Here is a 121,896-nt window from a genome sequence, read left to right on the forward strand (position 1 = left end):
TTATATTGCTAAGTGAGACAATTATTAAGTGAATTTGCCTGATTTCGTGACCTTCCTTGCTATAGTTGTTAAGTGAATCACTGCAGTTGTTAAATTATTAACACGGTGGTTAATAAGTGAATCTGGCTTCTCCATTGACTTTGCTTGTCAGAAGGTTGCAAAAGGGGATCACATGACCCCAGGACACTGCAACCGTCATAAATGTGGGTTAGTTGCCAAGTGTCTGTATTTTGATCACATGGCCCCAGGCATGCTGCCATGGTTTATAAGTGTGAAAGAAATGGTCGTAAGTCACTTTTCTCAGGGCCGTTACAACTTCAGACAGTCACTAAATGAACGGTCTTAAGTTGAGGACTACCTGTATGTTTATGCATGTGGTGTTTTAATTTTCCCACAAATAAAATGTCTTTCTTAAAAATCAAAGAAGAAATAAACGTCAGACATTAAAGAAATAATTATTCTGCCCCCAGTTAGCTATTTTCAAAGCTGAAATCCTAAAGTGGACTCCCACTGAGCACAGCAAGACAAGATTCTGTATTCACATGTTCAGCATTGAGTCAATTATTCTGTTTTAACTGCTGAAACCTTTTGATGTGAGAGTTTTTGTTGTTGTTGTTAAAAGATACGTTAAATGTCAGCGATGAACAGGTTGACAAGACTCGACATTTTTAAACACTATTTACACACAGTCACCTTAAATCAGCAACACCGAAGGGAAAGTTACCTAATTTGGGGTAATGAATGGATAGAAGAGTAACACATTTGCCAGCCTGTTCAAGAGATATGTCCATACTGTATGGTTAGTTATAATCTGTCACTGACTCACCTCTCACACACTTAATTCTAGGAATAAGTAGTTTCTTCGCATTATAAAAATGTATGTTTGTAAGCATCATCACATGGCAGATAATATCAGAAACAACAACTTGTGTCCTACTAGGAATGCCGAGCTATGTTCGTTTTTATTTTTTCTCACAACAAAATCCTGATTCTTTTATGACAGAAAATTTGTATATTTTATGGCACAGCATGCAAAACAGGTGAACGTTCATGTTGTGTCCTCAGCTGAAAGTGTTAATCCAATTCTCAACAGGGGAATTGCCAAGGAGTTACTGGCAGTTACTTACTTTAGGTTCAAGTAAACACTGTTCTGTTCCAGATTAAGATTTTGGAAACTGCCTCATTGGTAAAAACTCAGCAAAAGCAATTTTGCATTGCCATACACCACTGGCAAAATCTGTGAAAGCCAGTAGATGAGTCAATTTCATTTTTATTTGTTGTTTAAAACAGAGCTCTGGCCAGGATTGAGTTTTGCTGAGGGATTTCCTATTGCCTTTGTTAGATAAATTAAATGCTTTTCTTCTTGAGACTGGAAACACGTTGTGACTTCCAGGGAACAAATGAGAAACTGAAGATAAATCTGCTAAACATATAGCTGAGACCATGGCAGAATGAGGCGTCAGTGAGTGAATTGGCTCTTCAAGGCTCCTCGCCTGAGAAGGAGAGGACTTGAGATCACTCATTAGCTACAGTAGCTACAGATAGTTGCTTCTTGTGAAAAGATGGCAAGCCAATGGTCTCCATTGAGTTTAAAGCTCTGGGATATAAGGGAGCGCCATTTTGTGTTCAAACCACAGTGGGTGTCTTTCCAAAGGGCACTGGGTTTACATACTTTTTTCTAATCACTTTCTGAATTTACTTGTTAATAGCTTTTTAGCTATTAGGAACCTTCGGAATGACAAGTCTTTATAGAACTGGACAAGTCTTTACTCCTTAAAGAAAATTCTTTAAAATACAGGTTTAAAAACTTAAAAGACATCTTTTGTTTTTGGAATAAACAGCGAAAGGCTGATTACAAGGTTGATTTTGAAAAGTTGCAAACAGACTAAAGGTCCAGATCAATTTGAAATAAAAATTTGAAATTAATTATAAGAATCCTTCCCACAAGAAAATGCTGTTGTTTTGAATTCTAAAAAAAACATATTAGGATTGGGACTAGGTTGGACACTAGAGGGAACTAGAAGAGACTAAAGATTAAAAGTAAAGACAAAGAAGACTTACATTTGACTTACAAGTAGTCGACAACTTAACAATCACAACTGACCCCAAAATTTATGTTGCTAAGTGAAATGTTTGTTAAGTTTGCTTTGCCCCATTTTATGACTTTTCTTGCCACTGTTGTTAAGTGAATCATTGCATTTGTTAGTAACACAGTTGTTAAGTGAATCCGGTTTTCCAATTGACTTTGCTTGTCAAAAGGTTGCAAAAACTAAATATGAATTAGTTGTCAGGTGTCTGAATTTTGATCATGTGACCACGGGGATGCTGCAACGGTCATAAGTGTGAAAAATGGTCATAAATCACTTTTTCAGTGATGTAACTTTGAAAGGTCACTGAATGAACTGTTGTAAGTCGAGGACTACCTGTACTAACACATGGAAGCAAAATACTTTTAACATAGGACATACTGAAGGATAGTTATCAACCATGGACCCAGAAGTTAATTTTAAGAGTATCTGCCATTAAAGATAAACTGCGTCAAAAGATATTATGGAAGAGGAATAGGTTTTACCAGACAAGACTAGGAGTGATCTGCAAATGGATTTTAAAATGACAGGCTACAAGAAAGAAAAAGATTTTATACTGAATATATATATTAATCCAGTTGATGTCTCTGTAAAAAAAACAAAAACCAATGAGTAATTTGGATAATTTTCTTATATTGGATTTACAAAAGAGATTTAATAAAGCTTTGAACAGGTTTGTGAGAAAGTCAAAGAAAAAACAAAAAGAAAAGATCTAAGACATTAACTGACGGGACTAAAGATCAAAACTTTTACTTTTAACAAAGCAAGGAATATAAAGTTGGTTTATTTGATCAAAGTTAAAATAGATATCTTGCTATTTCTGTAACCTTTAATAGACTTTTGCTGGTAGGGCTGAATGATGAGATTTTAGAGATTCGTTTATAGATAAGAGATGAAATATGCGTAGAAGAGATCAGTATTTTAGGAGAAGGTGGTATTGTAAGTTACTTTATGTATACTTGTTCTGATGAAGGGAAAATCATATTTTTATATATTTTCTTTTTCTTTACTATATTTTTATTTTCTATATTTCTATTTTCTATTTTTTTCTCTTCTGCACTTTCTATTTTGCTTTTTATTCATTCCTTTTTTAGTTTTTATCTTTTTAATTCTAATGTTTAATTCATTCATTGGCATCCTTCAGTCTCGAGAGACTATGGTATCGTGCTCTGGAAAGGGGTCCGAAAGCAGCATCTGGTGTGGCTAAAAAGGCCAATTCGAGAGTGGCGGTCCCTTCCGCACTGAGGGCAGTTACAATCTGTCCCCTGTCCAGCCCCCAGATTTCGCTGGTTCCGGGACTGCCTCTTTGCCTCAGCCTGCCGCACAAGTGTCTCTTCGAATTGGAGAAGGCCATGCTGCGTCTTTAGCCTCCAAGCTGATTGATTAAATTAGAATTTAATTATAAATTATAATAATTTAATAAAATTATTATAAAAAGAGAGAGAGACTGGAACACATTCTGTTCATTCTGTTACCGTGAAAAGCACATGTATTAGGATAGTGCAGGGGTCAGCAACCTGAAACAATGAGAGAGCCACTCAGAACCGGTTCCCTCACAAAAGGAAAAACTGGGAGCCGCAAAAAATGTGTGCGCATGCGCGTACATGTGCGCATGCGCAGAACAGGGTTTAGCTGAAGAGTGGAGTCAAAGCGAGATATGCACCTACCCTGCATATTTGAATTGATTGGTTGAATTGGTTCATTCTTATTAATAAAAACAAACCTAAAATCTAGAATTATAGAGCCCCAGACAAATCTGAGGAAAGTACAGTACAGTACCTAACATAAAAAAATTTACCAGTGTCTAGTGCTGAGGCAAAACCACTCCCTACTCAAACAAGTTTAATTGCTTTTAATTATTCTTTTTCTAAAGAGGTGTGATGGCTCAGTGGCTTTAAAGACACTCCAGAAGGTCTGTGCTCCAGCAGATTGAGTCCTAGCACCGTGAGACAGGCTGAACTCCTGTCACTTCGGCTTCTGCCAACCTAGCAATTCAGAAGCATGCTATATGCAAATGGATAAATAAGTGCCACTTGGGTGGGAAAAATAACAGTGCTTTGTAAGGAAGTATGAACCCAATGGGGGCCTGACACCCAAATGCAAGGCAACATTAGTGGAGGGAAAAAGTCCCGGATAACACTGAAAAATGCTACTAGCCATTCTGATGCGGAGCTAGTTCTCCCTCTGTGATGCATTTCTGCCTAGGGAGCGAGTGTAAACCGAATGGACTATCAGTCAGGCAACCAAACAACTACTCTGTATTAACACTGTAGTCTCCTGGCTAATGCACCATCGCCATATGCTACGCAAATAAATAATTCTTTTTCTTATTTTATATGCCACCACACAGAACTTGGCAATCTTATGTGTTATTGCAGGGTTAATAAAAGAAAGTAAGAATTGTTTATCCTGTTGGGTCATTATATCCTGTTTTACTAGTCAGGAGTGGGGCAATTAGGGCATTTTGGGATGCTCTAAAACAGTAGAAAAGAATATGTTCCTTCTCTGGGGATATTAAGATCTGTGAGATATTTGGCTGGCCCCACGATGCATCTCTGATTGTCCATCATGGGAAGCTGAGTCATATTTCCTGCATCCATTTGACAGCCTATGTCATATAAATACTGCTTGAGTGTAGTTCTTGCCTGCTCATAGACCAGAGATAATAGATAAGCAGGAGAGAGTCCCCTGGGGGGGGGCTTGTTATAAACTGCTTGGTCCCACCCATTTTGAAACTTATCTTCTGCCCTGTAAACCGCCCTGAGTCCTTCGGGAAAAGGGCGGTATATAAATCAAAATAAATAAATAAATAAATAAATAAATAAATAAATAAATAAATAAATAAATAAATAAATAAATAATACCGTAAGGAGAAATATCAACTTCACCCAGCAGAATAGCATAGCTTGCCTAATTCTGATCTACACTCTGACCATTCTAGCTTCCATGCATAGTGAAGCATTAGAGATGCAGTGTGGATATTGAAAAATTGCCTTTAAAATTTAGACTGGACAAGTTCTAATGGTTTAATTATAACAACAAAAGAGTCAGCACTTACCAAATTAATCTTTATTTCCATATTACAACTGCTCAAAATGAAAATGTAAAAGTAATAGAACATTGGCATTTGAAACATTTGCAGAAGTATTATATCTATGTAATTTGTATAGCATCCTTCTTTCATCATTATTGCCTAGATTAATTGTGAAACCTCCCTATTTAATATCTGACTGTACACTGCAAGTAGCTCTCAAGAAGAGCCTTTTTTGGTAAGGTCAGAGTCTTCATTTGTGGTTGGAATAATAAAAGCAAAACTACTTCAGAAATTAAGTGTGTTACAGGTGGTACAGCCTTGCAAATCAGAGAAGATAACACAGTCCTAGGTATGTTTTTAGAAGAATGAAATTGAAACGGAAATTTTTGCCAGAAGCTTATTACAGAATGCATATTCATTTGGATTTGCATCAGCAGTTGATTACCTTTAATTTAAAGAACAAAGACTCATGGTAGGAAAGAAAACGAAAACATTATAATTAATATTTGTATGAGGCAAAAATAAGTAAGAATGGGAAACACGATGATCTGAATTGTTTGGATATAGATCACTGAGGGTCAAATTCTATATCTGCTGTATGAGGGGACAGATTACTATCATAACACTAAAATGCAATACACACACACATACAGTATATAATTACAAAGTCATATAATAACAAGACAAATACAAAAGGTTATAAACAAGCCTTCTTTCTCAGGAAAAATCATCTTAGGCATGTCCAGATCTCAAATCATGTTAAGGCTTTAAAGATGATAGCCATTGTCTTGAATTACACCTGAAAGCTAACTGGTAGCCAATGAAGTTTCCACAGTAATATTTACATGAATTAATATGGGCCCCTGTAACTTCCTTGGCCACCTCATGCTGAACCAGCAGACACTTCCAAATGGTCTTCAAGAGTAGCCCCCAGATAGGCTGAATTGCAGTATTCAAACATAAAGTGATTTCTGCAGTTTCCCATTTTAGAAATAGCTTTAACTAACATACAAAATTTTCTAGCATTTTTCCCACAAGTGCAGGGTCCACTGAGCGTTCATCCATTTGGTTGCAACAGGAATTGACCAACCAACTTGTCACCAAAGTTGACGTCATAGCCTGAGACAAAGTGACTAGCCCAAAGTCACCCAGCCAGCTTTCATGTCTAAAGGAGAAATAGAATTTGCAGTCTTCTGGTTTCTAGCATGGTGCCTTAACCACTAGACCAGACTGGCTCTCAATTCATATACCAAACGTAGTTGTGCAACTGCATTTTTGGCCACAGCCTTTATCTGCTGTTCTAGAAGGAACCTTAAGTTCAAAAGAACTGGATTGTAAACTAGTTTCATCCAAGCTATCACAGAGGGATGACGCTTTGACTGCCTATTCTGCCTGACCTGAGGCTGCAGATATATAACTGGGTATCATCCATATATTCATGATACTGTTTCCACTAGCTTCATGTGGATGTTAAGCAGCAGGGTTGGGGGGGGGTAAGGGCAGTGATGTGAGCATAACACAACAGAATGCTTGTGGTTCGACTTCACCACCAACTGGAATCATCTAGACATTCCAGACACAACTTGCACAACTAGCCCTGAAGAATATCACAATTGATGAAATTGGCAGACAGCAGGACCAGGAGAATCACCGTGTCCTTATCCTGATCCCATCAAAGGCCATCTGCAAAAGCAATCAATCTTCATATAAATCATAAAACTATTCCAGCAAAAAAAAGTCTTGTTTCAGCTGCTTTTCTATACATGATCAGGGAGGGTACCATTCAGATCTCTCAGGGTAGGAAATGACGAAAATCTTCGTGGAGAGAAGGCTGCAACAGACTTTCAACCCAAGACACTTTCATTGTACTTATAGTCTATACACCTTGTACGTAAGCTCACTCTGCATCATCTTGCTAGTCTTTGTCAACACTTTTCTTATGAGTCAGCAAGGAATTGAAAGTCAGTTTTAAAAAAGAGGATATGTTTTTTTATTATTTTAACCACACAAAAGATAGACACTAAGGTTATTTTCTCCAGCCCTGCAAATCTCCAATCAAACCTGATCCCAGCTTCAGTGATCTTTCCAGGGATCTCGTCATTGGCAGTGACAAGGAGTAGATTTGGGTAAGTGAACCCTTAATGTCAACTGCATTATAACATCGTTTGAAGGTTTTTCAGAAGCTACTAAAACACAGCTTACAGATATCTAAGTAGTAAAATCATATTTGCTACAAGAACATAAAGCCGTTAAACCCCACCCCCCCACCCCTTTCCAAAAGTTCCAGTCTAACTTCAGAATCATTTGAATCATGGTTACCAAAGAAGGAGTTAAGAATGGGAAGGTTGAAATCATCATTGACTAGCTTGGAAGAAAAGACTCCTGGGGGGGGGGGAATCCCAGTATATTTGGCCTTACACTTGGAAGTTTTTCTATGGCTGTAACCTAAGGAGCAGGATCTGGTGGCTACACTAGTTGAGCTACAGATCTCATTCTTCCTCTCTGTAAGGACCTCAATTACAGATGAGTTGAGTCATCAGCAAGAATAAGATGTTAGGTGTTTCCATTTTTAAAACAGCAGTACTCTGTTACAGGAAAGTATACCAGTAATAGCACTGTTGAACTTTTGCTTAAATGCGCAAAGACTTGGGGTCTAGGCTGAATACACCTGCAAGCCTTCCTTTGACAGTGTTCTGAGTTTAAAGGATTCTCTGCACATCCATCTGAATGTGCTTTGAAGCCTTTACACATTCAGAAGCCTTTTTGTCAGCCCTACAAAGTAGAGCAGATGAAAGAAGACAATGCCCTATTGGATTATGTTTATTGTACAGTAACATCCACAAATAGTCCTCAATTTAGGACCACAATAGGAATTGGAAAGATTATCATTAAGTGAGTCATCATATGACTGCACCCGATTTTACAACCAGTTTTGCCTAGGTTGTTAAACACATTATATGTTGTCATTAAGCAAAACATCACATGACCACAACTTGCGGCCTCCTGCCAACGTCTCCCTTGACTTTGCTCATCAGGAGCAACTGGGAAGGTACACAGGGTGATCGTATGACTGCAGGACACTCCAACTATTGCAAGTGCAAGCCAGTTGCCAATGCCATATTGGATTACAAGTAGTCTTCGACCTACGACCACAATAGGATTGTAAATTTTGTTATTAAGCTACACTTCCATTAGGTGGAGCATCATGTTGCCACACCCAATTTTACAACATTTTTGGCATGCTCATTAAGCAAATCACCTGGGGTCATTAAGTGAGCTGCAGAACGTTAACATTTGGAAAGCAGCAGGCCCAGATAACATCCCTGGACATCTCCTTAGGGAATGAGCAGATGAGCTGACTTGTGTTCTCACAGATATTTTCAATCTCTCATTGTAGCAGGCAGTGGTCCCATCGTGCTTTAAGACAGCCATCATCTTGCCAGTGCCAAAAAAGTCCATAATTACAGCCCTCAATGATTACCGTCCGGTTGCACTGACATCCCCCATTATGAAATGCTTTGAGAAGCTGATAAAAGGCATTATCGTATTCAGCCTCCCGCCAGCATTTGACCCCTTCAGTTTGTCTTCCGACCAAATCACTCTACAGAGGATGCTATTTCTTCCGTTCTCCATCTGCGCTTGAAGCACTTAGAGGAAAGAAATACGTGCGTTTGCTGTTTGTCGACTTCAGTTCAGCGTTTAACACAATCATTCCCCAGCATCTAGTAGACAAACTGGGCCTTCTAGGCTTAAACACTCCTTTGTGCAACTGGATTCTTGATTTTCTTACCAACAGGCCCCAATATATGCGAGTTGGAACAAATACCTCTAATACCATTTTCTTGAGCACAGGTTCTCCTCAGGGCTGCGTCCTAAGTCCGTTGTTGTTCACCCAGTTGACCCATGACTGTTGTGCTAGGTTTGCCACCAACCATATTGTGAAGTTCGCCAATGATACAACAGTAGTGAGCCTTATTCATGATGACAAGGTGGAAGCTTACCACAAGGAGGTTGAGGGGTTGGTAAACTGGTGTAAGGAAAACAGCCTAGTTTTAAATACCAGAAAAACCAAAGAGATCATTGTCGATTTCAGAAAAGGCAGGCACAGCCACACTTCACTGTGCATAAATGATTCACCTGTGGAGATGGTTACCAGCATCAAATTCCTGGGTGTGCAGCTAATGAGTAGGCTGGTTTGGTCGCTCAACAGTGAGAAGCTGATGAAGCAGGCACAGCAGCGCCTGCATTTTCTGTGTCGAATGAGAAAAGCACAGCTTCCTTCCCCTGTCCTGACCACTTTTTACAGGGGGATGATCGAGAGCATCCTGTCATACAGCATCACAGTCTGGTTTGGAAGAATCACTGCTTCAGACAGGAAGGCAATGCAGAGAGTGGTGAGGATGGCCTAAAAGATCATTGGCAGTTCCCTCCCCTCCATCCAGGACATAGCACAGAAGCGTTGCTTGAGCAGGGTCCGTAAGATTATCTGGGACACTACTCATCCTCTTCACAACCTCTTTTCCTTGTTACCTTCTGGGAGGAGGCTTCGTGGTATCTGCAGCAGAACATCCAGATTCAGCCATAATTTCATTCCATACAGCATTAACCTTGTGAACTCCCAAGCTTCCTCCTTCCATTATATATTTAAGATGGACAGTATTTAACATTTAATATTTACTTGTTTTATATATATATACTGTATATGTAGGGGTGTGGGTCTATACATATATGTGTATATAGTATGGTAAGGTGTGTGTCATGTATGTGTTCCACTTTGAGAGCGGGCAACTAAATTTCATTTTTGATGTGTGCCGTTGTGCCCACAGTAAAAAAATGACAATAAAGGTTATCTTATCTTATCATGTAACTGTAATTTGCATCCTCCTGCCAGCTTCTCCATTGATTTTCCTTGTCAGAAGCAGTGGGGGAGGGAGGGTCGCAAATGGCAATTGCATGACTTCAGGACACTCCCAACAATTGCCAGTGTGAGCCACTTGCCAAACTCCTGGATCACAATCAAGTGACTGTGGAAAACCTGCAAGGGTCGTTTAAGTGGAAGGACCAATTATAAGTCACTTTCTTCAGTGACATCAAACGGTAGCCAAACGAATGGTTGTTAAGCAAGAACTATCTGCATAATCGTAGAAATCTAAATGTGCTATCCCCTCTCTCACTTTATCTTTGCATGAACTGGAGGGAGAACTTTTGTGAGGCTTTTGGCCGAGGGTCAAGCCCCTCTTATCTGACCATTGTCTTGGTGATGGTTCTCTCCAGTGGCGTAGCGTGGGTTGTCAGCACCCGGGGCAAGGCAAGTAATTTGCGCCCCCTAACCGCACTGCACGCCTGGCACCCCCCCTCCACAGTGGGCGGCGACCCGGCGGCTCGGATCGGATTCGCACAGCCAGCACTGCAGTGAGAGAGAGTGAGTGAGCCAGGCAGGGGCAGAGAGCTGCGAGTGCAAGCACGCCCCCCCTAGATGTTGCGCCCGGTGCAGCCGGCCCCCCCTGCACCCCCCACGCTACGCCACTGCTTTCTCCTGTCCTTCAAGACCATTCCCTGTTCCCCCTACCACTTATTTATTAGGCTTTTGTATCAAGAGTAAGTTCTGAGTTCATTTACCCAAACCCACCTGGAACCTCTGGGCTAGGCTCATTGCACTACAGTCCACTTGCAAGGAGACAATGGGGGCTGTGCTTGCATGCCCACTCTTCCCTCCACCCACATTCTTGCCATATGTTTTCAAGTTCAAAACAGCTACTGCTTCTATGGTAGCTCTTGTTCTGTGTAGTATTAAAAAGCTAAACATTGAGAGCATTGTTTGTATTTCATTGCATGTGCTGTAGGCACTGCAACTTTTGGTCTTCAGGGATCCAGCACAGCTCTGGGTTTGGTGGCTTATGGAGTTTTTGCAAAGCCACAAAGCGTGTGTATATGAAAAGAGAGAGTATCTTAGGACAGCCGTTCCTTCCAAATGTGTTGGGATTGCAAATCCCAGATTTTCAAGTCAGTACCAAGTCTACAATCCATAACAACATAATCTGGTTTCCCAGTAAGGAAAACCTTTGGGAGTTGTCCATATGCTCAATGTTGGTCAAAGAAATTAGGCTATCCTAGGGGATAGTTGTTTAGTCTAATTCTAATATATATAAGTGCATCAGTCAATTGACAATTGTACTACATTTTGGAATCTCTAGGCATCTCTCTTTCATTCACTAACACAGAGGGTGGTCAGTATTGTTTTAGGTGAAGATCAACTAGTTCCTCTGTTCCAAAAGTTAAGAATAGAGTGTCTTATAAATTGTAGGAAATGCCTCTTGGAATTTAGCCAATATACGTTTTGATCCTCTCTTGATCTTTATTTTCACTAATCCTTTTCTTTTTGTGTTCTTTCCTTTTGTAGATCTGCCAGAATTCTGTCATTCATATTCCTCCCTCTTTGTCATGCTTTCTCCCTTCCCACCCCCAGATATTTTTTTGTTAAGTTTAATTACACATTTTACCCGCTTTGCTAAGTATAAATTAACTGCCCACAGTACAGTAAAAGAAAGGTAAGGTAAAATCTCTGAGTCAGGTTCATTTGCTGTTGATTTCATGGCCATGGCCATGTTGTTTTCATAGTAGCAGTATTGAACTGATATGTTTTGCCCTCTCCTGGCTTTTTTTTCCCCAATTGCCTAGTCTATAGACTTGGTGTTTCCTGGTTGTCTTCCATCCAGGTACTAACCAAGTCTTTCCTTGCTTACCTTTTTGACATTAGCTAAGGTTCACTAGAAATTGCCATCGAGTTTGGCCCAACAGACCAGAACATAGTATTAAGGCAGCATTGGTGGAGCAGTGGGCTAATGCCTCCTTAAGTAACACCAGCTGCCTGCAATTAGTGCAGGTTCGCATCCCACCAGGCTCAAGGTTGACTCAGCCTTCCATCCTTCCGAGGTAGGTAAAATGAGGACCCAGATTGTTGGGGGCAATAAGCTGACTTTGTAATAATGCCGCTTGGGGGGTGTGTGAAAGCCCTAATAAGCAGGCATATACATAGAATGAAGGCTACTGCTAAGCTTGTAAGCCGCCCTGAGTCTTCGGAGAAGGGCGGGATATAAATGGAATTAAAATAAATAAATAAATAAATAAAAATAATTCCATTCTCAGCAACGTATAGTGGACTCAGAAGTGGGGTATAACAACCTTCTTAACCTTTTTGATCTTTTGGTGGTTTTTAATATTCTTGACCATGGTATTCTTCTGGACCTGCTCAGAGGGTCGGGCTTAGGGTCTACAGTGTTGAGATGATTCCTTTCTTTCCTTCAATGGGGAAAGAAAGTTCTAGCCCTCAACCTCTGTTTTATGGGATGCCTCAGAGTTCTACACTCTCTCCACAACATCTAAATAAAGTCACTGGGTGAACTTGTTTGTCATCAGTATGTTGATAATAATCAGTTGTACATGTCTGCCCTGGGCCAAATAGATAGCACAGTGACGGTTCTGTTCCAGTATCTAGAGATTATGGAGACCTGGATGGGGAAGAACAGGTTTTAGCTCAATCCTAGCAAGACTAAATAGCTGTGAGATTTGGTCCTCTGAATCCAGAAACTAGACATTTATCACCATTATTCCTGAAGGGAGTGAACAAGTGAACTTCAATAATCTTCCTGGACTCACAGCTCTTCCTCAAGGAGTAGGTGGCAGTTGTACCTAAGAAGGATTTTGCACAATTTCATCTGGTGCACCAATTGTGTCCATTCCTGGATTGGGAAGCCCTGCTTGCAATCATCCATGTTTGTATTTCAGACATTTCAAAATTAAAGAAATGACTAGGTTTTATACCTGCAAAAAATGTAGATAACTATATTGCTTTGAGAGTAAAAATCTAAAGCACATTTATTAGCATCAATTAACATGATCATGAAAACAATCACAAGGGGGTTTTTCTGATTGGAAATGATCAACTAAGGATCAATCATGTGATCATAGGGAAATATCTCTGGAATCTATAGAAAGTGTTTATTTATACAAAAAACGAACCTAGAAATTAAATAATGAAATGAAAATATATAATGAAATGAAATGATAGACTTTTTTTAATCTCCCGGGTATTTTTGGAAAATTTATTTCATTATTTATTTGTTTGGAAGATTTATATAGTTGTGTAATTGTGACTACAGGCAATGTAAATAATAATAATAATAGACAATCCCAAAAGTTCTCGAGCACTACTTGAACATCACTGGCATTGACTCTTCATAAGTCAGTTACAAAAGGCAGCTGTACTTGGAACAACTTACATCCTACAACGATACACTTAACCCCATCACACAATGACATCTGCCTATCTCAGTTCCTTGGGAAGGACTCAGTAAGTGGATAAAAATTCCTTACTGGGAAACCAGATTATGTTGTTATGGATTGTAGACTTGGTACTGACTTGAAAATCTGGGATTTGCAATCCCAACACATTTGGAAGGAAAGGCTGTCCTAAGATACTCTCTCTTTTCATATACACACGCTTTGTGGCTTTGCAAAAACTCAGTAAGCCACCAAACCCAGAGCTGTGCTGGATCCCTGAAGACCAAAAGTTGCAGTGCCTACAGCACATGCAATGAAATACAAACATTCCAATTAGAATCATAATTATGTTTGCCTTATAGGAAATACTTTGCAAAGCTAATTGATCCAGTAGCTTCCTTGTTACAGCAACCTCTGGGCTGGGATGACAATTGAGAGCAAAACAAAGTATTTCAAGGAAAGATTTCATCAAAAGGTCTGGAGGCCAAACTCCTGATCTTTCAGAAAAGATAAAAACTAGCTTCTTCTAATCTTCTAATGTATTGACTTTCTGGTGAAACTAGTGGGAAAGGGAAACCAAAAAAGGAATAATCAATGGAGAAGACATAAAAGGGGGGAAAAAATCTCACCCTATTTTATTTTTGGCAAACTAAGCAGCTCTTTTGAAACGGGGGTCTTTCAGCCATGGATTCTCCATTACTTTTCCAATGGATTTTTATGCCAGCCATTACATGTTTAGAAGATTGCTAATATAGTTCCTGATGTTTTTAAATAAAAGGGCAAGTACCTGGAGTTAAATCAGAAACTCTTCATGAAGTGATGTATCTTCATATCTACAACTATTTGGGAATACCAACAAAGGTAAGGATTTGGATTTGGATTTCGCTCCATTACTAGTAATCTTTCCCTTCAGGGTCAGGATAGAAAGCTGATTTTAGGAAAGAAAACTTCAATTTTTTTTCTTAAAAAATCATTCTTTACAAGTGGATAAAAGAAACCCTGGACGGCATCCAAGCATCAATAAGATTATAATCAGCTAATTTGTTCAAAAGGAATTTGACAGTTTGAACAGTGAGCCTCCATTTCTCCCCTTCCGTCTTCCACTTTCTAGCCATTTATTTTGGCAAAATTAGACTGTTTCTCTCCCATAACAGCATAGCTTCTCTAGGTCTAGCAGTCTCGTACCTGCAACACCTTTGGGCAAAAAGACATGTATTCTCCTTTGTCAAGCAGTATCAGAAAAAAAGTATTATTGACTAGTTAAAATGAAAGATTTCCTAATGAGGCTATAATTGATAGTCACACATGATACCTGTAATTACATGAAATATTCTTTTGTTTTGCTTTGGGAAGAAAGAAAGAAAGCAAACCTTCAGGCTTTCAGGGTGTGTGTGTGTGTGTGTGTGAGGGAGAGAGAGTTCAAACACAAACTCTTGTACACTCAGTTATCCCTCCAGCTACAAATAAATTTTAGCATTCATCAAATCTCTTGCCTGTTGGGTTCACATACAATCACGACACACCTGCAGATTTCAGCAGCCCGTCCTGCTGGCTGGCTTCTTCTCCATCCCATCCCCTGAGTGATTCATGCCAAAACACATGTTGAACCATCAATACGGAGCTGGTTATAGCCTTTCAAGTGAATGCTTCAGAAAACATTGGGCTCCAGTAAAACCAGTCGCAATGTGATTGGTTGCATTTCAGTTTTCTAACCCCCTAGCAAGAAAGAAGAACTACAGGAAGTCCTTCAGTTACGACCGCAATTGAGCCCCAAATTTATGCTCCTAAGTGAAACGTTTGTTAAGTGAGTTTGCCGCATTTTACGACTTTTCTCGCCACACTTGTTAAGTGAATCATTGCATTGGTTAAGTTAGCAACACGGTTGTTAAGTGAATCTGGATTTCCCATTGACTTTGTTTTTCAGAAGGTCACAAAAGCTGATCCCAGGATACTGCAACCGTCATAAATATGAACCTGTTGCCAAGCATCTGAATTTTGATTATATGACCATAGCGATGCTGCAAAGGTCTTAAGTGTGAAAAACATTCATAAGTCACTTTTTTCTGTGCTCTTGTAACTTTGATCAGTCACTAAATGAATTGTTGTAAGTTGAGGATTACCTGTACATTCTTTCCATCCTGGTAGATCTGGCTTCCAAATGCAAAACAAATGGCAGATTTGGGACTTTCCTTCTCCTGATACTTTAGTTGGAAACTTTTGTTGTTGTTAGTTGCAAAGTCATGTCCGACCCATCGCGACCCCATGGACAACGTTCCTCCAGGCCTTCCTGTCCTCTACCATCTTCTGGAGTCCATTTAGGCTCATGCTTACTGCTTCAGTGACTCCATCCAGCCACCTCATTCTCTGTCGTCCCCTTCTTCTCTTGCCCTCAACCTTTCCCAGCATTAGGCTCTTCTCCAGTGAGTCCTTCCTTCTCATTAGGTGGCCAAAATATTTGAGTTTCAACTTCAGGATCTGGCCTTCTAAAGAGCAGTCAGGGTTGATCTCCTCTAGGACTGACCAGTTTGATCAACTTGCAGTCCAAGGGACTCACAGGAGTCTTCTCCAGCACCATAGTTCAAAGGCCTCAATTCTTTGGCACTCAGCCTTTCTTATGGTCCAGCTTTCACTGCCATACATTGCAACTGGGAAGACCATAGCCTTGACTATATGCACTTTTGTTAGCAGGGTGATGTCTCTGCTTTTTACTGTGCTGTAGATTTGCCATGGCTTTCCTCCCCAGGAGCAAGCGTCTTTTTAATTTCTTGGCTGCAGTCCCCATCTGCGGTGATCTTGGAGCCCAGGAAAATAAGATCTGTCACTACCTTCATTTCTTCCCCATCTGAAAACTTTTTTAAGGTTTCCCTTTTTTAAGATTGGGATGCAGTTTCTCCCTCGTGACTAGGATACAGTAATACTCCTACTTCTCTTTGTTGCTAACGGTATTATGCTAAATTGTTATCCAAACCAAGAATCATATGATATAAATTAGATCCTTATGGGCAGCAAGACTTATAGAGACACATTTGTAGTCATTTATACAAGGATTAACCCCCATATTTAGGGTTTAAAATGGTCCAAAGCAGAATAGGTTTTATTGCATTTAGCTCTTTTCAGGAAATCAATGTCAGAACAAATTTTATAATCTATGAATAGAAAGAACATTATGATAGTATGGTTTAATATATCATGCTGTTCTATCCTTTCCTTAATCATGTGTTATTGAGTAAGTCACAAGGGCTGGATTCAGACAACATGCTAAGCCGTACACTACTTTTTGCAATCATACTGGCTCTGTTTTGTACAAGACAAAAACTAAAAACAAATAAATTATATTATGGCTAAGTTCAGTATGATGGCCAGTATCATCTATCCCAGATGGGGTCAGGATAAATTTCAAATAAACTATAATGTAGAAATTTCATCGATTGGTGATCTAAAACTTTCTGTTCTTTAAGGTATTTTGAGCTATTAATCATGACCGTTCAGAGGGAATCCAGCTTTGTGTACCTTGTGGGGACCATTTGCTTCCTCAATTCTTTAAGCACTATGTTAAGCACCATTGATAAATACATAAAGATAAATCATACTCTGTCTGCATGTGGCAACTTTAGGAGATTGTATTGCCCTGCAACTGGATTTAATCCAGATTGTTACCTGGACTTCCCTATTGTTGTTGTTTTTATTTTTTTAGAGCAATTCTACATTCAAGGTCTACCAGATTAACTACCTTACAATCTGTTATATCAGCAGAACTTGAGACACATTGCCAATATAAGAAATATGTGGAAGAATCGTCTAGATACACCAGCATAACAACTAAGACAATGAAGTGTTGTGGGCAGCATGGAAAGGCTCAGGCTGTTTTAGTTCATGATTATGCTTCAACTCACTGAGCGCTTTTTTAACCAAGCCAAGAACCAGTCCAAGGATCTTTTTCACCCATTAACTTCCGTGGCATTTGAACTCCTCCATTGGCAGGCACTCATATGAGAAGTAAGTTTGGTCCTTAAGCACCATGGAAAGCTCCAAATGAGGAATTTGTTCACTTCCCAATTTCCACTCTTTCTTTTCCTAACTCTAGCACTCTGCTGGAGAATCAGAGAGAGAGAGAGAGAGAGAGAGAGAGAGAGAGAGAGAGAGAGAGAGAGAGAGATGATATAGATATAGATATGCATATATGTATATATATTTGTTTGCCGCTCATCTCACCATAAAAATATGGTTCTTTAAAGATCTAAACATGAGTGGTTTTCTTGTAATTACTTCCTGCTTTAATATGTGTGTCCTGATAAGCAGTGCAACCTGATAAGCCAAAGTCAGAGATTCCAAGGAGAGTTAGATCAGTCCAGGCCAATCTGGTTCAATCAAGCACTCAGGACCCAAAAGAAATACTAATATTTCTGAAGAACAGGCATAAAAAGTATTTTAAATGAAGACAAAAGATCAGGAATCCAAGTGATCTGTTGGAGCAAGGATCAGGAAAGCTGCAACAGATGTTGCTTCCAATTCTCATATGCCATGTCACATCTGTATTCCATATGTGCTTATTAAATAGCCACTTTGAACAAATTTCTGAGAAAACATTTACTTCCAAGGAACCCAGCTTACACTGTGCTCTCTGCAATGCTCCACTACTTAGCAGTAGTACTATTTCCATAGCTTTGGAGGTTCTAAGATATTTTGAGTCAGAATTCAAAGAGGTGATGGGGCCTTACAAGGCCCCTAATGTCATCCTTTGCTCTTTTAGGTGTAAACTTTTCACCTGTTCTATGATATTCTCATCAGACTTTCCTCTTCTTTCCCTGTGGAGTCACCCAGAAGGCCACAAAAGGGTATCTTATGTTTTCAACCAGTATGGTACAGTAAAAGATTCTTGATTCTTCAAGCAAACTAGATTCAAAAGAAAGTACTCTGGCAATGTTAGCCACATTTTCAAAATGATAGTACATTCCGTTATTTTAAATGATAAATAAGGTTTTCCTGTTAGTAAAGATTACTGTCTAGTATGGTATTGACTATAATGTTTGTTGGATTTCATCAGAGTTCTTCTCTTACATCAAATAATGTTCCCAAGTATGGCATTTGCACTATAGTTATTCTTTAAAATCCTGCGCGATGAGGTGAACTCCTGTTACTTGCTCCAGCTCCTGCCCACCTAGCAGTTTGAAAGCACGCAAATGTGAGTAGATTAATAGGTACCACTTCTGTGGGAAGGTAACAGCATTCCAGGCACCTTTGGCATATAGCCACGCTGGCCACATGACCATGGAAAATATCTTTGGACAGTGCTGTCTCCCTTAGCCAAGAAATAGAGAGGTGCACCATGTCATAGACTCAGACATGACTGAACAGGGAAACCATTGCCTTTACCTTTTTATTCTTAAAATAATTTACAATGGGTAAGAGGCTGGTGTCCTTTGCAGCAAAGTCCTATACAGGTCTATTCAAACATAAGTTCCAATGAGTTTTAATACTTTTTGATAAATGTTTATAGAAGTTCAGCTTTTTATCAGGAACTCTAATTTCACACCTCAGCTCACTTGTGGATTGCATTAGGTGGCTTTGTACATATCGTTACATAATTGCTATGCTGCATTGAAAAGAGTAACCATGTGTAGATCACGAGCTCTTGGAAGGAAGGTTAGAATAACAGTGTGATAAATAAACTTGTGAAAGCAACCCTGGATGTCAAGTCTTCTCAAACAAGAAGCATCATAGAGTTTACATCCCTTTGGGTGAAGGTGTCTTCTCCTCTCGTAGAGTGGAATATGGAATGTTCTATGAAAGAACCACGTGCAACAGCTCCTTGGACTATGCCAATATCAAGAGATTGCGTGGTATTGCTCTTACGCCCTTTTTACCAATAGATAAGGATTCATAGGCATTTGGCTTCAGGGATCATGCGTGCTCTATCAATGTATCCATTCCTAAAGGCAGCTTCATGCAATCCTTCCCAAATAAGAGTGAGTGAAGATATTGATGCATTGTTCTGTACCAGCCTGCTACCGGCCCTGCAGAAAAGGCAGGGACAACCCCTTTTACAAGAAGGCAAGAGGCTGGAATTAAGCCTGCCAAATTTATTGATACAAAAACAAACAAGACACGAACCAAGAAACAGGAGCTTTTCAAGTGGTTGCCTTCAGCAAACCAGCCCTCCCACGCATTCCCCTTTTAAACAGTTCAGGGCGTGGCTTCTCTCTGCCTCCTTCCGAGGTGCCCCATTGCCTTCCTCTGTTTACTCCTGATTGACTGCCTCCTGCGTTGGGCGTCCTTGAACAGGGCCAGCTGTGGGTCATCTTCATCCACGCTGTCAGGCTCACACAGCTGGGTCTGTGTCGTGACCAGGTGGGAGGGGCCTGGCTGAGGGCTCTCATCAGCAAGCTCTTCAACACCCCCCTCCTCCTCCTCTGAGTCGTCCGACCCAACTGCCGAACCCACAGGCTGACCCTGAATCACAACATGCATATTCTATAACTCTATCACTTTGCTTGCCGTGTAATCACAGACAGCATAAAACTTATGAGGAAAGAAAAGCACAGAACAAACCTGTTTGTAAAACTAACACAGAGACCATGACAGAAAGAACAGATATCACTGAAAATGTATTTTCATAGGTGCTTGGATAACATTGACTGATTGCAGTCCAAATATATGTCAGTAAAATTTATTGTGACTATAGTCTGAATAACACATAAAACGCAAGCTAATTAACTGCAGACTTTTCAGAAAACAGACATTTTTATGTAAACCCAAAGAGGAATGTTTCTGTTTTTGTAAACAACTTGTTACAAAACCGGCCAGGAGGTATTATAATGTTATAATAGTATCTGGTAAGGAATGGGAAGAAGGGCACATCGCTTAACTCTGAAATAGATAAATTAAATACAGGGTGGGTGGGTGGATAGACAGACAGACAGACAGACTGTTGTGATTCAGGGTCAGCCTGTGGGTTCGGCAGTTGGGTCGGAGGATTCAGAGGAGGAGGAGGGGGGTGTTGGAGAGGTTGCTGAGGGGGTTGAAGATCTTGCTGATGAGAGCCCTCAGCCAGGCCCCTCCCACCTGGTCACGACGGAGACCCAGCTGTGTGAGCCTGACAGCGTGGATGAAGATGACCCACAGCTGGCCCTGTTCAAGGACGCCCGACGCAGGAGGCAGTCAATCAGGAGTAAACAGAGGAAGGCAATGGGGCACCTCGGAAGGAGGCAGAGAGAAGCCACGCCCTGAACTGTTTAAAAGGGGAATGCGTGGGAGGGCTGGTTTGCTGAAGGCAACCATTTGAATAGCTCCTGTTTCATGGTTCGTGTCTTGTTTTGCTCTGTTTGCTTTTGTGTCCATAAATTTGGCAGGCTTAGTTCCAGCCTCTTGCCTTCTTGTTGTCCCTGCCTTATATGCAGGGCCGGTAGTAGGCTGGTACAGAACACAGACAGGGTTTTGTATGCCTTCTAGCCCAGTGCTTCCCATTTGAACAGATAGCATCTCTCCAATTCACTTAACATCTGGTCCACAGCTGGGATCTCTTGTAATGTGTCAGTTCCAGGGATTCAACCTAGGTCTAGGACTTCCTAATGAAAAATTATCACCACTGAATGATACGAATAGTGCTCAGATAAACATGAGTTCGTTCAAGTGTACTGAATTTTTTAACTAAAGCATATACTAGGCAACAGGAAACAAGAAGGCTTAAATATAGTTTATCTACAGTGGAATCCACTTGCAGAGATACAGTTTCAAAAGCTGTGGGAGTTGGTGAAAGGCAATGAGATTATGACACTTGTTCCATCAGAAGTAAGATGAAAAGCGAGAAAAGGAAAGTAACTTTTTCATGAAACAGCTATAAAGTTGTAGCTTGCAAACAAAAGAGGCACAATGTAATTAAAGCATTTTGAAGTCCCAGAAAGTGGCTCAACACAAAGTGTAGTTTGAAACTGTACTTTTTAATACAAGGCATGTTAATTAACTTTTAAAATACCAAACACCACTAGCGTAAAAATATATATGTATTATTTGGGCGACATTTTTAGAGCCCATTTGCTTGTACTGTGAAGTTTTTGATGCATCCCATGCCATCAAGTCAGTCTCTTATCTCATAAGATGAGGACAGATCCTGATTCAGATTCCAAAGCTTCAAAGTTTTCCATGGACTGGATGAATGTAATTATACCAAGAGAGAATTCAAAGAAACAATTGAATGATTAGGTGGACATATTGAGCCCAGAGAACCCCCCAAATAACTGGCCATAGAGCGGAAAACAAATGTGAAGCCAATCATATGAAAATAGGCTTTAGGCTACATGCAAATGCAAACATCTAGAAGTAAAGAACTGGGTTTAAAGATGAATATCAAGAAAAGTCAATCTGCTATGACTTGCCAATGTTTTTTAGCTAAGCTTACTTTAGCTACTGAGGAAAGTGCAGTGCTTGCTGTTTGAATATGTGAAGAAAAGGATTGTTTGTTAGGCATTTATTTGTTTCTTTATTAAATTTCTATGCTTACTGCTGGTTGAGGACCCAAGAGTTGTTCATCAATGTCCATGAAAAGTAGAAAATGATGGCACCACACCTTTGTCACCCGGGCCATCAGTCCAAGAATGTAGAAATGTAGAGATTGTAGAGTACTTAAAATTACTACTTAAAATTACTATTAAAAGATAGAAAAACCTAACATATCCATTTTTAAGTTTTCTAACAGCATATATCCTATGAGTGCAGTTTCATCTGGTGACATTAACAACATAGCATTTTATCTTCAGTCACCCTAAAAGGAAATCAACTGCCATGTGTTTCCTCAAAAGAAATGATAATGACTTGGTGAAAGACAAGGAAACAATGTATAGATAGATGGGAAAGGTCTAACAGATGAAAGATGACGTTCTTGGAGGATGAGGGTTTCAATCTGAACTTACTACTGAAAGTTTCAGAATTTGATCCATACAATCTGAATGTGGCTTTGCCAGCTAGAACAGCCTGAGGTAGAGTGCCTTCAGTGTACCAAAGAACAAAATCGTCCAAATATTCAAAGCAAACTGTGCCATGAATGGATTGTTTGAAAATTGAAAGGTAGAGGTTCAGAAAGATCACTCGGTAATATACAAGGCCTTGAAATCACTTGCACTTTGAGAACAAAAAAAAGGGGCTATCCTAGAGAAAACACGACAGACTCTGAATCACCTCAGGTTTACATTTTCATTAACATTAGCCAGACTACTGGATCTGCAACTCAAATCAGTTTGACTCAGTTAATATCGGGGTATTTTGTGGAATCAGATCACCTTAGAAGTCAATGAGCAAAATAATAGGCTTGTCTTCATAATTCCATGTTTTATTTGAAAGGTGAAAAGGGGGGTGATTTTTCCATCTCTGAGGCAAAGGAAGGAAAGCCAGATGTAAAAGGTAAATATTAGTCCTAAATTGGCATAGTATTTCCTTCCTGTTCCAAGATTTGCTTTAACTTTTTGGAACATTTTCATTTAAAAAAAAACCCACTCTCTTTTCTGGCATATGTGTGTGTGTGTATTTGTGTATGTGTGTGCGTCTGAAAGAATACTCACACTCATATGATGGCACAAAACTGTAATTTCCCACTAGTTCAGGTCCTAACATGATTGGACTATTTGGGTGTTTAGACAAACATTGAAAATTACTTCCATCACTTTCTGATTTTTTACCTCCTGGCTTCAGTCTTTGATTTATTGTCTACCTCTCAAATGTGACATTTTTGTGATATACTTTAATAGTTACCACACCCAAAACCCTTATATTATTATTATTGCAACAGGAGTTCCCTTCCCCTGCACACATTTTCACTCAGCAGCGTCCTTTTCAGAATGTAATAGATAAAAAACTGGAGCACAAAAGTTTTGTGAAGGGATCTTTTATATACATAAAGAACTTGAATCATAACTCCCCCCCCCAAAAAAAAAAATTAAGAAACTGGAGCATTTTCTTCCTTATGAAAGGCTACAGTATTTTGTTCAGGAAAAGAAAAGTAACTAAGGGGGGATATTAGAATGATTGTTAAGAACTGAGAAAGTAAATTCAAACACATGTACTAGATCCATATTTGATACAAATTGCCCGTGTCACATACTATGCAGGGCGTGTTTTAACCGTGATTTGTGAATACGATGCAATTGGATTCACGAATTTCCTAAGTACGTTACAGCTTAGTATGATGTGAGAATCCAATCAACTAAGGCGCAACAAAAGAGAAATACTTTTCAGTACAAGGCACACTTAATTTATGTAATTTATTGACATGCCAGCATGATGACTGGTGAGTAATACCTGTAAAAGAAGGTGGGCAGGTGGCTGAGAGGGATGAACAAAGAACCCCTGAGTGTCCCAAAGATGCTTTTCAAAAGGCAGAGTTCCATGTTAAGAATAGATACTCCCACAGGTCACCCCAGCATGAAGGTCATCCCAACTGCCTATCTCAAGGGTAGGCAACCTTGGCTCTTTTATGACTCGTGGACTTCAGCTCCCAGAATTCCTGAGCCAGCACAGCTGGCTCAGGAATTCTGGGAGCTGAAGTCCACGAGTCATAAAAGAGCCAAGGTTGCCTACCCCTGGCCTAGCTAATGCAAGAAAGGACCTGTATTAAGGGGCAGCAATATAGGAAAATCTTGAAGGCAGATAATCACTTTGGTGATGAAGAGAAAGCTATCATTTCATCTTGCATGGGAGAAGGAGTCTGTAAATCATTGTTGTATTTTTACCAAGAAACCACATGGATAGACAATAGGAAACTATTGACAATATAGTGCCAGAGGACAGGCCCCACAGATCAAATAGCACCTAATGAGCTAATGAGGAAGAACATTGTGAATGACTATCTTGAATATCTTCATTTGATGACGACTGAATATCATACAGGATTCAATTTCTACCTAATAGTACAGTTCAGTTAATTTATTTTATTTATTTATTTATTTTATTTTATTAAATTTATATACCGCCCTTTCCCGAAGGACTCAGGGCGGTTTACAGGGTGATTAAAAAAAAACCAAGATACAAAAGTTAAAAACAAATTTTAAAAAATTATATTTGTCCCTGCATAAATAAAACCCCAGTTAAAATAACATTAATCCTCAGCCTGGGCCAGAGAGCTCAAAGAGCCAGGTCTTCAGGTCCCGGCGGAATGAACGGAGGTCGGGGGCAGTCCTCAGGTCCACTGGCAGCTGGTTCCAAAGGGCAGGCGCCCCCACTGAGAAGGCCCTATCCCTGGGTGTCGTTCGCCGCCAATCTCTTACCGGCGGCACCCTGAGAAGACCCTCCCTGTGGGAGCGCACTGGACGAAGGGAAAAGTACACTTGACATAACCAAGTGTATACCGATCCCAGCAGGCCTTATTTAGTACCAAAGCATGTTTACCAAAATTTACTGCGCCTGGCCCTAACCTTCAGGAAAAGTAAGAGAATATTAAGAATTGTAGACTCCTTGGCACCTCATCTGGTTATAAGATGCTGAAAACAATTGTCAACACAGCCATATAGTGGTGTTCTCTTTCTAAGTTCTTTTAAACTTTAAAAACAAACAAACCCACTTTTAAGTAAACCACGGAGATGCAGACTGGGAATAGAATTCTGTTTGGTATATTTGCTTTCAGCTGAAAAGCAAGGTCTCTTCTGCAGCAGAGCCACAGAAACCTGTGGCATTTTGAAAGCTAATGCATAAAAGTTCATAGATCACAGTCCACTTGATTGCATAGGTTGCATGAAGTAGATTTTGATCTATATAAAAGTATCCTTTAATATGCTATTAAGTGTCAACAGAGCTCTTTGTTGCTGTTGTTTTTATGAAGATCAGCATTCACTAATAGTTGTCCCTTAAATAGTTGTCCCTTAAAATTTTATATTTGTGTGTGTGTTTCCTGAATTTCAAAAAGAATAAAAGATAAATTTATTTATTTATTTATTTATTTACATTTATATACCGCCCTATTCCCTGAGGACTCAGGGCGGTTTACAGGGAATTAAAAAATCCACCATACAAAAGTTAAAAAACCAAATTAAAAAATATTAAATTGACCCTGTATACTTAAAACCCCAGTTAAAAATTTCTCCTCAGCCTGGGCCTGAGAGCTCAAAGAGCCAGTTCTTCAGGCCCCGGCGGAATGATCGGAGGTCGGGGGCAGTCCTCAGCTCCACCGGCAGCTGGTTCCAGAGGGCAGGCGCTCCCACTGAGAAGGCCCTATCCCTGGGTGTCACCCGCCGGCAATCTCTCACCGGCGGCACCCTGAGCAGACCCTCCCTATGGGAGCGCACTGGGCGAAGAGCGTTTGATGCCGGCAGCAGGTGTTCCCTCAAATAGCCCGGACCCAGGCCATGTAGGGCTTTATAGGTAATAACCAGCACCTTGAATTTCACCCGGAGGGCAACCGGAAGCCAATGCAGCTCGCGGAGTAGAGGTGTTACATGGGAGTATCGGGAGACCCCCATTACAACTCGCGCGGCCGCATTCTGCACCAGTTGAAGCCTCCGAGTGGTCTTCAAGGGCAGCCCCATGTAGAGAGCGTTACAGTAGTCCAAACGGGAGGTAACAAGCGCATGAGTAACTGTGCGTAGGGCGTAGAGCTAGAAAAAAAAGAAAAATGGAAAATCAGGAAGAAAGCAAGATAAAAGTGCCAAAAGAAAAAAAAAGAAAAAGTAAAGAAAATAGAAAAAGAATGACTTCCAACTTCATTTGGTATATATTTAGTTTAATAATAATATTTCTATACAGCCCTTCTCCCGGAGGACTCAGGGCGGTGAACAGGGCAAGAATAAAAATACAGAATTAAAAAAAACACATTAAATTCTAACTCAAAGGTAAACAAAAGTGTATATTATTTCTATAATTCCATTAAACTCTAATTATCAAATCACCCAGAAAAGGAGGGTCCTATGTTTGATAGGAAACGACTCAAGCAAATTAATAAGGGGTGAACAGAAGAGATTCCCCCATCCCTGAAAACTGATTATTTTTGCTACGGGGATGAAAAACATGGGGCTGATTTTTACTCTGATCCAGCCAAAATATCATTTCAGCACCTCTTCCAAATCAAAATTTATCGGGAAATGGTTAGGTTTACTAAAGTGATCTTGACATGTATTGTATAAGAATTAGAATGAATAAAAAATCATTTGAATAAAAACAGAGAGCCAACTAATTTCGACCTTCATCTATCATAATGTGCAGACTGGAAGACTAATAGGTATTTTACTCCACTCTAGATATAGAGCTGGCACCTTCCTTAATCTATGCCCCAGACTAATTACCAGTAGTCCTCAATTTACAACAGTTCATTTTAGTGACTATTTGAAGTTACAACGGCATTGAAAAAGTGACTTATGACCGTTTTTCACACGACCGTTGCAGCATCCCCATGCTCACATGCTCCAGACGCTTGGCAACTGACTCATATTTGTGATAGTGTCCTGAGGTCAAGTGATCATCTTTTGTGAACTTTTGACAAGCAAACTCAATGGAGAAGCCAGGTTCACTTAACAACAATGTTATTAACAACTACAGCAATTCACTTAACAACTGTGGCAAGAAAGGTTGTAAAAAGGGGTGAAATTGACTTAATAACTGTCTTGCTTAGCAACATAAATTTTGGGCTCAATTGTGGTCATAGGTCGAGGACTATCTGTAGTTCATCTCATCTGTCATGCAATGCAGGAAGGTAGAGGGGAATCCGAGGTTTGCTATCCCCTGTTATAAATATAGAAAAAGAAATTCAGAGCAGAATTAAGCACCAGCTATTAATCTACAAATCTATGTGAAATTGTGGTCACAGAATTGTTCTTATTACCATCTCTTTTTTCTCAAATTTTAATAAAACTTTTAAAAGGTTTTATTGTAAGGGTGGATTATTAAACTCAAATAAAGCATTCCTCCACTGTGATCCATCACCTCCTTCCTTGCGTGGATTAAAGAGTGCCTTACAGGTTTTACTTTTTTCAGTATCAGAAGAATAAGATATCACTTTCTCCTGTTGATGCTCCTTGACATAGCTACTGTGTTGACTGTGTGATATTTAACAAAAATAACTTCTAACATTATGCAGCCACATACTAGCATGACATCTGTTGTTGAGAGAAGGTGTCGAAAAATGCACAATCAGTTCAAAAAGTTCCTTTCCTTTCTGTTGACAAAATAATGGCTTGGAATATTTTCTGATGGTCCATATTCTCTTACCCTGATCTTTGGAAAATGTATACATTACATTCCTGGTTCTGAAACTGGCAGAAATTCCAGTACCAATAGGAGTAAATATTCTAAATCATGAATGTACATGGAAAATACCATGTATTTTCGGAGTTTCGGAAATACGGAGTACCTTGGGGATCACCTGCTGCCGGCGTCAACTTCCCTCCGCCCTGTGCGTTCCCACAGAGAGGGCCTCCTCAGGGTGCCACCGGTCAGAGAATGTCGGCTGGTGGACCCCAGGGGGAGGTCCTTCTCTGTGGGCGCCCCGGCTTTATGGAATCAGTTGCCGGTCGAGCTCCGGATGGCACCTGACCTTCGCTCCTTCCGACGCGGTCTGAAGACCTACCTATTTGAGCAAGCCGGCCTGGCCTGATGGGGGATGTGCTGGGGTTTTTATTGGGGATTTTTAATATTATTCTACTGTTTTTAGCTCGGGCTCTTATTTAATTCTTTTTTTAATTTTTGTATTCTGTATTTTATATGTGCCCTGTTCACCACCCTGAGTCCTTCGGGAGAAGGGCGGTATACAAATATAATAAATGAAATGAAATGAAATGAAAATATAAATATGCCAATTTAAAGTTATCTTTCTTCAGTCAGTAGTTTATGGAAACATATTCCAAATAAAATTTATTTTTTAAAATGTTTAACCAAATAAGTGGATACATATTTCAAATAGAATAATCAGATTATTATTATTTTAGGTTATAATTTCTTTGAACATAGTCCTAATTTCTCATCATTATATTGCTTCAGCTCCTCCAAACTCTTTCTTCAATCTTTCAGAACTTTATTATACTAGAACGTATATCTTTTATTGGGAAGCATGAATAGACAATTAGTTCTTCAATACTCAGTGGCCTGGAAAGTACATTTTGAATTGCTGCCTTAGTTTTTAATATTTTCAGATACAGTTGGAAAAAAAATCTGTACCAAGAAGCCTTGGAGTTCTGTGCCAGAATGGAATACTAAATTGTTCAATAGTATAATTCAACATAAAACAATCTCTATGTTGCCAATGAAGCCTTATTTCCTAATAGGAGTTAGATAATACTATTTATATTCTTTTGGAGAAACATTATAGATTTAGATTACTCAAATGCCTTAGAATAACACAGAAGTCACCACTAATTATGGAGGTGGTAATAATCTTGGAAGAAATCCTTCTTCTCTTAATTTTTCTCCATCTTCTTCTCTCCCAAACAATGTTTTTCCACCAATTCTACATAGCATGCACTATTTCAGTTATCTGAACTCTTTAAATTTTGCTCAAGAAAGGAAAGATACATCTGTGAGTCAAGTTATATTCTTATGGGACAGTGTGAGCAACAGATCACCCCTCCAGATGTGACTGACTAAAACTATCTTCCCTCATCACTATTATGCTGAGTAAAATTAATGAGGATTTAACAACATCTTGAAAGATACTCATCAGAAACCTTGCCACAAATAAGATCTACTAATTTGATTATGTACTTCCAAACTTTGAGATATGTAAGAGTGCCCTAACCCCTGATACCTGATCATCATAAAAATGCTTAAATAGATTGGTGAGGTTTCCCAAAGTACCCAAACTTTTAAGAACTCATCAAAATTTGCTGTGGTCTGCACAGCCAAAAACCTTTCTACCTTCTACGTTTTCTTTTTTTTCCACAAAGAAAAAAATAGATGTCATTTTGGAATTCATACATTGTTATGGAAATAACAAGTTGCTATATAATCCTCCCCCAAAGTAAATTCAAGCAATGAATAGCCAACACTCCAGAAGATAAGCTTAAGATATAGAAGGATCTTGACAGACTTGAACATTGGGCGCTATCTAACAAAATGAAATTCAATGTGAAAAAAGTAAGGTTCTACATTTAGGCAAGAAAAACCAAATGCACAGGTACAGTATAGGGGGTACTTTGCTCAATAGTAGTACCTATGAGAGGGATCTTGGTGTCCTATTGGACAATCACTTAAAAATGACCCAGCAGTGTGCTGCAGCTACCAAAAAAGCCAACACAGTGCTAGGCTGCATTAACAGAGAATCAAGATCACGTGAAGCGTTAATACCACTTTATAATGCCTTGGTAAGGCCATACTTGGAATACTGCATCCAGTTTTGGTCATCACGATGTAAAAAAGATGTTGAGAGTCTAGAAACAGTATAGAGGAGAGCAACAAAGGTGATTAAACATCTTTATATTAAACATATAAAGAACGGTTGCTGGAATTGGGTGTGAAATGAAGAACTAGAAGGACATGATAGCAGTCTTCCAATATCTCAGGGGTTGCCACAAAGAAGAGAGAGTCAAGCTATTTTCCAAAGCACCTGAGGACAGGACAAGAAACAATGGATGAAAACTGGTCAAAGAGAAGAAGCAACCTAGAACTAAGGAGAAATTTCCTGACAGTTAGAACAATTAATCAGTGGAACAACCTGCCTCCAGAAGTTGTCAATGCTCCAACACTGGAAGTTTTTAAGAAGAGACTGGACAGCCATTTGTCTGAAATGGTACAGGGTTTCCTGCCTAAGCAGGGGGTTGGACTAAAAGACCTCCAAGGTCTTTTCCATCATCGTCATCGTCATCATCATCGTTGTTGTTGTTGTTGTTGTTTAATGTTGTGATTGTTGTCTACCAAATGCTTGGCCATATACTCTATTATATACCAAATAATGCAACAGCACTGTCTGGGATTGCGCCAGCCAGGAGACAACAGTTCTACTTATTAAGTTCATCAGCCAGGAAGAAAACTGAAGCTACACATTATAGTTTAATTGGAGCCAACTCTAGTTGAGGATCCTTTCTCCAAGCAAGGGGTTTTTTATGCTATTTTGATCATTATTTATATAGGATTGCTGCAGGAAGCTTTGAGGTTCCAAAGCAGGGGTAAAAAACAACGAAAGAAATTAATAGCACAGTATGGTAACCCACTGTTAGTTTCTTCCAAAAAGAAGAAAAAAATGAAAACATTTCATAATTCTCATTGCTGTCCAAGAATAGAATAGGATCACACAATCCTTTAAACACCAAAAGGAAATTGTAAACAAAGCATAAGATGGCCCTCAGGGTTCTAGGAACTATAGAGAAGATGGAAAAGCAGATGGCATGGAATAAAGACTCCTGAGAATCTAAAAGGCCTGCCAATACAGGGCGCCAAAAAGTGCGGGTGGGGTGGGATTAAAAAATTTCTTTTTAGTAGGAGCTGGAAGGCAGGTGTGCATGTGTAAATCTCAAGCAAACGGGAGATTGATGCTGAAAATAAAATAGCTGTTACTCTGACTTGTACTTGTCAATAATACATATGCCTAATGAATGAGTGGAGAAAGAAAGAAAAGGCTTTTAATGGGAAAATTCCAAAAGAATGGCAGCAAAAAATGGGCAGGCCTTTGTAGACTTGAATTTCCACGGCTGTATGGTAAGATACGATTTCCAATACTTGAGAAACCTTCTCTTTCCTCAAGCAATTTCAGCAACGTAAAGAGATGAACAGCCTCCTGAAAGCAACATGATGCCTACTTTAAAAGCGCCGAAATCTCATCTCAATTACATAACGTTGAGAAAGACGATAGTTACTGTTTGGATGGTTCTTCCATTCACCCAAGGAATGGTCATTCCTATCAAAGCACTTCCTTGAAATTCTCAGGGCTATTTCCAAGAATTAGCCAATCTTTGACTAGCTGCAGAGAAATTAAGAAGGAAGAAAAGTGGTTTTCAATACACATGGCCTTTGCTCCTACAGTCCTAAGAAAGAGGCAGTGGCAAACCACTGCTGAAAATCCCTGCCAAGAAAAACTACAGGCGCATGTACTGGCAGTCTCTGAGAACTGGGCATGATTGAACTGGCTAAATAGGAAATTTAGCAGGCTAAAATGTTGTTAAGGCCTGGAGCTAATTAAGGAGACCTGGAATTACTTCTCTTAATACATATTTATTCAATAGCATTCAATATTGTTGTATTTTACCGGTCCACTATAGACAGCGTCCTCTCGTATGGTATTGTGGTTTGGTATGCTGGTCTGACAGCCGCAGATAGGAAGGCATTACAGAGGGTGGTGAGCACAGCACAAGACATTGTGGGGTGTCCCCTGACACCACTGGATGACATCGCCAGGGCTCGCTGCCTTGGAAGAGTGAGGAAAATTCTCAGGGATGACTCAACCTGGACGGTATCTCTTTACTCTCCTACCATTAGGTAGGAGATATAGGAGTATAGCCAGCCACACCAACAGGCTGAAAAACAGCTTAATCGATGGGCTGTTAGGCTTTTGAACGGGAAAGAATTTTTATAAACTTCATGCATATTTGACTTGCGAGGCCGGTGTGTTGTGCAATTAGTTCACATGGTGTAATAAGATGGAGGGTTTGTGTCACTGTAAGCTGGGGGGTGGGGGCACAAAGGGAGGCTCAGCCAATCTCAATGTATACATGGTTGTACTTTGACAATAAAGGTTCATTCATTCATTCATTCATTTGGTGGGGGTGGGGGGGTTACTTCTCTTTCCTACCTTTTTACAAAAGCGTGCCCATTGTGTGCATCTATATTTATGACCTCAATATGAGTTTTTAATTTTCTTCCAGGGGCATTAGTGCTTCTGTTTCAATAATATGGAGAAAGGCTGACATTGCTGAAAGAGAGGCGGTAGGATCCTTTCTGCTGTAAATGTTCCTCTTTTCACCTCCTTTAGCTACCCAAGGATCTAGGAGCTATCACAGGCCTTGATGTCATTCCTGCTTTATGCCAGGTAGGTTTTCACACACACACACACACACACACACACAAACACACACACACAGAGAGAGAGAGAGAGAGAGAGAGAGATCTTCTAGATGCCAATATGGTGTTTCTTAAGTGCCTCTCTCTCATTGCAGGTAGTACACTGAAAGCATTTTTGAAAAATGAATAGTTCTGAGTAATGAAGTACTAAGGGCAAAACAAGTGTGGCAGTGGTGCAAGAATGAGTAATTAGGCATTAACATGAGACCTATGAAGCAGCAGTGAGAAAAGAGCTCATTTCCCTCTGCATCTGCAGAGAATCACCCAAGGGAACTCTCTTCACCTGTAAGGCAGATGGCCCTATCTGATCTCCATTATAAACATACGAGTAACATCAAACCTGGTATGAATGTTACTTTGAACAAAAACATAGAGGGTCCACCACACAGCCTAATAATATAGTCTGAGTTTGTTTTGTAGTTTGTTTCCTGAGAAAGTTGATCAGATTCTTAGATTTCAGGGCCACTCTTTGTATGTTATCTCCTTCCTGGACACTAAAACTCCAGTTTTGCCAATGTTCATTACAAACTGAGTCTTCTAAGGCCTTCAAAGAGATTGGTGATGTGGCCTTGTTTAAGAAAATCTTTCAACCTGGAACACTTTAACATTCCACATTAGGCTCTGTTGGTAAATAAGAAGGTAGTGCTTTTAATGAAACCACTGATAAGATCCTTTCCAGCAAATGCTACGATACAAATTTGGCATAGAAGCAAGTTTGATTGTCTGAATGGATGAGCTATGTTGGAAAAGACTTGGGAGAGCATTGCCTGCCCTGGCTTCTGGCTTCTGATCAGTGGTGGGATTCAAATATGTGAACAAATGGTTCTCTGTGTGGATGCCATTTACAGAAGTCTATTCTGGGCCTGGGCAACAAAAAAATAGCTACCGGTTCTGCTGAACTGGTGCAAACTAGCTGAATCCCACCACTGCTTCTGATACTGTTGACCACAGTAACCTGCAGAGAACTTTAAGGTTGAAGCTTTGTGATGGCTCTATGACTCTCCTTCCAGAAAAACCAAAGATAGCACTGTTAAGTATTTGGCTTAGTTTTCTAGGAATTGTACTGAGGAATCCTATAGGGTTGTGTCTTATCTGCCCTGTTACCTAATTAGGGCTAATAGATGGCAGAGTTTCACCCAAAGCTCTGCAACAGAACTTTCTTTAAAAATCCACAAACTTAGGAACAAGTAGCAATGACTCCAGGGAGACATGTCAAACTCGCGACGTCATGTGACGTCGCGCGACGTATCAGAGCTTTTCCCCCACTGCCGGCAATGGGGTGGGCGTGGTTTCCTCGTGATGCATCCGGCCCGTGGGTCAGCAGTTTAACACCCCTGCTCCAGGGCATGGCTTGGCTAAAGAAGTTACTTTTACTATAGATACTAAAAGATCTAACAATGAAGATAAACTACTAAAGAAGCAAGCAATTCACCTTCTTTTTTAAAATAGGCCCAGGATTTAAAACTTCACCTCATCCACTGATCCTTAGATAGTAATGGATTTCTCACCATTTGCTTTGTAACATGTGGAAGCCACTTGGTCTGTCAGGCCTTCAGCTGTTTCCTTCTAGCCTCACATCAGATACTGCAAAGATCTGCACAAACATTAGAGTACAGTACATATTTTAGTTGTCTTTATTTCTTTGCTGCTGTCCAAATTTTTGCAGCCCTGTTCTGATAATCCTAATTTAGTATCCATATGAAGCTTTTCAAAAGAGTCATTCAGAAATTTGGAGACAACTGTCATTTCTCTCAGCTTAACCCACCTCACTGTGCTGTTGTTGAAAGGGGAAAAAAGGAGAAGAGAGTATTAGGTACATTTGTCATCTTGAGTTATTTATAAAAATAATAAATACAGGATAAACATAAATAAACAAATAAGCTGTCATCAACATGCTAATTACACTCATTTTTGCCTTTCCTTTGAGCTCAGGGTTGAAATTCTGCAGGGCCTAAAAAGCTAGAAATGAATGCAAGCAAGTATAACTTTTCCTGATTCCAGAGACTGTTCTTTGGAATTGGGAATACACCTGTTATGTTGGCTGCCAAGGATCAGATTGCTTATATTTTGACAGCAAAATTGTGCTAGTTGGTGAACAAAATCTTGGTTCTCTGATATGGGATTGCGGGCAGGGAACAGCTCAGCAGTAAGATTAACTTGGAAATAGCTGGCAGACCTTGTGTGATGTGATAATGCTAAAAGAGATTTTTTTTAATACGTGTCTTTGTGTATAGTTGGCATGATTCCATATCCATTCTTATTCTAAAGAGATTTCAGTATGTAGCTTTGCATTTAAAAAGACATCAGTTCTGTTGAACAGTTGACAACAGCGAAACAATACACCATTCTCTTTAGTTTTTAAGATACAAAATGCAGTAATTATTCATTACTGAATAATGACACCAAAGTCAAATTTCTGTGAAACCATTTGAATAATTTCAAAGATGATTGATATTAATCTGAATTACAGCTTATAACTAGACACATTTTTCCTTGCAACATTATTTTATTTATTACTCTTCCTGGCTGCTTTCTTGTTGATTTGATCCTCACTGCCCCTTATAGCATTCATGAAGTGAACCTGAAACCTGCTATTCTACAACAGTACTATTAAATAGAACAGTACTAGTAAAAATTGGAAAAAGCAAGATCCAAGCCCCTAGTCCTCTTGAATTTGAATAATTCAAAGCAGAATGGTTATTACCCCAAGAGAAACAAATGTGCATGAAAGAGCCCCCAACCAAAATGTTGCATGTTCTTTTAGATACAGCAGTTTCTACTCTTGAAAATATGTGCTTTATTTTAAGTAGAACAGCAGTTTGTTTTTTTTCAGCAGCAGGAATTACAACTTACAACCATTCGTTTAGGGACTGTTTGAAGTTACAACAGCTTTGAATAAAGTGGCTTATGACCGTTTTTCACATTTATGACCTCTGCAGCATCCCCATAATCACACGATCAAATTTCAGCAGCTTGACAGCTGATTCATATTTATGACGGTTGCAGTTTCCCGGGGTCACGTGATCACCTTTTGCAACCTTCTGACAAGCAAGGTCAATGGGGAAGCCAGATTCACTATTAATTTAACAACTGCAGTGATTCACTTAACACCTGTGACAAGGAAGGTCACAAAATGGGGCAAAGCTCAGTTTACAACTGTCTCACTTAGTAACAGAAAATTTGAGCTCAACTGTTTATTTGCCCAGCCTGGGCAAATAAAATATCCAGATACATGTGTGATCCTCTTCCATATTATGGTGGTTTGGTTTGGCTTGGTTCTGTACTGTTCTGTTATTTTCTCTTCTGTTTTGTGGGTAGGAAGGAGCATGCTTTTAGATACAACCACCACCACCCAAATGTTATTTATTACTTCTTCATGTAGTCTTCAGTTAGAAGTGTTTTTGCTGAACCACTCAGATAACAAGAAATATATTCTGCAAATCTTTAATGAATAAATCAATGGTGGAGCAGTGGGCTAATGCCTCCTTAAGTAACACCAGCTGCCTGCAATTAGTGCAGGTTCGCGTCCCACCAGGCTCAAGGTTGACTCAGCCTTCCATCCTTCCGAGGTAGGTAAAATGAGGACCCAGATTGTTGGGGGCAATTAAGCTGACTTTGTAATAATGCCGCTTAGGGGGTGTGTGAAAGCCCTAATAAGCAGGTATATACATAGAATGAAGGCTACTGCTAAGTTTGTAAGCCGCCCTGAGTCTTCGGAGAAGGGCGGGATATAAATGGAATTAAAATAAATAAATAAATATTTCCTGAATTTAATATTTCTGAATATTTTTTCCTAGGTGATCTTTCAGGAGCTTGCCTTGAATTCAAAGCATAATTACCTACCTAAAGATATAAAACCCTAAAGCTTTCTATTTGCATTGCAGTGGAAAAATAGTGTACCGTGTACTATGAATTATTTTTATCACGATGAGCCTATCTAGCACTCAGAAGAAAGCTATGAAACTGTGGTACAGGAGTTAGAAAACCTCACTGGATTGATCTTGCTGGGATACTGTCAATAGATTAAGACTTCACGAGTCAGAACTGGTTGATTCATAACAGCTGAAGCAAGAAGGAGAATATTTGTCTTCTCATAACTGTTTTACACTAACATTACCAAGCCTGAATTTTTTTTTCTCAGCTCACTGTCCAGATATGACTCAGAAGAAGAGTAAGAATCAAAAATGCAAAATTCAAGTTCCATTAACTGTGACTTGTGCAGCCATTTTTTGTAAAGGACAGCATTTTGTTCATTTCTCGACATCATTTGGTGTGCAAGATGACCTTGTGGCCATTTTAGATCTGGAAGTGGGATTGATCAGATATCTGCAAGCAGAATTCATTTTAATTAAACTGTATCACATTTCAGAATAAAGTTACTCTCATCAAGAGTCTTGTTAGAAGCAGACTCATAAGAACACAGAGCACAAGTTTAGGATGACATTTAAGAAGATCTTAAAATTATTGCATTGTCCACAAGAGTGATTTTTATCCATTAGCTTGCATTACAATGCAAGTGGGAAGTTGCAAGACATTTTATGTGAAGGATTAATGGCCACAAGTGCGGCTCTTGGTCAAGTTACAGAAATTTCTACCATAGCTGAGGATTCTGATTCTTATTTAGAAAGATTTGAGATGCAAATCATATTTGTTTATGCATGTAATATAATAGCATCTCCCCAGTAGGCTGGATTGAGAGCATCACACACCACAGATATATCTACAGAGCCTCATTAACAGTAAAATAAAAAGTATTGCTATGGGGTACACATTTAAAGCACACTTGCCACTTTAAATTAGTGACTTGTCATATTGTGAGAGGCAGAGCCACATTATACAATGTCACACTTTCCAAGGGTACAATGTGTTTGTATGGTATTTCTTTCCTTGCTTTTTCAAAGACCAGGATGCCAAACCTTTATTCTGTGAGTATTACCAGTGTTAGAAGTGACAGTAGATGCATTAAATAAATACTTTGCTGAACACACAATTTCAAAGTATCTATAAGGCTTGTTATAAATGACCACATCAGATATGTGTGAGGCATCCACAGAATCTGTTTACTCTGATGAAACAAGTTTTGTGACATCACAACTCAACTTCACTCATTTCCTAAATTACGGCATATAAAAGGCTGGAGCTTGCAGCCTTGTGATGGGCAATGTTCCTTTAGTCATTCCACCCCCTTCCCCACTGCAGACATCTTTGACCATACATCAGCCTATTTTAAGGGAGAGGTTTATGGCATCATAAAAAAGCTCAAAGCTATATCCTGGCACCAAGATCTTTTTTTTTCTTTCTTTCTTTTTTTTTTTTTGTAAATCACATTTCTTGTTTTTACCTTCTCTTTAGAAAGAGAACTGGAATGAATGCGTCAAACATAGCAATTGAGCAGTTCTAACTCTAATTCTTCTAAAGAAGATTGGGGATTGCAATGTAAACTTTTGTCATCTGGAAACAGAACCAGTACCAGTACCAAATACACAGGATATTATTGCCCCAATGACTGGAGGCAAACCCAATAAAGGAAAAACTGATTTCTCATGTGCCATCAGCAGTTAGATTTGGTCTCTGTCTTAGAGCAGTACTTAAACACTCAACAAAAGCCTGTATCAGTATCAAAGACTTCCTTTGGGGATTTCAACACTCCTGCAGTTTTTTGACATACAAAACAATGGATCAAGTATTGCAAAGCTTAGGTTGTACAGTGTGCATCCTGGATAATACTTTAATCCCTGCTTGCTTTATGGATGAACATTTAGCACTACTAGATGTGATAACTGCTGTTCTAATTATCCAAGAGTTACTTTCTTCAGGAGGCAGTAGAGTACTTACTGCACAATATTGGCATGACCTCAATCTTACTGAAAATATGGCTGGTGCAGCACAGTTGTGAATACATTGTCACCTATTTATTTCAGACTTGTTAAATTACTATGGACAAATCTTGTCATCCTAGCCACATTTCTGTAACCACTATATGAGTTGTTGGCAGAAAACTCACCAATGGAAATGGAGAGCAAAATGTGAAAATGCTTTCCAGAGAGCAAATGACATGGCTTGCATATCATGATCTAAATAAACCGATTGAGGTCAGCATGCTATGTCTCAACAAATGATGCTGAAACCGTTATTTGACATTTCATGTTTGACAAAGAAGAGCATTCTATTGCTTTTGCATCAAGAACACTATATTCAATGCAATTATGCCCTGAAATTAAGAGGGATACTTGCCATCATTTCTGGAATAAAATATTCATGGTTGTCATCATCATCATCATCATCACCACTTTCTATTTGATTCATTTTACTCTTCTAAGCAACACCCAGAGTCACGTGAGATGGGGAGATATTTACTGTAAACTGTTTAAACAAATACATAAATATTTAAATATAAAGGGGATTATTTAAAAATAGTTATATGGAAGAACTACCTATTCATTGTAAAAATCGTTCATCTGCAACCACTCAGGTGACTGCAACATTTTGGCAACAGTATGGGATTATTTTTTCAGTGCTGGCCTAGCTATTTTATATTTGATCAAATGAGCAAACTTTTAATATAAATTTTCCATAGAGCAGAGCTGCATACTCTGAGGAACCTGGTGGCTATACCGCCAAAATTTCAACAAAAATTCTTAGATGAGCTTCCTGACGGACCACCAGCTATCAATAAAATGAAGACACAAGCCCCATCATTCCTTAGTGAGTCTGGGCTAAGTCAAGAATTTGTACATCAGTGTACTATTTGTTATTCAATATGCATCATTTCCTGCAGTGCCTCTTTACCCATTGGTTTGCATCAAAATTGGAAAGAATCCATATGGATTAGTCTGAAATAAGAAGACAAACCTTCTATGTTGTCAAAGATGGTTATTCCAAATGGGAGAGTTAATAGAAGTACTACCTACTATTAGTACCAGTGCAGTATTCATGCTGCTGCTTCTTGCTGAGAAATCCTTGTGTAGACCAACATGTGTAGACTATTTAGCCCTGCCCAAGTCACATTGCCCAGGGCACACCATGAAGAGGCTAGACTACATTGCACCCCTTAAGAAAAAACATGGATAAAATAAAAACCAGGAACAATCTATTCATATTAATATATACGATGACATATAAATAACACTGTAAATATGGACACTCAGCTTGCTGACTGCTGTTGCAAACTCATTTTAAAGTTCATACTTAAAACCAGCAGTAGATGGCCCACTATTCTCACAATGAAGATTATAGCGAAAACTATGTTAACACTTTAAGGAAAGGAAACATACGGTATACAAAGCTTTCATCAAACACAGATGTTGGCAGATACATGTTTTTGAAGACAAGTGAAAACATGATTAGAAAAAAACAACAGAGATAATTTCTTCCTGAAAGATATGTGTAATAAGTAGTCATAAACCATTAAGAGGGATACCAAAGCCCAAATAGTATAGAATATAACATCTCTACATAAATAAAGTAACAAGGGTGGGAACACAAAATTATTAACCTAGAAATATTTATTTGGCTGCGTGGATGGGAACTGTAGTCTAATATAGCTAGAGAATATTAGAGTGAAGAAGACTAATTTAACTTCCTTTTTAAAGTCTTTTTTTTCTCCCCCTTAACTCAAAATTCTTGGCTGTTTAAAAAAGGCTTTGGAAGATTCTTCAAAATAATAATGTTCTGGTAAAGCAGACAGTGATGGGTGTTAATATCTTTTGGCTCCCCTATAATACATTCAGCACAATAACCACTTAATTGCTTCATAAAGAAATGAACAGAAACAGTTGGTTACATAAATTATTTGATTATTTATTGAGATTTATTAGCCACTCAACTCCAGTAAGGTAGTGTACAAAACTGAAAAATCCATAAAAACAATGAACAAAATCCAAATGGGCAGCCAAGACTAAAACAATCTTATAAACAGCAAAAATCAAACAAAATGGGCCACATATATGCAGTACTATAATGCGTTGATATATCAACCCCAGGCTTCTGACCAAAGCCAGCTTTTAGGAGCTTACCGGAACCTAAGAGCAAGGATGTGATTTCAAAGAGGGATGACCACAACAGAGAAAGCACTAGATGACAACTTTTAATAGTTACCCTATTAGCGCGCCCCTCTGCCAGAATATATGGGTGTATAGAAGTGATTGGAGATAAGTGGTCCTTCAGATATCCAAGTCCTATGCCATATAGCAAAGGTCTCCAACCTTTTGGGCACCAGGGACCAGTTACGTGGAGAGAGATTTTTTCGCGGACCGGAGGGGGCGTGGTTTTGTGTGCTGCCTGCATCCCGCAAATGGGGCTTTGCTTGTTTGTACATCCTGATTGCTGGCATGCCGCGGCCTGGTACTGGTCCACAGACTGAGGGTTGGGGACCCCTGCCATACAGGGCTTCATAGATAATAACCAGCACCTTGAACTGCATTCAGAACATGACTGGCAATCAATGCAGCTCACACAGTAGTAATGGCATATAGGCATAACAAAAGGCACTACACCACTGCATTTTGAACCAGCTGTAGTTTCTGGGCAGACCTTAAAGGCAGCACCATGTGGGGCATGTATTATTACGATAATTCAATAGTGAAGTAACCAAGGCATGAATAACTGTTTGAAAGGCTTCCCAACCAACAACTGGTAGACAAGATGAACCTGTGCAAAGATCCTCCTGGCCACTACCCACTCTTTGAGCAATAGCTGCAAATCCAGAAGGACCCCTTCCAAGACCAACAATGTAACATCCTCAATCCCAGGAGGCCAAATAGCCACAGCCCTTCAGTCTTGTTAGTACTGAATTGAACTCTTTCCCAACCGAGATAGCTGTCAGACACTGGGTCAGTAACAAGGACAGCTTCACTTGTGTTACTCAGGCCTGAGGCACAGAGCTGGGTATCATCAGGATCCTGATGATACCAAACCCTGAACTGTAGGGTGACCTCTTCCAGTAGTTTCATGTAGATGTTGAACAGGAGATGAAAAAGCGTCAAGCCCTGAGAGGCCATGGACATGATCTCTCCCAGCCAACCCCATCAACACTGACTGGGAACAACTGCTAAAGAAGGATGTGAACCAGTAAGGCACAATGTCTCCCACTCCTAACCTCAGTAACCAGCCTAGAAGGATACTGTGGTGAAGAATATCAAAATCTACTGAGATCAAGAAGCAGTAGGATGGACATGTCACTATGGTGGAGATGGCTTGTTCGGCTAGCGTCCATGGAAGTTCTACCACCCTCTTTACCCATTAACAGGACAGTTACATTTAATACTGATGTGATGATAGAAAATGGAATATCTCAGCTGAAACTGAGTATCTCAGCTGGACTATACTAACTTCATTAAGATTTTTCTGGCCAAAATAAAATATCTGGAATTTTACTCTCACTAGGCCAAATTACACATGACTGATATTCCAAAAGAAACTAAGAAAGACTACCCAGTTTTCTGTAGGAAAACTCTAATATAGGAAATGTTTGCTTTTCTTGATGATTATCTGTTCAGTATTGAGAGGATTCTTCACATTACAGTTTCTGTTGTTCACACAGCTCAAGGGCATGTGGTATCCCGACGCCACAGGGACTAACAGCACCACGTCCCACTGATGTGAAGATTTGCATTTTTAGAATGATTCAAAAAGAGGGGTAGCTTACTAGGGCTTACTTGGCTATAGCTTAAATCTGACTAATACATTTTACTGCAGGCCCATTCAACTCCAATAATTAAAAGGGAAATTTAAAGATTTGATGTGTTTTCCCCAAATTATTTCAAGAAAGTTCAACATATTAAAATGTTCAGCACAACAAGAAACATCACTGGGCAGAAGGATTTGCCATATAATGGGACCAGATTACTAATACTACTAGACTTCCTTCACTTAGAGAAATTATAATTTTAATCAAATCTATGCAATTGGGAAAGGCCCCTGGACATGATGGTTTTCTAATGAATTACTACAAAAAAGGCACTGGATACATATCTCTTATTTAAGTGGAGATATATTGTATTTTCAAATAAATCCCTGTTGTTTAACTTTAATGAAACAAATACCTTAAGGCAAGGGTCCTTCTATGTATTCTAATTACATAACTTTACCTTGACTGGTGCTGATGTTATTTTTTAAACAGCTGTTCTGATCGGGAAATTACAACTTGGACATCTGTCTGTTGTGCATGTAGAACCAGCTGGATTTACATGAAGTTATCGACTTTATGATAATATCACATTTTACTCAGCATTCTTGCTCTAACAAAATAGATAAGATCCACAGCTATATTTTAGAAACTGAGAAAGCCTTTGGTGTGATCTATTGGACTTTTTTCAGACACTTTGCTTTAGAAATCCCTGCTTGTATGATTAGTATTTCTGAAAATACCAACGGAACTGTGGCATGGGAGAGCCATACAATTCTACTGCATGCAGTTACATGTGCATAGAATTGTATTTGTTTTGAAAATAAACCAAACATTTCTATTCTTATTCTCATTTCATTCCTGCAGTAGTTCTCAAACTGCAATGTTGCAACTTTCTAAAAAGAATAATAAAATTGACTGGTCCTCCCAACTTCAAATAGAAATAATAATTTGATCAGGGTGGGGCAAGCAGTAAATATGTTACTAACTTTTAATAACTTTAATGATTAAATTTATTTTGTGCATCAAAAGGATTCTCAAATGTTGAGGAATGCCCACTGTGACTATATAATGAGTATATACATTAGAGATTGTCCACTACAGTGTAGACATAAAGTATTTTAATAAACTTCATAATGAAATGGGAATATGATTCTTTTTGCATCTTTTAAATCAGTCTATACCTCAAGTAACTGAAGAAGCAAGAAATAATCAGCACCATGTTAACATGTATATTAGGCCAAAGGAAATTAACACGAAAAGTAAACATTTGAAAAATACTTTGGTCCATTGTTTAGTAAAATTTGCTTAATCCTCCAATTTGCAGAAAACTTTATTCACTTCATTTATATCATATTATTTTTCTATAAACAAGTAGCAGGATAAAAGTAAATAAGCAGATTGTATGCTTTGCCTGTATGTGCTTGACATGTAAAAGGAAGGTCAGAAATAGGTCATTAGTGAAAAGTAGCAAGAGAATCAAGTCTTCCATTAGGGATTCCCCTTCACTGTGACAGACACAAAGGTGGGTGGTGAATCTTAAAGAGTTACCAGAATATGGTGGGGAAATCACTTTCAAACTTCTCCCTGCAAATTGTCCTTTGCAAATCTAAAAGACAAATAACTCTCCATTTGCATGTTTGCATTAAGTGCATTACAAAATGTACAGTTGTACATTATGCGTTGATTGCTGCACTGAATCCAGGCTTTTTTTTAATTATTGTGAGTTTGTATTGTGGAGATACTATACTTGCTGTCTCTTCAAAGCACAGTTTGTCCCCAAGAAAAGGCACAGAAGCCGTTCTTCCAGCTAGCATGACTAGGAGCTATTGTAATTGCCATGTGGAATAAAGTGGCAATGGATCATTTTTCTTCCTCGTTTTATACTATTTTGTGACTTTTCAAAGTAACAGAACAATCTCACATGAGAGACAGGATGACTTTATTGACCAGGCAGGATGGGTGCACATGTTCCTCCTCCTCCTCCTCCTCCTCCTCCTCCTCCTCCTCCTCCTCCTCCTCCTCCTCCTCCTCCTCCTCCTCCTGACACCCTATTACAAGAACAAAATGAATCAGGTAAAATCAATGGTGCCTCTGACCCAAATTCAAAGCATTCCATTTCACATTTATTTCTAACAAGAATACTAGTGGCAATTCTTCCATTACCTTGGCATCTGCTGTACTTGATGGCCACATGCATGAACTATCCTGAGTTGACTTCCAGTGTTGTCTTCCAAAGCCCAACCCAGGTTTTGAGCAAGGCCCTTCATATCTTGTTGACTTTATATAATGTCAGGCATTCACAGATCTATGCACATGGCATTAAGTTGTAGGCTTTCCTGTTGTCAATCCAGGTTGTGCTCACACTGGTCTGTCTAAATCTTGAGTCTTGGGCAACTGCTTTATCTATGAAAACCTGATGTTTTGAGCTTCTGGTGTTGTTCCCAATGTCCTTCTGAGCTGTGTTCATGTACTGGGCCATATGATCCTGTAGTCTGGCAGCTAAGGTGCCTGATAGGACTTTCCATGTTGTGAGGAGACAGGTTATTGGTCAATAGTTGGACAGTGCTATTCCCTTGTGTGGAGGATCTTTCATGATCAGCAATGTCATTCCTTAAGTTAGCCAGACAAGGTGGAAGTCTGATACTAACAGCTGGTTCATCTGTGCTGCTTAGGCGTTCATGCACTGCTATTAGTTTTTTAGCTAGTAAGTGTGGGTCATGTATGAGCCAGATGCTGTCCAGCTCTTCATGTTCTTGACCCACTGTTGGATGTCTGCTATTGTGATGGTGACTGGTTCCTGTTTTGGGAAATCGCTGTGGTTTGCTCTCGAGTCCTGCAGCCACTTTTCACTGGTATCACGCGTCTTCTCTTTCTCCCATATGTTCTTCCAGTACTGCTCAGTTTCTGCTGGTGGTGCCTCTCCTGTTACTGTATTGTTGCATTGCAGTTGGGAGCACACCTTGGATGGCTCTTTGGAGAGCAGTAGTACTTAAATAGCATTTAAATTATAGATCACATATATATGATGTGAGGGTATGTCAATCAACAAACAAAAGAAATGTTAATCAACATAATGGTAAATACTGTCAATATAACTAGTTATTTTGCAAAGGTTTTGTGGCATGGCATCAAACATGAACTGGGTTACGTTGTTTAAATTACAACTTGTTTTCACCTAATTTTGTCTGATGGATTAACAGAACTAAAATCAACAGCAAAATTGATGGAACTATTCATGGTCCATTTGTTTTATAACCATGGACTGAATTTGATTTGTGAGATACATGAAAATGTCTTGCTTGAATTGCAACAGATTAACGTGATTTACCCCTAAGGTAATAAATTTATCAATGCTTTTTCTTGCTGCTTTAAGCTGTGTTATTATATTACTTTTATGAAGACAAATTTTTCCAAGCTAAAATCCATTAATAAAATAGCAATAATGTCAGACCTGCCCCAAAACAAACATTTAGGAAAGCAGACACCTGACTCCAATTGATTGAAGTGAAAAGAACTTTTACTAAAGATATTGGTTGCAGGAAGGTGAGGTGGAATCAGAAGTTCCCGCTTACTGATACAAAGAGCCAAACCCATCGTTCCCCATCCCTCCCCCCAATGTCTAGTCTGTTGCCACCCAATTCAGGATCACTGCGATGTTGTGAAAAACTGGGTTGTTTAGACTGCTAGAATTTCACACCCAAGGCAAGCAGCCTTGAAGATACCTGGTGTAACCAATACAAACAGCTCTGGTCTTCCTCACTTGTCAGCTCTCCTCCCCATTTTCCACCATTAGTTACACAGGTGTGGATTGCCCCAAATGCCTCTTCCCTTTTCCCTTTGATGGCAGGACGCCAGCAAGGCACCAGGCTGATGGAGATCCTGACATTGTATCCAATGGTGTGTGGAAAATTGAATTTTCCCATTTTGGTCATTGCAAAAAATGCATGCTGCATTGCATGCGACAGCTTTCCGCTTTATATTCCACTATGTTAAAGAGAACATAATTCTCATATTACTTTTATATTAACTTTTTAAGTGCATTACTCCTTCTTTCACTATTGCAGTCTTATATGTACTACTGCTCTATTAGTTAAAGAGTCATAACAGTTTATCACTATAATATTATATCACTGTAATAGGTGAATACACTTTTAAAATAAGCACAGCTGAACCATCACACATTTTTTTCAGCTGTACAGAATGATTGCATAGACTCATTTAAGCTAGTCATATTGCACTACTGTATCTACAGTGGTTGCATTCTTCTACATATCTGAAAGTATCTTCTCAGACCTTACAATAGCCATCTGAGGGTTAAAAGCAGAACCTGCATAATGTTGCACATAGACAGTTCATATTCTATGAACATGTGAACAATATAAAGGAATAGCATTTGTATTTCACTTGTCTGGCTTATACATGCCTATTATTAAGTGCATCTCTGCTTAGGGAATTCAGCTGAATGCCCAGATAGTATCCACAGAGAAAGAAATATTAACCCTAAGTGATATCTAAAGGTATAGTTATGGAGTTTGATCTCTGACCAATTGTTTACACTGTGATATATTATAAAATACATATTTTGGAGTAGATACCTAGGTAAAGAAAAGTTAATTGATTATACTACAAGGTATCTTGACATTTTCATTATGCTGTGTAAAGAAACACTGTTTTGGAATTGAAAGCATAGTTTTATATACGTCACAAAATGCTTCTTCTAAGCTGGGTCCTTCACCTGCTATTTCTCTAAGTATTTATGTTAACAATAATTTATCTTTTTGAAATTGCTGTCAGTAATAGGGATATCCAATCAACAGTCTTTAATTCTTAAATATGATTAATCAGTGAAGTACTGGAATTTGAGTGAATGTTAACAAATTGAAAAGATGACTGTTAACCAAGAGATAAAATCCTGTATCTTTTTTAATTTTGTTAAAGGTAAAGGTAAAGGTAAAGGTTCCCCTGCACATGTGTGCTAGTCGTTTCCGACTCTAGGGGCTGGTGCTCATCTCCGTTTCAAAGCCGAAGAGCCAGCGCTTGTCTGAGGACGTCTCCGTGGTCATGTGGCCGGCATGACTGGACGCCAAAGGCGCACGGAACGCTGTTACCTTCCCACCGGAGTGGTCCCTATTTTTCTACTTGCATTTTCACGTGCTTTCGAACTGCTGGGTTGGCAGAAGCTGGGACGAGTAACAGGCGCTCACTCTGTTACGCGGCACTCGGGATTCGACCTGCCAAACTGCCGACCTTCTGATCGACAAGCTCAGCGTCCTAACCCACTGAGCCACCGCGTCCCTTAATTTTGTTAGGCATGGCCAAATATGCAGCTTTTTGAATATGCTTATTCAAAGGCTACAAAACCTTTATTATTTATATTACCAGGTTATATTACTTATAAATTACATCTTATAATTAAAACATGAATACAGATTAAAGATATCCAGTAAAATATTCTACAGCATATTGTAAAAAATTGGATTTTAACACCATTAAACACTCTTCACATAATTCATTGATTAAAGTAGAAGAGTATAAATTCCACAGGGTTTGCGGAACTAGTGTGTTGTTTTTTTTGTTAAGTTATTGGATTTTGGGGCTTGATGTGGAGTCATACAACCTATAACCAGATTCACATGAAGATATTACACAATACAGTGGATTTATTTATTTTGCTTAATAGAAAGCCACTATGGTTTCTAAACTATACCTTATGATCAAATGTAGCAAATAAACTGCTGATATTGTTTTAATCGATATTGTTTATGACACACTCTTTTATTAAATATATGAAGGCGTTCATAACCTAATTAAAAGGTATAGAGAGGACAAAAACTAGTGAACCTGAAGAAAATTGTTTCTAAGCAGGTGAATGAAGAAAAATGATAGACCATGGGGGAAGCTACAATCAGTTTTCTACTTTTGTATTATTATTTTTTCCTGGGCTCCAAGATCACTGCAGACGGGGACTGCAGCCAAGAAATTAAAAGACGCTTGTTTCTGGGGAGGAAAGCCATGGCAAATCTAGACAGCACACTAAAAAGCAGAGACATCACACTGCCAACAAAAGTGCATATAGTCAAGGCTGTGGTCTTCTCAGTTGCAATGTATGGCAGTGAAAGTTGGACCATAAGAAAGGCTGAGTGCCAAAGAATTGAGGCCTTTGAACTATGGTGCTGGAGAAGACTCCTGCGAGTCACTTGGACTGCAAAGCGTTCAAACCGGTCAGTCCTAGATTGCTCTTTAGAAGGCCAGATCCTGAAGTTGAAACTCAAATACTTTGGCCACCTAACGAGAAGGAAGGACTCACTGGAGAAGGGCCTAATGCTGGGAAAGGTTGAGGGCAATAGAAGAAGGGGATGACAGAGAATGAGGTGGCTGGATGGAGTCACTGAAGCAGTAGGCGTGAGCTTAAATGGACTCCAGAAGATGGTAGAGGACAGGAAGGCCTGGAGGAACGTTGTCCATGGGGTCACGATGGATTGGACACGACTTCACAATTAACATTATTATTTTATTTTGATGTTTACCCTCATGTTCACAAACTGAACATCTTGTGGAGATTTCCAAAACACTGAAGAGAAATAATTGAAACAAAACCAGATGCCCTGGAAAGTGGCAATACACTGCAGGTATCCAGGCAGATACGAAGAAAAATTCCTAGCAATGATATCCTAGCAAATGAGACACACAGATGTACTATTTCTTCCCAAAACAACAGACAATCAGTAGAATTGTTATGGATGGCAATAGAATGGGAGGTTCACGTGAATATCTTACCGTCTCTGCAATCAGTATCTGACCACAGCACTGGCTACTGAAATTACACAAGGTAAACAGTTGCCCCATTTCCTTTTCTGTGATTAAACCTGTGGCTTCCAATCATCTTTTCTAATCATTGGATATTTAGAGTGAATTCCAAAGCTGAATGCAAAGAATATTTCATAATATCGTGACCACACTTGTTTTTGAGTTAATAGGCCAAGAATTGTAAGCATGGAATGTGCACTTGCATACAATTCTAAACCATGCATTAATAGGACACACAAGCCGCTACTGGAATTCACTTCCATGTACTGTACTGCATTGGGCTGTGAAGTTTTGTATAACAAATTCAAAATTTACAGGACTGAGCCTCACCGTCCAATGCTAAGCACACTAAATGGAAGTGAATTCCACTAAAACCTGTGTGTTCTAGCTACACTACATTCTACACCATTTCATTAAGATGAAACTCATGCAACTTGATTGTAATGCACTCTATAAATTGTATCACACCCCATATGCTTGGAGTTTGCTGCAAGTACATAATAGTACATGAACTACACACATGCTAGGAAGCTGAAAACCATGACTTCCCACACATGTACCCACAAGGGAAATCCTATGACTAGAACTGCTATACATGGCAAACTATATATAGATTATATATTATTGTTTCTTTAAAGAAATTCTGTAATTTATAAAGTTTCTTTCAAAGGAATTCTGTTTCTGACTACTATGCTTGTTAACCACATTTGGTAATTAGTATTTTAAATCAGAGCAGAGTTTGATTTCAGCTTCAGGTCAAGGAATTGTACATTATTCTTATTCCATTTATTTATTTATTTGTAGAGTCTTCTATGGTGCTCAGTATTTTTAAAACATTTTTCCATATGCTTGAATACATGCATTCCCTCATTTCTTATGAGGAATTGCTAACATGTAAGTCAGCTATACTGTATTTATGGATTTACTTGTTCATTCTGTGTAATTGCACTTAAGACCCCATATTCAGCCTTGATAGCATCATTTAACAAGCATTTTATATCCACTAATTTCATGAGAATCAGTCTTAAACACATAGGAAATGTCACTACTTCATAGGAGTACACACACATGCATTTAAACAAAAAAAGCCAAAAACGGTATAAATTTAATAAGTAGTTTTGAGATAGAAATTTAAATATTTGATGTATTTTAAAAGGTGATTCATTTCTATATTTTAAGATGTTTTTTGAGGCATTTTAAATATATCAGGTACTTTCTTACAATTACAGGAAAAGGTACAGAAATCACAAGTACAGAAAATAAGCATAAAAATCTAATAGAATTATTATACAAAATCAAACAAAATAGCCGTTTTTCTTTCTATCACTACAATCTTTTTTTAAGCTTTTAAAGTTCCCAAAGTCTTAAAAATCTAACAGGAACATTTTGTGGAGGGTCATATATGAATAAGATCATGCAAAAATTGAATTATCCAACTCTTATGTAGAATGAGGGCTCCTATACAGAAAGTGATATAAATACAAATATAAATCTTTGATTTATAACCATTCATTTAATGACCATTTGTAGTTACGATAGGACTGAAAAATTGGTCACATGGTCAAATTTGGATGCTTAGTAACTGGCATGTATTTATAACAGTTGCAGTGTCCCGGGGTCATGTGATCATCTTGCGCGAACTTCAGACGAGCAAAATCAATGGGGAAGCCAGATTCAGTTAACAACCATGTTACTAATTTAACAGCTGCAGTGATTCACTTAACAACTATCGTAAGATGGGACAAAACTCACTTAACAACTATCCTGCTTAACAATGGACATTTTGGACTCAATTGTGGTAGTAAACTGAGGATTACTGGTACAGATAAAACCCAGCACCACCTCTTGGCCTATAATTCTATGAATTCCACTGAATCTGGGGCTTAAATTGAAGTGAATATGCACTTTTACAAACAAACTACCAATTTTACAAATAAATACACAGAGAACATGTGCACAAGAATGTCATACTGCCTATACTATAGAGACATACATATAGCATCATGTAAGAAATTGCAATCCATACTGCAATTGTATAGGAATTTAAAAGAAGCTACAAAGTTGCATGAATTATGCAAGCAATCTGTGCACACAAGTATGAAAACCAATATTACAAAGACTTGAGCATATGACAAATACTGTATCCAGGCCTTTCACAAGCAGTTATTATGGTTATCTGCCCACCACTCTATATACATTTCTAATTATCTAACTGAAGTTATGAGTATCAATATGGAAATTACATCTCCACTTCACTAACACTGCATCTCACTTGTGAACTTCAAACGTCTTTGTAGATGTTACACAGTGGTAATGTTTTTTAAAACAATGAGCCCAGAGAAATAAAAATAAAAAGAGAACATCATTGTCCACATTAATTTCCCGTAGATTTCCTGAAACTTTTCTAGAAATTGAAACCTGGACTTTCTGATGACAAGATTTTTTTCAATGATTTTAATCAGGTACAATGTTTTGTTTCTTCCCCTAAGATTCCAATTTTTTTAAGACTTTAAATATTTTTTAGGATTGCCTCTCTTTTTTTGCTCCAGTTGCTTTGCATTACATGCAGTCTTTGGATAATATTTATCTTGCAGAGATAGGATAGGCCCAGCAAAACATACCTTGTATTACCCTCAAAATATGTTCTACTTTGTATGAGCAACTTCTTTGTAAAATCTCATTTTTAGAAATATGGTTTTAGAAATATGGTAACATGTTTCATAAGCAATGCTTGTAGAATATTTTGAGCTTTTGTGCTGTTGATATGGTAATTTCCAAGTTTCACTTGCTCATAAAATAACACTGTAAAGCTGGATGTTTGTTGCGGTGTCAGCAATACTGAGGTAGTCATAGTACCAGTATTCTGTGACTCACAACCACAGTTGGGACTGGAATTGTAGTCATAAGTTGTTGCAGTCATAAGTTGAGGCACCACATGAACAGACTCGATTTCACAACCATTCTTACAATGGACATATAGTGAGTCACTATGGTTGTTAAGCAAATCACATAGATGTTTCAAATGGGTGTTTTTTGCTGGACACTGCAATTGAAACCAGTTCTGTATGCCTGAAATACAATCATGTGACTATGGGGGGGGGGCAGTCGTAACTTCAAGGACAGGTCATAAGTTGCTTTTTTGAAGTCCATCATAACCTTGAACAATCATTAAAGCGGTTCTAAGAAGACTACCCTCAGTATACTGATGTCTTTTTTCAAATTTGAAGTAAAATAGTCTGTCTCAGTGTCTACATGATCTGATGTATGCTACCTAGATAGGTGAACTTCTACACATTCATGATGGGTTGGCATTCAACATCCAACTATTTGTTCCTTTCTGCATTTCCAAGATGCAGGGTTTTTTGTTGTTGTTGTTTTGTAAGGATTTATCCCCAGAGTAAACAGTTATTTTAGGAATTAAGAACTGTCCCCTTAAGGGATAGCCTCTTGGGTAATGTAGTTTTAAGTTACTTGGTCACATCTGTGTTTCGGATTAGCTACTGGGACTTCCGTTTGGATACTTGGGTGGGGGATTCCTGCCTACATGCAAACTGCAGGGCTTTAATGAATTCCAGCCAGCCATGGGAGCTTTTTGCTCCCTCAACATGAGAAATACCATCTCTTTTCACTTATGTGTTGGGAGCAGATTATGAAATGTACTTCAGAAGAATCTCTCCAGTAACTGTGAGTTAATGTTTAGAGAATGCCTGATGAATTAAAGTAATCTGCATGAAATCCTTTCCATGGAGTTTATCTGCCTGCTTCAAGCAACAATACCAGTTCCCCTTTGCTTGAAACAGAACACCCACTACTTCTACACTGCCAGGCAGGTCCTGTGAAAATCCATCCATTTTTCTAATAGTACAATTTAATCCATAAAGTTCAAATCTGTAAACCTGTAGTAGTTTTTCCATAGGATGTTTACAGTGGTGGGATTCAGCCAGTTCGCACCAGTTTGGCAGAACTGGTAACTAATTTTTTGTTGCCCAGGCCCAGAATGGATTCCCGGAAGGGGCATCCACACAGAGAACCGGTTGTTCACATATTTGAATCCCACCACTGGATGTTTACATATGTCTCATTCAGCCTTTCTCATGACAAAATCTACAGTCAGAAGGAATAATGGCAAGATCATGCACCATTGCTAGTATTAATGTTGAAAAACAGTTGATACTATTATCAGTCTTCACACAGCACTGAAATTCAAGCAGAGGCTATATTCTTGACAAATAACAATAACAAATACATTCTTATGATGCTCCATGGTGATTCTCTGTGTATGCTGTCAAGTGGCTTTTGAAATCAATGTAATTGACTGAGAATAGATGTTGGAATTCAGTACTTTGTTCAGTGATGTTGCACAGCACAAACATTTGGTCAATGGTGTTGACTAAGATCTAAAGCTACTTCTGTTATGTTTTGTCCACTGCATCCAGAAGCTGCCTTAATGGAATAAAACAAAAAAACTTCATTAGGAGCTGAAAGGAATATGAAGTTTCTCCAGTTGTAACAGTTGGTGGCATTTCCCTTTTAGCTGTTTGACAATGACTCAATTTTTCCACTTGCCTGAAACACACTATTTTTGCCGGACATTCATTGCTCAGTCTTGTTAATCCTATTCCTTGCTGTTCCCACTAGGTTTCAGTAGTTCTGTTGTGATTTGGGGTAAATGTGGGATTTTGTCATTCTTTAATGTTCTTCTTGCTTGCTTAGTTTTGCTTTGATCATGGCCAGGTCTACATATAGGATTGGATACGCTAAAATATATTGTGGCTGACCATAGTTGATTTTGTACCTCTTTGAAATTCTCTACGTGGCCCCCAGGGGGAGGGCGTTCTCTGTGGGTGCACTGGATTTATGGAACCATCTTCCGGTCAAGTTCCAGATGGCGCCCGATCTCCGCTCCTTCCGGCGCGATCTTAAAACCCATCTCTTTAAACAAGCTGGCCTGGCCTGATGGGACGGGGTGGGATTTTTATAAATGAACTTCAATTTTTAATCTGTATTAATTTATTATGGGCATTGTTTAATCACGTTTTAATAATTTTTAATTTTTGTATCTAGTTTTTATGTATTGCCCTGTTCACCGCCCTGAGTCCTCCGGGAGAAGGGCGGTATATAAATTAAATAAATAAATAAATATTTCTTGTTCTTCTTAATGAGCAGAATCTTCCAATTTTTACCCTTGAAAGGAGTCATTGGCCTTCACCTTTGCTCCTGTTACGTCTCAGACAATACAATATATCCAGTATATTTTTATTCACTGCTACTTCTGCCTCAATTCCTTGTCTTTCAACTTTCTTTTTTGTCAGTCCAGCATATTCTTTTGAGCTTAAGGTACAGAGCTTGACAAAAACAGCGTAAAAGATTTTTTTTTGCCAGTTTCTTAAAAATTGGATTACTGAGACCAAAGTTACCTCCTTGGAAAATGCTTTCTTTTGCATGCATTATACAAGTAGATGAAATCTGACCAACAGTTGCGATTTCAGTATTTGAAGTTTGTTCTGTCATCAAGACTAGAGTTCTTTTTGTAATTTCTCATTCTGTGTGACTTTCTTGTTCCCATGCTGTTTTTTAGAAGGCAGAAATATGCAAAGATTGTAACAGTGCCAAAAATACCTGATAGAAATGTCATTTGGCTGTGTATTTCTTACAAATAGACAAACGCACACTAGGTTATCCTTTCAATCAGCTAGCTTGAAGAGAGAGAAAATTTCTCGTGTTATTTGGAACATCATTGAAAAATCCGTACTTCAGAATTACATAGGCAGAGATAGAATTGAGATGGTTTGGATATGTTATTGCCTCCAACTTTCTTATATTTTAGTGGATAGTGACTATGTATTCTGTAGCAATATTCCCAGGTATATGTATTTTAGAGTGGCTGAGATCAATGATGCTTGAACATTTGCTTTCCCTTTAAAAGTAGATATGTAGGATAATTTAACAAAAGTCCCGCTAGCCATCATCTTTCATCAGTTTAGGCTGGTGCACCAAATGCAGCCCAATTTAGATAAATATGGTTTAGTTTAGTATTGCAGAATATACCCAGTAGGTTAACTCAAGCACAACAGCATGCTCTATCTTGATAGTATTAACTATTCACTGAATCCTAGATAAGTTCATATTTCATGTTACCAAGTTACTAAGACAATCTTTATTGGCATTAAATCAAAACATTGGGTAGCTGCCCTATAATTGCTGTATAATACTTGATTAATAACATGCCTTTAAACTGTGCCCACTTTTAATGACGACTTTAGATAGGCTTTCTCCAGGATGATCTGTCTCTCCAACTTGGTCCTTCAGGTCTTCCAGCATGCATCTACAATGTTTCTTGTTTCTTAAATTTTTCTAAAACCAGCTTGAACACTGGGCACTGCCTTTCTATTCAGGCTGTAATATGGTCCCATCATACTTTAAGGCGGCCATCATCTTGCCAGTGCCAAAAAAATCCACAATTGAGGGGTTGGTGAACTGGTGTAAGGAAAACAGCCTAGTTTTAAATACTGGAAAAACCAAAAACATTATTGTCGATTTCGGAAAAGGCAGGCACAGCCACACTTCTCTGTGCATAAATGATTCACTTGTGGAGATGGTTACCAGCATCAAATTCCTGGGTGTGCAGCTAACGAGTAGGCTGGCTTGGTCACTCAACAGTGAGAAACTGGTGAAGCAGGCACAGCAGCGCCTGCATTTTCTGCATCGCATGAGAAAACCTCATCTTCCTTCCCCTGTCCTGACCACTTTCTACAGGTGAATGATCGAGAGCATCCTGTCATACATTATCACAATCTGGTTTGGAAGCATCACTGCTTCAGACAGGAAGGCGGTGCAGAGAGTGGTGAGGATGGCCGAAAACATCATTGGCAGTTCCCTCCCCTCCATCCAGGACATAGCACAGAAGCATTGCTTGAGCAGGGTCCGTAAGATTATCTGGCACACTACTCATTCTCTTCACAACCTGTTTTCCTTGTTACCTTCTGGGAGTTGGCTTCGTGGTATCCGTAGCAGAACATCCAGATTCAGCCAGTTTCATTCCATACAGCATTAACCTTGTGAACTCTCAAGCTTCCTCCTTCCGTTATATATTTAAGATGGACAGTATTTAATATTTAATATTTATTTGTTATGTTTATGTAGGGGTGTAGGTCTATACATATGTGTATATAGTATGGTTAGGTGTGTGCCATGTATGTGTTCCACTTTTGAGAGCAGGCAACTAAATTTCATTTTTGATGTATGCTGTTGTGCCCACCGTAAAAAAATGACAATAAAGATTATCTTATCTTAATCTTATAGTCCTATGCATTGTTTTGCAAACATGTAAAACTAAAGATGGTGCATGTACATTAGTTTGCATACTTTGTTTTTACAGATTTTGTTGCTGCTGCTGCTTGCTATCATTTCAGTTCCAGCCGCCCACTTTGTAATGACTGGAATACTGATTTTACTTTATATTCTAGCAATAGAATAAGTAAGGAATGCAGAAGCGGGGTGACTCAGTGCCTTAAATATGTTGGAGATGGTTTCTGCTCCAGTAGTTTAAATCCTAGCACTGTGTGGCAGTGTTCTGCTCACCCAGCAGTTCAGAAGTATGCTACATGCAAGTAGATAAATAGGTACCATTTCAATGGGAAACGTGGTGGTATTTCATGTGGATGGTCAGACCCCGGCCAGTGATGGACCTGTTCGGATGTGATGCCTGACTGCGAGGCAACATCAGTGGTGAGAGAAGGCCCCAGACAACACCTTAGCATGACACCATTCTTCTTTCTGGTATGGAGCCAGTTTGCCGCATGATGCACCATGCATAAGCATGTGAGCGTGAATTAAGCTGAGTAGCACTCGTTGGCAGCCAAATAACTACTATGTACTAACATTGTAGTCTCCTGGCTAATTGTACTATCATCATATGCTAAATAAGTAGAGAATACAGTATCTGCTAAAGTATCTTGAATATTGACATCTCTAGTGTACAGTATTTCAGTATATTCCTTCTTTGAATGGGTTATTTTTAGTGTTCTTTAGCATACCAATTTAAGGTCAGAATCCTTAAAATATCCCTTGTTTTTCTGCGTCTATTTCCATCTTCAACGTATTTACAGAAGTTGTAATAATTTTGTCATTTCCAACAGCTTTCAACAGCAGGTTCCTCTGCTTATCGAATAAAACTCAGCACTTCAAATCTGTTCCTTATGTTCTCCTTCAAAATGGTTGATATACATTCAAGATTACATTATGGGAAGTAGTCTGTTTTCTTTCACTTTAGCTTGATTTCGAATGACATGAACAATTTGTGATCTATTTCACAGTCAGCCCCCAGCCATGTTTTTGCAGTTACAACTGATTTATTTCATCTTCTTGTGCCAATAATATAACTAACTTATTCTGTATTTCAGGTCATGCCTGTGTGTGTGGACATCATCTTGATTATTCGAAGTGTGTGTTAGCAAAAACATTCTAGAAGGCATACAACATGGAAATATATAATTATAGGCATGAAACATTGTGGGCACAGTTGGGACCAGAATTTTGATTGCATTTGTTAAGCAAGTCATCACTTGACAAGATCCAATTTTCAGGACCATTTTCACTGCAGTCATTAAGTGAATTACCATGATTGTTAAGCAAATTATGTTCTATCCCATAGTCATTATTGAATCCAGCTTCTTCCATTGACTTTGCTTGTCGGAAACCAACTGGGAAGATCGCAAATTGCAATCCTGTGACTTGCAAGGCACTGCCACCATCATATATATGTGAGTGTTTGCCAAGAACCTGAATTGCAGTCACATGACCGCAGGGCTGGTGCAATAGTCATAAATTTCGAGGACAAGTCCTAAGTCACTTGTTCTGAAGTCACTATATCTTCAAACCATTGTTAAACAAACAATCACAAACTGGATACTACCAGCAAAATAATTAAAAGATAACAAAACGTAGCAACACAGACTAAAGAACAACCATAACAATTAAAAAATGAACACAATAACTCTGAGCCTGGTCTTAAGAACCTTCCAGAATCCCAGGAGAATGGCCACCATACATATCTCTGGAGAGTGCAATTCCAGAGGGCAGGGGCAACAAGAGAGAAGGCACATTTCTTCAGTCCTACAAGATAGCAATGTTTGATTGAAGGAGCCTTGAGTACACCCACTCTACCTAAATGTATTGAGTGGGCCAAAGCAGCTGGAGATACATACTCCCTCAAATGATCAAGCCCTAACCCTATGAAGGTTCTTATAGGTGACGTCCAGACCATGCAGTGCCTGCAGAAACCAAATGGCAACCAATGCAGCTAATGTAGGAACAATGACAAATGGGCATGAGAAGTGCGTTACTGCTTGTGCTGTCACAATGTAGAAAGTAAAGATGACCTCATTAGAAATATGTAAGCTCCATTATCGAAGGGGTTAATCATGTTTTAAGTCACAGAGTTGGAGAGCTGGATTTTACATCAGTAATTGCTCCGATCTAAATAAATTTTCCTTATTACTTGCAAGCGGGAAAAATACTGCACTTCTCAATACTTCTGCCCTGTCAAATAGATTCTGGCTGCATTATAGCATGTCAGTACATCATGCAAAGTTTTGGAAAGTCCCTGTTTGTGCTTGAGGAGAGGACCCAAACATTTGGAGGCTCACTGGTTGCATATCAGTGCAGTTTTCCAGAAGGTACCTGCACATAGCTGCAAATACAAAAAATTGTATGTAAAAGAAGGCCAGACACAGTAAATGTATTTCATTCATTAACATTTGGTCCTCCTTGCTTTCTTATGCAAAACATTATAAACTGCAGAGCCACAAAAAGTCTCTGTGGTGCACACTCGTCATATTTACTATTCTGTCATAATGAATTTAACTTAAATACTGCCAAAATTATAAACTGACTACAAAAAACAAGGAGGTACTATATGCATAGATAACTCCAAGGGTGGCAAAAAAAATCAAACAAAAATATAACAACAACAATAATAGAGTTGGAAGGGAATTTGGAGGTCTTCTAATCCAACCCCTTGCTCAAGCAGGAAACCCTTACCATTTTAGACAAGTGGCTGTCCAGACTCTTCTTAAAAACCTCCAGCGTTGGAGCATTAACAACTTCTGGAGGCAGGTTGTTCCACTGATTAATTGTTCTGTCAGATACAGAAGAAACAAGCCATAGAAACAACCCATACAGCCGTAAGACTGATACATCAGCATACAAACCAATATGATCTGGGCAGAACATACTTAATGGCCAGCATGAACTAAGAGGTTATTGAAAATGCAGGAAAGTGAAGATTATTTGAAGGACCATCTTTTCCCAGTTATAGCCACCCAACCCATTGGAGCAGAGAGAAAGGATGTAAGTCCCCTATCTTAAGGAGGTCCATGTAGGGCAGGGGTAGGCAACCTTGGCTCTTTTATGACTCGTGGACTTCAACTGTGCTGGCTCAGGAATTCTGGGAGTTGAAGTCCACGAGTCATAAAAGAGCCAAGGTTGCCTACCCCTGGTGTAGGGGAACCAAAAAGGGTCTTTCCCATGGTGATTGCCTCCCTGTGGAAGGAGATTTAAGACTGTTACTCATCTTTTGAAATGCTCGGAAGACATGGTTTTGCCAGAGGGACTGGGGACCCCAGGGCAATATGACACCCATTAAGTAGTTTGATTGTTGTCACCAAGGAGGTAGGTTTATTGGGTTTTGTATCTGGGAGTCTGTAAACTGTTAACTTTGTAAACTTCTGTAAACTGCCCAGAGGGTGAGTTGGGCAGGCATATGCATTGGAAAAAAAAGTATGACGTGCCTTGGAAATGTATACAACTGGCTAGCTAGGCCCTTGAATAGGAAAACCAAGGAACAGACTGCATGAACCTGGAGGGAAAGATCACTTTTTTTCTCTTGCATATATATGCAAAATAGCACCCCTTCCTACATACGTGCCCCTCACAGCTGCTCCTAATAAGATTGCTAGCTTCCATTCTAGCAGAGGCAACTCCTAGGCCCAGGGGTAGGCAACCTCGGCTCTTTTATGACTCGTGGACTTCAACTCCCAGAATTCCTGAGCCAGCATGGCTCAGCAAGGAAACCTCTCTATTTTTCCTCAGCATGGCTGGCTCAGGAATTCTGGGAGTTGAAGTCCATGACTCATAAAAGAGCCAAGGTTGCCTACCACCCCTGTCCTAGGCTCTAAATACTGGAATGTCCCACAGACTTACAAGCCTGAAAATCAGTCTAATTTTTGCCTGTGGCTTTAACTAAGCGCTTCGCGAGCAAAGAGTCATTCAGTAGGGCGAAGTCGTGGGCAGAGGTATCTGTACTTCTCCTGTTGAATCCCTGCCTGTCACGGACCCAATCAAAGCGGGGAAAATTCTAGGTGGCAAAGGTGGTGGCAGATTTCGACAAAAAAACAACAACAACAACAAAACCTCTCCTCAATTCTTCCAGAACCGGGAAGAAATAAGGGTGGTTTCCTCCTTGGCAAGCAAACGGGCATAAGCACCAGAGGCCGTTTGAACCAAGCGCCGAACTAAAGCGTCCCAGGGGGGTGAAGGCAACCCCGGGGTATCGTTTTGACGGAGCGTGTGCACTGGCGTCGCAGCCGTCCCAAAGTCCGCTGCTTTTGCGCCTCAGGAACCAGCCCCGCGTTCGTGTGGCCCAACGGGGAGGGCGCGAAGTGCACCTCCGCAGAGCGGGCAGGGCGCAGCGAAAGGCGCCTTTCCCCGCCTGCTCGAAGGTGTCTCCTGAAGCTCGGCTCCGAGCCTTTGCCGCCACCACCTCAGCCTCGCGCGCTTCGAGAGCCGAATGGGCTGAGAGAACTTCCCGAGAGCCAGCAAGACCTCGGAGCCAAGCGGCTCGAGGAGCGCCTGCGCACTGCAGGGGCGCCAGATTTGGCGGGAGGGGGAGTGTCCAAAAAGCCTTTGTTAGATGGCATCTGTTTACAGAGTTTACGCTTTCATCTCAACCTGTTTCCTCCTCCCCTCTCCGGCTCCTGAGAACTTAACAGCATAAGAACCCTTTTTAAGAGGAGACACAAGCCAAGCACTTCTTCCAGCTGCATTAAGCCCTCTCCTCCCCCGCCCGCCCACTCACCTCTCGCCTTTTCCCCCCAGTGACTAATGCAAGGATGGCCAGGAGACCTAGGCACAGGTAAAAAAAAAAAGCCAAAGACTGGAAAGTGCAAAGCAAATTTCTTTGCAACACCGAGGCATTTCTTTTTATATTTTTGGTCGTTGTTTCTCGCGCGCTCTGTTGCTGGCTCTTTCGGTCTCTAGATACGTTGGTATGTGTGCGCGCGTGTGCGTCTTATTTTGTTTTATAGCGGCAAGATTCTTTGGGGGAAAAAGTTAAAAGGGTTGGAGAGAGATTGGGAACTGTTGCACAGGGTTCAGAGGAAGCGTTCCCTGCCAGTTCACCTGTCAGGACGTGCGTTAAATCGCTGTATTTAAATAAAATGCTGCATTGAAGCAGTTGGTGCTTAGCAACTCACTTTCTCCTGGGCTGTTTAGATTTTTTTTCCCCACCTCCGCCGCTCATTACCGATTAGGAATAGATAATAACACTTGGATCCGTGCAAAATTTCCAGAAAGGGTGGGTGAGCATCCGACCGAATTGCAAGTTGTAAGCGAGCCGAAATAATTTAATAAGGACTCGAGAGCCGTCCCAGTCTTGCAAGGGGGCATCCGTTGCTTCTGACAGTCGCGGTCTTGGTTTGTGATCGTTTGGGGTTGCAAGAGGCGAGAGAGAGAGTACAGTCCTTCCGAAAAAAAAGAGCAAAATGTCGGACCTGCAGGTAACCCGATTCCGTTTTCATTCATTCGTCCTTTCATTCATTCTTTGCGACTGGGAAAGTGACAAGCAAGGGTGGAAGGAAGACTAAATCCCCTTTTTTGCAGTTGTCTATTTCTTTCCGAACCGCAAACCCATTGCCTTGGAATTTGGGTCTCTTTGTTGCTTTTTTTTTTAAATTAAATGCTGGATAATGAAAGTTTGCGTTCGCATTGCACGCGCTGCTGTACCTCTGCGGGAGCTGGAGCATTCCCTGCAGCGCGGCATGGGACAGTTTGGCACCGCAGGAGAAGCTTGCAGATGGGGAAAGGACTGGTGGTTGTCAACTGTCACTTATTTGGTAACGGTGGAGTTTTGACCTTGCTTTTGCGTGCCTGGGGTTTGACAGTTTCTACTCGGGGAACTTTACCAAAAAAAAAAAAAAATCTTGCTAGGTGTTCGTATGTGGTGACGGCTGATCGTCCGGGGCGAGGACGGCTTGTGGTTGTGGGGAAACGTTGCACGGTGGAGGTGACTGAGGCTACCCACCGCTTTACTCCTTTTTCTCTTTGCACCGCGGTGGCATGCAGCAGCCGGGGAGCGAAAAGCTGCGCCTCGTGGTCTGCAGAAACGCTGGCTCAATGCGGGATTGTTTGCTTAATTAGCTCGGGACAGCGTCCACGTGGAGTCAAAAGATTGCAAGCCTTTCTCTTTCGCCCTTCAGCAACTGGGCTTCTCCTCTCTCTCTCTCTCTCTCTCTCTCTCTCTCTCTCTCTCTCTCTCTCTCTCTCTCTCTCTCTCTCTCTCTCTTCGTTTTTAACGCGCCCTCTTTTCCGCTCAGCTTTCCTTGGCACGGAAAGCGAAGGGCTAACCTTTGGAACTCGGGAAAGTTCCGCTGAAAACTTACTTCTTAGGAAGAGAAAGGGAAAATCAAGCGAGGGCAGAGCAGGCAGCCTTGCAAAAAAAAAAAAAACCGCCTAAGGAACCTGCGGGCCGTTTGCTTGCGTGCACACAAAATCGCTAATACGGCTGGTTAGAAGCGATTGGGGAGGGAGGGAGGGGGGGGAAATAGTCATTCTGCGCGCTGCCGATTTTATTTTGAAGCGGTGGCCCGCTCGCCTTTCCTCCGAGTTAAGATCCGCAGCGCTGTGCGGGGAAGAAGCGGGAGCTACCGAGCTTTTTGGCGCTTGCACTTGGGAGAAAGTGCTCGGCCGTGCCAAAGGCGCCGTCTTCTCAACGCAGCGCGGGACTTTCGGGGCCTTTTATTTTTAAAGTGATGTGTAATAATGTTCCTCTTTGCAAGCGAGTAAGGTTGAATAGAACAGCGTTTCCCAACCTTAGGAACTTGAAGATGCGTGGACTTCAACTCCCAGAATTCCCCAGCCAGCATAGCTGGCTGGGGAATTCTGGGAGTTGAAGTCCACGCATCTTCAAGTTCCTAAGGTTGGGAAACACTGGAATAGAAGGCCGGGGGGGGGAGGGCGGGGGCGTGCGGCGACGGAGACACCGCCTCCTGTGTTCCAGGGGGATTGGGGAAGGGCCGTCGTTCCCCCGTTGGCAACGGGCAGTACAGGCGGGGACACCGAAAATAAAACCCCCCGGGGCTGGCTTCTTTCCAGCACCTGTCGGACTTAGAAGGCTGGCGAGAAGGATCGCGAGCGACTGACTGCCCTTCGGCTGACGGGCGAATTGCTTCGCTTTTTCTTCAATCACAGTGACAGCGGTAGTAGTAGTAGTAGTAGCTGTAGTAGTAAGCGGCTGCAACAAATCACTTCCTCCCCGCCCCATCTCCACCCTCCCTCCCTCTCTCTCTCTCTCTCTCTCTCTCTCTCACACACACACACACACACACACACACACAGAGAGAGAGAGAGAGAGAGAGAGAGAGAGAGGTTGCACAATTGAAGTTCCTTGGCAAGAGCGAGAATTCGTGAGTGTGTGGAGTATTTATGCACAAATTAGCTGGAGGAACGGTCTTAACCCTTTCCGTTTCTGCAGCCTGACACGTCATCTCAGACTGCAGATCTGAGATCAAAAAAAAGTGGACAAATGAAGGGACAGAAGGATGGAAAGAAAGTTGGACTGCTTTGTTGGTTGGCTTTTTAAGTTGCAAAATGTGACAGCAGCCGAGTTTACAGTGCCTTATCTGGAAAACAAAAGAACAGTTATGGAACTGGGCTAAAGAGCCTGTAAAATTTATGTGAAAATGGAAGCTGTTGGGTTTTTTCACCTTGTCGCAATTTTCGTTGCCTTGATGCCTGTTAAAATAAGTGCAACTCACTAGTAGGGAAAGCTGAAAACATACTATTAAAATCTATACCAACATCTGAGAGTGGAAAAAAATATTCAACTGTTCTGTTCTCATTACCATCATTAGTGACACAGAGCTCCTCAAGCCCTTGTGTAGAACACACACACACACACACACACACACACTTTGCACATACAATAAACCTCAAATTCATTTTGCATGTTCATAAAACATGTCACTTGATAGTAGGGTCTGCTTCCTGGGAAGCAAGAGTCCAATATAGTTTGGTTTTGAGTTTTACTTGTCTCTTGTGAATTTCTAGAATAATGAGAATAGATGGCACAATATATATATATATACACATACATACGTGTTTCCCCAAAAGTAAGACCCGGCCTTACTTTCTTTTGGGCTCTGAAGTAAGCTCTAGGTTTTACTTTGGGGGAAGGGCTTACTTTTTGTTGGTACCTGTACCAGTAGGCCGCGGGGGTGGGGCGGGGCCTGTGCATGGGGTGGAGAAGCAACGCAGCCAGCGGCGAGAGCGTGGTGGTGGACCAATTGCTTCCCTCCACCTCCCAGACACATGCCGAAGCCACGCAGGGTAAGGTTGCCACGCCCGCTCCCACCCAGATGCCCTTGCCTCCCCCAAGCATTTTTTTTACTAACTTGCCTTTCAGCTGCATTGCATTTCTCCCTTCGCTTCTCAGCCTTCACCGCCTGTTTGTGGGACTACCAGTAAAAAAAAAACACACTTCAATCATTAAAAAGTCTGATTGAACATTTTTTTTTTGTCCCACAAACACGCAGTGATGGTGAGAAGCGAACAGAGAAATGCAATGCAGCAGTTCGGAAACAAACGGGAAAAACAGTGTTTTTTCCTACCCTAGTTTTTCTGGGGACAGTGGGGGTTAGTATTAACGTATGGGAGGCCTGGCAATGGCGTTGGGCGCAAGGCAGCAAATGGCTGTGTCATGCTAAAACAGCCTGTTTGCCGCCTCCTGCCCAATGCCACTGCCATGGAACAAGCCGGGTGGCGGTAAGGAACCTGTACTGTGGGTCAGATCCCTCTTCCCCGATCGGCTTCACCTTGTCACAGAGGCAAGCCCTTAAATAGGGCACAGTTTTGCTGGGAGGGCTTATATTAGGGCTTATATTAGGCCTAATTATATTATATTAGGCCCACCCACCGAAAATCAGCTAGGGCTTACTTTTGGGGGCAAGTTTACTTTCAGGGGAACATGGTATTTATTTGCAAAAATATGTATAATTATTTACTTACAAAAATATCTATAAATATTTATTTAGAAATTCTGATACTGGACCAGGTTACTTCAATTTCATTTATCAAAATGCATTTGAAAAATGGTATTTTAAGTGCATTCTATTACTGTATTGCCATAGGCACTCCTAAATCATCCATATTTTCTTCTATACTTTAGATAGAATCTTTAAGCTAAACTTTCAAAACCTATGTTTACATTTCCCAGTTGAAAATAAAGGGTTGCTCAATAGAATTTGAAGTAAGGCAACCTTCATTGCAAAATATTTTGAATTTTACCAAACTGCATGAATTAAACTGGATGTTTTTAGTAATTTCTGCTCTCATATTAACTTTGAAGAAAAGCTGGGGCAATCAGCAGCTGAGGTGCATTAGATGGGATTGAGGTAGCAACAGTACGAAAACTTCAGATTGTATTCGTCTTAGAGATACCTGTACTTGGGAATGAATTGTGAACGTCTTGTCACTGAAGAGTAAAAACAAAACCAAACTGGTGGAATTTATTTTGCATTGATCTTTGACCTTGCACACTTTGGGGCTACATTGCCATGCATATGTGCAAACTGACCCTCTTCAAAGTCATACTCCAAGAATTTAGTAGGATATATCCTTGTAAAATACGTCTGCTCCTCCTTCAAGTGCATATAAATTTTATTTAGGACATGTAGGTGGGAATGACTTTGGGAGACAGGAGAAAGAGCGGCAGGCTAGACCAGGGGTAGGCAACCTTGGCTCCTTTATGACTCGTGGACTCCCAGAATTCCAGCTGGCTCAGGAATTCTGGGAGTTGAAGTCCACGAGTCATAAAGGAGCCAAAGTTGCCTACCCCTGGGCTAGACAAACAGCCAGTAAAATTACAGTAGTGTCCATAGAAGGACATGGGAAGCTTTTCAGAAGAGACCCTCCTAGTTTTCTGCAGGGTAAAAAGGGTGGAGGGGAAATATTTCAGACTTCCAAGATTCTTCAATGTATCCCTACAACAGTGGTGGCGAACCTATGGCAGGCATGCCAGAGGTGGCACTCAGAGCCCTCTCTGTGGGCACGCTCGTCATGCCCCGGAGATGGCAACCGTTCCTCTTCAAGCAGCCGCCCGCTAATTCGCCGAAGTCCCACATGGCCGGATGCATCCTGGCATGGCTGGTTTCCATACCCCCATCCCGTCCCGTCCCTCCTGGCCTTGCATGCTCTCTTTTTCCTGAGCACGACCCACTGCATTGCCTCCTCAGCTGTCAGCCAGCCATCCAGCTCAGAGGAGGCTTCTTTGAATTGCTGGTGGCGGGCTGCGGAGCCCCAGAGTGCACCGGTCGAGGAGCCGGCAGGCTGTGGCTGCTGACAGACACCGTCGGCCCCAATGCGCTCACTGGCCTCAATGTGCGGGGGCCGATGGTGTGAGGCAGCAGCCCCCCTGGCCTTTGCCTTGCCCCTGGCAATAGTACCCTGGCCCTGCCTCACCTCACCCTGCAGGATGACCTCCTGCCTACCGCCCCACCTGCCAGAGACCCTCTGGATCTCCTCCATCCCTGCCCACCCCCCACAGGCGTCCCTCCCCACGAGCAACATGGAGGTGACCACGCCCACCTTGGCCACACCCACTCAATCTGCCATGACTACATCAGCCACGTCCACCCAGTGGGCTACGCCCACCCAGCACCCAGCGATAAGTGGGTTTTGGGTTGCAGTTTGGGCACTCGGTCTCTAAAAAGTTCGCCATCACTGCCCTACAATAAAGGTAGCGCTAATATACATAATTCATAATTCTTGCATGGACTACTTTGAAGGGCTAACTGTAGTTGAACTAGGATCATCATATTTGGTCTGCAGAAATCTTTTTTTATAAGTTTATTATTTTATCATAGAGAATAAAATGCAGAATGGTAAAAACAAACTGTAACAAAGGAAAAACATACATTCAACCCTAACCGCAACATAAAAAGAAAAAAAAATGTACAAAAAAGGAGGAAAAAGAGGTAAATTAAATTTAACATGTGGGATCCTCAGAATCTGCAGAAATCCTGAAGATAAATTAATTTGGGGGGGGGGGAATGCAAAAAGCTCTCACTCTGCTGCAATCTAGTGCTCTAGTTTCGCAGGCCAGACATGGTAGTCCTAATTTGAACTCAGTAGAACTGTGATTCCCAAACTGTGCCCCAGGGTGTCAAGAGTAAATTCACAGAGGCACAGTGGAATATTTTACTAGTTAATACATGGAATTGTTAGTGGATTTACTGTGGTATGCCAAGATACCAAAGCACATAGTTTGGGAATCGCTCAGGGTGCTATGAACTGATTCTACAAGCATCATTGTACTAGAGTCATTGTGCATTTAATTAAATAATATGACAGTAGGATAATACAAAATACTAGTCTTCTAAAAATATAGGACTTGATTTTTATCTGAAAATTAAATGTGGATTTGTGAATTTATGAGGTGTTCTTTGAATGATTTGGCATAAGGATTCCAAATATGTACTTGGGCAAAGGACACAGCCTCTGTTCCTTTATTGTCCTAAACATTGTATTTTAATTTGAAACCATCATTGGTTGAACACCTGCCAAATGTGTAATTTACCACTGATCTAACAGCATGAGCAGGTCTAAACATGCATAGTAAGCAGAAGGTTGCCAACCTTTTGCTTGTATCTGTGGATACCAGAAACAGCAGAACCAGTTCAGAATACTAGAACAGAATGTAGAACAAAATCTTGTCTTGCAACTTTCCAGACAATTACCTCTATAACCTTTGCAAAAGTTGTTGACTTTTGCTAACTTTTTGTAGAAACTGTGATACTGAAATTAAACTCTCCCCTTTGATGTTCTGTCTTAATTTTGCTTTCTGTTATTTTCTTTCTTCAGCATATATAGCAGTGATGATGAGGATGAAGATGTCGAGTTATACGATCATGACTATGACGGTCTGCTACCCAAGGGTGGAAAACGTCATTTAGGGAAAACACGATGGACCCGAGAAGAGGTAAACTGGCTCACGCTAAGAGTCTGTAGAAGACAAGAATTTTAGTGCTATTTGTGGCTGGCTTCTCAACAAGTGGATGAATATAAACTTTGGGTTAATAAATATGAAGCTGAACACTTAATTTTTTTTTCTCTCTTTAAGTTGCCATGATTTGGCCTATGCCAGGGATAGGCAACCTTGGCTCTTTTATGACTCATGGACTCCAACTCCCAGAATTCCTGAGCCAGCTGGCTCAGGAATTCTGGGAGTTGGAGTCCATGAGTCATAAAAGAGCCAAGGTTGCCTACCCCTGGCCTATGCCTAAAAAGACAGAGTCTGCTTTACAAAACAAACCCCGTGTAAGTAGTTTAGAAACAAGCAACACTCTTTTGAGAAAGAAATATTGAATGTTAATGGCGCCAATTGTGATACTGAGGTGAAAATAGGAACAGATAAAAAGACAGTGGACTTAGAAGAAAGGCAATAAAGAAGCACTAACTAAATCATTATTATATTCACTTGGAAGCCTGAGAACAGCTGGTCCGGCAGCAGAAAACCTTGTTTCCACCACACTTCCCATGGAAATCAGCACAGCAGTAATCATGTCTTCGTATGTTGGTTCGTATGAAAAATGGGGGTGGTTCTAGGGTGGGTCACTGCTTCAGCTATTTTAAATACAGGGTTCAACCTGTTGCTATAGATCAGGGGTGTCAAACAGCCGGCCATGGGCCAGACGTGTCATGCAGAAGCAGCACCCACCCCATTGCCGGCAATGGCAAAACAGTCCCGATATGTTGCGTGATGTCACGTGATGTGAGTTTGACATGTCTGCTATAGATAATGACTGATTTCATAGCAGTTGGTCAACTGCAATAAGGTGTGTAGAAATTAGCATTATGCATTCGATAGAACATCTATAGAAGCCATTAGAAACATCAGTATTATGTGTTGCTGGGATTTATATGTCATGCTTTGGTTTCCACCATTTCATAGAGTCAGGCCCTGAGGCAATAACACATAAACCAACTCTTCTCATTTCTAATAATTTTCATACAAGAAACAAAGACTGAAACTTCTTTCAGTCACAATTAACAATGCATATCCTTTATTCCCCTTGTGGACAGATAATCAGTTACAGAGAGAACTTAGCTTCTACAGCATGAGTACAGGATGGGTAATGACTAGGTTCGCACATTATACTTACCTAGAATGTTCCCTGTTTTTAGCTTCCCAATTGTTATCAGGAAGCAAATTCAGCCAGTTGTGGCTAACTCCATAGCAGTAGCACTAAGCAATAGTGCTTAGACTTATGTACCGCTTCACAGTGCATCACAGCCCTCTAAATGGTTTATAGAGTCAGCATATTGCCCCCAACAATCTTGGTCCTCATTTTACCGACCTTGGAAGGATGGAAGGCTGTCAACCTTGAGCCCGTCAGGATCGAACTCCTGGCAGTGAGCAGTGGAATGGTACAACTTGCCGTAGCTTACTTGTCACAGCCAACTCGCCACGGGACAACTCACCACAACCAACTTGCCACAGGAGAACTTGCTGCAGGACAATTTTAACGATTCAGTTTAATTATTTAAAATAATTTTATTTATTTATTTAATTTTTGTCATTCACATTTCATTTTTGTCCTTCCTTTTACATCATTTGTTTAATGATTCTATTCTACGATTTCTTTGATATTAGTATAACTTGTCCAAGAATAAATTGTCCTGCGGCAAGTTGGCTGTGGTGAGTTGACCTTGTTCGAGTTGGCTGTGGTGAGTTGGTCACAGTGAGTTGTCCAACCTAGGCCCATGAGCAGAGTTAGCCTGCAATACTTCATCCTAACCGCTGCACCACCATGGCTCTATAAATGTTCATGTTCAACATAAGGACTTGGGTTTGGCTAGCTAGTCTAAAGAAAAGAAGAAACAAGGATGACATGATAGCATTATTGCAGTATTTGAGGGGCTGCCACAAAGAAAAGGGTATCAAACTATTCTCCAAAGCACCAGAGGGTAGGACAAGAAACAATGGCTGGAAACTGACCAAAGAGAGAAACAACCTATGAGGACAATTAACCAGTGGAATAGCTTGCATTCAGAAATCGTGGGTGCTCCGTCACTGGAGGTTTTTAAGAAAAGACTAGACAGTCACTTGTCTGAAATAGTATAGGTTCTCCTGCTTGAGCAGGGGGCTGGACTAGAAGACCTCCAAGGTCCCTTCCAGATTCTATTCTATTCTATTCTATTCTATTCTATTCTATTCTATTCTATTCTAATCTATTCTAATCTATTCTAATCTAATCTAATCATGGTTAAAAGACAATGGCTTAAAATGAAATATGAACAAGGACAATGTTTAAAATATGTTTTAGACTTCAAGAAGGAATCAATTTCTAAACAAAAACTATAAGGCTGATCACTTATTAAAATTGGTGTTAGGCTTAAACCATTCTTTGAGTATGTTCAAATAAAGTTTCTAAATAACTGAATTGTATGTCTAGAACCCCCTTCATGGATTACTGCCTTGTCGTGGCGAAGGGGCTTATGGCATTATGAGTGTTTACCACCTAACCAAATAATAAGAATATAGCTTTCTGTTTAGAAAGCTAAATTTTAAGAACTGAATGATTAGCATATTTAATTCACATGTGTAGTGTGCTCTATTTCTTTGGCACAGGTTGCCATATTAAAATAATAAATTTGCAACACTTTGTGCTCACAGTAACTTCAGCTGACTTCAGGTAGACATCTAATTTTCATATTTAGGTTGCTTTAGTTTCACTAATAATGATGATATATAAACATTGACAGATCATTTTCCCAATGATTTTATAAAAATTTAGGTGCTTGTTGCACTATTTGGCAACTCTCCAAAATAGCCTTTGCGGCTTAATGTTGTGCTTTCTAAATCCTTGCTGGAGGTTACTGGGTCAAATAATCACAAGGAAGTAGTCATCAAAATTGCATCAAATTAGTATATTTCTTTATAGGGCCACAGAATAGGTTGAGGATGATTGTTGTGCTGTTCAAACCAACAATATGGTTAAGTTAGTTGAATATGGTGTCAAAGTGTTGAACTTTAATTGCATCTGGAAAAGCGCTTCTGCCAGTGGCGTAGCGTGGGTTGTCAGCACCCAGGGCAAGGCAAGTAATTTGCGCCCCCTAACCTGTGGATTTTAGCACTCAAGTCTCTTCCACTAGCTCAGGAATTCTGGGAGTTGAAGTCCATGAGTCATAAAAGAGCCAAGGTTGCCTACCCCTGAGTTAGGTTCAAGGCAAAAAAGGGTCTCTGGAGAAGAGGGAAAATGCTAGTTTAACACTGAAACAAGGCAACTTTAAGGTGCCTCAGCTGTGATTTAGGATGAGACAAAGAGAGGACATGGCGTTGAAAATGGTTAATGGGGCATGTTTGTTCCACTCTTAGTGGACGTCAGGATAAACCCCACGAGAGAATGACCTTACAACAGATGTGAATAGGCTTGGACTACGTTTGTAGATTGAGTGCATACATCACATGGAGCGATGATGGGCTTCATCAAGATTTATGATCCCACAATTGGCTAGTTTTCTCCATCTTGTCCTAAACCCTGGATACCAACCACGGTTTATGGCTTAGCATGTGGCGTGGGGTTGACCCAACATGTTAGGCGACAAACAATGACTTCCAACTTACAATGCCTCAGCTTTCCAAGGTTATTCCAAAGCCGGAAAAGCCAACCAACCCACCCTGCAGCTTTGCCTGCTTAGGCTGAACCCCAGAAATTCATACTTGCTGCGGCGCCCGATCTATTTTCTGCCCAGACGCTGCTTATCCAAGCCAAGCCGCCTCCTTCTCTTTGGCACCTCGCCCCAAACAGAAACTGAGATTGAAGGCAGAAGAAGAGTTCAAGCTTTTAAGGGGGGGGGGCGAGGGCTGCTTTTCTGCATTCCAGCAGGACAGGATTTATTTATTTATTTATTTATTTTAAAGCGCCTTTTGCAGAACAGAGACAGCACGGGCGCGCCCATAAACACACACACACACGCACATGCACCCGACCACGTCCTCTCGCCCCCAAAGTCTGCATGCACGGTTGGATCGGCAACCTGCCGACGCAGCTTTCGTTCCAGAGCAGGGACCCCCGGAGAGACGCTGCAGCGATCCTCCCCCCGCGGGAAATCCACCCTCTTTCAAGCCCCGCCGTGCCCCCCCGCCTTTGGCAACCCCGGGAGCGCCTTGGGAGAGCCTCCGCAGCGGAGCCCCGGGCTTGCAGGAGGGCCGCGCTCTGTGCACGCTCAGGAGCCGCCTTCTCCTTTGCGGGGGGGAGGAGGGAGAGAAGGCTTCCGTCCAGCACCGGAGCGAAGACAGAGCGGCCCGAAGGAGGAGTCACGCTGTGTGTTTGTGTGTTTGTGTGTGTGTGTGTGTGTGTGGCGCGCTGTGGGGCGTCAGGCCCTTCCCGGCTGGGGCTCCGGTGCCTCCGCCCTGCCGGATCCCGGCGCCGTCGAGTGCGCCCCCCCAGAAGTTGCGCCCGTTGCGGCTGGCCCCCCCTGCACCCCCCACGCTACGCCACTGGCTTTGCATGGTGATTCTTTAAGTTGCGGCATAGTATTTGAAAAAATCTCTTTCTTTATGCTTTGTGTGTTAAACCCAGCACACTTTTAGTAATATGCACAAGACAATATTACTGGTAGAACAATGCTTTCCACTTGCAGGCACATTTTTAGTAACATATTTGTGAAAATACCCATATGGTTAGACTTTAGAGTTCAATGGTTATTTCCCCATCACTTAACAGTGTTAATTGGGATTGGAATTTACATCACTAAGCAGTCTGGTTGTAAGATTCAATGTGATGCAATACCCTATTTAACTATGGCAATTCTGGCAGTCCCTAGCTACCATTGTTAAGCGGATCCTTGCAGATCATTAAGCGAGGAATACATGCCAGTGACTTCTGACTTCCTGCCATCTTGCCCGTTAACTTTGCTAAAGGAGAAGGTTGTAAATCAAGATCATGTGATTGTGGGATACTACAATGACTGGAACTTTGAGGCCTGTTATAAGTATCACTAATACAGCATTGGTTACTGAGCAAATGATGGTTAACTGAGGATCACCTGTAGCATAAAAAGAAGTGCTTATCTGGAGTGATTCACAAGATAATGGTGGCACTGTTATAGTGAAGGCCATTCTTGTTCTGTCTTGTATGATTACAAATAACAGTTCTTGCAACCAGGTATAATGGCAGATGGATTAATGGTTGCCAAAACATAATTAACTTCATATTTAGTGAACTTTCCAGTTACACTAACTCACTTTTGTGCTGTAAATTAAATATCTACCAACACAAATGGTGCCAATATAGGAAGTGATTAGAGCAGCCTTCTTCAACCCAACTCTCTAGATAAGATGAACTACAGGTTCTTGATTTTCAAATAACATAGCTGATAACCTTGTTTGTTGGAAATTTGGGCACTATGGTCCAAATTGTCCAGAGTACATCAAATTAGTGGATGTTGGGATTATATGTGAAACTTGAACTATGGGAGACTGTCTTTGTATTTCTTCATTTCTATTTTTGATTTTCATTTGTTGGCTTTGGACATTTCACTATGAAAAGCTGCATTGCAGTTGCTGCCCAGAAGATTGCTCTCATTGAATTCTTCTCCCATAGTAAAATTGAACCTAACCAATCAACTATCTCCATCTAATGATTTGGATGTTAAACTTCATGGAAATTAGATGTCTACAATGGCAGATCTGTGGTTGTTGTATGTACATCATTTAACTTGATGTGTGGATATGCCAAATGCATCTACACAGCTATATGTTTAAGATAATGGTAGAGGTCTTAACTAAAGAGGTGATGTGTTTGATTCTTGTTTAAGAGGCAGTCTAGTCAACCAGGTTGCTCCATTTGGTGACTTTGTGGGCCAAGTGATCGCTATTTGCAACTGTTAGCTAGCTTCTGACAAGCAAAGACTTGGGAAAAGCAGAGTTGCTTAATGACTGCATATTTCACTTAGTAGCTGCAGTGATTCACTTAACAACCAAGGCAAAGGGATCTTAAGATCAGGCTGATTCATTTTATAACCACCTTTTTCAGTGATAGAAATGCTGGTCCCAGTTGTGGTTGTAAATCAAGGACAACCTACAGGATTTGTACTACATGAGAACCCAACTGTTCATTGTTACGGTTTGTTTCAACCCAACCTTTGACTTAACTGAATATAATAAAAGCATATGATGCATACAAGTCTCAAATGGGGTATGTACCTAGGAATGTAGCAAATAGGCTAACCCTATTGTTCATATGATTCAACAAATCCAATCTCTGCCAGCATCAGACTGGGAAGGTGAAATTATGAAGAGGTATACATTTGGGGCTCCTTCCATCAGTTTGTCTTTAAAAATAAATTGTAATCATGGTTGATTGCCATGGAATTATAGGAATCATGGCTTCTCCAAGCATATACACACATCCCTGGCTATTTTCATCCACACACATATTTGACCATGAACCTCTGATGATGCCAGGAAGGGCCAACCTGGGCAGTCAATGCATATATAAATGGATGGAGAGAGAAATAGGGACAGAATCTATATCATGTATATTTTTCTGAAGACAAAGCCCAGGCATATTAAAAAGAAAAATGCATGTGACCTTTAAAAAGTTTAATTACATAAATGTTCCTGACTTCTGTGGCAGTTTTGATCTTCAAGCACACCATGTTTTCAGTGATGATTTCAGCTTAGCTTATCAGTTGACAGCTTTCCAAGTGTAAAATGTCACATTGTTTTCATTGAAGAAAACTGCCCAGTTGAGAAATGGGGAAACTACCTTGTTGCCTAAAACAATTAAATTGGAAATCTCAACTTTCATGTTTGTGGAAAGCAAGGATATTCAGCAATGCATATCTGGTCTTTCCCGTGTTTTGAAATGAAACCCCAAAATAATGGAATTTGTATCACTGTCTTAGGATGAGAAACTAAAGAAACTTGTGGAGCAGAATGGCACAGAAGATTGGAAAGTTATTGCCAATTTCCTTCCTGTAAGTAGGCCTCTTTTCTGTTTATAACCACACATTTATTAGTGTGCAAGGAGAGAGGTTGTTTCATAATTACAGATGGAGACTAAATAGGCGTTTGGTAGACTTGCAGAACTCAAATTTATACACACTTCTTTCACTTCTCATGTGAAATACAGGGCGGAAAATATAAAGAGCCTTTGGGGGGAGATTTTATGTATAACAGATGGCCAATACAACATAGATTTCACACAGAGAAACAACAAAAACTTCAGAATAGAAGTTGACTGTGATCTTGGGTGGCTGCAGCTTATTAAATTTCTAGTAAGTATGGTTTCCAAAATGCTAAAGGTGAAATAAATATATATATATATATATATATATATATATATATATATATATATATATATATATATATATATATATATATATATATATATATATTAGTAAGAATAGTTTGCTTTTATTGGGTCAATAAATACGATCAAAAATTAAAATGCTGTTAATTATGAAAAACTACAACAAAGCGCCTGGCAGCTGAAACAGCTAGATAGCTGACTTCTAGCAATGAGTAGCTGCATGTCTGTTTTACTTCTCTCTGTACCACTGTACTTATTCTTTGTAGCTTGTACAGATGGTGTCCTGACCAGCAAAACAAAGAGGCAAATGGAATCCTGCAATAAACATAGGCAGTTTAGGTGTTTCTGGATGCCATATTAATATCTGTAGCATTTTGTAATAATTTGCTTTGGATTTTGTTCTGCAATCATAGAATCGGACGGATGTACAGTGCCAGCATCGATGGCAAAAGGTGCTAAACCCAGAACTTATAAAAGGCCCATGGACTAAAGAAGAAGATCAGCAAGTATGTTTGAGTAATCTGGATTTGACTACTTCCTTAATATTTAATTCCGTGTCCAAACGAGCTGTATTCCAAAAGTAAAAACTATGCATTTATGTAGAACATTGCCTTTTTTTTCTTGCTAGAATTTATTTTTTTACAACCTCTCATATGTCCTTGAAAATTTACCAGCATTTTAAATTGTTCCGTTGAGATTGCTGTAGCCTAGAGACCAAGCTGAGTACATGCAACAGCAACTATAAGGGGGAAGAAGGATGGAAGCAGGGTCTCAATCCAAGCCCTTGCCTGTTTCATATATGCACTATGTTATGGGTATGAAAAGGGCAGAGCTTGTAGCATGATATTGCTTTTATCATTCTGGTGAAGTCAGCAAGCTTCCTATAAGTACAGCCAAACACATTGTGGTGTCATCATTTAGGTTACTAATTAAAACTTTTTTTAAAAAAGTGTTTAGCAGATACAGATTTGTGAATATTATATTCAAAACAACATAGGTTCTATTTTATTAAAGACAGTTCCTTTTCACGTTGCAGAGGATATCATCTCTAAAACATCTATTGTTGCATGCATATCATATTAAGCAAACAGTCTGTTATACTCTTCAGAAATTTGTTTTATTTACAAATACATAGTATGATCTTGTTACTGAAATTAAAGCTCCTGTGTTTAGTACGGTTGAGTCATTAGAAGAGAGTGCTTATAATTGTTATCTTGGTGGCTCTATGAATTTCAAATACAGAGTAAAACACCAGACCGAATATCCCTCCATTTCAGCAGACTGTTTCTGAGCACTGGAGTCATGCAAAGCAGATTGAGGGAGGGAGATAGACTAACTCACTGAAGTCTGTTGCAAATCAGGAAAGCTTGTTTATAAGCTGAAATTGGAATTCACCGTGGTTTTTTTTTATTAAGATTTCTCTAATCAGGCCACAGACAATTATTTGATTACAATTATTTCAGATTGGCTCTATTTATATAACACTTAACCACTAGAGTTCCTTTGTTGTTGTTGTTGATTTGCAGGTAATAGAGCTTGTACAGAAATATGGCCCTAAACGCTGGTCTGTCATCGCCAAGCACTTAAAGGGAAGGATTGGGAAACAATGCAGGGAGCGTTGGCACAACCATTTGAATCCAGAAGTGAAAAAAACATCCTGGACAGAGGAAGAAGATAGAATTATTTATCAGGCACACAAGAGGCTTGGAAATAGATGGGCAGAAATTGCAAAGCTGCTACCTGGACGGTAAGGTCAGAACATAACAATTGGGGGGAAAAATCTGGATGGAGTGGGAGATTCTTTGTCTTTTTTAGCAGAAAAATATTCCGCAGTTTAAAAAGTTAAATGTTGCTATCAGTTGCATTATGATACATCAAGTAATAAGGCAAAGACTTTCAGGTTTAATTCCATTTATAATTTTTTAAATTAAAGTTCATTTAGTTCTACTGTGCCTTTAAAAAAATCTACAAAATTTGGATGGATTTTTGTGCATATTTCTAATATATCCAGTTTTCCTAATGCATGCTTTTGCAGCAATGACTTCCCCCCCCTTAATATTACATTTCCCTATTGTATTTTTTGTTCATGTTTTTCATACAAGGCTCAGTCTGAAATGCATGAGGTGTGGGGTATCATTAGATGATAATATTGTAAGTTAACAACAGGAGGGCTAAAATATACAACTATACACTTTAAAGGTTGTGTTTAGCACAACAAAGTTAGCCCTTTTGTGAAGTAATTTTCATCTTCTCTTCAGAATCACAGCTTCCTTCTAAGTGATCTACCAATCACACACCTCAAGCTCAAATGGATTTTAAAAAAACCTCTTTGTGCCATCAGCCCCCAAAATGCCTGAACTTGCCTTAATGTCTGCAAAATAGTATCACAAACTCTAGAGAAAATGCAGGTATCAAGGGGAAAAACTATGCACATTGGACTGTGAAATATAACTCATATAACATTGTGAACTGAGCCAATTTTCCCATCTACATTTTGTGTGATTGCAAGAACAAGCTTGATAAGATGTATGTTTTGGGTTGAGTCTTTATTAATACAGCTTCTTTTTAGAGGTCATGTTCTCAGTTATGTCTGATCTATAGATTCCTTCATATAATTGCATAGATCAGGGGTGTTAAACTGCCAGCCCGTGGGCCAGATGCGTCACGCCATAACCGCACCCACCACATTGCCGGCAATGGGGAAAAAGTCGCAATACTTTGCGACACATCACATGACATTGAGAGTTTGACACCCGTGGCATAGATCATCTCCTGTATCACCAGCAAGCAAGAAGCATTCTACTTAATACTTCTGTGACAGTCAGAATTAGATGAAAAGTGAGACTTGCTTATGGAGATTTCCATGAGCTCTGTATAGAGATCCATGTCCCACTATTCAGATTCCTGTGGATGCAAAAAAGAGGAAGCATAATCAACTTCCTTTTTTTCTAATTAATGTACAAAGTACTTGTAGTGAACATATTTTTCATAATGTAATAGCATATCTTGAATTGTTTTAAAGATTGCAAAAAAAAAATAATCCTACTAGAAACTGCCCGTTGTATGATTAAGCTACACTAAAGTGGACAAAACACTTAGGCCAGGCATGTGAAACTCGCAACCTCACGTGATGTCACGTGATGTATCACGACTTTTTCCTCATTGCTACCAATGGGTTGGGTGTGGTTTCAGCATGACGCGTCCGGCCCATCGGCTGGCAGTTTGACATGCCTGACTTAGGCAATCTGTTTTTCTGAGGAAAAGATGGAAATAGGTCCTAAGTACAGTAGTCAACTATTAACAACAATTGTTCTGCCCCCATAACAAAAGTAATAGATAAGACCTATTACCACCTTGCCGTTTGTAGACTACCTTAACACTCTTCTAAAAGCACATACCAAGGTTTGCCCAGTTTTGCTAAAACGTCTAAAGGTAACAGAACCAAAATGGCTGAGGTGCAGGGGGCCTGCGATCAGGTCAAATAACATCTATTATAATACAGCTCCATTGACTTTAGAAGATTATGGAAGTGATTAATTCCTTCCATCCATCCCTTTAACTCAGGAGTGTCAAACCGCCGGCCTGCAGTTGTGTTATATGGAGGCCGCGCCCACTCCAGCTCTGGCAATGTGAAAAAAGTCACGATACATTGTGACACGTCACATGATGCAGCGAGTTTGACACTCGTGCTTTAATCACTAATAGCCCATGAGGAACTTGGGGAAGAAAAGCTTATTTTTCCAAAAGTTTACATAACCTTTTTTCCCCCAATGTGTTCGCAAGGTTCTGTTTAAATTCAAGCAACACTAACAAGTGTTAACGGATTCTTATTGCTCTTGTATTTCTCAGATGGATTTCTATTGATTTGGGCTATCTCTATATAGAACTTGAATTCAAGAAGCTGTTTCTTTCATTTGCCTATTTAGTTGGTTTAATTCATTAGTCTAGGATGGCTGGCTCAGGAATTCTGGGAGTTGAAGTCCATGAGTCATAAAAGAGCCAAGGTTGCCTACCCCTGGTCTAGAGGGCAGAGGAGGTAATAATTCTTGCATTAAATATGTGGATTGGTTTCATCCAGCCAGACTTCTTTTAGAATGGCAGATTTCCCTTTATATTTCACAAGTGAAGAGCCCTGATATACCAAAAAAATCAGGAAGTTGCTCCACGTCCCCATTTGAACTTTATGTTAGGAGTGCAGTATCTGGGATCGGAGAAGGTTAACGTGAGTTGGCTTCAAAAGTGGAGGAAGATTGTATGCAGCTATGTATTATTGTACTTTGTGGCTAGTCAAAAAGAGATGGAGGATTAACTAAAATGCAAAGTGAAATAACCATCTTGAAACTTGAAGCTCTTACTAGAGTTCTGAAATGTTAAATAAAATTCATAGTAATAAAATAATTGTTTCCTCCCAGTCAACATAATCAGGCCTGAAAATTCTATTTGTGCAATATATATATATATATATATTTCTTTTGTCAATGTTCTTGTGCAGAACCGATAATGCTATCAAAAACCACTGGAATTCTACAATGCGTCGAAAGGTTGAACAAGAAGGTTATCTTCAAGAAGCTTCAAAAGTCAACCAGCCTTCAGGTTTTTCAAAGAATAATCATTTAATGGGTTTTACCCACACTCCACCTTCTGTGCATCTGGCAACAGACACTCAAGCCACAGCGGCCAGTGACTATTCGTATTACCATATTTCTGAGACGCAAAATGTAAGCTAATGAAAAACAGTTGGATTACAAGTTAGATTTCTCGGCAGTTGAAATAGTGCAGTTGCATCCATGATACAATTTGGCCAGTAGTATCTTGTTTGGATATGAAGAATCTGTGAGCCAAACTACCAATAAGGCTTACGTAGCTTTTGGTTGGATCAACATTACAGCATTGGATACTCCTAGATTAGACCGGGTGGCCAGGAAAAGTGCTAATTAGGATTTCTCAGTTTAGTTGTAGATCTTTGTGTAGATGTATTGTATTAAATGTGGAGATTTTCTAAATAAACGAAAGCAGGCCTGTATTAACTTTACTGAGAATAAAGTGTGCTTAAATGGAACTCACGTGCATGAACTTCTATAGGATTGCTCTCTAAATTGCTTCTTCTTGCAAACAACTGTTGTCAGTAAATGTGCTCAGATAGCTCAATATTTTTGACTGTAAATCACAGTGGAGTACATGCAGAGAGGCACCTATTATCCTGTCTTGACGATACTATAAATGTTTTAATTTTTTAACGTAAAAATACATTTGACGTAAACACCAAGAAATAATTTAACCATCCTTTGGATCTAAATATATACCTTTTTCCTAATCTACACATCTGCTAGTTTATAAACTGGCTAGAGAACAAATAATTAGCTTATGCAAATATACTGTACATGGTTATATATCATAACCATTAGTTATGGTATAAAGTAGATCTAAGGAAATCTCCAAAAATCCAGCAAGGACCTTTTTAAAAAATGTAATTGGTTATTATGGATGAAATAATTTGAAAGAAAAAACTATTCAAAATTTGCAGGCCTGGCAAAATGTCAACTTATAAGACAAGTATGCATATTTTCTTTGGGTTTTTAATTTTAACTTTCACAACATTTGGGGTGAAATGGAATGTTGAGGTGAGGTGAAATATAACTGGATAGCAAAACTTCATTTCAGGATTTAGTAAGTCATATGTTTGTGCTTTTTTATGTAACAACAGGTAATTTATTTATTTATTTTTTGCTCTTATCTGGGCTATAATAGAACGGGTCTTCAAACTCGGCCCTTTTGTGACTCATGGACTTCATCTCTCAGAATTCCTCAGCCAGGCATGCTGGCTGAGGAATTCTGGGAGTTGAAATCCATGAGTCATAAAAGGGCCAAGTTTGAAGACCCCTGATATAGAACATGTTATTCTAGATTCACTTCCATACGATTTATCCATATTTTTCTATCAGAATTTATGAAGCATTATCTATTGTAAACCAGCAATTAACTCTAACAGGCAAGAACAGAATTCTTTAATTTTCTGCTGGATATGATTAAAAAAATGTCATTCCAGGAGTAGCCCTAATGGTAGTGGTCATGATGCCATCAATTTGTTAGGGTTCTTTTCATTACTAATTACCTGGCAACTTGAGAACTTCCTTGTAAATTTTTATTGAAATGATTAACTTCGAGAGAACACACAATTGCATTTCAAGGAAATAGAATGATTAATGTGAAGGCTTTTGTTGTTTCTTGAAACGTTATGTAATTGGGAAGCATTTTAGCATGACAAATAATTTACATTTTTTATTTGTGTTTTATTTTGTTCATTTGTTTGGTATAGGTCTCTCCTCAAATCCCATATCCAGTAGCACTTCATGTAAATATTGTTAATGTACCCCAGCCAGCTGCTGCAGCTATACAGGTAGATGATTTTGAAGATAATTTGAAGAGTCAATTTGATGTAGATCTGATATGCAAATTAGATGCAAATACTTTTATCTTGCAGTCAAGCAAAAACTAAGCTCTTTCATATTTTATGGCAAAAGCTAAAGAAGTAATTTTGTAGATAAAATGCTGTGGCTAGCTTTAGCTTCAGCAAATTTGATTCCAGTCTTGAAAAAGTGTGAACTTCAACTCCCAGAATTCCCCAGCCAGGAATTCTGGGAGTTGAAGTCCACCTATCTTCAGGTTTACAAGATAAGGAAACACTGTTTAGAAGAAACTGGCTGAGCATACGTTCAGGTTTGGTGAGGAAAAACTGCAAAAGCAGAAGGGGGAAATATATTCCAGGAAAGGAGGCATACTTGGTTGAGTTTAACCTCTAATTTGCTCAACCCAGTTAGCAGGGAGCCAGTATTATATTTACATTGCTAAAAAGGAGATTAGAGAGGTTGCAGTATTGAAATGAGAAGGGCAAAGTTAGAAATCACTGCAGAATGGTATCATTAGTCTCATGTCTCAACATGAATCTCTATAAAAGTTTAGTCCGGACATTGTTCAGTGGGTAGAAGTCTCTCAGGCCTATCTACAACATGGCATGAGGCATTCTTATCATGGTGACTGCAGCATCTGGCAGGGCCTTTACTTTTTTTTCCCCCTTAACTCTTAATTTCAGAGACACTATAATGATGAAGACCCTGAGAAAGAAAAACGAATAAAGGAATTAGAGTTGCTACTAATGTCGACTGAGAATGAACTGAAAGGGCAGCAGGCATTACCAGTAAGAATGTCACCATGTACTTGGATGGAGGGATAGCAGCTTTACCCCAGTGCTTCTCTTCGCTTCCCCCCCTCTCTTTCCTCTTCCTTCATTTTCTTTCTTTTTATGATACTAATTGGGACTCTATATTTCCATTGACTGGGACAAAATATTATAGCCTTCCCACCTGATTTATGCTGAGATGAAATATGAGATATGAAGAACTTAATACTTTGCATAATGGAAATGTAGTGTCTACTTCTTGCATTTTTCCTACATGGCGGATTTCTTCAGTTATGTGTTATTCTTTTGTCCTGTGATTCTGAAACTTCCATAGAATATTTAATTTAATAGCCCCCCCCCAGTTTCACCCAGTGTGTCATTTGACACTTCCAAAATAATGCAAAATGAAAAACCACCTGGATTTTGCAGTTCTCCAATGAAGGTGCAAAAGCGAATAATAAACTCAGAAATATTTTTAGTAGTTGATATTACCTAGAGAAATGGGTTATTGCTTGTTTACAAAAACATGCTAGGCAAAATTGCATACAAAATGCATCTATGTGGACAAATATACACAGAAACATCTATAATTTTTATGCAGTTTAAAAAAAAACACGCAGTCAACCCAGTGTAGAAATAGGATGAATTGGAACTTAGGGGCATAAAAATGAAAACTTGAGAGGAATCCAAATGGACATTGTGTTGATTCTTCCTTTAGATATTAAATATTTAACACATATTCGAGCCACATTGATGTAGTGGTAAAGATACTGGCCTAGAAACCAGAGGTCTTGGGTTTTAGGCTTTCCTTAAGTATGAAAGCCACCTGAGTGACTTGGGGCAGTCATTCTCTCTTAATCGAACCCGCTTCGCAGTGTTGCTGTGAGGACAATAGGAGGCAAGAATATTAAAGGAGCAATAGTAATAGGCAACTTAGGCATTGAGAAAATCATCACCAGTCAATTGAAAGGTAGCTTTCCTTGGAACACCCACATCCTGCAACAATTGCTTTAATACCATCAAACAACACGTGCCTATCTTAAGTCCTTGGGGAGGACTCAATAAATGGATACAAATGCCAAATCCAGTGTAAACATCTGGCTTATTGTGCAACCAACCATAATAGTACTAATACAAGATATATGTAGCTCTTCCCTCCACCCCAAACCCAGTAGCTCTCTTCTCACAGGGCATATGAGCAACACTACAGGAAAGAAGCAGGCAAAGATTGAAGCCTTTCTCTGTCGACACCCTGCTTTACTTGCTGCTTTTCAGAATGCCACAAGCATCATTTGCCTGGGCTACTTCTGGCATACATATTGCATCGTGGACATGCTGCATCTAGTTTAATTGGCTTGGGAGACTACAGTTGTAATTCCAAGTGGTTTGGGAATCACAGTCCAAGTCATGTCATGATCTTTTTCGTGTTTTGGTAATGTTTTTCTTTAAAGAAAGTTAGATTCTGTAACTGCATGCATCAAACCAGAGCTGGCTATTACTTTAATACATAAATTTGTTTTCCTTCCATTTCTTTTAAAAAGAAAAAAAAATAACAAACCAGTTTATGAAATGACTTAATACGGGTATTGCATAAAAACCCAAGTGGTAGCCAGCAGAAACTTCTGTGTATAACTGAATTCTGTTAATATTTACTTTCTAGTTAATATGACAAAACAACTGTGCATGACATGTTAGTTTGAGAACTTCTAATTTTTATCTTACATTTTGTCTTGCATGGTTATACTGTAAAGAGACTTCTATTAATTTGCTTTTCTGCTTTCTTAACTGCATTGATTTTACAGCCTTCCATTGCATTGGTGTAAGCTGTAGTGCTAGACAGGGATAGGAAGAGGTCCCCCAAAAGTCAATGCTGGTTCTAATCTTGACCCAGAAAAATAAGTCACACCAGTTCAGGTAACTTCAGATACGATATGGAGCAGACCTGAAAGATTTAACTTCTAAATCCTTTAGGTGTAGACAAGCGTGAGCTTGCATTAGAGAAAATCTGCCATTTCCTTGCTTATCACCAGAAAAATGAATTCAGCTACTTTGGTGAAATAACACCATGATTGTGTGGCTTACAATTATACTTGCTTGCCCAGGATGCAGATTTGTTGCCCAAAATGAGGTAATGCCAAAATGAGAGCTATAAATCTTCTACCCTTCTAAAACCCGCTTTTGCTGCACTGATGAAAGGAAACATCTTGACAACTGTTTCATAGGCATTAAGTGCTTAGATGATGCAACCACTTTTATCTTTTCCTTCAACAGCCATCTGACGCCTTGTGCAATTTCATTGCTAAGTTCCTTCTGCCTTTCTCTTTCTTTTCCCTTCTCATCCCCCCTTCCCCCTCTTTTTAGACTCAGAGTCACACTTCAGATTATCCAGGATGGCACAGCACCACAATTGCAGACAGTACCAGAACGAGTGGTAATGGTGCAGCCATTTCCTCTTTGGGGGAGCATCATTGCACTGCATCTCCACCAATGGACCATGGCTGCTTGCCTGAAGAAAGTGCATCCCCTGCAAGGTGCATGATTGTTCACCAGAGTAACTTCCTGGATAATGTTAAGAATCTCTTAGAATTTGCAGAAACACTTCAGCTAATAGATTCCGTAAGTAGAATGATAATCTTCTAAAGTGTGACTGCGTTAGGGGACTCTGCATGCTATGTCTACGACAGTATGCTTTCTTATATAAGGTCATGTTAAATGTTCTGGCCTCCAGAATAAAAAGTTAAATACATGTAGTCTTCAACTTACGACCACAATTGAGCCCAATATTTCTGTTGTTAAGCGAGACATTTGTTAAGTGAGTTTTGTCCTATTTTACGACTTTTCTTGCCACATTTGTTAAGTGAATCACTGCGTTTGTTAAATTAGTACCACAGTTGTAAAGTGAATCTGGCTTTCCCATTGACTTCGCTAGTCAGAAGGTCACAAAAGGGGGGATCACATGACCTGGGGACACAGCAATTGTCATAAGTATGAACCAGTTGCCAAATGTCTGAATTTTGGGCACATGATCGTAAAGTTATAACTGAAAAACGGTCATAAATCACTTTTTTCAGCACCATTGTAACTTTGAATGAACTAAGTGAACTGTTGTAAGTAGAGGACTACTTGTAACAGTTTTCACCATTGCTATATGGCTACTAAAATGTTTGGGTTAAGTTTCTTAAAGTTCAGTCATTTATCTGGCTACTCAGAATTAAATCTTATGAAGTAAATACAAGTATTTCTGAATAAGAACAGGTTAGCCTAGTTTGAAGTTTGCCTATTTTGAGGAATATAGTATTTATTAAATCATATAAATGTAGAATGCATTTATCCTGGAAAATTTGCTCAATAGGAATATTCAGATGAAAAAGTTATTCACTGAATAACCACGTAGAGTCACCTTGTAGGAAGATAGGTGGCATAAAAATTTAATAAAAAACAAACTATAAATAATATGTGCCTAATTATAGCAAAATCATTACATAAGCTATAAAAGTAATGTGATATTACATCGTTTGTTTCAGTAATATCTTAGACTTTTGGATCCCAGCTTTTTTATAGTGCTAATGGGTTTTTTAAATCATAATTTCAATAAAATCATTGTATTAAGGATTCTAACTAAAAGAGTAAGAATACGTATTACTTTTAGGCACTAGTTTGAGACAAGAGTTTTAATAAACTTAACGAGATTCGTGAAATTTATAACATTATACATACTGATTGATACACAGTTTTCCGTTTAAGGATGTTGCTTTTGTATAAGTTTAGTCAGTAGAATATGATTGTGTAACAAGACTTTACAATTGATTAAACAGCCAGTTTGAGATATTTCTTTTTTGAAATAATATCATTAGGGTGATTTGTATCTTAATTTTTACATTTCGGAATAGTATTACAACTGGGTCAAACTCAAATTAAAAAAGAACCGATCTTTCTCCTTTTGTTAATGCTGTTGTGTTAGTAATCCAGTTGAGCTTCTTAAAATAGGTGGGAGGAACATGCACTCTCTCATAGATTCGTGGCTTCCCCCATTGTTTCCAGGATCTGTCGTCATGGGGTGATCTCAGCAGTTTTGAATTCTCAGAAACATCAAATGCTTCACCTACCCAGGTTCCCTCAGAGAGAACCCCACAGCTTCAGAAAACAGACAGCAATGTGTGTAGGCTGGAAGGACACTCTCTTGCAGACTTGAGCAAAGCCATGTTGAGTCAGGATTCCTTTGCCTTACCAAAGTCCTTGACTGGCTCCAAATGTGGCCCACCTCCGTTGGTCATTCTGCGTGCAAAGAGAAGCCATCCCATGAACCATTTAGCCAATGGTCATAATAAATCCTTCATTCTTACTGAAGTCAGCAGCTCAACTCCTAAGCATTCCCCTGTCAAAAGCCTGCCTTTCTCTCCTTCCCAGGTAGAGCAATTCTGTTTAACTGTTACTAATTCTCTAAGTTTAGTAAGGTGTTAACAACATGGAGAAACTAATCTTTGGGGCAGATGACTAATCCCTGCTTTGCTTGTTAATTGCCTTCTGATTTTGAATCTACCCACTGTTGGGTTTAGAGAAACAATCTAACTTACCTGAATATTTAATTCTTGATGATTTGGGGAGGATTTGTTATCTGTTTGCTTTATTCTGGCTTGTAAATTCTTTCATCTGTCCAAAATTAGCATTCCTGTTTCCCGTAATCATTTTTTATCTCATCCATTTTGCAGGATGTTTCATATACGGTAGTCCAAGAATTTGGTTAAACAATAACTTTCAAATTATGTACTAACAAATTCATTTTTAAAAATTAAAAAACATTAACCTAATAAAATAAATTTGGATGGTATTGGAGGAACTGTGCAGTGTGACTTACAAATCAGTTGAATAGATATATTTAAATTGTCTTGGTCACATAGAAGATTTAAACATAAATGGGTTTGGTTAAATAAACCACTAGACTTTTTTTTTTGGAACAATCTAAAATGACAAGTTAACAGATTCATCTATACTAGTATTGCAGTTCTGTTTTGTTTTTGTTTGTTTTTTAAAAAAAATTGCAAAAGTCTTTTGCAAACAAAATCAAATATTTACATTTTAAAAGCTCTGTGCATCCTTTACAACCCATGCTGTTAAAGCAAAATAATGTTTTAACAAGGTAAATAGGAATTTATTTTTTCTTGTTTCTATTTCAAAAACAAGCTAGTGTTGTTCTACTTTAGCTGGAGGATACAACAATCTTCAGAAAAATTTGTTCTTCCCTGATAGCTAAAATTCCACTGAAAAGATAGCTGTTCTTTAAATATCATCTTGGAAGAAATCTAAAGAAATAGATTTGAATAATCTTAAGCAACAGAAATGTAAAATTTTGGAAATACACTAATCAAAATGCATAACAGCATTTATGTTGTTACATGAAATTAGTACTGATATACAGAGTTACACTGTGAGTTCCTTTTCTTCACTTCTCTTGGTTTTACTTGATTACACTATTTCAAAAGCTAAAAACCATTAATTCCATAAAAATATACCTTTGCAGTTCTTCAGCACTTCTTCTATCCAAGAAAGTCTGGATCTGGACAATCCCACTTTAAGTTCCACTCCACTGTGTACTCATAAAGTCGCTATTACAGGAGCTCTTCAAAAAGACCAAGCGTTTAAGAGCCAGAAAGAAAATAATTTGTAAGTCTTCTTAAATCATACTTTTGGCAGCCGTTTCAACTCTCAATGAGAACGTTGCAGCTATTTTGTACATGTGTGGAATTGCTGTGCAAATTATGTTCCCCTTTGCCCCAGTGAAAGATAGCTTGGTGCTTAAAGCACTCAAGTGAAGTTGCTCCTTTCAATATGATTAAGGCAGCAAGTTACATAGAGTATTGTCATGGTTTTTGAGAGTTATGTCTTCATATTATCCCTTACAGCAGAATCCTTTCTATAAACTGCTTGTAAAATGTGTAATACAGGTAGTCCTCAACTTATGACCACAGTTGAGCCCAAAATTTATATTGCTAAGTGAGAAATTTGTTAAGTGAGTTTTGTCCCGTTTTACAACTTTTCTTGCTACATTTGTTAAGGGAATCACTGCAGTTCTTAAATTAGTAACACGGTTGCTAAGTGAATCTGATTTCCCCATTGACTTTGCTTGTCAGAAGGTTGCAAAAGGGGATCTCCTGACCCCAGGGCACTGCAACCGTCATAAATGTGAGTCAGTTGTCAAGCATCTGAATGTAAATCATGTGGCCATGGGGATGCTGCAATGGTCATATGTGAAAAACAGTCATAAGCCACTTTTTTCAGTGCCGTTGTAACTTCGAATGGTCACTGAGCGAACTGTTTTAAGTTGAGGACTGCCTGTATAGGTTCATTCTGTACTCACAATAAGTACCTTATTTACACCATTAATTTACTTGATTTAAACAATTGACGTTGAAATTAAAAACAGGCCTTGTTTTAACAATGGTAATTGAGACCAGCAACTCTATTGCTGTGTGATGCACTTGCAAAGTACAGCATCATGTGACTTACGTGTGAATTTAACATGGCAATTGCCCATGATCCCAGTGGTCCCTCCAGTCATGTGATCCCCATTTGCTACTTCCTGCCAGCTTTCCCGTTGACTCTGCTTGTCAGAAACCAGCAGTGAAGGTTGCAAATGGTGATCTCATGACAGTGATGCTGTGACTGTTGCAATTTTGAGCCAGTTGCATAGTGGTCAAATTGCGATGATGTGAGCACTGGGATGCTGTGCCAGCCACAACCATGAAGAAAGGTGATCGGTCTCCTACTTCAGCACCATCATAACTTCAAACCGATGCTTAATAAGGACTATATGTGCAGCACTAATCAATTTACTATTATGTACAGAATCATCTTCTAAGCCAGTGTCTTCAAACTTGGCCCTTTTATGACTTATGGACTTCAACTCCCAGAATTCCTCAGCCAGCATGCCTGGCTGAGGAATTCTGGGAGTTGAAGTCCACAGGTCATAAAAGGGCCAAGTTTGAAGACCCCTGTTCTAAGCGTTTGAATAATTGTGTGAAAATAAATTTCAAAAACAAACAGACTTAGCTTGCCTGTAAGACAAGCCAGTGTGAGTATTTCCATAATGTAAATGAGAGAGCGAAATGGGGAATTTGCAGCTGTAACACATTCTAATTTTTGCAATATTCTAGTTGTATTTTAAGCAGAAAATTTTCAGCTAATGTCTTGTAACTTGTTTCTCCCTCTCCTCCCCCCTCTTTATTTCTTTCACTTTGGTAAGTTTCAGAACTCCAGCTATCAAAAGATCAATATTAGAGAGTTCTCCAAGAACACCAACTCCATTTAAAAATGTAGTTGCAGCTCAAGAACTAAAATATGGACCCCTAAAAATGCTGGTAAGGAAAAAAAGGGCACTAGTTTAATGATCAATCAAACCTTAGTTACAGCCATGTGGCCAGACGTCAGGAAAAAAAATAAAAGCAAAAGTGAAAATATATAAAGATAAAAAGAAATTACATTAATACAAATGTTCAGACCTGAGGGAAAGGCAGATAGTGTTTATTGTGGGGAACTCAGAAAGATATATGCAATCAATCGCCTGCAGAAGAACTGATAAACAGAAGTCGTGCTGTCTTACCCTGAAATTTCTTCAAGATAGGATTTATTTATTTAAGTCGTTGGGGATTCTTTGTAGAGAGAGTGTGATGAAAAGGATACACACTGATGAAAGGAAATACTTTTATAGTACCCGGATAGGAGAAGGCATGTCTTTGTCCAGCCTGGCTAAAATTAAGGCCTGTCAGAATTTCAGAACTGTTAAAAGAGAAATAGGAAAGTAGTGGATGGTTTAATGAGGTTTCTCTGGAAGCTCCAGTAGGACATAATCTTTGGGAAGGGAGAACATGACTGCACTTGGCTATATAACAAGCCAAGAACTGCATGCCGAAAGTTAGCAGGATCAAATTGGATTTAATTTAATTTGCGTCCATAAGTGATTGAAATATAGATAATATGGGTTTTTTTTCCCCCTGAGATCACACTAAACTTTTGTGGCAATTTTGGGAAGCAATCCAGGAGTCCCAATACCAAACTACATTAACCTCTGGGGTTTATTTTTATTTATTTTTTTATTTTAATTCCATTTATATCCCGCCCTTCTCCGAAGACTCAGGGCGGCTTACAAGCTTAGCAGTAGCCTTCATTCTATGTATATGCCTGCTTATTAGGGCTTTCACACAGACCCCCAAGCGGCATTATTTACAAAGTCAGCTTATTGCCCCCAACAATCTGGGTCCTCATTTTACCTACCTCGGAAGGATGGAAGGCTGAGTCAACCTTGAGCCTGGTGGGATGCGAACCTGCACTAATTGCAGGCAGCTGGTGTTACTTAAGGAGGCATTAGCCCACTGCTCCACCAAGGCTCCTATTATAAGGCATTTTCTGCTGTTCAGGTATATTTCGCTCTCTTCCTTTTAGCCTCAAACACCAACGCACCTGGTAGATGACCTGCAAGATGTCATCAAACAGGAGTCTGATGAATCTGGCATTGTATCCAGCCTATGTGAAAATGGTTCCCCTTTGCTGAAGAAAATCAAACAAGAGGCAAGTTAAACCATATTTACTTAAGGTTACATTAAGCTCCGTTCGGTTTGCCAACAAATGCTTCTAAATCATTTTAAGCACTGCCTCGAAAAATCAACTTTGTCAGGTTACTTTCAGAAAAGAACTTGCTGTTCTAATTTACATTTTTGAGAAATTAATCAGAATATTCAGAAATGGTTCTAAACTTTGGTTAATTGAAAGTAACACATGAAGTTGCCAATAGAAAGTCCAAAAAAACACCCTAACAGTCCTATAAAGATAGTACAGTGCTGATATTTCTGACTTCCAATTTCATGAAATTCCACTATGCAGGTAGTGAACAATATTTTGCTAGGGTTTATTTTACTCTATTAAGATTAGATTATTTTGGATATCATTAGTAGAGTAATAATTTGCATTTAACAAAACTTGTCCAGGCTTATAATCCAGTCAGTGAAAAGACATCTTTCAACATAATACGCAATCTTTAGTAGAAAAGAAATGTCTTTGAAATCTGGCTAAATTCATGTTACATCAATCAAATAACAGCAAGTTTAAATTTGTTTAAAGTGAACAGATCCTGAGTGCTAGTGTTCAGTGTTAGAGGTGTGCATGACACAGGAAATCCATTTATTTCAAGCTTGGAACAGGTCTGCCCCATTCAAAATGCTCTCAGAATGATTTGAATTGGCTTGTTCCTTTGTAGTAATTGAACACTTGAATGTTCTGTGTTCCTTTAGAACAAAACTCAAATTATTTTAATTATTCCAGTTCTAGTAACTTATTACCAGCTGCTACCAGTACCTCCTTGCTTTTCACTTTAGGGCATGAAGAGTAAGTGCGGTGATGGTCATGCTGACTGATGTTTACATCCTAACTGCTGAAAACTTAGCCGAAGATAAGGTTTTTAATTGAAAATATTAACATAAAATGCTTAAGAGACAATAGGAATGCAGTTCATCAACTGAGAAATCTACTTTGATTAGCATCTATTATTACCCACCTATTTTTGCCCATTCAGCAGAAAGAAATATTTTCAGTTTTCTTAAAACAAACCTTATGGGTCACTCAGCCAACAAATGGCAGGGCAAAAAGAGCAGCTAGATTATTTAATATTATTTTTAATTAGTACGTTTCCTTGTGAGATTTTCCTCATGTTTTGACCACTTTTTTGACCTTTTTTTTGTAAATCTTTTTTCTTTCTTTCTTTTGCAGTTATCTTGTCAGCTAAAAACAAACTCAGTAAAAGCAACTGTGTCTTTTCCTGATGTTTTTGCTTGCATAGAGGGGTGTCTAGTGACTGCCAGAGGAAAACAAAGGCTGCTAGTGCTTTTTGAATTGTATGAATAAATACTGCAGTAACATTACAAGTTCTGAAAGCATGTGTATGCATGGCAAATTTGAGCAAGCCAGTATTGCACCAGTAGTACTTACATTTAAATAGCTTCTGTAGCATTAATAATATTTCTGTGTGAGGCAAAGCAGTGCACACAAACATGCACTTTTGCATTAACTACACCAGTGGGACCCACCAGTACGTTCAGACGAACTCAAACATCTTTTTGAAAAGCAATGATTTACCAGGCAGCTCCAACAGTCTTCTACCTCTGCTTCATTGTTTCCTTTCTAGCACTTCACTCCTGTATTACCCCACATAGGCTAGACCAGGGGTCAGCAACCTGAAACAGTGAAAGAGCCACTCGGAACCGGTTCCCTCACAAAAGGAAAAACTGGGAGCCGCATAAAATGTGTGCGCATGCGCGTACATGCACGAATGCGCAGAACAGGGTTTGACTGAAGAGTGGAGCCAAGATGATATATGCAGCTACCCTGCATATTTGAATTGATTGGTTGAACTTTTTTTAGTCCCACTTTTTTTTTTTTGGACTGCACATGGCAGAGGACTGGGAGCCGCAGGAGATGGCTGAAAGAGCCGCATGCGGCTCCGGAGCCGCGGGTCGCAGACCTGTGGGCTAAACCAATAGCAGCAAGGATATAATGGGTCTCTACTGCTGCATTGGTTGAAGTGGAAAAGATTTGAAGAAAGCAGCCCAATCATAATTCATCAAACAGCCCAGTCCAAACACTCCAAATGCTTTCATGTTGGAACAAAACTGTGTGTTTTCTTTCACACCCCAAAAACAGCTGTTTCAAATTCGAAACACTTCACTTATCTCTGTTGCTTGGGAGTAGGACAGTGGAGGACATTGTATGCTGACTGAATTAAGTCTGGTGCCAAAGCTTGTGTCAAAACGCACTTGCTGTTAAGCAAGACAGAATGTGTCAATCAACTCTTATTTTAATGTGGCTTTTGTTCCTGCCTGCAGGTGGATTCTCCAGCAGGGAAAGCAGAAAACTTCCTTTGCTCAAATAGCTGGGAAGGGGAAGGGCTAAACACGCAGCTCTTCCCATATGCATCATCAGCAGAAGATGTGCCTGTATGTATTAATGCCTTACATCTCAACATCTTGGGCTGGGGTGTTTTTGTTGTGGTTTTTGTTTGCACAACCTTGATTGTTCTGAGGCCAAAAGAAGAAAAGAATAGCCCATATCTGGGCATTCCCCAGATTATGGTCAAATAATAGCTGGAAAAAGCTTGTACAGAGGAGTTTTCCACAGGCTACACCTTGAGGATGTGGTGCCCATAATTTTCACGTTCTGTTTTGGAAATGCAAACATACTAGTATTTTTAAAAAGGGGAAATTCACTTATTTCAGCATGAGGCAATTAATTCAATTTCTCCATTGAAAACAATGTGATATTAACAGGTGGAGGATTTAAAATTCTTTTATGGATTTTTTCAAAATAAGGGAAACAAGCAAAACGTAGATAAAAATACATACAGTGCATATGTGGTAAGTGCTTTTTAAAAAAAAACCAGCAAAGAATAAAGGTATATCATTTTAGCAATAAATAGTTGCACTTCTATATATAGTTATTGAATGCAATTATACATTTCTAGAACGTTTATATAAGGGACGCGGTGGCTCAGTGTGTTAGGACGCTGAGCTTGTCGATCAGAAGGTCGGCAGTTTGGCAGGTCGAATCCCGAGTGCCGCGTAACAGAGTGAGCGCCTGTTACTCGTCCCAGCTTCTGCCAACCTAGCAGTTCGAAAGCACGTAAAAATGCAAGTAGAAAAATAGGGACCACTCTGGTGGGAAGGTAACAGCGTTCCGCGTGCCTTTGGCATCCAGTCATGCTGGCCACATGACCACGGAGACGTCCTTGGACAAGCGCTGGCTCTTCGGCTTTGAAACGGAGATGAGCACCGGCCCCTAGAGTCGGAAACGACTAGCATGCATGTGCGGGGGAATCTTTACCTTTACCTTAGAACGTTTATATATATTCCATTTTTAACCTATTGTATTTTGTATAAATAAGTCCCATATTTCATTATATTATCCATATGAAGTCTATGACTATGGCAATCTGCTCATAGGTGGCAAATATGGTGATATTAACAGATTTAATGTCAGCCTGATTAATGCCAAAGTGTATTTTTTTCTAATGCCCATCTCTTCCTTTTGTTGGGTAAAGATGCACTTAATACATTTTAAGATAAAGATTTCTGAGATGTTTGCTAAGTGATGAGGCAATGAAATCCTTTCTTACTTTGACCAGTAAAAGAGGTATTAATCAGCATCCTCTATAAAAAGCATAAACTAATACAATATAAATAGAATTCAGATGCAAAATAGCTTAGTCAACAAGATACCGTATTTTTCGGACTATAAGACGCACTTTTTCCCCAAAAGGGGGGGGGAATGAGGGTGCGTCTTATGGTCAGAAGGTGATCCGTATGGCCAGCCCCAACCTCTGCAAGTGGAAAGCAAGGGAGATTGCCAGGAGCACGAATCGGCACGTGCTGAGAAACGCCGATCTCACGCTCCTGCAATCTGCCTCGCTCGGTTTCAGCTTCCCTTGCTACAAGAGAAATCAGGCTGAAACGGAGTGAGGGAGATTGCCAGGAATGCGAATCGGCTGATCTCGCGCTGCTGAAATCTCCCTCCTTTCAGCCTCCTTTCTCTTGCAGCAAGGGAAGCTGAAACCGAGCGAGGGAGTTTGCAGGAGCGCGAGATCAGCCGATTCGCATTTCTGGCAATCTCCCTCGCTCCGTTTCAGCTTGCTTTCTGCAAGAGAAAGCAGGGCCGCTTCTGCGGGTACTGCTCTAATGCAGAGAGGAAAGGAAAAAGAGGAAGGGAGGGAAGGAAGGAAGGAAGGGACAATGGGAGAGGGAGGGAGAGAGAGAAAGAGAGAGAGAGAAAGAGAGGGAGAGAGAGAAGGATAAAGTAAGGGAGGGAGAGAAATAGAGGGAGAGGGAAAGGGAGAGAAAGAAAGGGAGAGAGAAAGAGAGAGAGAAGGAGAAAAAGAGGGAGGGAAATAGAGGGAGAGAGAAGGAGAAATAGAGGGAAAGAGAAAAATAGAGAGGGAGAGAAAGGGAGAGAAGGAGAAAGGGAGGGAAATAGAGGGAGAGAGAGAAAGAAAGAGGGAGGGGGAGAGAGAGAGAAAGAGAACGAGAGAGAGAAATTAAATTAGTAACATGATTGTTAAGTGAATCTGGTTTCCCCACTAACTTTGCTTCTCAGAAGGTTGCAAAAGGCGATCACATGACCCTGGAACAATGTGACCATCATAAATATGAATCGATTGCCAAGCATCCGAATGTAAATCACATGACCCTGGGGATGCTGCAACAGTCATAAGCGTGAAAAATGGTCATAAGTCACTTTTTTCAGTGCCGTCGTAACTTTGAACAGTCACTAAGTGAATCATTGTAAGTCAAGGACTACCTGTACTTTATCATTTTTTTTCCTTTTTTGGTGGGGGGGGTCAAGTTTTTGACACCTTGCTGGGCGACTGGTGGTACTCGGACATTGCCTTGTCCTAAAAGCGGTACAATGGATGAAAAGGTTGAAAAACCCTGTTTTAGTATACCAGTACTATTTGGTTCAGAATTTTTTTTTCTTGTTTGCCTGCTCTAAAAACTGGGTGCGTCTTATGGTCAGGTGCGTCTTATGGTCCGAAAAATACGGTATTTTAGGTAAATATTTATACTTTTGTCAGTTGTATTGTTATCTAATTTTGGAGGTAGTAGCACTAGAAAATACTTGGCTTCTGAACAAAGCCTGTGTTAGACTACATTTTTAATATTTTGTCAGTCATGTTTTTATGCATGCCCTCATTTTAATCTCTTTCAATTCAGCATATTGCACGGGAGTATTACTCTGAAGGTTATTACAAAAATTAAAATTATTTTCATTGAGTATCATTTTCCTTAGGAACTTGATACAACCACCTTTTGTTTCAGTAACTAAGATTTAAATTTAAAGTTTACTCAATTCCGACAATGCAATCCAGCATAGTACATGCAAATGCCACACTAACTATTCTATACTGAAAGGTTTTGGTATGTGATCCAGTGTTCCTTAAACTCTTCCCAAAAATATTTTTCCTTTTCCCTACTAGTTTACTCAATAGTTGTTACCCCTCTCAGTAGCTACTTAAGGATAATTTCCTTGTCTGCTTAATTGCCAGTGTTTAGTCCTGCATTATTTAGTAACCGCTTTGTTAACATTATGTGTAACTTGGTTTGGTCCTACAACATCAGCGTGATGTCAGTTCAGACATTCACTTGAAGTTCTTTTAAAAACTCCTTTCAGATAAATTATTGTGACAAACTTCTGACCAGTCCGCAGTTGCAGCCATCGCAGTATCCCTGTAGTTGTGTGATCACACCTCAAGCGCTTGACAAACCAGTTCATGCTCATCATCATTTGCATCCTGCTTGGCTTCTTACAAGCTAAGTCAGTGGGGAAGCCAGTGGGAAATTGCAAGCTGTCACTTTTTCACCCAACTGCTTATAATCTATAGGTTTATAGTACCTGGTAAGATTTTGTCAGCCAGCTGGCTTACCTGGAACTCCCATCTCTTCCCTTTATGGCCATGTGAATACCTTCCTTAATGACCCGTGCAGTCGTGAGGTTACAATTTCCAGGATTGCCATCACTAAGCAATGCAGTTATTTGACATCATGTTTTATGATTGCATTGCTTAGTGCTGGGAATTCTGGTCCAGTATTGTAGTATTGCACCTTACAAAAATGTCTTTTAACGTCCTTCTAATTTTATCTGCTATATGCTTTATTTTTTCAGAAGATTCCAATATTTGAGTACTCCAAAATTTCAAATATCCTTTAAGTTCAATCTGATAGCATGGAAGGAGGATGGAGAGAGAGAACTAAACAGTCCTATAACACTGTATCATAAATAATCCATTCAGTATTATACATCATTTTTACACGGTTAAGATTTTAGTGTGGGTCTTTTTCCCCCCAGAATCTGCTGACCAGTTCACATTTAAAGATGCCTACATCAGAAGAAGAAGACAACAGTCATAAATTATTCACATTTCATAGAACTAGATCATCAAGTAGCCCACTTCAGGTAAAAATTTTCTTTTTGTAAAATTCCATAGATAATCATTGAACTTGCTTCCGAATAGAGAAATAATTCTTCTTTCAATTCAAAGAATAATTGATGTGTAAAACTTGAAGATCTCACTTCATTGTATAAGGGAAAAATGTTATAGATGTGTTTGAATAAGAATTGAACACAAACCTAATTTGCTATTGAATCCAGTATTATGGACCAAGTAGAATATTCCAGGAATAAGAAGCTCTTGGGAAAACGTTATAATTGAACCTGTTGACTTGTGGTACAGTAGTGGAAAAGTGACATTATTTTCTTCTGCAGTAGGGGGGAGGGAGGGTTGGGGGCACTATGTTGAAGTGTAAAAAAGGAAGCCAAGAAATATTGATGATGATGATGATTTTTACTCCCCACTTCTGGTGGCCTTGTTTTTGTAACAGTGAAATATGAACTTCCTCAGATTGGGTTATTTTCATTCAGATACCACATGAAACTCAATTTGAAGTCTGATTTTTGAGTGGAAAGGAAGAATAGCAAACACTGCAGGATTGCCTTTTTGAGTGGTAGAACTCAAGACTTCTTATGAATGGGAATGAGAACCCAAACATCTTCAAATAGATTTGAAAAGAACTCTGTAGAAGTACATTGGTAGTCTGCATGGAAAATACTGAGCTGGCCAGATCAATGCTTTGACTCTTTTAATTAGCTTCCAGTAGAAAACTGATGTAAAAACCTTAGCAGTACAATCCTATGGATGTCCACTCATAAATCGTTTTGAATTCAGCTTATTCCCAAACAGTTGGATATACATTGCATCTTTTATAATCATAAGAAAACCTCTGGAAGATGAAACCAAAGAGCTGTGTCTAGTTTGCTATTTAGTTTCTCAGTGCATCTCTGCTAGATTTAGATTTAGATTTAGATTTTATTACATTTATATACCGCCCTTTCCCAAAGGACTCAGGGCGGTTTACAGGGCATTTTAAAATCACATCAATATAAAATACAAAGTTAAAAGAGAATTAAAAGATTAAATTATCCCTGAAAATAAAACCCCAGTTAAAATTCTCAGCCTGGGTCAGAGAGCTCAAAGAGCCAATTCTTCAGGTCCCGGCGGAATGAGCGTAGGTCAGGGGCAGTCCTGAGTTCTACGGTCAGCTGGTTCCAGAGGGCAGGCGCACCCACAGAAAAGGCCCTCTCCCTGGGTGTTATCCGCCGGCAATCTTTTACCGGCGGAACCCTGAGAAGACCCTCCCTCTGCGAGCGCACTGGACGAAGGGAACTTGATGCTGGCAGCAGGTGTTCCCTCAAATATCCCTTACAGGAAGCCTGTAAGTAGAACATAATGATAAGAAGCAACTCTCAGTGTTTGGTAGAATCTGGGATAACTACCGTAGACAAGATTAGATTCACATGCTTCATTCTTGTTGCGACATAAAATGGCCTAATGATGAAAATCTATTTCAGCTATCAAGAAAGTGATAATGCTTAAACGTGTCTCATAGGCATAACGCAAGAACATTTGCCTCTGGCTTTGCTATTTGCAAATATAAATTAGACAACAATCACTGCTATGTTGGCCAAGTTCGTGAGAATTTATTCTTAATCACTCCTACAGAGCTGAGCCAACAGAATATGTAGACTATTTTATTACTGCTATTTATGTAAATAACTACATTAGAAACAATTATTCCCTAAGTAAATGAAATAGAAATGCCTTGTTACCTTAACTTAAAGTTGGCATTAGATTATTTCTTTAGTGTGAACTCACAAATGGGAAATAAATGGGCTTCTTTCCATTCCAGCTCTTGGGTAGCCAGAGAATTTTAAGACTATAAATGTGTGTTTGTGTGCAGTTGTTTAGATCATTGATTGTGGTAACTCAGATGGTGTACTTCCTGATCCATTTCCCCTTTCTAATCAGGAGATAGAAGCTATTAAGTAGTCCATTCAATGACTGGGTGGGAAGGGAAAATATGTTTGTACATGATGTTTCTTCCCTTAACCTAAAAAGATGGTAATGCCTTTTATTTATTTATTTTATTTGACTTATATACAGCCCTATTCCCATAGGACTCAGGGCAGGCGGTTTACAGGGCAATTAAAACCATAGAATACAAAAGTTAAAATAAATTTAAAACAATTAATTAAATTTAAAGCCCAAAAGTTAAAAATTAAAACTTTAAAACCCAATTAAAAACCCCTTAGTCTAGGCCAGACAGCTCAAAGAGCCAGGTTTTTAGGTCCCGGCGAAATGAGCGGAGGTCGGAGGCAGTCCTGAGTTCCATAGGAAGTTGGTTCCAAAGGGCAGGCGCACCCACAGAGAAGGCCATCCCTCTGGGAGTCACCCGCCGGCAATCCTTCACCGGCGGTACCCTAAGAAGGCCCTCCCTGTGGGAGCGCACAGGACGATGGGGAGTTGATGCCAGCAGCAGGTGTTCCCTCAGGTAATCCGGGCTCATGCCATTTAGGGCTTTATAGGTCATCACCAGCACCTTGAATCTCACCCGGAGGGCAACTGGAAGCCAATGCAGCTCACGGAGAAGAGGTGTTACACGGGAGTATCGGGGGACTCCCATCACAACTCGCGCGGCTGCATTCTGTACCAGCTGAAGCCTCCGAGTGGTCCTCAAGGGCAGCCCCATGTAGAGAAAGTTGAAGTAGTCTAGGCGGGAGGTCACGAGCGCATGGGTGACTGTGCGTAGGGCATCTCGGTCCAGATAGAGATAGAGAGCTGTATGGAAATGTACACAGATGCTAAATTTCCTGCCCTCCACAACTGTTCCAGGTATTTGGGCACAATCCATTTCTGGATTGGGTTGCCAGCTTTCATTATGTTTATTCCTCCTTTGGTCATTTTCCCAAGAAGGAGCTCTGACGTTAATACACAGCAATTTAGTTGTGGTATTTCTTTCAAGAAGCAAACTAGCAAAAAAAAAGTTATGAGGCTCCTCACTCAACATGTTCTAATTCATTCAATGAAGGTGCTTTAGTAGTTGTCTCTGTTGCCTATGGAAACTTAACAATTCAGACGTAGAGGTGGGATGGGTGGGAGGGATTCTGTTTGAAATAAAGTTTTCATGTAAGTGTTGCTCGAAGATAATATTTTTCTGCAGAAGCACCACAGTTCAGCGAAATCCACACTAGGGGCTTTGGAGGTCAATAATAATTTAAAAATGACTGCATAGAGAGATAAAGAAGAGCTGCCACTATCAAAGGAGAAAATATCTTAGACTAATAGATTGAACAGTGTTGACTTCACTACACTTGGACAGTTAGAACATTCATTCAGTCATTCCTTCTATTAACTCCCAAAGATTAAGAAAGACATTTAGCTATGCTACACTTAATGTGCAAAATTATTTCTATATATCAGGCTATATTTTCAATATACATATACTGTATGAATTGATAGATAATTCTAATCTTTTCTTCCTGTATACCAGTATGCAATAAATTTTACTGAAAATATTTGGAGTTCACTAGCACAGACAGTGGCGGATGAAAGAAGACTGGTTTGACACAGCCTTGTTCCCTGAGTACTTATTTGCAGGAAAAATGTAATATGTGAATCTGCCATTACGTTGAGTAGGTTTAAGGAAGCACCTTTGCCCAGTCTTGCCTTTACTGCTCTCTTTTCCCTGGAGGTTCACTTTTACTTAACTGGATATCCCAGTTAAACTCTGTAGAGTTTGTTTACTGTTCACCCTTCCCTGAGGCAACAGAAGATGTGTTACAGGATACGTGAGGTAGTTTTGTTGCCAGAAAAAGGATATGCAGGTAGGATTAATGATGTAACAAAATGAACTAAGAGTGACACAGCTGAAAATATTCCATGGTTGGATGATAATATGTGAACATAAACATGCAAAAGTTACCTTTGTCATCCATATTTTAACTTTTAAAAAAGTGCTACCAGGAAATCTGCTTTGAAAGAAAGAAATGCGTTTCGTAAGAGAGGGTAGGAGGATAACAAGAATTGGCCACAATTTCATAGCACCTGTGGTCTAATGCAGAACAAGCAGGCCGCCACTGATGTGGCACAACCAAGTTAAAAGTAGCCCCAACTAAACTCTATGGAAAAGAAGGAAACAGAAACACGAGAACCACTGTTGGTTTCATCTGTGTTTGGCATTGTCACATGGAAGTTAGTAAAAATTTAGCGGTTTATCGTAAAGGTCATTATTAATGAGGGGCAGCTTCGAGTGAGTGAAATTGTAAACGTCTATTATTAGGAAGGAAGCTGTGGAAGTATTCGGATGCTAATACTGACTAACAAAGCATTCCTGCAAGAAACTTTTGCTATTGTGAGAATGCTTCAAAATGGATGGATTACAACTCCTAGAATTCTATAGTTAGCGTGACCATTATCATTTATTCTGGGACTTGAGATGTATAATTCAGACCAAGGATGGCTGCTATAGGTCCTGATCACTCAAACCTGCCTAGAGAATGGGACACTGTTTGGGTGGTGTGTTTTGCTTTTGAGCAATCACCTGAAGAAGACAACGAGAGGGAACAAAAGCAGCAGAATTCTATTCACTGTAGGCAGCAAAAGCTCATTGGTTTCATAGTGTCCCCTTGGCTGTGGAGATCTTTTTCTATTCCCCTGTAAGCAGGTAGGCTCTAAGTCCAGGGGTAGGCAACCTCGGCTCTTTTATGACTCATGGACTTCAACTCCCAGAATTCCTGAGTCAGCCATGGTTGCCTACCCCTGCTCTAGTCATAATTCCAGAGGGCTTGGAAGTTTTCATTAATGTCTAGCAAACTCTGATTGTGACTTTCCCTTCCCTTCTTTCTGTAGCATCCAAAGCTTTTGTTTTATCCTAAGCATCCATGCAATTACCACATCTGTGCCTTAGAAAAATAGCTCTCTTCTTTCTGGATTACTTTTATACTATTTCTCTTTAATATCATGATGCTTTCTAACTTTGTATTATAAAATGAGCAGCTAGCAACCTGAACCCATTTAATAAAAAAATATTACCAGAAATCAAGGACTATTTAACATTCTTTCTGTTTTTGAAATGAATGTGTCTGTGTGTGAATAAACAAGCATGGAATTAATAGCTGAGAATTCCATGCGCTCGTGTGCAAAACCAACTTCTAAACCTGGCATATCATAACAATTGAAAGTATTCCCAGCTCCTATGAGAGCAAAGTGAATATTTTTATTTAAAGCTGCATATGGTAACTAATACAATGCATCTGCTTCAGTATTAGTTCACACAAAAACATTGGTGATAGTATTACAAGTGGGATAGCAATCTCAGCCTAGATTATGAAAAGCAAGAAACTAAGGCCATCATTTGAACCTTGTAAACACTTTGAAAGGGAAACTATTCAGACTTGATCTCATGAATCAACCATCTCTGTTTGCTTACAAACAGAATCCCAAAGTTGTGATGAGCTTTAGGGTGTGACTATTCCTAGCAATTATCAGGTCACAGAGTGCTTGTAATGAATACCAATCCTTACTCATTTCTGCAGGCTTTAGATAAAAAGGTCAGGCCACTGTTTACATTATATATCATGTGAAACGAGGCCAGCAGCCAGACAGGGACTTTTATTTTTTTGTAATTGCTACCACTTATTTATTGACTGGAATAACATCTGTCTTCTCCCTACCAAATAATGAGCCATATAAAAAACTTGGACCTGATAGAAAATAAAACCTTAAAGCTTGTGGAAATCATTTTATAAAATGTTCAAAGCTGAAAGTTGAAATACATTCCTGTACCCTTTGATCTATTCTCATTCAATTTTTGGATATTAGAATGAAGATTGTTCAGGAGTTGAATTGTCATCAATTGAAGCCTGTTAACATATAATTAAGGGACACGGTGGCTCAGTGGGTTAGGACGCTGAGCTTGTCGATCAGAAGATCGGCAGTTTGGCAGGTTGAATCCCGAGTGCCGCGTAGCAGAGTGAGCGCCTGTTACTTGTCCCAGCTTCTGCCAACCTAGCAGTTCGAAAGCAAGTAAAAATGCAAGTAGAAAAATAGGGACCACTATGGTGGGAATGTAACAGCGTTCCGTGCGCCTTTGGCATCTAGTCATGCCAGCCGCATGACCACGGAGACGTCCTCGGACAAGCTCTGGCTCTTCGGCTTTGAAACGGAGATGAGCACCGGCCCCTAGAGTCGGAAACGACTAGCACGCATGTGCGGGGGGAACCTTTACCTTTTACCTAACATATACAGTAATTGGTTGCCTTAACAGCATAGCTTTTGCAGACAATAGAGTGTAAAGAGGGAACAATTATTGTGGTCTTCCAGTCATCAGCCATGAATGCAGTCCTCAACAGCCACATTTAGCAAGTTGCGGAGCCATTCCATAAGTAAATCACAACCGTATTTTAAGATTTCTCCAGTTGCACAATCTACATTAGCATTCTTACTATTTTTTCAAGACTCTCACAGCATTATTTTCTTTGGATCAGTTTTTTTCTTGGACACCAACTCTTCAACATATTCCTATACAAATCTCTGAAACACCCTTCGAACATTCCCTCACGACTGTTCAATCAGGAATCAATTTCACCAGTTTTGTATTTAATTCCTTTCATTTCTACTGGTGATTTTTATTTAACCATCTTCGCTCAATTTTTTATTTTTATCAAAATCTCTCTGTCTTTTCTCTCTGTCTCTTTTAGCCATAATCCTCCAAGGAACAGGCCTTTCTAGTCAAAAGTTTATTTTTAATGATCTTTTTCTACATACGTACCATACAATACCTTTTCTTTTTCCATCACTCATTGTCTAATATGCATTTTTGAATATTTCTCATATTTCCTGCTGGAAGTCTAATACGTAATACTTTTTCATTCAAGACAATACTTTTTTCTTGCAGTTTTCTAATTTCCTCTACTTTTATTTCCATTTTCCCCTCTTCACACTACCAAAAAATAAAAATGATTCAGAATTTTTTATCAACCTTGAATTCTTTGCTGATTCAGTCTTTCATCATAATCATTTCAACAATCACATTTTTAGATTTATATTCATTCTTTTGCAAGTAGACTTAAGCTAAAACCAAATTTTCAAAGCAAACAAAGCTACAGTGTACAACATACTTACTCATCAAGCAATTATCATTGAGTTTTTTGCAGTTTTGCCCAGAACTCATCCCTCGTTCTCACATACTGTATATCACTGTTCCTTAGAATGTCATATGCGGCAATTCTTAACCTAAGAGTTTCTATTTCCATATACAAAATGTGTATGTATGTGCTTGTGTTACCCTATTTTCTACAGCAGACTACACAAAATCAGATAATTTCTGGCATAAGTATTATCACTTCTTTTCAAAATTAAACTCAGTCACTTTCTGACCATATTGATAAACTTCTCAGTTAAATTGAATCTGTTAAATCCTTTCTCTTAGTTTGACAGGCAGTCAGTTTTGGCCAGTATGTTCTGGATATGTATCTTAATCAATATACCTGAGTGCTTTTCTTTGTTAAAAGAAGGAAACCTCTCAGCCAATCATTAGAAGGTGCTGGAACACTTTCTTTCATGCCTTATCCCTTATCATGTCAAGGAACATCCACTGCTAGCACTACTCCCTGCAGATCTTTATTATTATTATTATTATTATTATTATTATTATTATTATTATTATTATTATTATTATTATTATTATTTAATTAATTAATTAAATTTGTATACCGCCCTTCTCCCGAAGGACTCAGGGCGGTTAACAGGGCATATATAAATAACAATACAAAAATTAAAAGGAATTAAACAAATGCCCAATTAAAAATTACAATAACAATAAAAACAATAAAAGACCCATTAAAAAACCCTAACATTCCCCATCAGGCCAGACCAGCTAGTTCAAATAAGTGGGTCTTCAGCCCGCGCCGGAAGGAGCGAAGGTCCGATGCCATCCAGAGCTCAACCGGCAGTTGGTTCCATAACGCCGGAGCGTCCACAGAGAAGGCCCTCCCCCTGGGGGCCACCAGTCAACATTCCCTGACCGGAGGCACCCTGAGGAGGCCCTCTCTGTGGGCACGCACAGGGCGGAGGGGAGCATCTTACCAGAAGCTTATCAATTTTCCATGATCAGAACCATTTTGGGTTTTCAAGTATCCTTTACAAAAAGAGATCAGTCATTCTGGCAGCAGCTGCTATTTCCCCTGAGCAGATCTGACTCAGTGGAGTTAAGCAGTGTTGAAAATTACTGGAACTCTAACCAGCTGCTCAAGAAAGTGGAGGATGTCTAGTGAAATCATGAACAGCACTGTGGCATATCTGTGAGGTAAAATATATGTCACACCTGCCCTTCACTGTGGTTTGCAGAGGACTATGCTGTGTTAAAAAAAAGACCTAATAAAGTGGGAGGGTGCTGTTTTACAAATCCATATTTGGGCTGTTTTTGTCATGAAGGTTGATTGCTTAATGACAGGACTACTGAAAACCAAAGAACTAAGGGAGAGAGATGGATCAAGAAAAATGCATAGTTAACTCAGGTTCACATTAGAGAGTTAAATTCTTTGTCACATCACTTGTTTTCTGTGGGGATTTAGATGGTTTTGATCTATTTTAATTTTATGGAGTTTTATATCTGTGGTATGGAGTTTTATGGCGTTATATCTAAAATCGATTTGTACCATTCTTGGTTAAATTGTATTTTAGTTCTGCAGCATACTCAAGGTAGTAATACCATTGGAAAAATTGGTTAAATTTTATCCTTGTCTGATGCTTGTATCACACCACATCATTTTGGGAACATCCTGCTTAAGGACCATTACCAAGGTCTGGAATTTTAAAGAATAAGTAAGGCGTTGCTTCATCGAAAACTGTACTTTGATGGATGTACAGTTTAGATGTCATTGGAGATCCCAGTCACAAAAACCTCTATATGGGTTTGGATGGTCAGTGAAGGACCATGTTTAAAAAAACATATATATTATTCCATGCCATAATGTATCTTTTCTGTCACAGAGATAGAAGGTTGTGTATCTTTGTAGGTTTTATAATTAGGGTTGCTGGAATTGCTGCTGTGAAAGTACCAGTTCTGATTGCCCAGCAGTAAATGTTAACAAATGGGTTAAAAGAAAGCAATACTTATCTCTATCAGCAAATCCCATGGTATGTTGACATTTTTGTCCTTCCTGATGACTAGAGGCAGCAAGAAATAGTTTGCAAGACTACAGAACAAGTTTATCACTTTCCAACAGTGTTGTGTTCAGTTTTCAACTTTTGTAAACATTGCAAGCACAGACTGTAGTTAAGAAATGTGTTTCTATTGGAAGACCTTTCACTTTCTCCCCTACATTTCTCTATGGAAGACTGACCCTCCCTTTGTGCATTAGTGTAAAGATTTTGTTGCTTCTTTCTTGTTTTGGAACATTTTTAAGTGTTAGATTGGTTTTAATAGACTGTTTTTCAATTCACGACATGCAGAATAGAAAGCAGCTCCAAAGGCGGTAGCAGAGTGCTAAAACACACAGTGCCTGGTGTCTTAGAGGCCAAAGCCTAAAAACTTGAAAGGGTCCAGACAAAAATAACTATAATAATGTTAGAGGAGGAGAAGTAGAAGAAAAACTTCAGGCACATATTCCCCTACAGCGTACCTAAAAGAGCACTTGGGAAGTTTTGCAGTTGTTATTTCTTCTCTTATCCATCAGAAGAGCCTTAAAAGATCTTAACATCCAAGCAGGATGATGATGATGATGATGATGATGATGATGATGATGATGATGATGATAATAATAATAATAATAATGATGATGATGATGATGATGTTGGAAGGGATCTTGGAGGTCATCCAGTCCAACCCCCTACTCAGGCAGGAAACCCTATACCATTTTAGGCAAATGGCTGTCCAGTCTCTTCTTAAAAACTTCCAGTGTTGGAGCATTCACCACTTCTGGAGGCAGGTTGTTCCACTGGTTAATTGTTCTAACTGTCAGGAAGTTTCTCCTTAGTTCTGGGTTGCTTCTCTCCTTGACTAGTATCCATCCGTTGCTTCTTGTCCTGCTTTCAGGTGCTTTGGAGAATAGCTTGGCTCCCTCTTCTTTGTGGCAGCCCCTGAGATATTGGAACACTGCTATCATGTCACCCCTCACCCTTCTCTTCGTTAAACTACACATACCCAATTCCAGCAACCGTTCCCTATATGTTTTAGCCTCCAGTCCCCCAATCATCTTTGTTGCTCTTCTCTGTACCCTTTCTAGAGTCTCAACATCTTTTTTTACATCGTGGTGACCAAAACTGGATGCAGTATTCCAGGTGTGGCCTTACCAAAGCATTGTAAAGTGGTATTAGTACTTCACTTGATGATATAGAAGAAGGAAGTCTTTAAGATTCACTGATTCCCTTAGCACAGGACAATGGAGGCTGACATCATGTTGACTCTTATCATGCATTTTATCATAACCCTGAATTTCATGTTACCTGCTGCACCCTATGATTCATATACTGAATAAATAACCACAGTGCAACATCAGAATTACTCTCATAGAAATGCACTGAAAGTAACACGACAACCAGATCAAAAGCAACCAATAATACTCATCTTTTAGAGGCATAAAACAGAGGTTTGTCCCTGGTCACGTTTGCAAAGCTTTAATAAAAGGTCGAGAGAACATTATAAACTTAGCTTCTGACATGACTCCTACTATTGTACCAGTAGCAATTGTAATAGAAGCCTTTGGAGGGAATAATGGATTCCTAATCAAAATGTCATGATCCGTTCTTATCCTGACAATCGGAAACAAAGCAGATTGGAAAGAGAGTGCCAAGTTAATTAGAAAGCTGGTAACAAATTAGAGTAAACAGGTTTTTGGAGGCCAGGGTTGAGCTCTTGTCTTTTTGACTGGTCTTTACTAAGAGACTTAAGCCCCTGTGAGTACTTTGCTTCCCAAAGCAACCCTGCTTATGTGTTTTAGATTGCAATCCCATTGGCTTCCCTTGGGACATCTGAGACAGGGACAAGTGATGAAACAAGCATTACAATTCCGTACACGTGATTTAGCTAACTGAGGTCAAGATGCATGTACAAAAGCCAAGGTTTGTGTCCATCATCAGTTTATCATTGTGGTTTGTAAGGCAGCCTTTAGGCTTCCGTCTTCTCAATGTCACACTGCTAGGTGTTAAGTAGTTGGAGCAGAAAAACCCTGTTTCTCAATTCTCCTCTCTCCTTTTTGTCTTTAGCATTTTAGCACCACATGGGATTCATCTTTCTGTGGGAAGACGGAGGATCAGCTGACTTTCTCCGACCCAGCACGCAAATACATGGGTGCATTCTCAGCTCGAACTCTGGTCATGTAAAAGTCCACCAACAAGCATTATGTTCTCTTTTTCAAAACACTTAACAGTTGATTTGGATTTAACCATTCTTCTACATGGGAGGAAAACATTTTTGTATATTTGTTATGTTTGTTTGTTGTTATGGTACAGCATTTGGGAGCAGCACAAAGTGCATACATTCACAAAAGCATATATATTAATCAGGTTGGAATTCGCCCAACTTTAAAAGGGGAAATGGACAGATCAGAGTTCTCTTACATTGATGATGTTTTACTCTACGAAGTTATCAGGTATTCAAATTTTATGCAGTTATTAATAATGCAGATTTTAAAATCAACACAGTGATTTTAAATGATTAAAAATGGGGAGATCAAGTGCACAGTATTAATTCAGTGAAGAGTTGCTACCTGAGTTCCAGTGCCAGTGAAAATGTTATCTAGGTTTTTGTGGGGTTTTTTTCCTTTTAGAGAGCTGGCACTTAATCAGTAGCTTATGCTAAAATCATTGAACAAATGTCTTGGTCTGAAATACTGCAAGAAAAGCATTACTGCAAATGCTACTATGAAAGTTAAGGCAGGGCCATACCTTGTCTGTAAACGCTCACTTACCTTTAATTATTTGAAGTACTGTTCTACTTAATGGAGATCTAGATAGCTTCTCCTTTTTTATTAAGAAAAGCTTGCTTTTATTTTATTTTTTACTACTGTATGAAGCATAGTTTTATGAAAACAAATTATATTTTTATTCAGTAATTTAATTTTGTAAATGCCAATTGGACTTCGGGTTGGGTTTTTTTTTTTTAATTTGTAACGTTCTTTGCTGTTGCAGACTTTTGCAGCAATGTAGATGGACTACTAAAGAATCGTAAAGATTTATATAAAAAAGAAAACCCTAGTCGGGGAGCAAGTAGCTATCTTGACTATGCACTAGCGTTTCTGATTTTTGCAATATTGTTTTGATGGCTCCCTCTTTTCTTGGACAAGCAATATTTTGAAACACTTCTTGAGAGCTTTTATGTGCCTACGTGTATGTATTTTCAAAAGTTTTGAAAACATAGAATGCAGATCTTTAGTATTTTGGGAGAACACAATCTTGCTTACGTCTTCGGTTACTGTCTCGTGTTTAAAGATTCCATACTTGGACTCTGCACAATTCAAACAGAAAATTATGGCCTTGGGACTGCCATAGCTGAATTTTACTCAGTGTGAAGAGAAAGTGGCTTCTTTTTTTTATGTCAGACATCGCTGCCTTAATAGAATTAGGTGCAGCCTTGTCTGCCCTTTTTATAATACACTGTACTGCCTTGTCGATAAATAAAGTGTGGCGTTTTGTAAAAATTAGCTGTTTCTTTATTACCTTACATAAGCTGGCATTTTAGCAAACTCCTCAAGAATGCCCTTTGACTATATCCATTTGTTCTGTTAGTTTTGTGAAATTCTAGAATGCGTAAGCTTCGCCTATTTTAAGTCTGAGCTGTTTCTGCCATTTCAAAACTAAAACAACCAAATTCTTGTTTCATACAGTACGAGTCTGTGTAGAGAATCATTTTATTTTTCTCATGGGACAATATGGCAAGGTTTTAATAGTTCTGTCTACAGTCATTTGAGATGGTGAAACTGCAACTCAAATGTGTATTTTTCTGAACCTGCACAACTCCTCTGTCTGCCTTGGAAAAGGTGGGGGTGCCTTTAAAGAGCAGCCAGAGATACAGAGAAGGTACTTGTGGATCCAGATACCCTAACCTGCTTTAATTACAGTACATCTCTAATGTATTTTGTGACTAGGTCACATGGTTTGCTTAGCCTTGGTTATGTCACTTTCAGAAGGTTCATACAATAAACAGACATAAGTTGTGGGATTAGGCCCACACCAAACAAATGCTTCCTGATTAAGGCAGTGAAGGAACTCAACCATCTCCTGAGGGCATGGTGGTGGGGCAACAGTTTGGGAATTGTTTGGGCAACAATGTTACAATGTTATTGTTTGGGCAAACACATTTAAGTGATTTTCCCCTAATTTTCTTCATAGCGCGTAAAAACATAGAGCAATCAAAACTTTGCCTGTAATTTTAAAAGCAACTCAAGGGCCCTTGAAATTTCTGGTATCTATATACAAAAAAAGTGTCTTATTCCAGAATTTCTAGTTAACTAGTGGCTTGTACCATGGGATAGCTCATGAAGATATAGGATTTGAGTTTTGATACATAATATCCTACATTTGTAAAGAGATCTGTTTTGTCCAAAGTATTCACACAATAAAAGCCAAGTAAGACTGGATTGTTTTTAACTTCAAAATGGCTTCTAAAAGGTGCTTTGATTCAACTTTGACCTTAATTACAATTGAGGTGTGTTGCAGCTTCAGAATAATTTGTCATAATCTCTAAAAAAGCAATGGTAATTAAGCCTTTGCAGAAAATGTTACAAATTACATGGCATAACCAATTCCCAACCTATCCATGAGAATATTGCAAGAAGATTATTAGGGAAAACCCATTTTATCATATAACAATGTACTGTGCATCTTTTACATCCTACATTACTAATTATTTACAATAAAATTTGCTTCACATTTTTATGTAATTATAAATATCAGATAGGCATTACACCAAGTTTTCAATGAGTGTTATTAAGAATTATCTAACACAAAAATACATTAAAAAAGAAATATTAAAAATTAACTCCCTAAAAAGAAATAAAAATAAATCTATCCCCTTCATCCCCAGCAGTATATTCAACATTACCTTATTACTATCTCTTAAAATAAAACTAAATACATTTCATATCTCCCCATTTTCTATAAACTCATCTCTAGATCTTCAACCCTCTCTATTAATCAGCAAAGGTGCAGTAAAAATTAACAAAATTACCTAACTACATAAGTAATTAATTCCAATTAATATACCATGACAATACCAAATGGATGAAATTTTCAAAGATCCTGGAGCACTGGGGAACTACCAGAGGACTGGAAAATAGCTGATGTAGTTCCCATCTTCAAAAAAGGAAAAAAAATGGATCCAGGAAATTACAGACCTATCAGCCTGACCTCAATACCTGGGAAGATTCTGGAAAAGATGATCAAACAACGAATCAGCGAACACCTAGAGGCAAACAAAGTCATTACTAAAAGCCAACATGGGTTTGTCAAAAACAGATCATGCCAGACAAATCTTACTGCATTCTTTGACCAAGAGACAAAGTTAGTGGATCAGAGGAATACTGTGGATATAATTTACTTGGAATTCAGTAAGGCATTTGATAAAGAAGATCACAACCTCTCTACTCGATAAGATAGAAAAATGTGGGTTAGCATCACCATCAGATGGATTCACAGCTGGCTGACTGGCGGTACTCGGATGTGGTATTCAATGGAACCGCATCTACACGGAGGGAAGTGTGTAGTGGGATGCCCCAGGGCTCTGTTCTGGGCCCAGTGCTCATCAATGATTTGGATGAGGGGATACATGGGGAAGTCGTCAAATTTGCAGATGACACCAAGCTGGCAGGAATAGCCAACACTCCAGAAGTCAGGCTTAAGACACAGGAGGATCTGGACAGAATTGAACACTGGGCGCTATCTAACAATGAAATCCAATGGTGAAAAAGGTAAGGTTCTACATTTAGGCAAGAAAAACCAAATGTACAGGTATAGGGGTACCTTGCTCAATAGTAGTAACTGAGAGGGATCTCGCAGTCCTAGTGGACAATCACTTAAATATGAGCCAGCAGCGTGCTGCAGCTGCCAAAAAAGCCAACAATGCTGGGCTGCATTAACAGAGGGATAGAATCAAGATCACATGAAGTATTAATACCATTTACAATGCCTTGGTAAGGCCACACTTGGAATACTGCATCCAGTTTTGGTCATCACGATGTAAAAAAAATGTTGAGACTCTAGAAAAAATATAGAGAAGAGCAACAAAGATGATTAGGGCACTGGAGGCTAAAACATAAGGAACGGTTGCTGGAATTGGGTATGTCTAGTTTAACAAAGAGAAGGATGAAGGGGGACATGATAGCAGTGTTCCAATATCTCAGGGGCTGCCACAAAGAAGAGGGAGTCAAGCTATTCTCCAAAGCGCCTGAAGGCAAGACAAGAAGCAAAGGATGGAAACTAATAAGGAGAGAAGCAACTTAGAACTAAGGAGAAACTTCCTGACAGTTAGAACAATTAACCAGTGGAACAACCTGCTTCCAGAAGTGGTGAATGCTCCAACACTGGAAGTTTTTAAGAAGAGACTGGACAGCCATTTGTCTGAAATGATACAGGGTTTCCTGCCTGAGCAAGGGGTTGGACTAGATGACCTCCAAGGTCCCTTTCAACTTTATTATTATTATTGTTATTAAATTGTTCTGTTACATTACAATACATGCCCTGCCTCTTAGTATATCAAAATAACTCATGCAAGTGCATAAAAGTTTGAATTGATGTTATGATATTTCTTCATTGTCCCATAATCATCTCTATCAACAGTGTAAACTGATGTTCTTTACCCATTCAGTTATTGAAATTCCATAGTTGAAATTTTGAACTGATAGGTTTAACAGAGTTGTGTTCAAGAATTCTTACTCATTTGCTGATGATACACACAAAAATTCAATAGCATGTTGCAAAATTTCCCTACTCTTTTCCACCACTATTAACTGGCATTTATTTCTTCCATAGCTCCCCATATGGATTATAGATTATGATAACAGACTGATCAGTAAATTTAGATACCAATTTAACTACAACCTGATTGTGGTATCCCTATTAATTCTTGAGTTTTGAAGCATATTAGAATGGATCCTATTGGATGACTCTAATCATACAAAACTGGACAGATCTCAAGAAGAGAGTAAACATGGCTCATCCTGTTATATGGCTCATCCTGTGCCATATAACTAGAGAAGTAGAAAAACAGGGTGAAGGAAGGGTTAAGCACTGCAATAAATTATGCCTTTCTCCTGCTACCTGTTAAGAAGTTTGGCAAAGATTCAGGTTTTCAAACTAGAACTACTCAGATGAGTTGTGAGTATAATAAAATAGCCCAGCTGTAGTGTAGTAAGTTATGCAGATGATACCACTCTAATGGCAGAAAGTGAAGAAGAACTAAAGAGCCTCTTGTTGCGGGTGAAGAAGGAGAGTGCAAAACTTGGGTTGAAACATTAAGAAAACCAAGATCATGGCATCCGGCCCTCTCAATTCCTGGCAAATAGATGGGGAAGAAATGGAGGTAGTGACAGAATTTATTTTCCTGGGCTCCAAGATCACTGCAGATGGGGACTGTAGCCAAGAAATTAAAAGACGCTTGCTCCTCAGGAGGAAAGCCATGGCAAATCTAGACAGCACACTAAAAAGCAGAGACATCACCCTGTCAACAAAAGTGTGTATAGTCAAGGCTATGGTCTTCCCAGTTGCAATGTATGGCAGTGAAAGCTGGACCATAAGAAAGGCTGAGCGCCAAAGAATTGAGGCCTTTGAACTCTGGTGCTGGAGAAGACTCCTGCGAGTCCCTTGGACTGCAAGGCGATCAAACCGGTCAGTCCTAGAGGAGATCAACCCTGACTGCTCTTTAGAAGGCCAGATCCTGAAGTTGAAACTCAAATACTTTGGCCACCTAATGAGAAGGAAGGACTCAATGGAGAAGAGCCTAATGCTGGGAAAGGTTGAGGGCAATAGAAGAAAGGGACGACAGAGAATGAGGTGGCTGGATGGAGTCACTGAAGCAGTAGGCGTGAGCTTAAATGGACTCCAGAAGATGGTAGAGGACAGGAAGGCCTGGAGGAACGTTGTCCATAGGGTCGCGATGGGTTGGACACGACTTCGCAGCTAACAAGTGTAGTAAATTAGCCCAGCTGTGTCACTTCTAAGTCTCCTTCCTTAAACTACAACTCTTTAACATGTTGATTTGCTTTTCACTTCCTTTTTAGATAGAAGATGTTGGTTCTAAGATAGCCACTTAGCTTGGCCATCAGTGTTAGACTTCCCCAATGATCACATTATTTTAATGTGATAAATTTATATACTCCTGTCCTCTGCCTGTCTCTTTTTTCATATACACACACACCAGAGAATTGCATGGCATTTTTCAACAGCATAAAATGGAGACACTATTAACAACTCTTAGAAGCAATAGAAGAAATCAACAATAGCAAACTAGTTGTAAAAACAAATAGTCATAGTTGCTGGAAGAAAAAAAAATACAAAATCATGTTATGTATGCCGCAGTGAGCTCTGGGAGAGAATGGGGGGGTATAAATCTAAATAAGCACAGTAACAAAAGCATAACAGATTGTAGACATATCTATCAACATTATCCAGACTGCCTCCTTCACATGTTGTACCATAGTGTCTGTTAGCCATAGCCATCATGACTTTTGTTGTGTTAATATAGCTGAAAGTCCGGTATATATTGGGCAAAGGTGGTACTTATTTCATTGTTTAGTTACTGCACTTAGCTTTGCTTTTTAAATTTGTTTCAATATACAATATATTCTAAAGACACTACTGGAAATATTAATAAATAGTAATGTTGAGCTCTGGGAGCCCCCATAGCAAAGGAAGAACTGAGCGTATTAATCACACTCCTGGAATGAAGAGCTGATCAAACCATTACATACAAGGGTTTCCCTCTATATCCATGTCTGTCATTTACCCTATACCTCCTGCATGTTTCATCAGAAGGAATTCAACAATTCCAAGTAGAGATTTAATCTAGACTAATTCAATATTTCAAAAGTTTTACTGGAACCTGCTTTACTCAAAAACAGGTTTACATTCCTGGAACATGCTTCTAAGAAAGTAATGAAGTTGTAACAAGCCAGTGGTTTCAATAGAAAATGTGACTCTGTTTTAACATGCGGATTCTTCGAGATGAAACAAATCAGTATGGTCATCTTTAAACAGAAGAGTTGCTATGCAAAGCAGTTTCAAGAATCACACAAATCTTTGTTGAAATCAAGCACTTTTCAAGGTTCTGCACAGCATTGCTCACCCTCCATAGATTTGAGGACAGAATTTGCCAGAAGGAAGGAAGGAAGGAAGGAAGGAAGGAAGGAAGGAAGGAAGGAAGGAAGGAAGGAAGGAAGGAAGGAAGGAAGGAAGGAAGGAAGGAAGGAAGGGAGGGAGGGAGGGAGGGAGGAGATGGAGATGGAGATGTAGTAAATAGGAAAGCTGAAATGTAAAATCTTGGAAATTGACCTTATGTCATCCATATTTCAAGCTTTCAATTTCTTTGCATGAGGTATTATGAGAAATGTGAGAAGAGCAGGATATAAGATAGCTGAATCTTATAAGATTTATCTAGTTGAAGACTACATAGTAATTTCTTTTTTGGTTTTTTTAAACATGGGGAGGTAGGACCCAGCTTCTGAACAGGTCACCAATCCCTGATTTAGCAACAGTAGGGAACAATATGTTGCCTTCAAGCATGCACAGAAAACCTCAAGTCACTTGGATAATATTTCTGCACACTATGTGATAAAAGAGCTACACTGCAAAGCTTTTATGTGTCAAACATACAGAGCAAGTTGGTGAAATTGAGCCACCGAGAAGCCCTTAGTATCTGCCAGTACCAACATATTGGAAATACCAGTCCCCTTCCCCAAGTAGACTTTATTTCTAGGAATGCTTCTGAGTCCCAGGTACCCCTGGAGGCCTTGAGAAATAAAAATAAATAAATTAAAGACTGCAGTCTGGTGTTGGTTGAGAAGCATGTCCATGTGTCACGCTTCTCCTAAAAGCCAGTGCTTAATTGAGAGGATATATCCTAAGATCTACCAGAGAAAAGTTTATCCCCAAAATGCAGCCTTGGTTCAAACAAGAGAAACAGTCCCAGATTGGGACACCAAGAATACAAGGCAAGACAACAGATACACACCACATCTTTGAATGCATCTGTTTTATTACAGAAAAGCACAATTGTACAAGTATATATAAACATATATAGAAAGATATATAAAGGAGGTACATGTTGTTGCTTTTAAAACAGAGTGAGTCACCATGATAGCATCACTGTAAGGTTTTGAGGATTTATGCCCACAGAGAAAAGCTGCACACATGGTGTGTGATGTCACCAGTTTCCATCTACATTGCTGAACATGAATCTTAATTAGACATGCTTCTACACTGCTCTCAAAAATGTGACTGTGTTCCCAGCATTACATCAGTAGCATTTAATCTCAGAATGTTGTAGTTGCCCTGCAGAACTGACACCCAATATAAGCTGTTAAAATACTACTAGCTCAATCATGTAATATATCCGGGGCTGGGAAATCATATGGCTGCATTTTCAGAAAAATGTAAAGAAAGTAACAGAACTGAAATGGAAATGGGCTGGTCACATAGCAGGTGGAGCAAGGCAGTCATAGAATGGATCCCACTTGTTAAAAAGCATCCAGACCTAAAACAAAATGGATCAAAGACATCAGCAAGTATGGCAGGCCCAATTGGCAACAGAAAGCTCAAGACTGTATAGGTTGGAAACATGTTAGAGACCTTCATCCTGCAGTGGATAGACAATGACTAAGATGATGATGATGATGATGAAGATGATGATGACAAAATACAATAAAGCAACAATAAGTTTATTTTCCCCCAGGATGTACTTAAATATAGTTTAGGGTAAGTTTGCTGAAATAAAAAATTTTTTAAAGATCTTTTAAAACCCATGAGGGAAGGAACTTTTGTGGGTGTAAAGGTTCCATTCTAGAGGCAACTATCCACAAGAAGTCATGCTGTCCTGTCCATGTCACCCCAACTTCAGGCAGAGCAGGACTCTTAATGTATCTTCCAGAAATGTAGTAATGGATGGATAAATTCAGTTCTGGCAAGAGGGTGCCTAATATAATCCACTGTTTATTCTACATCTGCAGAATAAGTGCCTCCTCAAGAGACTATTTATTTAGATTATTTTATCCCAGCTTTATTATTTTTATAAATAACTCAAGGCAGTGAACACAGCTAATAATCCTTCCTGGATCTAAAGCTAAGCTGCAAATGTTCAGGTAACCTAGGCCAGACCTGCACGTAAGTAAATCACTTGAGTAATACCAACTAGTGATGCTGCTGAAACACAGAATGAGTTCAGTTGATGTCAAAACTGGCATGGTTGCAATTCTTGTTTGTATCATTTCTTTTGAAATATATATTGTGATTTTATTAATGTATTTATTGCATTGCAGTCTGCACAGAGCCAGTTTGGAGCTGGTGGTGTCTAAATAAAATAACTGATGTAACATAAATAAGTTTTAAAAGTTATTTTTTATTGTATGAGTCTTCCATAAACTATATACTGTTAACAAAGTATTCTGGGCCCTCTGAAACTATTCTCTTCTTTATTAATCTTAAAATACTAGGAAGTTTACCTCTGGTGATGCACTTTCAAAACTGGGTCAGAATTCTTGATGACAAAGATTACTAAATGAGCTCCTAATGTTTTCACAATGTATACCAGAAATTTAAATGTGTTATCACTTTAAAAATTTGCAACAGAAACCTTCCATCAAAATTTTCCTTGCCCTTCCTCACCTGGAACTACATTTTCTATACAACCATCATTAAGTCTAAACCCCCTCTGAGTTGAGCCTGAACTGTTCTATAAATGACCAAACAAAATCTGTGTTTTCCATAAATCTCAGCTAGGACAATCTGGATTGGGCAGAGAGAAGGAACTAGGAAACCTATCATCAGATTATGTAACCAGCCTTTCTTACATCTGCAAATGGTAACAAAAACCTCTACTACTATATCTCTGTAGCAAGAGAACCAAATGACTCCTTTCCAGTTCCTGAATAAAATTGAGTCTCACAGTCCAGTATATTGCTGGTGGTCTCTCTAAATCAGAAGCTTTAGAGTAAACTGGCCCCAAGAGAGTGTATTTATAGGTTAGAATTGGTTTGCTTAACGAAGAGTTCAGGGTTGAACAGCAGAACTAGATGCCTACAATGAAATGTGTTCATTTGTGAAAGATAGAAGGTAATTCAAGCAATATTTGCATGATCACATTAACTTAAAGAACCTTCTTTAAAGTTGTCCTAACAATGCCTCCCATTGTTGAAAGACACAGCTGTCTCTGCTGATCTGACACAGAGGGGAATTGTGCTGTCACAGAGCAAACATCTTCACAACCATTCATAAGAATCCAAATGCAAAACTTCTGACTACTTTGGCAGCAAATGGAAGCTTTGCTCTTTAGGAACACCTGGGCTGAAAAAGCTCTGTCAACATACTATTTCTTCCTTTGATTACTCTTATCTAATTGCCATCAAATTTAAGACCACAGCATGTGAGAAAAGGAACACACACATCAGGCTAAAATGCTTATTAAAATGTTGCAATGAATAAGAATGAGCTGTAATCATTCACCTTGGGGTATATTTACTTTTGGCTCTGCAAAAATACAGGTAGCATGCCATAATTCTACACAAATATTCCACACATCAAATCTGCTGGTAACATAATTGCCACCTTTAATAACTACGTTAAGTCATATGCATCTTCATCTTTTTTATCAAAGCTTATCCACTTTGAAAGTGGCAATTGATCTATTACTTGGCAGGTAATAGCTGAGAAAAGGAAATGCCTGTCTACTGTAACATTGAGCATGCTAATTGAGGCAAATGTACCCAAAGACTTATTATGCTTTTGAAGGCAGGGGCAATGTACAGTAGTCAACTACCTTCTGTGGAATTTAATTTGGCAGACACAATCAAGCTTTCATCCAAACAGTTCTGATAATTTTTTAAAAAAATATCGGCAGAATTTCTGCTTAGTCATGAAAGGTGTTTAAGGATCAGTGCTCAAATTAATCTGATTTCAGGGCTTTGGCTACACGTCTATCAAAGACTGTTCTTTGTACTATTGAAGGTGGAAGATAAAAGGGAACCAAAGATCTTTTCCTATACACTGAATCAATAGTTTATTGAATATGTGTATTATATTACCTGCACCTCAGCCCAGATTTAAATCAGATGACTTTTTAAGCAAATGGAACTGGAAGTCAATCAATCCACATCCAATCACCTTAGAATAAGGCTGCATTGAGTCTCTAATCTAAGAGAATAACTTGAAGAATTTAGGATTGAGTGGGGTCTTGTTGCTGCCTTATAGAGAGAGGAATCTACAGGTGAAGGACCACTGGTCCTATAATAGATACAAATATCTTCATTGCCCATATTCTTGCCATTTCTGTTTGGTTAATAATGGCAAAAACAGATATTTGGACAGAAGTAGTTCATCAGAGAGCTGATCAATTTAATTTTTTTCTCATGGGGAGGTATTGGAGGAAAAGTCTGCATAATCCATCCATTTCCAACCAACAAGAAAAAAAATCCTTGCTTGAGAAAAAAAAGATCTTACACTGACATAGCAACATAGTTCTCAAATTCAGCAACACTCAGAATGGGTTTCTTCTATCCCTATAGGATTGCACTGTCCAAAAATGAAAGACCACCAAATTAAAAAATAATAATAGCAAATTATACACGCAATACATATAGATAAATCTGTGGATATCAGGAGGAAGCTCAGTGACTTTTATTTTGAAATTTCAGGATTGAATCAATAATAAATAAAAATTTGAGAAAATGTATTTAAGGAATACCATGTTTACTTATATCGTAACTAAGATTCTAGCCCAATATCTCTTCATTTTTGTAAACTGCTAAATTAGCTGTCTAGCATGAAGTCTACTTCTCTCTTTAGTGAATGAGCAGGAATCTGCAATCAACTGGCATTTATTCAAATAGTGTTTTATTTATTAAACATTTAGAGGGAATTAATTACTTGTAAAAAGTATTTTCGATAGGCTAGAAGTTTTTCAGTCTTGGAAATTTGTTTTTTTTTAACCTGTGCAAGTAAAATCTAAGCCTAACTATACCTACTTGAGACACTAGTATAACTTTTTACTTTTGTGGAGTAGATTGTTGACTGTTGTTGTATATCCAATCTAGTGGACAAATTGGATCCTGGCTTTTATTCTTCCTTCAGTCTCAAATAATTCTGTAATTTTGCAGTATGTTTGGCTTATCCCAGACTTTTTCAACTTAATGGCCTTCTGATATGAGAACTATATTCTAAACTTTTGAGAAAATATTTGAATCCATAAAGAAACATAAAAAAATCCCCTCAAAAGTAAAAAAAAGTGGATCCCCCATAACTCAAAAGTGCATTATAGACATATTAATATCCTGTCCTAGGGATATATAGCTCTTTCTTGTCTAACCCCCAAGCATTGACATCTGTTCCAATAAACATTTAAATTCCTAAATTTCCCAACATTGGAAACAGGATCATAGAAGGGCTTCCAGTTTCATTTTAAGTCCAATACTGGATCTTAGGGGATAGGAATGCAGAAAACATACTGTCTAGAGTAAGTCCAAAAATAGAAGAGGTTGCACTTCTTCAACATAGCCCATATTCACTAGGAGTAGTGAATACTGCCAGCTCACGGGCCGTTGGCATCATGAAGAGGTCGTGCCCACCCCAGCTCTGGCAATGCAAAAAAAGTTGCGATATGTCATGACACGTCACGTGATGCAGTGTTTGACACCCGTGCACTAGGTAGGTAATGTAGAAGGAAGCTATAGAAACTATTAGGAGGATAAAGATGTCATCTCTTGAAAGGCCAAGACACAAAAGTGGGAAAGCAGTAGTGTTTATTACTTATCCAGACGATTGATAAACAGCCAGGAAAGAAGCCATGGTATAAGGCTTTAAAGCAAGCTGATGTAACTGAATTTTCAAATTAATATTATTCTAACCTAAATTAGTGAGGCTAAAGGGGTGTTTTATCATGGATTACAGGAATGTACTGCTTTCATTAGGTATTTCTACCCCTTTTGTTCATGACTGTGATGTGGCAACATGTATACAAAACATGTACAAAAATATGCTGCATTCAAAATTTTGCCACAGCTTCCACTGATGTTGCTGGTCTCTACTGATTTTTTAGTATCATTTTAAAATTGCACTGGCAATGACTAGACCACAGGTCTGCAACCCGTGGCTCCAGAGCTGCATGTGGCTCTTTCAGCTGTCTCCTGCGGCTCCCAGTCTTCTGCTATGTGTAGTCCAAAAAAAAAAGTGGGACTAAAAAAGTTCAACCAATCAATTCAGATATGCA

General features: G+C 39.3%; 1 protein-coding gene and 2 long non-coding RNA genes across 4 annotated transcripts; 2 read left to right on the forward strand and 1 right to left on the reverse strand.

Annotated features, from left to right (window-relative positions):
- Positions 1–14,074: 14,074 nt before the first annotated feature.
- LOC310631841 lies at positions 14,075–36,189 on the forward strand. Its single transcript, XR_014490732.1, has 3 exons — positions 14,075–14,262; positions 32,270–32,326; positions 36,156–36,189. It is a non-coding gene; the product is annotated as an uncharacterized lncRNA (long non-coding RNA).
- Positions 36,190–60,903: 24,714 nt separating this feature from the next.
- On the forward strand, positions 60,904–110,119 carry MYB (MYB proto-oncogene, transcription factor; the record flags this gene model as incomplete). 2 transcript variants are annotated; one of them, XM_083348569.1, is made up of 16 exons in its annotated part: positions 60,904–60,926; positions 67,928–68,045; positions 74,981–75,052; positions 75,801–75,893; positions 76,914–77,134; positions 79,880–80,105; positions 81,704–81,784; positions 82,478–82,582; positions 84,926–85,180; positions 86,606–86,971; positions 88,083–88,225; positions 89,805–89,919; positions 91,001–91,126; positions 93,433–93,543; positions 97,442–97,549; positions 108,696–110,119. In XM_083348569.1, 16 exons carry the CDS (start codon positions 60,904–60,906, stop codon positions 108,810–108,812), a joined length of 2,280 nt encoding a protein of 759 aa, XP_083204695.1. In that variant the 3' UTR covers positions 108,813–110,119. The 2 variants fall into 2 exon arrangements, with proteins under 2 accessions (XP_083204695.1, XP_083204696.1); XM_083348570.1 differs by lacking the exon at positions 86,606–86,971 and adding an exon at positions 87,766–87,831.
- Positions 86,023–105,105, reverse strand: LOC310631840. The gene is made up of 5 exons (XR_014490731.1): positions 104,978–105,105; positions 91,019–91,105; positions 90,162–90,337; positions 88,075–88,181; positions 86,023–86,839 (listed from the first exon to the last, which is right to left on the reverse strand). It is a non-coding gene; the product is annotated as an uncharacterized lncRNA (long non-coding RNA).
- Positions 110,120–121,896: the final 11,777 nt, after the last annotated feature.

Source organism: Vipera ursinii (genome assembly GCF_947247035.1).
Source record: "Vipera ursinii genome assembly, chromosome: 1".
NCBI lineage: Eukaryota > Metazoa > Chordata > Lepidosauria > Squamata > Viperidae > Vipera > Vipera ursinii.